This window comes from Tympanuchus pallidicinctus, unplaced genomic scaffold, assembly GCF_026119805.1.
Source record: "Tympanuchus pallidicinctus isolate F22 unplaced genomic scaffold, pur_lepc_1.0 scaffold19, whole genome shotgun sequence".
NCBI lineage: Eukaryota > Metazoa > Chordata > Aves > Galliformes > Phasianidae > Tympanuchus > Tympanuchus pallidicinctus.
Window position 1 is genome coordinate 2,582,051 of NW_026294710.1, and position 127,961 is coordinate 2,710,011.

The following is a 127,961-nucleotide window of genomic DNA, read 5'->3' on the forward strand; positions in this document are numbered from 1 at the left end:
GACCTCCTTCAGAGGCTGCAGGGAAACTGGCACAGCCTGCGTGGGAATTCGTTTCATCCTGACGATGACGCCTAAAACAGCACAGCTAAGTCGCACTCTGCAAGAGCCTGTTTCTCACTCCTCACTAGACAGGGAGCTCGGGGTGATAGGATCATCCATAGATATTTGCACTGCAGACATCTGATATGAAGGCAGATGAATCCTTTGATTTCTCAGTAGCTGGCTTCTGTTCCAACAGCTGCCTCTTTGTGTTTTTTTTCCTGTCTTCAGAAGAATTGTGTGACTTATACGATAAGCTTCCTCAGGAAAAGAACAAACAAAATTGATCAAAAATGAACCATACCCTCTAGATAAAGCAAATTGACTGAGACAAAATAAGTGAAGACGAAACCTGTCAATATTTAGAGGCCATGTAAATGGATAATTTTGGCATAGTTGTGCTAATTTGCAGCCTGTCTCCTGCTGCAGAGTCCAGAAGCGGCCCCTTAGTCCTGTTATTAGCACTCATTGATTTCTGCTGCGCTACAGACATGCAAATGGCTTTGCAATCAAAGAAATCAATTTTTGGAGGGATGCACTCCACAAAACTTATTGACACCCCCAAAAGTAGAGTCCACTCAGGCAGCAGCAGAAGCGGGCTTTGCCACCTGTGGGGCCTGGAGCCTAATGAACACTCAGTTTGGTATTAGTGGTCATTTGAAAATGTTCATGCTTTGAAATCCCAGTGAACAACTTACCTTTAAAGAGGCAAGTACAGAAGATTATCCTGCTTACACAAGCTCTGCCATGTATTTCTGATTCCTTTATTGTTTGTTTAGATTTTTCCAAAAGGATATTAATTAGGAGAACTGAGGCTCCGTGGTTCTCCATTGGCTCTGGAGGCTTTTCTCTCAGTTGCTGGGCTGCTGGTGGAAATGGTTTGACATGAGGGGGCTTAAAGCTGTGAGAGAGAACAAAATACGTAGCGTTATCCAAGCACTTCAGAAAACAGCTTAGCAGTTATCACTCAGAGGAAGCAGTCTATGCTCCTTGATCCATGACAACTGGAAGAAAACTTTAAAGACATTTGTGAGCACAGAACAGAGAATCAAAGTAGATTCCATCAGTAATTAAGGATAGACTTGAGAGATGAAAGAAAAGCCACCTTGCCCATGACTGACCACAAGCAAGAAAATTGTGTTTACAGTTGACTAGTAGCATGGAGGTAGGATGGAATAGATCATTTCGTGCAGTACTTGAAGCCTGACGGGATGTGGGACCAAAACTTGCAGCCCACAGAAAGGAGCCCGAGATAAAGGAGTCCTGTGCATGGTGCCATCGGCAGCCAGTGGTGCTCAAAGGCCTGCATTGCCTGTTGGGGACAGTGGTTATCCCAGGCTGCAGACAAAGTCTTGATAGCACTCTGGGAACACTGAGCTGCAAAGATTTATTACCTATCTTATAAGGCCTATTTTCTTTCATCAGTTTTAATTTACAGAGGAGTTACATTGTGCTCTTTCACCACATCACCCTGTTCTTTGGGGAAAAGACTCAGAGAGGCACCACATTTATCTTCCTTCCAGCATTTACTGTTTTCTGCTTACCATTGCACCTCCCTTCTTTGTCTTAGCTATAGCCTAACTTGGTCCCTTCACATGGCAATCCCAAGATATTGTTAACGAGAACAAATTACATATTGGCACGAAAGCTTTGAGATCCAGGGAGAGGACTATGGTACAACAATCTAGAACACATATATCAATTTGTACAACGATATTAAAATGGATCTCTAGTGACAAGTATCTGATCCTAGATAAATTTAAGGTAGCAGGAAAATAAGGACTTCCAGCAAAGTAATTCATAAGTAAAATTAATGGGACTGTGGAATATATTGTGCATGCTGAAGATAAAGCGTCCCCCTCCAGAGGCATGAAATACTTTCATTTCTCTTCTGGCCATTAAATTTGTCAGGTAATTCCCCTTACTGTTTCATTCTTCCTTCAGATTTGTATACTTCAGAAAAGGTTCTTCTCTGTTCAAACAGAAATTAGGACAGGGAGGTGCACGGGGAAGTCCTGTGGCTTGGATCACGCCCAAGAGAAGACTGGCTGGTGGTTGGTATCTCTCTCCCAGACTTATATGATCAATTTCAAGTCTATGCTCTTCCCTGAATCCACTCTGCTGCCCTGTTGGCATTTTGTGTGCAGTATGTGTGCCACAGATGTGTCCCAAGTGACACCATTTCCTTACAGTGTGAGTAAGGTGACGCTCTTATTGTGGCTTTCAGCAAAAGCAAAGGCCTTAGGAAGAGTTTGATGTCTACAGCTACATATGGAACAGGTATTGAAGGCCCATCTGCATGATCAGATGCTGATAGAAATGCATTCCTGCTTACCCTGCGTGCTGCCAAACTTGGGCAGTGCTGGCACAGGGGCCACACAACATTTTGGGCGGGGAGGCAGATGAGAGCCCAGAACTTCAACATATTTTTGACCCAAATACTCAGAGAGTATATATTTCTCAGTAACCCCAGAGAGCTCATCTGCTCTTTGACAAGCTCATGCCAGAGAAGTGGGAGTGCCCCAGTGAACACAGACTGAACCTGTGGCCCTTCTCTCCCTGCAATTTGAGATAAATGACATGGAGCAGACCCGGATTTTAATTAGCACTGCTGACAGATTAGACAAACCACTTCTGGAACTGGCTGAAATAAAGGCCACCATCCTGGTGGCTTCCTGAGGCTGTTTCCAGCCCAATTTTTTCATAGCTGTAAGTGCAAGGCAACCTGAGTTGCTTCCATATCTGGGTCACTAAGACCCACACTGCTTACACAGGGACTGGATTGAGCCTGCTTTGCTAGCTCCCAGACTCCTTTCTGTACTCTGGGGGAAATCTGTTTGCTTGGCAGTGTCTTTGGCAGGAAAGGTACTGTTGAGTAGAGAACATGGGAGCCTGTACCAGCTCTGTCAGACAGATATTTCTCATGTCCACCAAACGACTGACCTCTATGAGGCTAGACAGCAGAACAGCTTCACTCACTGATGCTGGAACCTGTACTGGTATTTGGAAAGCTCTGTCACTGTCTCCTGGCAGATGATATTGCAGTTAGAAAGAAGACAAAACAAATGTACCCTGCTCCATCCTAGGCGTTGGTGGAGAGCTGGGAAAAGGCTCGTGTTGCTGCACAGCAGCACCAGTAGCCCTGAACTTAGCAAAATGGAGCAAAGCATCCTTCCTATGCATAATTGTGAAAAAAAGATTATTTCCAAGTCCTTCCTAGCAGTCACAGAGATTAAAAAGCTGCATGGTGGAACCTGTGCAACACCACAAGGCTTGGCAAATGAGCCAAGAACCAGCTGTCACTGCAAATGTATGGTGATGACCAAAACCAGCACAGCAAAGTGAGATTTCTCACTTGAAACCTTTCCATTCCCAGCTGAATCCTGGCTCTCCAGGCAGATCTATGAGCTCTCACCACTCCCGTAATTCACTGGAAATGGAACATGGTTTATTACCAGCTGTCTTTTGTTCATTATATTTACAACAGTGGAAAAGGCTTATCCTTCTCTGACAGTAAGTCTACACTATAGAATAGAAGAAAAGGCTTGTTTTAGCTTGTAATCCAAGTAAACTTGACAAGGAGCAAACAGAAGGGCAAAAGAACAGAGAGACATTTTAATAATGCTAAAAAAGAAATAAGAAAAAAAAAAAAGAAACAAGAAAAAAAAGAAAGAAACAAAAATCCAAAGAAGACAGCTGAAATGTTTGAAGTGTTACTGATCGAGCAGTCTCACTTTTTTTTCCAAAGTCACTTTCTAAATAAATAATGCAACAAACACCTCTGCAACTATCTCAAAAACATTTGGAAGCATGCTTGCAGGTATTCAGGATTTAGAAGAAAAGAAGAGAAATGTGTATGAAATTCAGTCTCCTAACCATAAAAGAAACCAATCTCACTCCAGTGATCCTGGATTGCCCATGAAATCCAACAAAGAAAGGCCCCATGGCACCTGCTGCACCTCATCTCCAACATCTGGGTGAACAAGGAATTAGATTTTTAAGCATCTTTGCCTCTCAGATTTGATGAATTGACAAATCTTTCACCCCAGTTAAAACTGAAAAACATACATGTTAGCATGTGAGTTATGTCATATATACTGGAAAATGCAATCCTTAATTTCTAACTGTAGGATTCAGTAGATGAAATACTGAAGTACAGTTTTAGTGTAGTTACAATGCTGGAGAAGACAGGCAGCAAAACTGAATCTTTAGATCAGGTAAGGTGATCCCACTGCAGATCTCAGATTACATGCAGACACACACATGGGATCACTGGAATCACTCAGCTTTCACAGCTGTAGGCTGTAGGGCATTGATCACCCCTGCACTGATGAGTTGATGGTGGGGCTTGTGGTGTTTTCCAATCTTAACGATTCTGATTCTGTCATTTTACTCTGAACAAGTGTGGCTGGAGCCTGCTCTGCAGGCTGTTTTTATCTCAAAGCCACCACCAGCTCAGCCTCCATTTCTATTGTGGTGGTGACATTCTGCAGGTCCAGATCCTTACTGATGAGCTGGCTAGGTAAGGTAGTTTACTGTACGAGTGTACCCCAGTGGGGCCCTTGTCTTTGGCTGACATGCATAGAGCAGTCTCTATGCACTGCCTCTCTGTTTCTTCAATCACTGCCAAGCAAGCAGATTTTCTGAAGAGTATGGAAGAGAGTATGGAAGCAGATCCTTTCCCAGTCTGGAAGAGGGCAGTGCTGCTGTGGAAAGCATGGATGGCAAGGTCACTCCTATCGTGCATGCCTCCACAGGCTCCATTGCCTCAAGGTCATGCAATCACATAGGGATTTAAGCTGGAAGGGTCCCCTGGACAGAATCTGATCCAAACACTTGCTTCAGTTATGTCAGGATTCCCAGGGTCATATCCTGTCATATCTCCAATAGACTACTTGATATTTTAAAGGAGATCCTCTCTTCTGTAGGCAAAACACTTGGAGTTGGAGCAGACCTGGAGGATGGAACAGATGGTGGTGCTGGTACTTAGGGTAGCACTGGTCTGGAGCAGAGCTCTGAGCGTCTGTACTTCTCTGCAGACCCAACTGACTGCCACGTGAAACTTGCAGGTGGCTTCCTCTGACTGAAATACCCTGTACCAGGAGAGTCTAGGCACAGACCAAGTGGGGTTGACAGCAGTGCTTCAAGACACCAAGAGCTGCCAATGGGCAGGTTGAAAGTGTTGGCACAGCGTCTTCATGTCTTTGATGCTGACACAACCTCTGGTTAACAGAATATCTCTGAAGTTTTTAAACACAGGAGAGAGGAGACAATTGCAAAGCCAAGTTTAAGAGCCAATGCTTCTCAGTCTCCATCAGCAAAAATATCAGAGATGATTAAATAGATTATGCTAATTAAGAGATGCAATATACAGAGGAGAACAAGACAGCATTTTCTCAGCAGTTGCCCAGGTGACAAAGTTTTCCCAGATGATCTGTCCTGGCTAACATCCATGCAGACATGCTATAGAATAAATAAAGCAAAATAATTGGCTTGGGTTTGTATCTGCTCAGTTACCTCACACTCTCCTAGACTTTACCTATTTAAGCTCAGTCATTAGAAGAACAAAAAATATACTTAGTAATTGAGAGGAAAACTAATGCTGTGTTCCCAGCCCTTGGAAACACAGGGCACTGCCTTGCATTCAGCTCATGTTGAACCTTGTCTCCACCAGCTGTGCATCTGTAGATGATAGGATGAGAGGTAACGGCCTTAAGATGTGCCAGGGGAAGTTCAGGTTGGATATGAGGTAACATTTCCACTCAGAAAGAGAGGTGAGGCAGTGGCACAGGCTGCCCAGGGAGGTGGTGCAGTCACTGTCCCTGGAGGTGTTCAAGAAAGATGGAGATGTAGCACTGAGGGATGTGGTTCAATGCGCGTGGTGGGAGTGGGTTGATGGATGGACTAGATGATCTTAGAGGTCTTTTCCAACCTTAATGAATTTATGATTCTCTGCTGGAAACTCTTCTTGCACCCCTCTGGCCAGGGCACCAAGGTGGCTGCTCTCAGATTCATCACTGTCCTGCATGATACATAGCTGTGCTGTCGCAGGCTGGGACCCAGTCCTGCAGTGCCCTCAGTTCTGCAATTACTGACATCTGCACCAGGATGGTGACTGCAGGTGCTAGGAACATCTGTCACCACTTGTGCTTTTTGAGCAGCAGGACCTGAAGCAGAGCAGGACTGGGATCCAGAGCTAGGAAATCAAGCAATACCATTAGAAGCAAGACAAAGGCCTTGTTGGTGCATCCAAGTCTATTTAGTACTTCTGTGTGACTGGAAATGCTGCAAGTAGATTGATACTATGGAGATCTGTTTGTAGGGTTTAGCATGTCTCATCAACTAGAAACCCCGTGGCACTCCCCGAGAACACATGCCACACTATGGGGTTAATCAGCTGTGAGGAGCCTCATCTGGAGATCCTGTGGCCCTAAGAGTGCCCTGCAGTGCTGTGACCTGTCTCAGCTCCACCATCATATGTGGCCCAGCCCCACGCATTCACAGCAGCTGCTGCTTGTGGAAAAGACAAGCCTTCCCCTTTGGTCTCTCTTCTTCCCTGTGCGCTCTTCTGGGATAGTGACAGATTTTTGGCTGCTTAGAGAAGTCTTTCATTTATATATTAACATTTTCTTTGGCCTGTTTGTTCAGTGTCCAAACATTTCATCAGTGGTTGTGCTTGAGGGTACTCTGCATTTTTATTATCTAGTTAAGACATGAAATAAGGCACTTTTTTCCTTCTTTCTCTTTGTTCTTTTTTATTTATTCTTAATTAAGAAGGCGCCCAAACTTGTGCAAGAGCAGCACAGTCTTGTACCTCCCAGGCAGGAGCTGGCAGTGCTGCCAGGGGAAATGTCTCACACAGTCTTCCTTTCAGATCTGGTTATAAAAGATAAGTGGCACTGACATGACCAATGTGATAAATGTCAGCTGCTGACTTGCTGAACCTGAAATTGCACTTATTAGAACAGCTTATCACTGTTTTCTTTTATAGACAAATACGTAAGCTATATGCCATTAATGCACTGAGACTTCTTTGAGACTAGTATTGATTTCAGCAAAGCACTAACACGATGAAAGAGAGAAATGTGAAATATCAAAGATACGGTTAAAGTGGAAATAAATATCCCCTTGAAGTGCTCCTTGTACCTCCCAAGCCATCTGCTTCCCAGCTGGGGTGAGTTCTGCATTGCAGCAGGAACACAGCCCTGGCTGGACATCAGGCACCACCAGAAAGATCTAATTTTACAGTGGTTTTCCCACTACTGCTTTTTGGTCAGCAACAGCTCATCAGTTTTCTCACTTTAATATTCTCTTCACAGCTTTCTGTGGCACTGTTATCCCTTTCGGGAACTGGTGCTGTACTCTTATTTCTTTCCCTGTCACTAAACAGAATTAGACACTAATTCCTCTGCAGCTGCTCGAAGGGAACCCCCTCGTCTGCACTCTTTGTGCTGTACCCATTCCTGCACCCCAAGGCATCCATCCCACGTCCCTACCTCCGCACTCACCACCATTTCTCTCCCACCATGAAGCCTGATCTCCTGTAGCCGGTCTCACCTGACATGTCACTGCTGGCCATGGGTCACCCTGAGCTGGGGGGAAGTGACAGGAGTATCTGGGTCCCTTCGAGGTGTGGCTGTGCTTGTAAGCCCCTTCTCTCTCCTCTAAGGGCAAGACAGGTGCTCATGTGCACAGATATACTGGTGCATCTCCATCTCTTCTGTTTCTTCCACTAAAACTCATGAAACCCTGTGATACAACCTTTTCTTGCACTTCACCCAACACTTGATTTGAGTCCTTGTCCTTGCAGATCTCCAAAGGCCACCTGGTCATGGCCCTGTGCACCCAGCTCTGGGTGTCTTTGATTGGGCAGGGTTTAGGCCAGAGGGATAGAGAGGTCTTTGTCAGCCTCAGTCACTGTGATCCCATGAGAAATTATTTTCATGAGCTTCACTGAACATTATCACAGCACTGAAGCACCAAATCTATTGAATTTAACCCTAGACACTTCCTTGGCGAAGCTCCTTGGAGATCAGAGTCCCTTGTGAAATTGCTTCTGCATCCTTCAAGGACATCCAGACATCACTGAAGGCTCCAGGCAGAGCTTCCTGTCACGGGGAGCACATGATGCTTCCGAAAAGCCTGGTTGCTCCTTGCTGGGGTGCAGACTTTTGAAGCCCCATCAATTGAGACCCCCTTCCCTATCTCTTCTCCCAAGATCCCAAGTTCACTGGCATCACTATTCCTGCATGCAAGAGTCTTGCAGATCTTTAAGCAGTCCACAAATGTCCTCTGCTTACTGCAGTGCTCTGAAGAACTTAGTTCCAGGCCTGGTCCCCAGCATAAGAAGGATGCTTTTGGAGTGCTTTAGGAGCAGGTCTAGAGGAGGGCCACAAAGATGATGAGGGGACTGCAGAAACTCCCCCATGAAGACTGGCTGAAGGAGTTTTAAATTGCAGCAGAGAAGGCTCTGGGGAGTCTTAATTGCAGCCTTACAGTACTTGAAGTGAGCCTGTAAGCGGGAAGGGGACTGGCATTTTATATGGTCTAAGAGTGATGGGACAAGGGAGAGCGCTTTTAAACTAAAATAGGGTACATTTAGATCTTATATAAGGAAGAAATTCTTCACTCAGAGGGTGGTGAGGCCCTGGCACAGCTGCTCATAGAGCTGTGGGTACCCCATCACTGGAGGCACTCAGGGCTGGGATGGATGGGGACCTGGGCAGCCTGAGCTGATGGGGGCAGCCTGCTGGCTGGTGGTTGGGGTTGGGGCTGGTGGGCTTTAAGGTTCCTAATTCTATCAGTTCAGCATTACCCATCCAGGTATAGAAAGTCCCATCAGAAAAGTTTGCTAAATCCAGGCCAGGTTGCTTTCCTTTCCAACAAAAGTATCCCAGTGCCATGGTAATGAGCAAGAGCTGCAGGAGCATCTGTGTTGCCATTGCTGGGGCTGTTAGAGGTGCACCGAGCTTCCCATGTCCCTGAGCTGCCAGCAGCCATCCCCTGCCTGCAGTAAGCTCTGCTGGCTGCCCTCTGAGAAGACCCAGCCTAGCTGGGTATGCGTCACCAGGGCAAAGTACATTGGCAGCACCTCTCTGCTCAGATGGCCTGCCATGAATTTTTTGACATAGAGGATGAGCTGACATTCGTGATGAGTCACCCATGCATGATTGACTCCTTAGACACCTCCAGAGGCATGCCCAAGGGGGCTGACACGGATCTGGGCAGAGGCAGCGTTGGCTGAGCATCAAGATCTCGGGGGACTTGCCATGTGCTGGAGATGTCCAGATCTGGATCTCACAAGGGGAAAAGCCAGGAGAAAAGGTTTATTCAGACACACATGTAATATCTGTATGCACACATCTTTGTTACAACATCTGCCTACTTCCTTATTTTAAAAAATGAATGAGAAAGGAATGATTCTGAAGCAGTGAGAAAATTAACAGTAAGGAGAAAACTATATGCTGGACTACCAAACCAGAGCTCTGTAGAAATTCACATCCAAGGACAGCCTGTTACCCAGCAGGGACTTCCATGTGTGATCTCATCTACAGCACACTTTCCCACTTTCCCACAGTTGTCACTACTACAATCCTTCCATAGTTTCCCTGGGAGGGTAATTGTCAACCCTGAAGATTTCTTAGTTCAAGCAAGTCTTACCTTTGGAGTGTTACCCATTTCATTTTTCTGACCTTTATGAAGTTTGTCTCCCATTCTTTGTCATGGCACAGTGATGTGTTATTATTGCATCTTCTCCTGTTCTCTCTTCCAGAAGCTGGTGTCTTCCTTGCGTGAAAAGCGACTTTCCACAGACCATCAAGGCTCTGAATCTGCTCTCATTCCTTTGACGAAGTTACAGAACAGATGAGGCTGGCAGGGCCCTCTCTGTCCCTCTGCCCAACCCCCAGCAGGGACACTCAGGGCAGGGTACCCAAGGCTATGGCCTAGAGATCTCCAAAGAGGAGACCCACAGCCCCTGGGCAACCTGAAATTCAGGTTTTGCATGGGTTTAACTGAAGTTTTGTCAGCAGCTTTGCAGGTATAACTCAGAAATAGAGCTGTGTGTGACTCACTCGGTGTTGCAGCTCATCCCATCCCACCATTTGCTCTGCTAGAGGCTTCTGTCTCCCAGAAGACAGTACGGCAGCCAGGGGTGCTGGAGGCTGCTCTCCATAGGGGTTTTGGCACCAGCAGCTTGAAGACCACCTCTTGCCTCTCATGCCTCCTCATCTCCTGGGCTGTTTGCACAGACCACCAGAGCATGCCCTCTTTGCAGAGCCCATGTGCCTTTCAGGATGTCTGTCCTGTCCCTGTTAAGCAGAAATACTGGAGGGAACAAGTGTTTTCCCAAAAATAGCACTTCCCTTTGTGGCTATGGACAGACAGACTCCTGTTGAAAATGACTTCAGGTACAACTGGTTGCTGTGGGTAAGGAAGGCCACTACTTCTCAGAACAGACTGTCCGTAAGATGGACTGAATTTGTATATACTAGTGCAATTACTATAAAAAAATACACATATGGAACAAGAGAGAAGGAGGTAATGAAGCAGCCCACAGTGCCAGCTGCAGGCAGTGAGGGCGCCTTTGGTCCCTTCTTTTCTCCAGGGTGGGCCTGGAGCCTGTACTGGAGCCACAGACCTGAGGTTCTGCTACTGCATAAAGCATTGCACCATGTTTGACTTGGACAAAGAGTTTGCCCCTTCCAGCATGGAATGATGCCATGTGGATGTCCCAGGCCTTATTAAATGTCCCTCACCAACTGTCAGAAGAGGAGGCACAAATAACACAGCTGGCATCTGGTGGTCGCAGCAAACACCATGAGAAGAAAAATCCACGTGAGGATCATCATGAAGAACAGCATGTGGGCATCAATGAACCAAGGGGCAGCTGTCACAGCAATGTCCCCACCTGTGCATGACCTCTGTGTGGTGTCAGCTACTCCAGTTCTCGCTGCAGGAGGTGGTGCCAGTTGATGGGAACCACAGGAGGAAGAGGAAAGGGCACAGAGAAGAGGGCCACCAAGGTGTGATGGAGCTCTGAGCTTCCACTGAAACTTTGGTTTGAGGTTAACACAGCACACTAGCCTAAAAGGAGCAGATAGTATTCAAAGTGTGCAGTGCTGTTTCCCTTCTCCACTCCTGTAGGGTCAGAGAAATTGTTGCAGCATTGCCTCTACCTGCGCTCTAATGATGTCCATGAAAATTTGAGAAAGTTGTGGAGATTCCTCCATTTGTCACAGGATGCTTTCAGTAATGAGGCAGCTGGAGGATGAGGTCATTGAGCTTTCTTTACAGCACTCACAGTTTGGATATTCCATAGTACAATCAGAGAGGGAAGAGAACAGCAATTGGAGTGGCTCACCAGCTTCTCAGACCCAGCACGAGAGCTGTGTTAGCCAGGCAGGCCCTGCCCTGTCCAGACACATCCGAAATTCAGCTCTGCAATCATACCTTGTGATTAAACCTTGTCATTTGTCCCTGGCCTGTCTTGTGGGGCACAGCAGTCCAGCGTGTGCTGAAAGCTGCAAGGGAGCGGGCAGCCAACAGCCGTTGAACATCAGAGCATGTCTCACTGCCTGTACCAGGCACAGCTTGGAAACGCCCATCTTGCTTTCAGTGCTGCATTCAGGCTTGGAAATGTTACCCACACACTGAGAGTGCAGGGCTGGGTGTACTGCTTTCCTATTTTGCAGGTTGGCTTACCTGCAACTCTCATCATAGAAGCAGCATCATTGGTGAAGCAGAGCCCAAGGACAACTCTGTCTTTTTGTCTTTTCCTCCAGAATCTATATTCATTTTGTATTCAGCTGCTGTCACACTCCCCATAACACACACGCTTTTAAAGCTTCCTCAGAAATGTCTCTGTGTAAGCTGCACTCCTGTGCTTTTTTCCTCCGTCTCCCCTTTCTCCAGTGCTTATTTCTATTTTTGTAACAACTGGAGAAATTCAGTAAGCTGTGAAACACAGCAGGAGACTTGTTTAGGTCTACAAGCAAGCACAGGCAGAGGAAGAAGCTTTCTCTCTTTCACTGAGATGTCCCGGGATGGGGAGGTTGCTGTTGGGCACTGCCCCTCTGAGAGAAAATGACGAATCCTTTAGTTCACTGTTTTCTTCAGCAGATTTTCCAGCTGCTGTTTCCACCCTTCTCACCCTGCCAGACTGAGGGCCATGCACCATTCACCTGCTTGTCTCCATTCCCAGCAAGCCATCTCTTGTGCTTCTGCTGGAAAGCATTTAGCTCATGGCCATTGCCCCTAGCAATGCCAGGGCAAACAGTGTCTTGGCATCATAGGGTGCCAATTCTGGTGTCTTGGATGCAATAGGAGCCATGCTTTTCCTCTTGTTCCATCTCCTCCATTAAAAAAACCCAAACAAATAAACACCTCATCCTCCACTAATCTCCCATTCCCAATAAAAATAAAAACCACGAGTGTCATATTTAGTGATTGCATGTGTTTGCAGGTGTTTACTCATTGCTTCCCAAAACCTTTCTTGATTCACTGATGTCCCCTCTACTTCAGAACAGCACGTTTTCATGAGGAATAGTCATAAATAGTTGGCTTTTACTTTACTGCTGTGATTCTCACATGAATATCCTCAGATCTGAGCACTGTACTTCTCTTCCCAAAACAGAGCCATACCAGTGCAGGATGCTGGCACATGTATGCGAGGCAAATGCTACTCTCCACACACCAAGCTGTGAAATGAGGGAAAGTGGCATTTATGGCATCAAATGGGCATTTGGCTCCAGTAAGGATAAGCACCAACACAGAGCCAGCTGGGGGCAGGAGGTTGTGAAGGAAATAGAGGGAGAAGGATGAAGGGTGGTGAGGCCCTGCCCATAGAGCTGTGAGTGCCCCATCCCTAAAGGCTCAGGGCCAGGTTGGATGGAGCCCTGAGCAGCCTGAGCTGGTGAGGGGCAGCCAGCCCACAGCAGGGATTGGGAATGGGTGGGCTTTATGGCTTCTTCTAACCCAAACCACTGTGTGATTTTGTGAATTTATAAGGCAGCATTTGCCTCCTGAGTAAAGCAACACTTGAAATATCCTTCTGTTCCTATTTCAGTTTAACAGGTTTAAAATACAGCACCACTTCAGCTTGTTTTGCCTTTGTTAAAAAGAGCTTTTGGAAGCCTGGTACTTCCTTGAAATGACAGATAATGGACATGTCTATTGATAACAGTACAGCGCATGCACCAACAAGCATTTAAATTCCTCTGTACTGTTAAATATCTAACAGTGCCAGAAGGAACTTTGCTAATTCTGTGGGTGTGTGGAAAACGTGTCTCTCTGTTCTTGTTAATTCTTCCAGGGCAGAGGGAAATGTTGCCGTGCAGCTGACAGCCTCTCTCAGGTAATGAAATGCTGCAATTCAGTGGTTTCCCTCACTCACAAAGGCATCACCTTCTTCCCATTTGTATTCCACCAAGAGGCTTACCAAGATGAGGAAAATAACTTCAGAAGCAATTGCAGTATGTCTGCAATTCACTTCTGGGGTTTATTTTTTTTAAGGCTTTATCTGCTGCAACACCTATTCTTGTGCTGAAGGGAATTCAGTGAGGGGTAAATAGCTAATTTCATTAGCAGGTGTGATTTCTCCATAGTGTGAATTCTACTGAGTAAAAATGCTAAAAAAATTAAATTCTATTCTAAGCTTCATGAAGGGCTCCCAAACTGACATTTGCAAAGGAGGCTTGTATGGATCTAACTTACAGAAAGGTGACACATTTTGAGCAGGTCTAGAGAGCAGAAAACGAGGATGAATCAGTATTAAAGCCAGTGGGGTTTCTTTTGTCAAATACTTGTCATGGTTGCAACAAAAGAATGTCTGCAACTCTAGCCAGAGGAGCAAACCATTGGCTCCAAAAGAGGTCAGTGGGAGAGTGTTATTAACCAGTCACTTCCATCATAGAACGATTTTCCCTCCACTTGAAGAAGGCATTTATCTCTGAAGCTTTACATGACAAACATGCAAAGCACAGATTTAAGGGCATCTGATAATGTTAGTCCAATTATAGCTCTGTTCCAACACCTCTTAAAGGCTGCTGCAATTCTTTTATCAGAGAGCTAATCCTCTATCACAAGTGAGTGAATTAGAGATATGAGGAAAACGCCGTTTGTTGGTACCGAAGGAGCGGTGTTTCATATTACCAGCATTAGGAATCCTGTGGATCTAACACACCTCCTAAGTCCTCTCCTGTAAATGAACTGTAAGAAACATTTCTGTTATTTTTCCCCATCAGCCCACATGCTTAAACTATGAGTTCTGGCTCTCAAGCTGTTACGCATCAGTCACTGCAACACACGCAATGTTCTCTTGCTAATGACAGGTAACCATAGCTGGCTGAGCACATCAGGAAGGTTGACTGTAGCTATTTATCAGGAGAATTGAGGTTCTCTGACAGTAAGATCTGAAGTAGGCAGAGATCTTGGTGCCTGGTTTGCGACATGGTGAGCTGTTCCAGGGCTGCCAGCATCGCACTGGAGGCCACACCAGACAGCTTCTACTCACTCCATTCCTTTGAGCTCTTTCCTGAGGCTCTCTGCTCCTCTCTGAAAATCAGGAGGCCCTAGGAGCAGGAAAGGGCTGCAAGGGCTGGGGATCTCTGGAGGTCCTCTCTCCCACCTCCAGAGATGCTCCACAGGAGAAGCAGGCACAGCTGAGGCCCTTCCCCACCACAAAGCACTCTGATGGCTGTGCTCCCCGTGCACCTCGAGGCCTCTAGGGGCAAGGATGGCTGTAGAGATAGGTGATAGAAACAGCTCATCTGACAAAAATGCCTATTTCTCCACTAGGCAGAAGAGGTGAATTGTTTCCCTCCATATTTTCCTGCCACCAGGAGTCAGCTGTGGCTGGAATACTTTGGGATTTGACCCCCAGGTGCTGCAGGCAGTTACAAGATGTTGGCTCTCATGTTAGCTCATGAAGTTTCCCACTGAACATACCAGAGTTACTGCTGTTTCAGCATCTCTTTGCAGTACTCAGATCTGCACACAGCCTTCCACTTCACTATTCTTTGATAAGAGCTCACCTGGGACCTCCCTTGGCATTCACCATCATCATGAGAAGAATTTTGCCCTCCTCCTCGTGTTGGTCCCAAACAGGGAGCTGGCAATTTCATCTGTCCATCAAATGGAGATATCCTTGCCAGCCCATGTAAATCCATCCCTCTGAAGATGGATGATGGATACGCCTACAAGCACACACATTTCAGACGAAATCTCACTAGAGCCCTCCATGGCTCTCCTGGTGCCTTCCTACCACCTACTCAAGCCACCCCAGCATTGCCACTCCAAGGTCCCATCTTCCCTTTTCCACAACCACACCACATTGTCTGCCCAAATACTTTGTGGTAGATGACATTTTCTTCTGTTGCTCTTTTCCAGATGAAAAGACTGATTTAGCAAAGGAAATCATCATTAGCCCCAAAGTGCATCTCATATCTCTCACTCCAGCTCTCTGTCTTCTCTCCACATGTAATATTCTTTATTTTCTCTTAATCAGGTTGCCTGCAATTGCAGGACTAACGAGCGGGACGTCAAGAGGATATTTAACTATTTAATGCATTATCATCTTGCTCAGAGGGAGGCCAGCCTTAGTGGCTGCCTAATCTGTTAGGAACAATTTCTAAGACACAGGTTATGCAATTTTCCTGAGATCTATTAGAATGTGCTCTCCAGTTAGTTTGGAAATTTTGTCCATCATCCCACATAAGCCTTTCTAGCTGCCAAAAATGATAGCTTCACCTGTCATCTCTGACCTTTGCACAAGCGCACACATTTATCGTGGTCCCTCTGGTCTTTTGCATTCAAAACAAACCCAAGTGCTTTAAGTTCTTTCCTCCGTGGCTGAACACTGCCTACTCTTGTTCTCTCCTGGACTTTTTCAGTACAGTGAAGTTCAGACAAAGCACCAGGCTAAGGCTCAGCACTGCTTGGCGCAGAGCAAACTATCACTGCTAACACCATCCAGGGAGATCTTTGCTTTTCATGTAACACTATCACAATTTGATTCATATTAAGTTCAGAGTGCATCTGTAATATGCAGATTATTAATTCTAGAACTGCTGTTTATCCAGCATTTCATTTTCATTCTACTTATCCTTATTTATTCCCCTCTTGAATGCAGTACTTCCTACTTTTTTTTCACAGCAGTTTATCTCACTGGTTCCTGACCTTCCCTCTCACTTACCTAAAACATTCTTGAATCCTAATCAAGCCTCCCAGCCTGTAACTCTGGTGAGCTGACACATCCATGGTTTTATAAAAGTAGTTTCTAATTCTTTGTTAATAATAATGACAACATTTACCAGCAATAGACATGAGAGACTCCTGCAGAACTCCCTTTCTTTCCTTCAGGTTTGACAATCTATTGGTATTTTCCCTTCCTCTTGCTCACAGAAAACAATCAGTTAAGGCTGTGCACTCACTTCTGTATTTTTGGCTACTTTTTGCTATTGGAAGAATTTAATGATATGGCGAGGGGATTATTTACTCCATTCCACTTTGCAGAGTAGTTCTCCAGCCTACAGTATTTCTGTGCTCACAGAAAGATTGGCTTTTCAGGACCTTCCCTCTCCCTGGTGGTTGCTTCTTGATGGCTCACTCAGCTAAAGGCAACTTTCATTGCTAATCACACATGCAGTCAATTGCTTTGACTTCATGTTCAGCCCCCCCAAAATTGAACCACATAAGAGCCTTTGGCAAGGGCATGCACATGTCCACCCCATTATTATGACAACTGTGCTCTTCTTCAGGCTGGGATTTTGTTCCCTGGGGAATGGACCAGTACCAAAGTGATAAAATCACTCAGCACAGTGGCCAGCACTGGCTTCAGAGGGCTGTTGTGACATCTGTGTGGCACGAGGCAGTGGCACCTTGTGGCACATGGAGGCAGGTAACTCACACCATTTGTATCTCACAGCATTCTGTGGCATGGGAGTATGGATACGAATGCTCAGTTGGCTCAATGCCTTTGATTTATTTGCAAAATAAATTCATCAAATAAGAACCCCAACAATGATTGAATTCTGTCCAGAGTTTAGTGGTAAGTGCATGTTCAGAAATACAGTACTCTATGCCCTCAGAAATCCATCCTGAAAATAGCAATCATCTGCAATCAGATGACAGAAGACACACGCTAATAGCAATGAGCATCAACACACTGGCTTGAAATTAAACCTGAAATCATGCCATATCAAGTTAGAGGCAAAGAAACAATAATCTGTTATGCAGAGATGAAGAGAATTTATACTACTTCCGTAAACGGTTGTGAAAGAAAGAGCACTCTTGATGTGAAAAACAGTGAGCAGTACAAAGCAACAGCCTAATGCTCTATGTGGTCATGGTCAGCCTTCCTGAAAGTATTTCTGCCATGCTGATACCCATCTGCTCTCCACATCAGTAGGGCAAGTTTCAATCTCACGCTGATCCTTGCAGTGGAAGTTCACTGTGATCTTAAAAGAGTTTGAGCCAACCTCTGGCAGGGAGGCCACCCCTGTGCAATGATACAGGATGTGCCTTTGGCCACTTTCTATCAGCTGTCCCACTGCTGTGCCCTCCTGGCTCCATGCACACTCTCAGCCCCTTGCTGCACGAGAAGCTGGAATGTTTCTCTTAGAGTAAGCACTGCTCTGCAAGAACTAATACATCCGTCTGTTACCAACATCATTTCCATCCTCAGTCCAAAGCATGGCACCATACCAGCCACTAGGAAGAAAACTGTCACAGCTGAAACCAGGACAAACCTCTGTTGTATTGTTGCTGTTGTTCTCCCCAGAATTGCTTCATGGCCATGAAGTACAATTGGAAAGGTTTTTGTTACTTAATTACTCTTACCTGTCTTCACTCATTTAATTTGCTCTACTTACAGCAATTTTTTTATAATCCATACAATTTAGTTTAAGTTTTAAATTCATGTTATGACTGTTTATGAGAGTGGACAGCGATAGGACAAGAAGAAGGATTTTAGAAAGAGACAGAGAGGTTTAGGTTGGATATTAGGAGGAAGTTCTTCACTCAGAGGTGGTGACACACTGGAACAGGTTGCCCAAGGAGGCTGTGGATGCCCCATCCCTGGAGGCATTCAAGGCCAGGCTGGATGTGGCTCTGGGCAGCCTGGTCTGCTGGTTGGCGACCTGCACACAGCAGGGGGTTGAAACTAGATGGTCACTGTGATCCTTTTCAGTACAGGCCATTCAATTTCTCTGATTCTATGTTTGAAAGACTTTGAATTATCTGCAGTTAATACAACCTGCTAAATTAATAAAAACTTTGCATATATTACACCATCAATGGCTGTCACTAAACAGTACCAAAGGCAAGACAAGTCCCTCAGGTCCCCATGGATTATCAACGGGTACATTTTCCTTTTTGATGATGAAAGACTGCTAGCATTTCTCTGAACAAAGTCTAACCAATTTGGGATTATGTAACACTTCAAATGAAGCTGTCAACTCCTGTTTTGCCTTCAAAATGTCATCTTAGAGTGTTAATAAAGAGAACGATGGCTGTTTGTTCCTTTATCCTAAAGCTCATTACATCGCTCTTCCAAAAAATAGGCATTTGCATTGGTAGCTGCAAAGCTAGGTTTAAGCAATAACGACCATTATTTGGAATTGACCGTTTAATTATTCCTCTTATGTGACGACTGAAGGAAAAAGACATTGAGCATTTCAGCTTTCTCAAGACTAATTATTCACTCTGGTTTTTTTTACACTTGTCTGTGCATATCTTTTACATTTACCCATGTCAGCATGTTCTCCTTTTTTATTCTTTTTGACATTACTGTTTAAAACGTCCGACACAGCCACAATAACCTCTTACTATGCTCCCTGGTTTCCTGCTGCACTGGCATAATTTGTCATTTTGTGTCCTTTTATTACTTCTCAAGGACGACAATCATGTATCATTCTGATTGTTTCAACCACTTTTTTTTTTAAAGTATTCTGGAGTGAATTTAATCTGACCCTATTTAGCTTTGAATCTCCAGCTTTTTAAAGTGCATCTTCTCAGAGAATACCTGTTCTTTTGAATGCTTCTCCTCTTTTAAGTATTTCTCAGGGGACTATACTTAACAAACCTCTTTGTGTACAGAAGTAAGTTGATTTGAAGTCCACATGGATTCTGTTGAACAGGCTGTCACCCTTCCCTACAATCACAGAATCCTGTTTATGTACCTAAAATCAAACTAATTTCTCCTTCCAGATTAGCAAACAATTCCAGACTAATCTGAATCAAGACTAAAAGCTTGATTTGAACTCTCAAATTCTGTTCTCCATGAAGCAGCGTCCTTCCTAATTGGTAGAACATTGCTACAGTTTGCACTTTGCCACATAATTTCCTGCATTGGTTACAAGGAAAACATCTGTTCAAAGATGGATACCAAAGGAAGAACATTCTCCTCATAGAGCTCCCCTTTCAGGGCAACTCATTTTGTCACCTAACATCATATTTTACCTTGATCAAATACAAAAACTCTCTGCTACTCCACAGTCACTGTATAACTGAGCTTTGGTAGCATGTCTGTAATTTCACGTGACAGCATTTCACTATTTTTATAGTTCTCACACACACCATTTGGTTTACCCCTTGAGTTCTAGAATCATAGAATCCTAGAATGGCCTGTGTTGAAAAGAACCACAATGACCATCTAGTTTCAACCCCCTGCTGTGTGCAGGTCGCCAACCAGCAGACCAGGCTGCCCAGAGCCACATCCAGCCTGGCCTTGAATGCCTCCAGGGATGGGGCATCCACAGCCTCCTTGGGCAGCCTGTTCCAGTGCATCTAAAATTCCTCACTCATTCAAATGTTTCTCTTCAGTCTCACAAAGCTTCCTATTTGATGTAGTACATACTCACCATTAGCCTTAGCCTCCTGAATGCTCTGTGTTGTTTTGTTTCAGTCTCTGTGACAGAGGTATTATGCATCTCTTTTCTAGGCCTTCAGCAGCCACATTTTTACATACAAGAATAAGAGGAGAATTAATTATGGAATGTGTGGAATACAAAGTGGTAAAACAGAACAGCCCAGACTGGGCAGCATTACCTTAAATTGCCAAGAGCCTTCATGCTCTGCTGTCTGTCCAATAGATGTTCCTCTGTTATGGCTGTGGGAGGGCGAGATGCAGCTGATATTCCAGAGAAATGAAAACTATGACCACTAACTCTCAACCTTACTATGGGCATGACTGAAGTTACAGTATCATACACATTACAGAATGAAGATGTCAAACATACAGGGCAATATCACCAGTTTGGAAAGTCTTTTCCCACCAGAACTCAGAGTCCACTGACTTAACTTATGTCTACTCTCCAATGCCAAACAGAAAGAAAAACAGCAGTGTAGGATACAACAGGTTGGTACATGGGCTAGATAGAAAAAATAATTCTGATCAATCCTTAAGTCATTAATTAAACTGATTAAGTCATACCTATCTTTACAAGTTTCTTCACTTGTTAAGTTAGTTACAAGACCAATATTTGCATCAATAAAAGGTGCTGATTAAATGACAGCTAATGAACTTACTCTTCCTTTTTCTGCCCAACTCGACCTGAAATAAATAAATGCTGGGTAAAACACCTGATAGATATCTAAGCACTAGATAAAAGGTGAAGAAACAAGAAGTTGGAAGAACTGCAAGAAAAAGCGAGAACTGCAAGGAAAGCAAGAAAAAGAAGTCGGTCGTCTCGACTTTAGAAAGCAAAACAGCTTAATCAATAGGCTGCTGTCAATAAATCAAATGGCATCATAAAAACCTGTCTAGCAGTATGAAGGAACAGAAGTATGGTATCAATTCAGCTCTTTAAAAAATGCCAACAGCGTAAGAATGAAAAATAAATGCAGAAGATGGAAGGAGACCACCACCACCATGCAGTAGATTTAAACTTATTCTTTATGATGCACTTTCATCAAAATTTGTCAGGTATCAAATGTCATTCATGCAACATCAATCCACTAAGAAATACATATTTTGGTGAGAAAATTAAAGTCCATATTTATGTAAAAACCATTTTGAAATAAAAATAAAACATTTTCTTTTTACAAAAAAAACACTTTTTAATACTTTTTTATATTTATTTTTTACTAACAGATAATTATCTGGAAAAAAAAAAAAAAAGGAATTTCCTGCATGAGACTGAAGGAATTTAAATGTATTTAAAAATGGAAGATTCTGCAATTACAGAGTTATATGCCATTAATATTGAAGATACACTTTCTGGAAAAAAACTTTTCATGCTTAAAAAACGCACCGTAGTTTCATACTGTACATTACCACATACAGTAGTAAGAAACAGAAGTAATAAACGGGTTATATGCAAAGAAAATAAGTTACGTTACAGGACAGTTACAACTGTGACACACAAAAAATTAAAAATGTTCCTTTTTAACAGTATTTGAAGGCAACTCACAATCATTTCAGGAGTTCTGTGAAATTTAAGGCCATTAGTTCTAAATAAAATATATCTGACACAAACCCACAAAACTGTGTATTTTGTAAAAACTGTACATGCAAAATCATTTCATAATTATATATGAACAGGCATGTAATAAAATTTTGGGGTAGTTTGGTACACAAAATTGTGCACAAAGCAACATGGTTGTGCAATTTTTAAACCAGTTAATTAACATTATCATTCATGCATCCTGAATGGAAATGTGATTAAATGACAATATAAACCCAAATATTAAGAGCCAGCATCCCTTTGAATGGGCAATCTAGACAAAATGTTGTAATTTTAAATTAAGTTTAAAATGATCCATTATAAAACATCTGCTGTAATCACTCCAAAAGACTTTTCTGATGCAAAATTTCCACTGCTTTAAGGAATGCATGGAAAGATTTAATGAGCTCAGTGAGTCAACTGTAACACTCAAAGTTCTGATTTGAGGTAATTTTCTTTAATTACTTATAGCAAGTAACTCTTCTAATTTGCTTCAGTAACTAGTTTAAAAAACTGTAAACTCAGATAAACTTAGAAACTGGAGAATCTCTGAAAAAATACACATTCCTCCCCCTTGAAATTTGGACCTAGTCAGAAGTCATATGTAATTATGACATTCACATTTTAGGAGCTTCTTCTCAGACTGTAAAATGGATAGATTACTGAGAACCAACTGAAGCAATTCAGGTATTGGAAAACACACCTATCTGTCCTTTTCTTAGCTTTCATCTGTATTTGTCTGGACAAACATTCAAAGAGATATTGCTTCTCCTGTGATCTTGTGACAAACTATTGCAAGCTCAAAGATGTGTGAATCAATATTCCAAACTTTTGTTCTTAAGAATATTTATAAAAGTACTGAAATTTAAAAATAGTAACATGTAAACATTGATACGGAGGAATAGCATTCCTATACATTTATGTACACACAGTATTCAGAGAGGACATATCTTCTGAGTTGAAATCCTGACTTGTGCTTTCCTCTCCAATAAATAGATCAAAAAAGTAGGGCTTCTGTCAAAAGAAAAAGACTCAGAACATCAACATTTTGATCCTAGCATTTAAAAGCTTTCCAGTTGCTCATGCAACCATACGAAGAATTTTGGTATGTGAAGAGAATTTTTCTAGCTCCAAAAAGCTACTGCTGCATCCAGAGACTCTTGAATTGTGATGAATGCTGAGCGCTTTGGAGCGCTCATATTTGAGTCTGTAACACATGAATAGGAGGTGTATAGGGTGGTGGTGCAGGTGATGGCTTTATTCCCCTGACTCTCATGTAGGACAGAAACTGGTCTGGAATCTCAGCCAGAACATCCTTAGCAAGTCTTGCCATGCTTAACACATGGTTTCCACTTCTGTCAATGTAATCCCGGAATGGCACAAACTATAAAAGAAAAGATACGTTCACACAGGTCATGATGCAGATGCAAAATACATCTTAAAATACAAAAATGAGAAAACTTGATCTAGGCAGTAAAGGTATATTAATATACTACCTTGCACACTTCATATTATAAATATACCTATAGACATCTATGTTATATATATACATATTATACCTAAAAAAATCCATTTTCTGATAGAAACATATTCTCAAACCATGGCTGGCTCAGATTATCAGCTACATGCTTTACTGACACATCTGGAATATCTCTCAACTTCTTCCACATAAAGCTATTTTTGGCTTACAAGTCTTATCCATGGCTTCACCTACCAGAATTTGTAGGAAGAATGTTTGCTATCTGAAGTGAACAAAACAGAAAGGATGACTTTGTAATGTTGATCATTTTTATTAGACTCAGTAGGATTGTGAACCACCACTGTGAACATTTATTCTTTTAACCTAACACCAATAAACATACCAAGATTTTAAGCAAAAAAAAAAAAAATTGATTTCAAATAAGAACTTGTTATGTCGTACCCAAATCTGCAACACCAAGAAAGCAGCTACCAGCTCTGCCTCAGAGGTCAGACTAATAAGATGCTCATGCTGCTGGTAAGGAAAAAAGAAACAATCTGGGCTCCTTGATTTTTATTCACAACAGACAGCACACAGAGATGCAGTGGGTTAAGCTATGTAATACGTTGTGCCAAAAGGAAGGTTTATTAGGAATTCTATTTCTTGCTCGGATTTTGGAGCCTATCTCAGGACTGCAGCTGGGTGACTTTTCAGAACCAGGATTCAGTGTCCAAAGTTACATCTGGTACTGATATACTAGACTATGCTTGAATACAAACCCTAATGGTGTCTTTGTCCTCTAAGGAAACAGAGAAGACTTGAATGTAAACCTTTTGCAAATAATACTTCACAATTAAACTAGAACTCATTGAGAAGCCAAACCCAGGGATCTCTAACATTCTGGTTGAACTCTAAAATATGCAGACTCTTTTGCCCATCATCCCAGCATGAAACATTTTGTCTTCTTGGATGCACACCAACCAAGGTTTTACATTAATTTTTGTTTTACTAAAAAACACTAAAGCTTTCAAGATAAGGGAACCACTGAATTACAGTGGGAGTTCAGCTTACACTGCACTTCTGAGAGCCTGACAGTTTTCCAGAAACAGAAGAAATTTATTTAATATAGTAAATAAATCAAGAAACTCTTGGGGGGTGGGGAGGGAAAGACAAAGACAACATTTTATCAATAAGGAACTTAATTAAATTATTTTTTCATCATTTGAAAAGCAATTCTCACCCTGGACTTATGAAACTGGATGTTTATTGCTATCATTCAGCTACGGTGTTGGCTTTTTTTTTTTTTTTTTCTGTAATGAATTTCTGTGTTTTCAGTGGAGGCAATATTTAAAAAATGCTTAAAAGAACCAGCATATGAAAAACGTAGCTTGCTCATCAAAATTAAAATAGCTGAAAAACAAAAATTGTTCTGAGCAAACAGCATTGCTATAGATTGTGTAGGGATTCAACTCAGTTGACTCTGCCTAACTCCATAGATGATGGAGATCTCAAAATGACAGAAAAAACGGCTTTGATCCTATCTATTTGCACTATGCAAATACTACGTTACATTCAAACCCAAGCAGCAAGACCATGCAGCTATACAGGTGGGAGAACAATGGGCAAAAAGGAACCTGATTTTAGGGTACGAAGCAAAGCATCTGCAGATCCATAATTAATTAACTTTAATAGCCACTTCTATGTTTATTCAGTGACTTTTCAATATTAGAAGCAAGTGGATACTGTGACATTTTCTAGTACTGACTCGTTTTTTTCTCTCTCTCACACACACAAGAAAACCCATCACCAGTTTTCAGAAGTCAGTACAGTACTGCTCAGTTTAAACTGCTTGCTCCTTCTTAAACTTCATCAGCTTATTGGCAAGAATAAATCTAACTGTCCCCAGAAGCATGAAGTTAGAAGAGTAACAAACAAATGGAAAAACCTCTGTAGCCTGTAGGCTTACACACTGAGCTGTGAAGGGATAAGCTTAGTGTCTATCTCACATTTTTTCATTTCCTAATGCAATGGCAGTCTTGTAAAAAGCATATGCAGTCTGGGTTAAGAATCAGAAAGTATCCCATTTCAATCCCATTTACTTACAGACATGAAAACTCAGAACATAATTTCAGCAGCAAAGGGAGGCTATTTAAGTAATGCAGTTACACAGTATGGGTGGCCTAAAATAGTTCTCCCCTCTCCTTATGGGATACAGATATCAGAAGAGTTAGAGGAACTACGGACAGAAACATATGTACAGATACACATATGCACATCAAGGCCTAGAGCAACCACACAGAACAAGTAGGAGTGGTAGAGGAATATAATGAAAGACAGAAGAAAGATCGAAGGGAAATGGAAAGAATACAAAATGCTTTTCCTTTAGCATGATAGTTTAATTTACGATTTTAATATATAAAATTCTCAACAGAAACTATACATGCATTACCATGAGATAAGTTTTTTTTTTTTTTTGTCAAAACTTCTTAAATAGAAAGAGGATAACAAAAAAGCAAAAATTCAGTAAACTGAGGAAGAGCTGGTAGGCATATAATTCAGAGTCCCTACAACACCTGTGTTTATTATCAAGGAGGGAAAAACAAGATAAAATCTTTCCTTGAACTGCAATCAGTAGTAAATGTAACAGATATACCAACTGCTAAAATTAAGTCAGCTTTACAAACTAACTTTAAGTAACCTGAAACAAAAAAAGGTTATCTTTTTACATTTGAATACTTATTTTATAAAAGCAAGTCATTTTCATCCTACCATATACCAAATAAAGGTCAAAGTAAACTTAAAGCGTTTGACATTATCCCTCTTTATTATGTAGCTAGCACATAATGTATTTGTTATTATTTAGACAGAAGGAGCACAAAATAGTACTGCCTTCAGCTAATCTGGTATGACTCGGGGCAAAGTTCTGAATGAGAGATGTTCATATCAAGGAAATGTTTTATTACATTTCTGAGATGCAATGAATTCTAAAAAACTGAAGGAAGTTTAGTTGTATTTTTTTAATCTCAGAAGAAAGTAGAATGTTTCCGATGCATAACACTTTCAGTAACCTTTTTTATAGCATTTTTATAGCATTTGAAGAAGTTCTGAAGAACATCTGAAGAACATTTGAAGAGCCCTTTATTCATGCTCTTTCAATGTAAATGGCAGCTTTTGGAGCTGCTGCTGTTTGGATGAATTATGTACAACTTCCTAGCATTTATTAAAAGTGCATAGTGCTATGAATGTTAGAAATATCTGAATTAGCTTAAAAATCCTGACACGGCTCACGTTTGCAGAAAAACTACTTTGGGGTCCAGAAGCACTTGCAGCTTGTTTATAGCTGACTTAGTCCAGGTATCTTGAGCAAATATCATTCCTTCTACAGTCGTCAGGTTAATCTGATTTTTGAGAAGTTTGCTGCTTTTCATCTGTCAGCATCAATACTTCCTTTAGCACGCATGACTAGTGTGCTGGGCCATCAAATCCTTTTCTCTGTGTTTGGTTTTCCTTCAGTATCCCATAAAAATAAAAAAATTGCATCTAGTTTATGATGCAATTTTTTTTTTTAATTTAAAAAAAAAAAGAAAAAGATGAAATTAAGTCTGTCCAAGTGGTACTTAATGAGGTAGGAAGAAAGGATGCTAGAGCACAGATTAAATATTCTGGAAAACCTGTGGACTTGTAGAGATTTACTGCCCTAAGGAAGAAGGATGATTACCGTGGATAAGAGCACACAAAACTACTATACTACCCTGCATGTGACTGCTTAGGCATCAGTGACAACCAAAGGGCTGACTGAATGATTGTAGAGAGCAGAACAGAACAGGAACAGAACCAGAGCAGAGAAGTGGAGCAGCACATGGAATGCAGGTGAGAATAGGGTATTAGGGTTTGGCTCAGTCACCTAAACAGAGACATCTGCTGTCATCTGGAGTACCTTAAGGCATGAGATATCTGCAGGGTTGTATGTGGCAGGCAGGTCACAGGAAATGGGAGTCACTCATAACACTTCTGGGCTGGCAGTTAGAGGAATGGAAAGATATCCTAGGCATTTTAAATACATTTGCTACCGCCTAGGTACTGCTGATTTCCAAAAATGTTGCAATTCTTTCTGACAGACTCACGTAAGATTGCAGTACCTGGAACACAAAGGAAACTAACACTTCTCCTGTTGCTGTATAATCCTAAGACTTTATTTCTGTGCTGCTGGTTAGGGGTCATTATAAAATACAAATATATATACAAATTTATATACAAATATAAAATACAAAATACATTCAGTATCTTTGTCTTATATAAAGGCCTATAAGGCACCACAAAGAGTTTCTGAAGTTTTTATAAACATCCCAAGATAAAGTTCATCAATGCTATGGTAAAATGAAAGGAAGGAAGATAGACAAAACATGAATTCGTGGCAAACAGGATCAGTAAAATATAATTATTAGATAAATTTTTCTATCCCACCTGCACAATGTCTCTTTCTGCAAACTTTCCTCTTGAAGAAATCCTGACTACATCGCCATCCAGTTCTTCCATAGCTTAAAAGAAGAAATAAATTAATTTATCTATGAGTTAATCTACTCCCCTCAAAAAAACATTACTGAGAAAAATTTTAGTCTACACTTTAGAGCAACAGAATCAACAAGTGCTATCTTTAGGTAAATCGTAAGATCATTGCCATCATGCATAGTAGCTATTTTGCATTTTTTCACGTTGATGATACCTACATTTTGTCTTTATTATCATCTTCAGGACATAACACACTACAACAAGGCCCACCATATTCTTGTGATTCCCAAACCAGCAAGTATTTCATTTCTGTATGGCTACGTTCATACTTGCGTAGATGGATAAAAATTCATCTTCAGAAATTATTATTACAGAAGATATCAAAGAATGTAGCACAGATATGGTAATATCACTCATATTGGGAATATAATGACTGTAATGACATAGAATTAGGTGCTTTTAAAAGAACATTGTTAACATTTTTGGCTAACTCTTGCATCTTTTTCAACAGGGTCCAGGAAATCTCTGAAGTTGTCCGTATATCCAAAGCTATTCCAGATTTCTATTAAGTGGCATGTCTGCTCTCTGGTCAGTGTGACAATGGGGGGACCTATGATCACAAATAATTGCTCAGCCATTGAATTAAGAATCCCACAACTCTTCTTTCAGTACACTGTATGAAAATCAAAGCACTGCTGCACTGGAGCATCTTACGTGTTTACAAACTGGGTTGAGCTCACTGAAGACAAAATTTCAAATGCCAGCTCTTCCAATGCAAGAACGTGAAAGTGTAAATAAAATCACCAGGAACCAAGTTCAAACAAAATGAAAGAATACATTTCTTGCAAAGTTAGTCAGAAAGCCCATCATATATTGGAACTCCACACTTTTATCTTTTAACCTACTGGCATCCCCCAGAGGCTTTGAGACCTAGACTAGGCAGTAGTATCCAGCGAGGAGTAGCTTAGTCTCTCTACAACAGAACTTAGGTTTGACTGGCCCTTGAATTTTAAAACAGTACATGCTCCTACACACACTTTTTCAGTGCTGGCAACAAAGATGATCAAACCATCTTCTCTAGAAAGAACTTCTGCATATAGGACAAATATTTCTCTGCCCTCTTCAGCACTATGGGACTACAAATTTGGCATACACCTACTAGATGCATTTCACCTGGAACCTAAGTCCAAAGAATCACAGAATTGCCACGGTTGGAAAAGAACTGTAAGATCATCCAGTCCAACTGTCTACCTATCACCAATATCTGCCACTAAACCATGTCCCTCAGTACAACATCTAAAAATTTCTTGATCACCTCCAGGGGATGGTGACTTCACTACCCCCTGGACAGTCTGTTCCAGTGCCTGACCACTCTCTCAGAGAATTATTTCCTAATGTCCAACTCGAATGTCCCCTGATGCAACTTGAGGCCATTCCCTCCACTAGAGAAGAAGCCCTGTCTCACATCACCACAACCTCCCTTCACTACATTGTAGAGTCCTTAGGAGTCTCCCCTGGGCCTCCTCTTCTCCAGACTGAACAACCCCAGCTCCCTCAGCTGCTCCTCATCACACCTGTGTTCAGACCCCTCTACAGGTTTGCTGGCCGTCTCTGAACACACTTCAGGGCCTCAATGTCTTTCCTGTAGTGAGGGGCCCAAAACTGAACACAGCACTTGAGGTTCAGCTTCACCAGGGATGAGTACAAAGGGATGATCATTTCCCTGCTCCTACTGGCAAGACTTTCTACTGACAAGCCAGAAGCCATTGGCTTTCTTGGCCACCTGGGCACACTGCTGGCTCATGTTCAGCCAAACATCAACCCATACCCCAGGTTCACTTCCTCTACAGTCTTCCAGCCACTCTGCCCCAAGCCTGTAGCATTGCTTGGGGCTGTTGTGGCCAAAGTGCAGTACCTAGTACTTAGATTTGTTGAACTTAATCCCCTTGGCCTCAGCCCAGCAATCCAGCCTGTCCAGAACCCTCTGTAGGGCCTTCCTACTAGGAGGCTGATAGACAGTTCCTCCCAGAAAATGGAAACTATATCCTGAAGTAACACAGAATCCTGCTTTAAGAAAAGCTATAGGAATGACATCCCAAGAACTCCATAAATTCAACCTCCAGAAGTAAAAGGGAGATGGAACCTTCACGTCTAGACTGAATCAAGAGGAGTCTGGGCAAACCCAAGGATGAGACAAACAGGGAGAAAGGGAAAAAGGCAAAGGAAGGATGAGAGACAAGTAAGTAATATAGGACTAGAGGATTATCAAGAAAACATAGAGCTTGCAAATTTCCCATCTGTGCATTTATGAAGACAAATGGTCTCTTCCCTTTGACTGCAGCATACAATCATCTGAAGAATAAATGTCACCTTGGACAATCTCTTCAAGGAATACAATACTTAAACACTAACATACCATTTGCCATACTCCTAGAATATTTGTGTAAGAACTAAAATGTACCATCATTAAAGACTATTCACATTATATATCTGTACACATAGAGACATACTGCCTAACCAGAAGTACTCAAATGGAAAAAAAAGGATCTATACCTTTGAAGATCAGATCTACATGGAGCATCTGCATTTCATTGTGTGGTGATACACAAGATGCCAATCAATAAATTAGTTCAAATAACTGAAGTGGCTAATTCACTGGAATAGAGAGTGCTATTCCAGAACATCTAATGAAAGAATACGTAAATAACCTTGCTGATTTATTTCCTGCTGTAATATTCTCCCACTGCTGCTAGACAGTAAGGCTCACTTGTTATAAAGTGAAACCCGGCTTAACTCAGATCACTGCCTCAAATTTATTTTCCTTTGTATTTTATTACTGCAGTAAGAACAGGTGATCAATATTTCCAGTCAACTGATACATCACACAGCAATTAAATATTGATGTTTCAGAAATTCAAAATTACTTCAGTATACTTATTTTATTCTTCCCCTCCTCCATTTTCTAGAGCACTGTAAATGCTCAGCCCCCATATGATTCCATGACTTGAAGAGAGAGCCTGAGGGGCTCAACATGGTAGCTTGTAATCATACTGAGTTATCAATCAATCCAGCTGGAAATGTCAACAGTACTTACTGCTTGTTCTATATTACGTGAAGAACAGTATGTGTTTCAAAAGCCACATATTACAGATACGTAAACAAACATAAAACATTCTGGAAAAAAAATACTAAAACACTTACCATCAAACTCTGCTGGCCCTACTCCCACTATAATTATTGACATTGGAAGCTTTGAAGCCTTTGAAAGAACAAGAAAAAGAGCTTTAATACATTACATAACCTCAGCCAATATTATGTAAGATGCAAAAACAATATGAATAAAAAAACATACAGAAGTGAAGCTTTAAAGAAAAATTCCTTATTCTAATATCCTAAAATGATGAGGAGAATAAATCTTCAATTTGAGCAATATGTATCTTCTGTTGCTTCCATGAATGAAAATTTTTATTCAAGTTAGTCATCCATGCACAAAGCAAACAAGATATTAAATTATGCTATAGTTAAGAATTCTAATTTTACTTAACCTTTTTCATTCAATGAAAAAATGAAAAGATGGCTTTCCCTGAATGAACTCTCTGTAAAACCTCAAAAATTATGAAGACAGCATCATAAATACTGGACTCCCCTGCCTTGACAGCACTAGATGTCCACAACAGATATCTTCTGAAACTGGCTCTTGAAAGAGGGTAACAACAACAAAAAAAAACATCTAACAAATGTCAGGGCTGAGAAATGTTTCTTATTGTGATCACAGAATCCTTTGAGTTGAAAGGAATCTCTGAGGGCCATCCAGTCCAACTCCCCTGCAGTGAACAGGGATACCACAGCTAGGTCAGGTTGCCAAGGGCCTTATCCAGCCTTGAAGTCTGCAGGCACAGGGCATCAACCACAACACCAGGTAACCTGTTTCAGTGTCTCACCACCCTAACTGTAAAAGATTTTTTGATATTTTGATATTCTGATGAATATCTGGTGATATTCTAACCTGAACTGTGAAATATCCACAGTCATTTTAAACAGGAGTCTACTCTGGCCGAAAATCATAGATGAAGATTTCTTCCTAAATTAAAATCAGCTCAACTGAAGCTTCAAGTAAAGTGGCTTCAGAGCACACTTATAGTTTTCTTCTGGAATATAGAAGGCATTATTTTGCCTCATCTAAAATACATTCGCTTTTTAAATGCACCATTCCCACTTCCCATTCTTGATCAGTCATAAAAATCTATGTAAAACCAAGCTGAAGACACACACTTAATTATTGTATACATGCTATGTAAAACAATGAAAATATGACATCCTATAAATCATTATTGTGCTACAGCATTCCATATTGTACAGTGTATATTGTGTATTGACTGCAATTTCATTATGAACTGATACTACATAGTCAGTCTTCTATCTAAAATTTGGTAGCAAACACTATTTATTAGTTTTTATTTTAAATTATTAATTTAAATACTAATGCACTATGAAAAATGCTGATAAAAGCCATCTGGACATGGTCATAGAATCATAGAATGGCCTGGGTTGAAAAGGACCACAATGCTCATCCAGTTTCAACCCCCTGCTGTGTGCAGGTCGCCAACCACCAGACCAGGCTGCCCAGAGCCACATCCAGCCTGGCCTTGAATGCCTCCAGGGATGGGGCATCCACAACTTCCTTGGGCAGCCTGTTCTACTGTGTCACCACCCTTTGGTCCTAGGCAAGCAGCTCTGGGTGTCTCTGCTTGAGAAGAGATTGGATCAGATGGACCCAGAGGTCCTTGCAAGTTCAACCATTCTGTGATAAAGGACGATAAATAGAGCATAATTATAATTGAGTTGCAGTATACTGCATAAACCACTGACAGAGTAAATTATTTTTTTGGATATGAAGGCACTATTTAAAGGCACAGAACATGTTCTGGTTTTCAGATGTTTTTGAGAATCTTGGAGTTTAAATTTAACATTCTTCAAAAATATTCCTAATCAGGTAGACAGAGTATTACATGATACTATGTATATGAAGCCATTAGTGGCAAGGTCAGTGAAAAGACAGAGTTCAACTTCAGCATATAAACTTGATGTTGGCATTTTCTGAATGACAGTATAACCTTTGAACAGTTTGATAAAGCAGAACAGGTCTGACACACATGCTGTAACAAGAAGGATGCATAAAGCACAGTATTAAAAAATGAAACACACTCCTTCTCAGTTTTATACACATCAGCTTGTATTTAACATCTGTCCCTTTTTTCTTTATTCCAAATATTATCATGACTGGAAAATGCTACCAGGAAGCATTTAATTAGTCCTGTTACAGCATACTGTGCTCACACTTCAGGAGCTATAAAGAAAAATGAAAATGCATCTTCATCAAAAGTATTCAAAATTCCTGAACTTTTGCTCATTCTAGGCAAAAACCACATCTTCTGTACCTCCAGACATTTGCAGAACATCAGCTATTACTCTTAAAAATTAATTCTCAAAACAAGGGTTCTCTGTATTTCTTAGTGATCAAATAGTTAATCTTACAAAGCAACAACCAGATGAACTTGCTGGTCTCATACTCACCCTCCATACGGACTTGGAATTGAAGTTAAATCAAAAGTTTCTCTTTCTTCCCAATGGAGCTTTTCTGACACCTAAAAAAAGGCTCTATTCCAAACTTCTAAGCTAGACAAGAGGATGAACTTGTAAGATAAAAAGTTTGTTTATCCCCTTTAAAACTGAGAGTGGCTTTATCCCATTTTAATATTGGAAAGGAAGTAAACCTTTCCAATATTCAAACACAGCTCAAGCTGTTGTAAAAATTTATCATTCACAGAGCTCACTGACATGCAGACTCTGTCCATATGCTGCTGCCTAGAACTTGAGGGCATCCTGCTTTCCAGTGAGAGACAGAACATTTCAGTAATATTCTCCTGTGCACCCTACAAACTGGAATGGTGCTGTAGCTGTCTACAGGAAGTAGTGAAAGTGGGCCTTCAAAAGTATGCCACCTATTTCTATAACTTTTGTTTTGACATGACAGATTCACTGTGGTGCATTCACAACTATTGGAACAGGCCTTCTCAAACTCTGGATGAGTTTTTTGTGTACTTCCATCTGACATTTCCCAGGGACAGAAGAACAGTTTGTAGTGTGGAGTATTACTTAAAAGCACGGCAGTTTGAAAGAGAAAAAACATTTAAAACAATGTTTTAAATAATAATTTAAAGGAACTTGAGGAAAAATCTTGATTTTTAAAATTCGGGGCAACTATCTAAAAGGAAATTAGCTGACAGTTATGCTTGGCATTTGGGACCAGACAATTTGGAGCAGTTTTTAGAAGGTGAGGAAAAAAACAAAAATCAAAGCTGTCTGCAATTACTAGATGGATAAAGTTCATCACAGTTCATCATGTAGTACTGCATAGTAGGAGTGCATGAAGGAGGAAGAGTCAAGAAGCAGATGACAGAAGTTATATGAACATTCAGTGTTACAAGAGACTTTCCATCAAACAGTAATTAAGCTGAGATACAGCTTTTAATTTCTTCTCATCTTCATACATAATCATTTTTTTTTTTTGCTGTTTGGAAAGAATGGTTAATTTATGAAACTAATTTAATATCTAAGATAATGATAGATTCAGTTTACTTCTTAAAATATTAGTGCCTAGAAAGATATTTCATATTTCAGCATTTTCAGCAAAACTTACATTCACTATGGATTCTTTTGTTTGAGCCATATCTGAAATAACTCCATCTGTAATAATGAGAAGAACAAAATACTGGGAGCCATCTTTAACTGAAGCAGCATATCTAAGGGGGGAAAAAAAGAACACTGCGATAGTAAAACAAACCTTTATATAAGAGCAGTTTGCATGAGAAGGAGCTGTATTTTTTAAATTTGATGGAGGACAATTCCAAATAATTAACTGTGATAGCACGACCCACTGTACACTGTGATACACTTGTATATTCTCGAGACTCAAGCTTCTCCCTGTACTATATCTGAATATAAGACAAAACACAACCAACACCATTCCAGTCTTGCCACAGTCAAAGGCCACAAGAAGCAACTGTTCTTTGAAAATAAGCAGCTCTTGAAGATTTCAAAAATTCTGAAAGATAGTGAGTCTGCAACAGTTTCATTGAATTCTACGGCCTGTATATCAGAAACCAAGAGTTTGCTTGCTCTTGCTATCCTATACAGTTGGTGAAGAACTTTTTTTGCATGGAGCGTGCTGTTCCACTTACTTTTTTATTTGACTGAGACAAGACTAGTCACTGCCTTCAAAAAGGCTCTTAGTGCTGTGAAGTTAAGCAAAACTTCGTAATAGAAGTGGTCATGAGTAGCGTTGAGGGCAGGGAAAAAATAAATTCTATGGTATGTAAGCTCAAGTACAGAATATTCATTACCTCACTGGTCACTGGTCAGGGTATCTGTCTAATGATGTTCGTGATGTTACTCAGAATATTCTAACAGTAAATTTGCAAGTGAATGCTGTCTATAAATAAGATGCTATAACAGCAACATTTGAAAGAGTTTGGAAGAGTGTGAGTGAAATGGAATCTACAACTCACAGAAAGCCATACAGATGGGTAGAAAAGCCCCAGAGTCCATCAACTTGTTGAACACTTGTTTGTACACAAGCAGTAGGGACTGGAATTAAATGCAAAATACTAGCACACAGTATTCAGATCTACCTACAAGTATAAGTCAATCATGTTAGAATGAGTGAAAAAACCCACATTGTAAATACATTTTTCTATGTTTTAGCATCATGTAACTGCTGATCATTAATAGTGCAATACTTGTACTGAAAATAAAAAGTTTCTGCAAAGTACTCGTTATGCTTACCTGGCTACATGATTAATTACAGGGGCAAAGTTTGTTGGTCCGTAAAGCTGGACTGATTTTAGACTTCTATAATATGCCTCCATTACACCATCAATGCCATGGCAGTATGGATTTTGAGGGTTTCCATTCTAAAGAAAATAAGAAGGGATTAATCTCTAAAAATAGTTATGAAGCAGAAATGATGCATTTTAGTGAATACTATCTAGTGCACATTTTTAAATGGGAATGACCTCAAAATTTAAGAATCTATTCAAAGTTTGCTACCAATATCCACAGTAAGTGCCATGGTTGGTTCTGACTGTTAGCTGCCTAGGGAAGAAGTTTTTGCAGCCTCATACTGTATGCAGTCTGGATCACTGAAACAGGTTCCCAGACACAAATACCATCTTAAATGGAATTAAGCAGTCCTTACATTGAACAGTAAAAGGCGTTTCTTGGTGTGCATTTAAGGTACAAATTACAGGGCAAATGATAAACTAGAGTCACATTTAGGAGCACCAGTTCTGGCTCAATAATTTCCAGTCAGATTTTAGTTTTGTAATTTAATTGGCATGTGTACAAGATCTCAGATTTATTCCTGGAATCTCATCCTATACTCCACTAAGGTAACTCTAGTTACCTCTAGACACCTCTAAACTAGCAGCCTGTAAAAGACAGGTAACAGAGAACAACAACAATAATTAAAAAAAAATTGGGTCGTGATTCAATTACATATCAAGGTAAGATTAGCTTCCAACTGAAGTATTTCTGTTTCTCATGCTGCTATTGATGAGGTTTCTTTATTACTATTTTTGGCCTACAGGGACTTCTTGACTCTGGATGTCTGTCAGCAACTTCACCATGATGAGAAATTTTGAAACGAGTCTTTTAGACCTAAGAATTCAAACATTTTCTGTAATTACTTTTCCTATTAACTACAAAAGACAACTCTTCCTCCCCCAAATTAGATTGTGGTAAGAAATTTAAATAAATTTTTATATATTTGCTTACCAGCGCAAATTCATGCGATACTCTTCCATCTGGAGGCAGTCTAGCTCCAAAACCTAGAGCTGGGAACATTTTATCACTATCATAGTCCTGAATAATTTCACCTACTGCTTTCAGTGCCATGCCATATGCATTCAGCTGATAGGGATTCATATAGTGCAGTGAAGTAGGTTGTGAAGGGTTACCTGTTGAAGCAAGAGTCAGGTTTACTTTACAACTGAATCACTCCCAGATTTTCTCTCTTAAAAATGACAGAAATCTAGGAAAGAAGAAATTGAAAAGGAAACAAACCTATTTCCTACCTATGTAATTGTGGTTAAAGCAGGTAACAATGCAACATTCTTAGTACATCTTTAATAGGTTAATAGTAGGACCTATAAGCTTTCTCACCAACGAAATGATAGCAAGAGATTGTGACTTCAACTGAGAATTTGTGTCACTTTTGTAGTGTAATTCATACCCCTATCATGAAATTTACTAATGTATTATGAGATTCTGAAAACAATTCTGCAGGAAAATCAAAACTTTTCTGTTTCACCATTCTTCAGCCTCACTCTACTTGAAACTCCTTTGATTTGTACTTCTCAATGGAGTCTTCCAATTTAGCCAATTGGCTCACAGCAATAATGAATGGACACAAAAAAATTACAAAGTATGTAAACAACTGCAAGTTGCTCCTATTTATGCAATCCAGTATGTATTTTTTTAATAGAAAATTTCTATCTGCTCTGTTTGTCCAGCATTTCTGGACAGGAATTGGTTTCTAGTCTGTTGTTGCTCAGCTGACTTCAGGTGGTGCCAGGTAAACAAATAATTCGTAATACGAAGTAGTTAAGCAGAATCCTGACATAGTACACACACATAAACACTTCTAAAAAGTGTTTTTAAAGTGTCTTAAAACTAAGCACAGCACGAGAATATAGAAGCTTATTTTTATTCTTACCATTTGAGGCTGTGAAGTCAATAGCTACTGTGAAGTTGATTTGTGTTCTGCAAAATGAACAAATACAGCTCTTAGTATTAGCTTTACTGCTATGTGGAAAATAAACGATATATAGTAATGTTTTTGGACAAAATGCAGGAAATCTTACTTTCTAATTCAGGTAATGCACATTGAAAATACCATTTCAATGGTACTGAAAACATTTACTTTATTCCATCCCTCCTTTTTCACTGCTTATGAAAAATCTCAATTCTACATTTAGATTATTATGATCTCCATGTATTATTATTTTCAACAGTAATACTGATTTTTCCTTTGACAAGGAAAGAAATTGACAAGACAATAAGGGTTCTACTGATCTGCTCTTAATACTAAAACCATGTATTCAGTCAGAATGCATTAGAAATCATGCTATACATAAAATCTTTGGAGCAGACAGCAAAGTTTTTGGCAGAAGATATCATTCATGGGAACATAATATTTTAAGAATTTTAATTTAATACTTTTAGGAGTACTTTCCTTTACTATCAAGGAAAGTTGTGGAAGATAAAAGTAAAATCTGGGAATGGGAATATAAAAATTAGCAATTTGAGCAGTAGCTAAGTAAAGCCATTACTGTGCATGAATCAATTGTCAGCATACCATTATTGTCAGAAAAAGTAGTCACTAATGGACTTTTGGAGTGACAATCCAATTAATGCAATCCTGTAACTTCCTTCAGCACAAAATACTGTCATTCTCAGATAATATCTGAACTGGTAAGACTCTAATCAGGCAGAAGAGTTTGGATGAATCCAAAAATTGACTTTTTACTCAGACCAAGTCTTTTCCACAGTCCTTCAAATTTCTGCCTCTCAATGTGCACTACTGTGAATTTATTGACCAAACTGCCAAAGATTACAGCTCTTTAAAAGTTATTGTACAAATTTAACTCATGCACACTTAGATCAAATATCAAGACCTGACACCTGACCTTACAGTAGAAGATTTACTGCTCAAATAACCTTATCACCCAGAGAAAATACTATTATGACATGAAAACATAGGTTCACACATAAAATCACATGGAATCATTTTATTACACTGACCAAAGCCTACACAAACTAAGCTAGGCATGAGTGGACACCATCTCTAAAAGGCACCAAAACCCCACCAGCAACCACAGTATTAAGAAGAGCCTTGTGGTTCCCTGGAATGCTGTCAGCCCTAAATACGTCTAAAAATGCATCAAAATGGACTTGAATGAAGAACAGTGAAAGCTGCTGCAGACTGAAGAGTTCTGAGACCTATGATTTATGAGATATGCATCCGGCTGGTAATTCTGCATTCTGCTTTGTGCACTTTCATCCAAAACACACTATTGTTAATGGTATGACAAGTCATTGGTTGGTTGGTGCCTGAATGTTAGTCCTTGTGGTTTATTAGCCAAACCGTCCTTCTATATCATCAGTTAGTTACAAGAATAAACACTGTAAGAAGTGCATGTCAACTACTTTTTATCACTATCTCTGCAGTATGCAGTACGGCTGTCTTCCTCAGTCATTAACAGGATAGGAAAATCAACCAACAACAAAAGACTAATACAGTACTTTCTCTAGTTTTATGTTTAGAGTCCTTATTAGCACTGCTAAACAAAGCTGATTTTGAACAGTCATCTCCCTATACTTAGATTTTAAGAGCTTTACTGTGGTGCAGTGTTTGAAGACTAAAACAAAACTCTTAAAACCATTACAAAACCATTACAGAAATCCTTCAGCTGGATGAAGAACACATAACCGGGAAAACTTCAAACAATTCTTCCCCTGCCTAAGCAGCAACATGTGTTTGTAAACTCATTTTCTGCATCAGTTTTCCTGACTCAACTTGTAACAGTTATGCACATCCTGAATGTACGACAGAAATGAGAAAGCAAAGTAAAAAAATCTTTAAAAGGAAAATGGGTAACAAAAGAAAAACTATCTGAAACACATCTAATTACAAAACAAAATCACATTTAAAGTAACTAAAAGTAGTGACTGACAACAGCAGTTTCAGAAGTATACCAAAACCTGATATGCCTGTGTTAAATGCATATTGCTCTAGGTAAGAGAAATTCAGCTGTTGAACTGGAAAAAATCCGTCACCCATTTATTACCATCCACAATAATCTGGACTACAGTTTTTCTCTAAGAAGAAGAGTATGTTTATTACTGCATGTGCCAACTCGACAACCGTAAAAATCACAGCATAAAATAAGATCAAAGCAGATGTCTACCTTTCTACAACAGAAGTTAAATCACTTACTTGATCTTACAACAGTTACACAGATGCATACACAGATTAGAATTCAGTTTCCAACAAGTTTCTACTGTTATTTTATAACCTCACTACACCATGGAAAATTTGAGGAATCTAAAATGGCATTAAATGCCATTTTCAGGCAACTAGATCCCACTCTTAATGCAAGTGTCACATTGCATTATGGACTCATAACCACACAGTATTATTCATGCCTTACAGTGGATTGGGGAAGCTGGAATAAACTCACTTAGAACAAACATGCACTGTGATTGCCCTGTGTTTTCAATGATCGTTTTATACATTCATATATAACATACTTGAAATGTCCCTCTAAGTATGATCTTGTGGAAAAGAGACATGGGAAACTAAGTCACACAAGGCACTAATGTCCTACAGCAAAAGGAATGACAAACTACAGAAAGGTATGAAATGAATATCAACCCTTGTAGTCAAAATTATCAAAACACAATTAAATCTTTTTTTCAGTAGAAAACTGGGTATCTGAAGTTCAAACAATTTAACTTCATGTAAGTACCACAGCAGAAAATATTTCTAAAAGCAGCTGCACTAATGTGAACACGTATTTTGCGTGAAAGATTAATTTGAAAAGGTATTAATTTCCTTACTGCTCCTCAGGACTGAAAAAAAACCAAACCTGCCCATAATTAAAAAAAAACCTAATTTGGGAAGGCTAATTTAGAAGCTGTGTGTTGTGGAAACATCAGACACAACTAATCTGGAAGTCAAGTTAGATGACTAGACAATTAATGTGAATGATATTTTAAGAAATGCTTTCACAGTAATACATGTTATTCTGGAAACAAATTAAAAGTAATGAATATATCTGACAACTCAGACAACTGCCCTGTTTTTATTTCTACCATGTTTAATTTCTTTTCAACAGAATAACGTTTAGGTTCTATCCACTGTTAGGTTACTGCTGTTATTAACATAGTTATGACATGTTCATCAACAGTAACATAAAATCTTAGACTCATGTAAGGGACAATAGCTGAAAAAAAATAATTAATTCAGTGTGGATGCCTAAAATTTTAAAAAGCATCTGAAATCACAGTCTTCAAGACAAACTTAGATGCATGATTAATAATCTATATTCTGAAACATGCCAAGAAAGTGGAAGCTTTATTTAAGATCCTTTACTGCTCGTTTATACAAAAGCTCTCAAAGCTTAAAGCAGTATCTGAACTATGAAAAAAAACGGCAGTAAAATCACATATCTGCATAATGATTAATAAGGAGGGATATGCTGAACTACCTTCGTGCTTAACTTGTGAAAATAAATGAACTGGTAGACAATCTTTAGACTTTCATACACAGAACAGTTCGTTATGATGCTGAGGAAAACTAAGCAAATATTATGTGAAAACGGAAGTGAAATCTGGGATGTTTTCAGGATTAACTGAATGTTCTCAAGATGGGACATACAGCGTTACAGCCAGAAAGTCATTTTCTGAACAGTGCTCAAAATTACACACACAAAAAATAAACAGTATGATTTGTGTCCTACCTCTATGTAGAGCATCAGAAAATAAATGAACCAGTCACTAAGCTAGAACCATACTTCAATGCAAGACCAAATGTGGAAGAAAAACAGAGGTTCTCAACACACAAAGCAAGCATAAGGTAAATATCCAGAGCAACACATGAATGGTTTACTGTTATTCCTGTATGTATCTCTAATATTTCAAAATGCCACAGTAATGCACGTAAGATGCAATACGGAATCCAAATACCTCACATACAGGAACTTTTCCAAACTTAGCTGCATAACATAGGTTAGATTTTAGTTTAGAGAAGCTCAGAATCTGCACAGTACTAAGCTACAGAAAATTCCAATATGCAAGAAAATAATTCTGTATTTACAAACCACAGAAAACTTACGGCAATCTAACTATGCTGAAATTTATGTTAAAGCCACACTCTGTTTAGGCACAATGATGTACAGCGTTATTCAATTACAGAATGCACCATTTTGTATAAGGACAAAACCACTATACTGACTGCTGTTTGGTCTATAAAGTATCAAAATAAAAAAATACTAATAATTTAAAAAACCCAAGGCTGGAAAAGTAGTCTATGTAAGTACTCAAAAATTATCAAGTTCCTGAATTCAACTCCAAACTACCAACTTGGGTATAAGGGAAAAGGCTTTTACAGTGAGGGTAAAAGTTTTCTACAGCATGTTTGTCAGCATAGTTCTGGGCACAGGGCTAAAGGCAGGGCCCACCTGATAGCTGCCTCTAGTCCTGGGCAGGCTGGGCAGCATGGGCTTTGGGTTTTGTAAGATGCAGAGCTGGATGAAGGCAGGGGAGGAGGTGGCCTGTTCTGGATGTGGCTGCTAGTGAAGCTTGCTGCACCAAGTTGTGCTTTGAGTTGTTTTCCAAGGCACTGGAACAGGCTGCCCAGAGAGGTGGTAGATGCCCCATCCCTGGAGACATTCAAGACCAGGCTAGACCACGCTCTGAGCAACCTGATCTAGCCGTAGGTGCCCTGTTCATTGCAGAGGAGTTGGACTAGATGACCTCTGAAGATCTCTTCCAACTCAAATGATTCTATGATTCTATGAAATACTTAAAGAACACAGAACAGAAAGACAAGCAGAATTTTCTACTGGGAGTGGCAAGAAGGCCCAGATAAATGGGAGAGACAAAGTACTTAAGGCTAAAGGTCAAGAATTTTTTGCTGTTCTTTTAAAATATTTCTAGTTCCCCAGATTTTTCAAAAGTAAGGTTTTTCTGATCAGGAAATTCATTTGCTGAGGTTGTTTTTCTGCTTTGCCAGATGCACATTCCCCATGGAGCCGGATGAGAAGCTCATGATACCCACAGCTTCAAGTGAGGTTGTAAGGTCACAAAGCTGTGCATAAAAGCTGCCAGAACACTGCTGTCTGGTGAGGCAGGCTGGGTCACTGAGTGTCCTGACTCAGGGGAGGGCTCAGATAGAACATCCAAGCACAGCAACATGCCTTGTGGACTCAGAACTGCTAGAGGAAGACATGACTTCTCAGGGTGAACTCAAAAGCATCTTACCAGCAACAGTAACCTTCACCACAGAGCAGACAGTTTGTGACTTCAGGAGAGCAAGGTAAAACTATCTTCTTTCAATCAGAATTGATACACACACAGGAACAAGCTAAACCTGGATGTAGCTGTTGACCAGGCTTGACAGTGTGAGGTTTTTTTGAAACAGTACACTGGAAGGAAGAATGAATTTCCTCTGCATCGTCAGAGTGAAGAACTAGTTGGTCTGATAGCAGGGGGCAGTTGGTGGAGGTTTGAGAATCACTTACTGTGCAGCAGTCTATAACTGAATCTAGTGGAGTAACTAACACTAACAAGGGGCTGTATTGTCTATGCTATTTATTGTCAAAAGCCTCCAGCAACAGTATTTTTTTAATCTCCTCTTTGCAAATGCAGCATCAAAACAAACAGCATTTTCTTCGTAAAAGTTTCACAAGATCCTCCTCCGATACAGCTTTATTACTCCTAATTATTCTCCAAGGATACAAAACACATGGTTAAGTCTCTACAGTGCATAGCTATGACAGCCCTTGCTTCATAGCTGTATTTCAACTAAGTTTCCTCAGTACATCAAATATGTATGCCATTACATATGATCTACTGGTTGGATGAAAATAGCTGTCATAATAGCAGTTCTAAATTTCCTTTTGTGACCCTCAGTGATTCAGTATAGCTCAGTTAAAAATGAAAGTCCTTACAATCCAAAAAATATGTACGTGTTCATATCTGAAAGCATTTATGAAGGCAAGTTTTAACATAATGGTACAGAAACATTTCCCCTTATTTTTCCACTAATCTGGAACAGAAAAGATGACTTAACGCTTGTAGGTTGAAAGAGGACACCGTTCCTGAAATTTTCATGATTTACAAACATCTAAAGTGCCACAAACTATTCTAAGACATCTAGAAAGTCTGAAAAGTATGGAAAGTTTTGCACAGAGATGCTCTTTCTGTCCACTAAGTCTTGCAGCTTTATGGCTCCTGGTCTCATTTCCAGGTAAGACAGAGCCAACTACTCTACATTAAAATTTGATAGTGTTAGGACAAGGGGAATGTTTTAAAACTAGAAGAGGGGAGACTCAGGATAGGCATTAAGGGGTCACTCAGGGTGTGGTGAGGACTGGTGCAGCTGCACAGAGAAACTGTGGATGCTCCAGCCCTGGAGGTGTTCAGGTCTCGGTTGGACGGGGCCTTGCACAGCCTGAGCTGGTGGGAGATAATCCTGTCTAAGGCACAGGCAATCTAACAAGATGATCTTTAAGGTCCCATCCAACTCATGCCATTTTGTGACTCTTTGATTCTATATGCACAAAATAAAATAAAATACTCTGTTAAGTGTTCCACAGTCATTCCTACAAAGCACGATTATTCCAAATGAATTCCTCTTCAAGGCAATAACCCACACATTCCTGGCTTATTCATATACTGAGAGGTGATTTTTATAGGAAAACATGCTAGCAAGTGGAAGGAGAAAACCACTTTTGAAATATACACTAATTTTTAGCATAAACTACCCTACCTTAAACATAGGAGTGTCGTAAACAGTGTCGTAACAGGTGATTAAGCATCAAGATACAAGGAAAAGCTAGCAACTAAGATGATGCTACTTGATGCACAACAGATACAAAGAGACATCCATCTCTTTCCTACCATACTACTATAAAATTCACTGTTATTAAATAAAAATAAATTAGAATGTATGAACAAATTTCTATGTCATTTTTTATGGCTTTTTGAAAAAGTCACCAATTATATTTATAATGAAAAATTCTAATTAAAAATGTGCAGATTCAAAATACAAATCAAATCAATACAGCAATCCGAATTAATTACAATTAACACTGTCAAGCTTTCCCTTAAATCAGTATTCATTCTAGACACTTCAAATCAATTACAATAAAGTTCTGAACATGAAATATTTCATAAGCATCCATTCATAGAAGAGCCAATATTGTGCCTTCTGCGGAATCACTGTTTGCTTCCCCTTATCTAACTAAAAGGAAGGAAAACAAAAATATTATGGAGGACATACTTTCCCATACTTGTTGGGAAAACAGACTGATAAATGAGGACAACTTCACGTCACTCTTCCTCCAAAATTTGTTAACTGGACTGAAACTGATGTGCAGTAGAATTAAATGAGATGAAGTAAGAGAAAGACAGGATCAAAGAAAATGGTTGTGAAACTCAGTCTCCTGGTTATGTTTTCAAAGAAGAAAATTATAGGTGTTAGAAGAAAAGGTAACATTTTATTAAAAAAAGCCTTCAGATTTTTCACTGGCATGTGCTTAGAAACATATGCATGAATCACTAAACAAGATTTAGATAAAATAATTAAATGATTATGATTAATGCTCAGACTTTTAAGCAGAGTAGTCTACTGAATTATATTCTATTCTTTTATGAAAAAAGAGGGATAATCTTCAAAACTAGTAATTATTAATATTGCAAGACTTCTTTGCTTTGCACTTAGGGAGAAAACACAAAATATCAATATGAATTACAGTAGTATTATTTGTATTCAGAAATCATCTACGGAATACAGATATGTAACTAGTATTGTAAACAACTCCGTGGGAAATATGATAACTTAATTTGAAAAGATTACACATGTATGCACTCTTTTCTTGTCTTTCCAAATTTAGATATAAAACTGAACAGATTCTAACAACAAATGAATTGAACCCATTTTGAGGAGAAACAGGAGGATCTGAAGAGTGGAAACAAAGAGATTATAAGTTTTCCATCGTGTTTCCACATAACTGAACCGATGGCAATGACTGCAACTCTAGAAGACCTAGATCATTTCTTTGTCAAAAAGCATCCAGGAACAAACTGCAGGCACTCTGAGGATAGTAAAAAGCCTCAGTGACCCTAACCAGCCTCATCTCAGCCCTCTGACCACACCCTCATGGGCACAGGAGCCCCATTTAAGTCTGAAGTCTGAGTTGATGTCAGAGGAACACAGAACTCCAGCTCAGCTATGCCCACAGACTGACTTCATAGCTTCACCTTGAATTCTCAGCATAGGCCCACCTGACAATCACTGGAACTGATCCTGACCCTTATCTATGGTTTGACTTTCTATCCAGATCTTGATTTTCCTCATCACCACAGATTTCTCTGAAGTTTTGGATTCTTAGCTGAACCTGTTCATCATCTCTGGGCCTGCCATGCTTGCCTTGTTCATGGAATCATAAAGTGGTTTGGATTGGAAGGGACCAGTAGAAAGAAAAGAAAAAGAAGAAAAAATTCTCCAAAGATATGAGTAACAATTTTAAAGAGAACACATCTACATCCATGCTTAAAATCTTAAGCACTCACATTTGCAAGAACTATCCATGAAAATGCTCTCATTGCATTTAAACTTAATGAGCCAAAAGACACTGTGTTTTGACATACATAAGAGACTATGACCCTTAGTAAAAATACTCAATTTTATTCACTGGAGAACAAACAGCAATAAATTTGGATATCCCGACTTTGAAATTTAACTTTATGGGAGAATTTAAACATCAAAGAATTTGTTACTCCTTGAGAGAGAAAAAAAATATTACTCTCTGCTGCAGCACATGACTTAGGTCAACAATATTGACCATTTCTTAGCAGTGATCCATTCCCTCTACCAGTTATGAGTTTGATATAGTGTATAATTTCCAGCTGTATTTCTAAAAACCTTAAAAATAATGGACTGACAGTTCCTCTGTAACTAGAATATAACTGGTGGCATCATCTTAACAGAACAAACTTCACTGATAAATGAGTTAGGAATAAATCTTAAGCACATTATCATCTGTAGGAGTACCATGACTGGAAACAAAGATGAAGCAGTGTATTGCTAATGGCAAAACACAACACAGACATTCTTTGTATTTCAGCTGAAGCCTGGTTGAAGACTGCCAGAAAAAAAAAGCTGGTAATTTGTTCCTCGAAAGATAAATAGTAATCTAAAATAGCTATAGAAAAATAGGCAGTATGCCTCAGAAAGTGTCTAAAAATGTGTAGTAAATTATTTCTGTTTTTTTCTAGAGAATATCACTTTCTGGTACAGAGGTTAAGAATCGAGAATTGCTGAAATTTGATCCCATTTCCAGGTATATTCTAGGGTAAGCCATTTCCTTCTATCTCTTCTTCCCTTTCGGAATGACAATAAATGAGAAATTGAAAGTGTTATAAACTTCACATAATTAGTATTGAAAAAATGCCTTTGACGGGGAAAGGCTCTAAATAAATGCCAATCATAAATAAACCAAAGATCACTGTAGTCAAAAGAAATAAAACAGCATCTTACTAATTTAATAGTACATATATAATTCCCTTTCAGTTAATCCCATTTTCACTGGTTGATCAGACTCAACATCATTATTTTTGTACCATTACCTATTCCAACAGTACACATGAAGTTCCATAACTTAAATGACATGAATAACTTAAGAAAATACAGTTTCTGCATGAGGAAACGATACAGTTGTTACAGTAATAACCTGGAGTCATCATATGCAATGTACAAATACAAATTATTAGTGAATTACAATGAGATTGTGAAAAGTGGAAAACTTTGTTGACTATCACATACCCGCCTTTAATATAGTCAAGGAATGAAACTTCTGTTTCAATTAGGAAGGAAAGCAGCGTAACCTGAAAGCAAATAAAAAGAGACAGATGTGAAATGTCATTTCCCAAATAAACAAATAGAGACACATCCACAATGTTTTTGGAGGTTAAAAAAAAATGTAACCGTTTCAGAAACCAGTTTTTGAGAGGGAAGAAACAAGTTTGGAAGTCTGCTACAATTTTTTGTTGGTGGTTGTTTTGTTTTAGTCTGTTTCAGTGTGGGTGGTTTCTTTTTTTTTTTTAAAGTGAAAGATAATGGATGAAAGATCACTTTCCAGGGCAGGCAAACTACGCTTATTCTTTTTGAAGTACTTACCGAGTACTTCAGTTCTGCTTAAAGAACTCAATTACTATTATTTATGCCATTTCCCATGTTAGCAATTGTACTGGGTACTGATACACACACATACATATGAATATAGAAAAATCTTTAAAGTGGAACATATAGAAAAATGAGGAGATGAGAAATTTTTTCACTATCGGTTTTGATCATTCAGGAATTTTGGGAGTCCTAAACATAAGCAGCAGCTTAAAATGTGGCATTTTGAGTGCTCAAGTTGCAGAAATTTTAAATCAAGTGGAAAAGACCTGGCATTGAAGATTTTCATAAAGGTTCATGGCAAAGAATTCACTCCATATTATTTTTGCTTTACTTACAAATTATGCCGTCCATATTTCTGAGCTTAAAATGACCTCCTAAGTTGTAATGAATGGAAATGGCTACTCTATCAGTGTATTTCTTTAAAACAGCATGAGATAGCAATCAATGACCTACATCCACTTTGCTAATTTTTTTTTCCAGAAGGCAACTTTCCATTAATGAGAATGATGATCATAGAAGGTTTGGAAATGGAGAAATTTGTCGGGACACCAAATATCTTGGGTGGATGACAGAAAGAAGTAAAAACAAAACTATAGGTAAACATACAGGAAAGCGACTATTCACGGAAGGTTAAAGGAAGGCTGCACATAGGAGGGCAAACGGGACAAAATGGAGTCAACATAAAATTATAAATATATCAATATATCAATTATAAAAACACTAGTAAAGAAGAAAAAAGGAAAGAAAATTACTAATACCGAACCACTTGTTGTAAATTTCCTATTAATTTGAGACAAAAAATAAAAAACCCACAGTTGATTCTGCCTGCCCAACACGAGTAAAAAACGTTCTTTCAAGTACAGACAGCCTGAAAGAACTGTATTCTAAGACTTTAATTAGCAAAATAAATAAATAAATAAATTTAAGGAATTAATCAGATCTGGCAGGGTAAATTTTCACAGACAAACTACTTTTTCATTTTAAAACAGAGGTACAAAATAAGTGATAGTTTTCCTACTGATGAACAGACAAGAATGAGAGACTGACAAATCGTTTCTTCAAAGCTATATATTTCAGAGTGAAAGTAGTACTCATGGCTTCACTGGGACTTTCCATGAGCAAAGAAAAAAAACTCCATGCTGAATTTTCAAAAGAATGTATCTAAAATCTGTTTTGATTTTCCAGTATACAGTTCTTCAACATTTATCTTCATTTTCTCGTAAATGCTCTAAGTATCATGGGTGTCAGAACACAGAAGATGTGAAAATGCTGAAGGGAATTATCTGTGTTGCTAACAAATGGTTCATAACAGAATATGAATAAAAGGACATTAAATTCTCATCCCAAAATAGCCTTAACAGAATTTTCAAGATGGACTTACAAAGTGCTGTTGGCAATAAAAATTTATGACTCTTCCTGCTTTAGCATGAAGGGTGTGACTTAGTGGCATTTATTGATGCTACGTGAGCAGTTAGATTTAAACATAAAATTGACTTTCGAAAATGCAAATACGTTTCAGACAAAATCTAATAGTGTCCAATCAAATAATTTCAAGAAACTGCCTCCAGCTTTGGTGTAACTCATTTTCAAAATCATTGGCAACTTAACAGCACACTTAAAAACAACTTTAAAAAAAAAAACATAAACACATCTGAAAATAAATGCTGTAGTACAGTAAATAGTTTATTGTTGTAGCTTTCACAGATGGCTCTATTCCAACTCTGTTATATGTCAAGTCAACTACTTTGTATTTCAAGAGAAAAGTATTCAGTAATATTACAAATTATATCTACTTACTGTTCCAGAGTTAATATACTTTTTCTTTTTTCCTTTTTTCTTTGGATTTATTACCTAGAAACACAGACGTAAGTATTAAAGCACAGTCATTTTTTATTAAACACAAAGATAATTGTGAAGACATTTTCAGTGCACAAAACAGAATGTGCAGAATCTAAATTTATTCAGTGTGCTTTCTACATATGCACCTCAAGGCTGGGATATACACGGGTTTCAAAACCAGTGATTTATTTTTACAGTGCAAGTACAGGGTAAGGCAGTGTTGTTACTGATATTCAACAAATAAGGGACTGAAACAACAGAGGTGAGTGTTCATTACAACTGAGTGCACAGTGGCTTTGAATTTACACAAAATTTTGCATTTTTCTGTACTTCTGATTCTAGCGTTCCTGTGTTCTGGGTCATCACTTCTTTGTCTTACAATGCACCTCTTCCATTAATCTGCTTCCATCTTCACAGTGTTATCTGTGAAAAATGGGAGTTGTCCTACCCCTAGTTTTAATATTTGGCGCAATGGCAGGTAAAGCAATTGCAATGAAAGAAAGGCTGAGGTCATACAGTCTCAACACTAGCTTGTTATTTCATGAAATCTGGCACAGACCACCACCTGACTGGCAGATACAGTGCACTCTCAGTGCATAAGAATCTTCACAGAACTGGACTACAAAGTATTAAATCATTCTCTTAAATATCTTGAACCAACATTCATACAATCTCCCACTGCAGGCATTTTCAAAAAAGATTGTTTCCCTTCTCAATACCTGAAGGAAAGTTTCAGACAGTTTCACTAAATGCACAGAAAAATGTACTCCTGTTCATTATTGCACACAGAATTGGAAGCAAAATATTATTTTGTTAATTATGTTTATCAGCTATCTCCTATACATCCAGGAAAAATTAAATTCTTCTTACTGCCAAATTCTACTGTAAACTATGCACAGATGTTCCATGAATGACAAGGAATTAAAGCATTCCCAAATGAAATCTCAGCTACTTAATTGCTAAAAAATATTGTAACAGTAATTCCTGAAAATGGGAAAAGTAGCAAAGCCTCTTCCAAAAATTCACCCCCAACCTTACATTCCTTGCACAACATAGAACAGCTGTGAAATGCAAATCAGAAAGATATAAATATCATTGGAGAACTTCCCAAGCACACTAAATAAGAATGACTCTCTCTCTTCAGTTTGCCACACTGCTACCTGGTGAGTATTCTTCAAACCTTTTACTGTGTAACACACAGGTGCCCTCTGTCACCCTAAAAAAATCCTAAATAACCCATCCCCCTCCCTAGTAATATCCCCCATCACCATCCTAGTGGCTGGACAGGTGAACTGCAAATTAAAATCTATATGCAGATGCAATGCAATAATGCTTGTTGAACCAGAATTTTAGCTGGAAGGTGACTCTTACTGACAACTGCCCAGAGCAGGAAGATGGAAGTAGCAAACTGCCTGCCTGATCCATAGTCCTTCATTCACAACTCTCCAATGGTCTGGCCTCAGTTAACAACTATAGAAAAGAAAGATGCTGCTAAGTGCCCAAAAGAAGATTCATGAGAATCTTCTGCTTCACCTAACTTGACAATCAGCATCTTAGGAATTGCTAGGAAATGCACTAGTGCTTGGACTGAAATGCCATGGGAGACAAGGCATCTTCTCTGGATCAAAGATGAATGAAATCACAGCTTCTCTATCTCACAATTCCAGGTACTATTATAGAAACAGTGATTGTGAGGTTTTGCTCAAATTTCAGGTAACTGTATCACAGTACTTCCTAGCCTCCAAAAGCTTTGTACCCTCACAATAACCAAGGAAGCTACTTGAGCTCTTATTTGTCAAAAGAGCTTGTTATATCAATGTTTCTAATTCAAAAGCACTCAAAAATTTCTCTGCCCCAAGGCAGTCTAGCAGTAACACAATTAAACAAGAATTTGTTCAGTCTCCTTTGTTCTGATATTGCACAGACTGATCATGTTGAAGCAAAATGGGAAAGCATATAGAATTGTCATATGGGGAGGGAAACACTGGCTGTTCAGAAAATGTATGCTATTGCTGGGAGTAAGATATTGATAGTGTATTTAAGAAACTGCAAAATCACATTAAGAAGTTATGACAGAACATTCCTGGTAGGGTAGGAATCATGTCAGTGATACAACAAGAGAGGACAGTTTCACTGCACACAGCACTCTGTGACAGAGTACTGCGTGCAGTGAAACTGTAGAAAGCTCCTGCAAATTACAGTAACTCCATAGGGTTGATTCTGGATCTAAATAAGAACACTGCTTTAAGTTATCTTCGTCCTGTTTTGCACAGCAGCACCAGCTCTCTTCTTCAAAACAGAAGCACATAATTGGAGCACCCTCCTTCCCCACTCTGCATTAGTGCTTGCACGAATCAGTCAGCATTTTAAGGAATATGGTACATTACAAAATACTAAAGTGTAATGGCAGTAGACCAAGACCAAAGGATGGCTTAAAGAATAACAAAGATCTGTATACCACACAGAAAACAACAACAAAACAATAAAAAAGACAGCCTATAGTTGCAAAGGTTTGCCTTCTCATTATTAGTAAAGCTATCATTCCATGAAGAAGAAATAACACATTTTAATTTTGAGACAAACTAAGGATGCAAACTGCATGATGCTGGAAATCATCCTGCAAATGGAGAAGCTAACCTATATCTTTCAAAAAGAGTACATACAACCCGGAAAGTCTCAAGCATTTATGCTGAGGGACAGAAGAGGTCTTGAAATTAAAAAGTCTATCAGCATGACCATGATTAAACTAGGTTTGTTTTACTTCTAAAGCACTCTTGTGGGAAATAGAAATGAGAAAGTTCTCATCATGGGATTAAGTCAGCATTCAAGAAAATCAGACAGGCTGCTCATGAGTTTCACCTGCCTGGACACAAGGGAGCCTAAATGCGGGAAAAACCTCTGCTGTCAGAATGGACAAAGAGGGAACAAGAGAACAGTCTGTGAGACAGCCAGTCATGGAACCATCCTAAAAGCAACAACAGCCCGTTTGACCCCACAAGTCATCATGTGGCATCACACAGAAGTGTCTGCATTAGCAGTATTTTAATTTGAAGGCAAAGTAGCTGCTAAATTGAAAGAGGAGATGCTCAATACTAGCAAGACTACACTAAAGGAGACTTGGTTGAAAAATGTATTCCTGTTTTCTGAATGGCACCAATGACCCCTGATACTGATATTGGGTTTTGGTAACATATGGAGGCCAAGGATAAAGCCACAGAAGAAATATAAAAAAAAAAAAAAAATCATAGACAAAGTCAATGTCTGAGTCAGGAAAGAGCTCCAAAAACAAGAAGACAGATATTTTCCAAAACAACAGAAATGTAAGTGGAAAAAAAATGTTAACTGCCCTTTTTTTTTTTCTTCAATTCCTATTCTTCATCTCTGTGGACTAGGATTTGCTGACTCATTTCATGCTACCACAGCTCTTGTAGAAAACGGGAATGCTCACCAACATTTCCCATGAGAGGACTGTTTTTAACAAGAATAATCATGCTGGCAACCAGACCCAGGAATGGGATGCGTTACTGTGGTGCGATGATAGCAACGTATTGTATGAGGATGAATTAATGTTTAATCAAATGATCAAGGCTCCACAAATTGAGACAAAATAAAGGCAATTTCCAGAAGGATGCATGGTTGCCTTTCCTATATTTCCCTCAGGAATTCTGGCAGATGGGGCATCTTCCTGAGTTACGTTCATTACTCAGCTGATATAAACATCTTCTAAGTTCGTGAGTAGAGACTGCAGACTCTCCAGTATGAAAGAAAGGAAAACAACTAAACTAAAAACTCATAAAGAGAATGGTCCATTTTTGTGCTTAGCAGTATTTATAAGCTATGACAGAAATAAAACATCTCATATTTAATAATTAGTTAATCTTCATAAAAAATATGCTACAAAATTATCAGAAAGATGCACCTTGTAACTGCAAAAAATGCACATTAAAAAGTCAACCTTTAACACTGTTCTTTGGGTCCTTCATGACTCCATGTCATGCAAGCACACTCAGCATTTTCTGATGTTTCTCTGTCCCCAGTATATACCCACCATGGAGCAATAAACACAGCACAGACTGTGCCCTTCCTAAAGAGTTTTCTTGTGTAGTACAAATGTTTATATTCATAAATGAAAGACAGTAAAAATGTGAATAAAACTGACCAAAGAAGGCAACAAAACAGTAAACATAAAATTAAAAAGAATGTTCATTACAAATGTCTGAAAGTCAATCTACAATAGGCCTACAGAGGAAGTCCTTCAGATTCAGCACTTCAGCTTACAGCAAGCACTGGGCACAGTCCATCCACTTTGCCTATGAGCATATGTGAAATGAAGGATGCTGAAAAGCTTTCACAGAAATGGCAAGACAGAAATGGTAAGGAGAATAAAACTATTCTGTTTTCCAAGTCTTAGTTATCTCAGACATCTCAGAAAGAAGTTTTACTTCAGAGATTTACTAGCTTTGAAATACACAAACCTGTACAATTTTGGCAATGGGGCCTTGAGAGGACAGTGACTGTAGATGTGGTCTGCATTTATCTACAATATAAGGGAAAGTCATACAGCAGTTAGAAGTACTTGAATTAACAACTGCTTGACAACCCCAACAGCTGGCAGATAAATGAATCCCAAACTGCAAATTTAAAGTATATTTTTAAGCAAAGATGGTAACTGACCATAGCAAACAAACAAACAAAGAAGGTAAATTCACTGTCATTTGTAATCCTAGCATAAAGGCTCTAAAAATTCTCGAGTATGCACTGGAGGCCCAACATGTGTCTCTGCATCTAAAGTAGGCATTGCTGTTTATTTAGATGAGAGAAACTAGCATCCAACTTACAAGATATGTTACAGTTGATAAAAGAAGAAATAAATGAAATTTATTTAAAATAAATGACAAACTGCACACACAGAAATGGTTTATAACTCAGTAGTTGCTCCAAACTATGTCTAACAACCCAGCCATCTGAGCCTGAAGTTCTCTTGTTGCCCAGTGCATATGCACATGCATACATACCTACTAACTCTTAAATCCACTTATGGAGCAACACTTTAAGATTTTCTGCTCTTCTTCAAAAAAAGAGAAATGTGAAGTAATCCCAAAGCTTTAAATTTGACAAGCACTGTGCAGATTTAACCAGTTTACCATGAACACTCAAAGTTTTCTCACTTATTTTCTAAAGGTGAACAGAACACCTACCTCATACACGTTGAACTGAGACTGCCCTCTCGACAACTCTCTGTAACTTGTTGTGAATTCTCCAATGAAGTCATGACTACAACAAAAAAAAAACAAAGAGAATATTTACTACTTTAAGCATATAGCCACACATTTATAAAGAAGAGAAGCATAACCAGTCTGAACAAACACCCAAGAAAGCCGCGATGCCAAAACATAAAATTTGCTTCAAAAACTGTATTTTCACTTTGATGTGTCTTTAGTGATAAAAATGAAGACTTGATTTATGAGGTTAAATCCTTCTGATAGCTTCTACCTGGCTACACAGTGAAGGTTAAGTTGTAAATTAAGCTTACGTGTGAGGCAGATCACTGGAGAATCTAAGAAAACCGAAAGAGCTATAAAATAATATCACCACTTTCTCACTCAATCACCATTGGCATCTTGCTCTAACACTAAAACAGTGGTTACAAGCTTTTCTTTTCTGAATACTATTTCTGTTCTAAGAATAAATTCCACATTTCCATGCTCTGTCACTCACATTTTTAAAGCTACTTTGTCAGCTCGTAGCCAGGAGAGATCACACTGCAAAGTAACCACCGTGGGCAGGGTGGCCAGAGGGAAAGCGCTGGATGATGCTCCACTGTGAATGGCTTCTGGGGTCAGGGAGCAGAACCACAGAAACCACATGGCTGCCAGACTGGAGTGAATGGAATATCTGGAATGGGCAGCAAGCACACAGCTGACTGCCTAACAGCCTGCTACACGACTTCCAGCTGTCATGAGACCTTTTGTGCCCAGCTCTGCCCCTCCTGCCTGAACTTTTCTCACTGCTGATCCAACTCCCATTCCCTCCTGATCCTCTCTCTCTGTTTTCACAGCTGTTGCCAAGAAAAGCACCGTACCTCCTCTACACTCTGCTTTCACAACCAGTGAGCTATGATAATGACAATAATGATTTTTTTAATCTTTCCTTCAGTGGTTAATGAGAATAGAATGTCAAAGCTGTATGATTTTGTTGCTTGTAAAACTTGTTTTTAAGACATACAGTGCATTTCTAATTAAGCTATAAATATTAAAAGCAAATTTAAATATTCCTCTGTAGCGCAAGAAATGAAAAAATAGAAACAATCCATAGCAACATGAAATTTCTTACTTTATTAATAACAGAACGACAAAACAAACACAAAATTAAAATCTCTCCATCTGAAACCAGTGGGAATTCAAAAATATCTGTTAACCATGCAATTAAAAGGTTCAGTCATCATGGCAATGCCAATGAAACGACTAAAGCATCCCGCAGAAGGCTTGAGAAATATATATATATGAAGCTATTACTGACTACCCTGATTCAGAGTCATGAAACAATCCCCTTCCACTCTGGAGACTGGAAAATTGCATCTGAGACAGACAAAGACTTTTCTTAAGAAACACATTTTAAAGATATTGTCTCCTTTTTCTAAACACTCCCTGGATTGCGACAACTATTGTACCAGGGGAATAGAAGAAGGCAGCATAGAAGCAATAGAACTTGAGAGCTATAGAGACTGTAGCATATAAAATATATTTAATTTTGAGTCACCACAGCTCTGGAAAAAATGCACCTCACTAAAAGATGAACCTTTCCCTTTTATAGCAATTTTTAATAACAATCTTTAAATTTCAAGTCATCTGGTATTTTTTTAAAAGCAGAAAATCAAGCAGCTGCTCAATGATTACATATGAATATGCTGTAGCAGAGGATAAGCAATTTCAGATAGGGTTTTTCTCTGGGAAAAATACTTTGAAATCTGTACTGCTTATGAGTTACTATTTCCTTAATTCTCTGAGACACCGGAAGGCTTCCTTTTCCTTGTGTCAGTATACAAAAACCAGTAAGAACTGAGCTTGAAAGATTTAATTCTTCTAACAAATCTTATTGAAAATGTGTGGTCCCTGAGCTCTCTGCTCTTAAAAGACCATCAGCTTAGACATGAGCAATCCCTACTGAGATGGATGCACTCCCTCCAATAGACTGGCTCTGAAAGATGAGTTCCTGCTGGACATTTGCCTTTGCTGGAAGTACAACTCATTTAGAAAAATATAACATTGATCCCTCCCAACATTCATGATTGCACATCACCTGACAGATTTCCTTATTAGTGTCTGAATTGAGAACCAGAAGGAGTTGTCTTTGGTAGACCTTTGGCTTCCTAACACCAAACATTCCTTGACTCAGACACTTTTGTCCATGAACTGCATGTCAGAACTCTGAATCTGAGACTCTCAGTACGTCAAACAATCACTTGAATCCCAACTCACTAAAACTGCTACTTCTGATACGGTGCTTTGAAGTGCTGAAAATCACATTCAGAATTGTCATTAGCTTTGGGTTGTTGTTTTTTTTTTTTTAATAATCTAAAAGGAAAAAACAATGGAGAAAATGTCATTCATCCCTGGAAATATGTCAGTGAGAAGTCTAACAATTTAAAAATCAACTAAGCAGCTGGAGAAAGAGTTCAGAGATGGAAGACAAGAAGTAAGAGGAAAGCAGCTGGGATCTGAGATTTACAGTGTTCAGGTTCTCAGAGAAATTTTTGCCTCTTGCAGTGGTTAGATTTTTCAGGGATTGTGTTGGAGCCCCTAGGTTAGCATGGTATAACTTATTGTTTTAAATTTCAAGAAAAAAGAACAGCATTTTATTCTGTATAACAGACTGTAAAAGCCAAGGTTGTGGAATGGCTTTTGCACCACATCTGCAAGACAACAATTTCTTTGAAGTTACTGGAAAAGCCTTCAGAAAGAACTAAAAACACCTGAGTATTGCTGATGTCCTTCATTTGTGGTCACACAGTATACTCAAGATTTTATGCCATGGATATGTATCAGTGCCGCGTATCCTGATACAGAATCTTCCAAATGTTTTCAGAAATAAACAACATCAGAACTCAGCACTGCAAATATTTCTGTTGGGGGTGTATAAAATACAAAAAAAGAATCCAGTGCACTTAATTGTCCATATAAAACTTTTTTGCATTGCTTGATTAAAACCATGGAAAAACAAATTATTTAAGCTAGAAACGCTAGGTCATCTAAAATACACAAAAAGAAGCAAATCTTTTAAACAATAGGTTAAAGTTAAGATGATAAAGTCAAGAAACTCTAGTCAAGAAATACTAAGTCAAGAATAGTCAAGAATTGAACAGTCAAGAAACGTAAGTGATGTTGGAAAATAAATGAGAGCTAAGAACATACAATTACTTCTAACGTAATTCATGAACTTTGCAGCAACAAGCTCAACTCCGGAGTCATTTCCCAAAGCATGGATGATACAGGATGTGGGGAAAAAAAATGGAAAAAAATCCTCTAACTCAAGGCTGCTGAACAAAAGAACACTAAATCACAAATCAAGCATATGCCCGGCACTGTTGTTTTATCGACTGCAGAACAACCTGCAACATTCAATGTTGCTCGCTCTGCTATCTAGCAGGCTCCCTGATGATCTTCCAAAGGTTGTTCTTCCTAGGACTTCACATCTCTGGAGCACAAACAGGCAGTCTGGTGAGGTAATCAGCTACTGTATCAACTGATAATTAACAAAGAGTCCACGAGAAATGAAAATTAATGTAATCTGTTTAACAGTGGCATTATACAAAACCTTGACAGACTAATTAAGCATCCTGAATAGGATTCACTTCAGATCCATTTGGCTAACTCGAAGTTAAATTAATAATGAATGTTCTTGCTATGATCACTAGTAAGTCATAAGCATCACCAAATGACAATTTCTTCCTATTGAGACAGATTCAATCAGAATGCAGAATACCATTTTGCTTGGTTTGGTACTGAAATAGCTTAAATGATTAGCTCAATCTAGCAGCTTGATTTTTAAATTGTCTGAAGTTACATGAGATGAGTGCTGTCTCATCTTTAAGGAATTTAACGTGTAAAAAGTCATTGCTTTGTATGCTTCTAAATTCAAAAAAGGTGGAAAGCAAGAGGCAAAAAATCATACGGTTGGAGTAAGAAGGAATACATGGAAATAATATTCTTCACTTTTTTGTTTTTTTAAGATACTCATTTAACAGGTATTCAGAATGAGATGTAAGCAAAAGCAGACAATCTGTCACAGTGGCTGGGACAGAAGAGATTAATGATTGCCTGAATTCCACAGCGTGTTGATGTTTTCACTCAAAATTGTGCCCATAAAATTAGTATTTGTCAGATTTCTTCTTTTAATCACATCTCAAATTCAGATTTTAAAGGAAACAAGTCAGCACATTGGGTTTAATGAAGATTAATAAAATAGGATCTTTCTTTTTTATTAACTTGGAAATATTGTCTCATTTTTTGTTTTCAGATTATTTTCACAAAATATTGCATCTTGCCTACAAATTGTAAGTATGTCACATTTTTGAAGATTTGGCAGATTTAAAGTAGAGGATGTTAATATAATATTAAATCTTTATAGTGATGTAGCAACTTTTTTTTTCTAATAATTTTAATCCTCATATTTTTAATTGCTTATCTGAGTAAGTTATCCCTGAGTAAGTTTGCAGATGACACCAAATTGGGAGGTGGTGTCAATCTTCCTGAGGGCAGGAAGGCCCTGAAGGATCTGATGAAACGGCCAGAAGTTATACCAGAGAAGGTTTAGGTTGAACATGAGGAGAAACTTTTTCTCTCAAAGAGTGGTCAGGCACTGGAATGGCTGCCCAGGGAGGAGGTGGAGTCACTGTCCCTGGCAGTGTTCAAAAGGCGCCTGGATGAGGAGCTGCAAGATGTGGCTTAGTGCTTGTGGTACTGGGAATGGGAGGGTGGTTGGACTGGATGATCTTGCAGGTAGTTTCCAACCTTGCGATTCTATGATCTATAAGCAATTAATATGTTTTTTTTTTTTACCTCCTTCCAGGAAGTATCTAATGAAGAAGGATGAATTTGTTCTACAGGGTGATAATTGCAGAGCACAAATATGTGGTAAAAATGCTTATAAATCAACAGATTTCATGATGGAATCAAAAAGACAAAGTTATAAGTTGAGAAACTGGTTTTGGCTCTTATCAGCAGAGAAATGAATGACAGCACAGGGTAAATTGCCCTATTACTAACAGAAGATCTATTTGGCCACAGAAGAACTATAAACAAACTGCTTTAGCAATATTAGAGGCATTATTATATAATAAACAATATACTCCTAAGTATCCAAATTAACTGCATATTCATATATTTAAAAATATAAATTAACAAGAAATAATTAAGACAGGTTAACAGATAGAGAAATAGAAAACAACATATTTTTGTATTACATGCAAGTGCTAGTATCGTGACTCACAAATATACTTTCTCTCCACAGTATGAAGACACAAGCTCAAGCATATTTTAAAGCAATTGAGTCTGACCAAAAAGAGGATACACTAAGTACAGTCAATAAGGTTGAACAATTACATATTGCCCATTTTGAAATTAGCTACAAAAAATCCACATACATTTATTCCACCATCCTCCTTTTGATGATGGAGTTATTTAAAACCCTTTCGCCTTAAGCAAAAAAAAAAGAGGTTACCAAATGGATTACCCCTCCTTTCATATGTATACAGTAACTATTAGCACTAATAAGATTCACAAAACATTCCATCTTGTTCCAGGTATGAATCTCATGTTTGAAATATGTGGATGCATCAGCACTTATCTCAATTGCAAAACACAACAGAACTGTAAGACAGCAACTTTTTTTTTTTTTCTACTACCTATAGTCCAGTTCTGGCTACTGTATATTTACATATTCTTAAAATAAATAGAAAGCAATAGAAATTATGCCTTACCTTCCATCTCTATCCCAGTCATACACCTCTACTTTAATTGTCCTAAAAAATTTGAGAAAAACACAATTAAAATTCATATTCTAATGTATAAAATTGAATTATATATTTAAGTGCATTTGGATACCTCAACTGCGCCAAAGCTAGAAGACCAGATTTTCCAGTTGTTTCTTATTGTGAAGAAAAAAGTCACTCAGGTTACTCAATATAAATTAATAAATGAATAGTAAAATATAGTAAAAGCTAAGGGAACAAATACTTCAGGGGGGGTTGTTGTTGTTGTTGTTTGTTTGTTTGTTTTTCTAATTGATTCTTTAAACATTAAAGTACTACCAGCCTTTTTAAGAAGGTTAACAAAATGAGACTCATTGTGAGTTATTGGTATTGGTATTATATGGGAAAGGAATATCTACTGTGAAGTAGTAACACCTTACAGAAAAAAAAAAATAATGTACCCATATTTGAGAAGAGAAACGTCTTCCTTTGAGAAGAAGAGAACTTGAGCATGTCATTATGTAGCACAAATTCTTTGATAGCGTTGAGCAGATTAAAAATAGTACAAAACCAAGCAAATCAAACTTTTAAAATTCTACGTCATACATTTTGGTTGTTAAACGAAAGTAACAACACCAGAATAAAAGAAAACTTCAATCTGGTAGATGGCATGAACCTCTGCCTAACAGTCTGCAATAGTGAAAAATGAAAAGTGTGTGATTCACCCAAGATTTGGGGAAGGCCCTCTATGTGGCTACCAACAAAAGAAATCTGTTGCGCTTTTAACCCATAAGCTGCCTCTTACTCCACAACAGAGGAAGATGCTGCTTGGATATCTGACCGAAAAGGAAAGTGCAGCATCATTTCTTTGAGTTCCCATAAAGAAAACAGACTAGATTTTTAGTTCTTTCATCAACTCATGTTAGATAACCACCATATTATGCAACCTAACCATGAATCTGGCTTCCTAGAATTAAATGGGATAATTAGATTAAATGGGATATCCCATTAGGGTATGGGTGGATATGCAGACAGAGTTCACTCAGAAGCATTAACTGTAGAGAAATTACTCTACCTAAAACTAGAATTAATGTTTACTGTGGCATATATTCTTACCAATTACATTACTCTCACCTTTCAACACCTTTCACAGAACCACGGGTACCATAATCTGATCTGTAAAACTATCATTGTCTGAAAGAAACCAAGCTGATCACAGGAAACTAATCCGCACCTTTGGAAAGAAAACTTTTCATGCTTAAAAAAGCAAACAGTAACAAACTTTGGATGCTTATTCTGGATCATCAGCCAATACTAATTTGAATTTGACAGCTAAAGTATTTTTCCTGATGTCAAATATGATTATTATAGGTAGGACTGTTAAGCTCCATTGTGTCTTTTATTTGTAAGGCATTCACATTATGTAGAAAGAATCAAAAACATGATCAAAATGGGAAAGTAGTTACAGAACAATCTGAGGCATATCATTATATTTTTAAATTCTCTTTCAGAGTTGTTACAATATTGCATTTGATACATCTCTATAACATTATTATCAAAGAGTTTTATTTAATATGATAAACAGTGCAGTGTACAGAGCATCACCATGAGCATTATTTTGCTTTTCATTATGCATATAATCCATATACAAGTTAAAAATTACACCTGATTAGAACACACTTATTATGAAATCAATGCAATTTTTTCTATCTAATTGAAACAGAAACATGAATGATAATAACTGTAGCAAATATTCCACTAGGAGAGTGGAGGAAGAAGTGCAGGAGAACCCTTTTTTCTTAAATTTCAAGCAAGATGATACCAAGTACTGGAAATGGATGACAGACAGAATAAAGTAGCTATGATCCAGTAGGAAATGTGAAGAATGGACGTTCCCTAAAAGAATGATTAAGAAAAATACCCACTTCCCTGGCAAAAGATCTGAATTAGCTTTTGACCCGTCAGTTTCTAAGCGGCTTATAACAACAGAACCTTATTTCTGTGAAAGCATTCTATTCAGCTTAGTGAATATATGCACTTCTTACTGTCCTACTCTTCAATATACACTACTTGAATTAAGTCAAGTGAAGCACAGACCAGTACAAGCATTGGTTTCTGTTTATATCCTGGTATTAGCCAGTAAATCTTGACTTGATTTGCTTCCCAAAAGGCCAGCCTTCATGGTAGCCTTACAACAGATTACAGTAACTTTACTCCATACATTTCATTGAATAATTACTGTTGCAGTTTCCATGGAAATAAATAAGAGGCATTACATTCAGAGCAACCTACATACAATGTGCAGGTTATATATTACTCTTACTGTTCTTCTAATCCTCATATTTCGTATTTCCTTCATTATTTTAATCTCAATATTACACTACACACTTCTAAAAAAGTACAACTAACGCTAACCCTGCATTTCCTTTGAGTCTTACTGAAGTAATTTAAATACTATAGATTTCATGTAGTAAGGATAGATAGATAACCAGACATTTATCTGGCTACATAATTATAACAGCATTATCTTGATTCATATCCAAAATACAAATAGTGATGACGGAATAACAAGTCATCATCAGCAACTTAAACACCTCACTGATACTGTTAGAAGTTAACAATTCAATTTTTAAGGACTCTACAAAAATCCACAATTCCTCAACTTAACTACCTAGCTTGTTAGTAAAACATTGGTAAAAACATGGTTTATGACCATGTTTTTCAGATATACACCCTTTTGTATGGGATCACTGAAAATTTCAAATCTGAACAACGTTAGGATTAAACTCTGGGTATCTCATGTACTAGTAACAGTGTACATTCAAGTTGTTTGGTTTTTCTTTTTTCTTTCTAATTATTTCTTAACCACCACAGAGAATGAAATCACTGCTAACATTTCCTACAGATTTATCATATTGGCTTTATTTCTGTAAATTTATTGTGGTGTTTTGAATATATATCCTTTCAAAATGTTGACAAAATAACACAAGTAACAGAATTGTTATGAAAAACTATTTTTATTAGGAACAATCTATATCAGGAGAAAAATCTGTGTATGCCAGGAAAGCTTAACATGCAGCTTACCGGTCATAGTCTCCGTTACACAGTGCTCTGACAGAAATCTTGAATGCCTGCCATACTGGATTTAATGTATTTTTTATGACTTCTGTTTTGTGGCAGATTGTAAAACTGCAATAAAAAAAAAAGATATAATTTGTATTTATTTACTTTTTATTTTGAGTCACCAAACACGCAATACAAAGATATATAATCTGTACGCACTGGTACAATGCCCATAGAAAGCTTAAGCTAAGAAAACAAGTCCAGGAGAAGAGAGGCAAGGAGAACTAATGAGAACAGATCTATGGATGAAGGCATTATATAATTCTACACCTAAATTTTTTTTTACCTCACAAGAATTACAATCATTCAGTGAGCTAGTTCAGAGAAGTGCAGGATATGATTCCTGTTTAACAGGTAAGAGACACAGTCAAAGGAGTCTTGACTTTCTCATGCTTGTTCACCACTTTAGGTTTGTTTTTTTTGTTTTGTTTTGTTATTTTTTAAACCAGGGTAGTCTCAAACAAAACATATAAGCCTTCATGAGATTCCATGATCCCCTTCTCTCAAATGAAATATATATGAAATTTATTCGAAATATAATATGCTTTACTCTTTATGCTTTCTCTAAATGATGCAAAATGAAAATACTTTTTTTGAATCCTCATGTTGGTTAGTGAACTGTGCAAAAGAAAATAGGAGACAAGGTCTCTATTGAAATCAATACTGAAATCCCACATACACATAGATGCAACTAAAGTTGTCCTTTGAAAGAATGTTTCTGAAGTTCCAAAGGTGTATGTTCTTATCTGAGAAATTAAAGACATATAAAAAAATGTTTTTTATCTGAGCAATTTTTTTAATTATCTTTTCTAGATCGCTGTTAAAAAAAATAGATCTGACTTTGCAACATAAAGAATTTTCATCTAAAACAATATATAAGCATTAGCGTAATTTTGAGTTGTGATTTTCTTCAAGTTTTCTATTTAAAAGCATGTCTGCTGTTTAACAGTTTTTACTATGACTAATTTTTATTGTGATCTGCATTTACCATATGTTCAACTCCTAAAAACTCTCGGTTGACGTATTTAATGTTTGTTACAATAGTTTTATTTCTGTGTTGCCGAAATTAAAATTCAATAAATTTAAAAGAAATGCAGCTTAATCTGACAAATATTCAGAAAGGAAAACTATTTCACTATCTGCAAATAAATAAAATGCTACGTTTAGGAGCAGAAATGTTTAGCAGGTATCTACCTGCCATCTTCATTGCTTCGATGAAATACCAGGAAAGGATCAGATTTCCCAAAGAAGTCCTTCTTGTCTAGTTTGTTCGCACAAAATTGCATTAAAACTGAATCCTGAAATTGATAATACAGAAAAATTAAAAAGAGCACGCAGTTTGTTTAAGGAAGATTCAGAATATATTTGACTACTAACCATACAAACAGAAAACAAAATGAATGTGAGGTGTCTCACTTCTAGATGCTTTCTACTTATTCATATTCTTGCAAACATCCTTATAGTGCAGCGTGAACTGCTAAAGCAAAGAATTCATCCATAGAAGTGTGCAAATGAAGTTCTTCGCTAAATACCTCACAATGTTTCAAGTACTTTCTGACATCTAATGCTGCATTTTCTGGGAAGTAGATGCAAAGCTAAAGAACGCATTAGAATTAATTTTAAAAGCTGCAGTGGGACACAACTAAATCTCATTCCTTCAGCGACTTAAACCTGCAACTTCCTGCTCTTGCTGCCCATAAAGCAAATAGCTTGGCAACTTGCTATTGAGATGCCAGAAGTTTCCAGAAAACGAGACTGGAAGGTACCAAATGAAACCATTCTCACGCTGTTTTGTCCAGGCAAATGGACAGATTGCACACTACCATATCTTCAGGTAGAGTCAAGTGCCAGAAGGATTATATGCAAAAATAAACCTGCAGACTCATTAGCTGACTGAGGCAGGGCCCTACTGGATGACTTTATTCCATTATTATGTCTATATGTGTAACAAAAGCGAGAAGACTAGAGAAAACATGGTCCACCACTGACTGGGGTAGGGGAGCAGCTGACAGAGGAAATGGAAAATTTGTTTCCTCATACTCTTCTGCCTTCGCTTTTACTGCTGAGATTTGACTTTGAGAATCCTGGGCACCTGAGACCAGTGGAAAAGTCTAGAACAAGGATGACTCTCCTGGGGAGAAGAGGACCAAGTGAGGGAACATTTAAATAGATCAGACACACACAAGTCCTGACAGGATGCATTTGTAAGTGCGGATGGAGTTGGCAGTGTCACTGTGAGGCTATTTTCAATTATCTTTATTAAGTTCCAAACTGCTGAGCTTCAAGGAATTGGGATTAACATACAAAGTCCAGCTGGCAATGAGTATGTAGCTAAGCAGTCAATAATGGAGCCAGTAACAATTAACATCTTCATTAATGAAACAGAGCAGACCCTCAGGAAGTTTGCAAACATTGCAAAGCTAGATGTAGTGGCTTCTCCATCAGCTGCTTGAGCCACTACTCAGAGGGACCTGTGTGAGCTGGAAAAACAGAACAATGTGAACACCATGAAGTTCAACTATGGGAAATGAACTTCGAGGGCAATAAGCTCCTGCACAAATACAAGCTGCAGGAAAAACAGCTTGAAAATAGTTTTGCAGAAAAGAACCAGGAGGGCTTGATGGACATGGATCATGGACTGTGAGCCACCAATGCATACACTGCAACTAAAAAGGCCAACAGCCTCTTGTGCTGCACTGAGTAGAGCGCTGAAAGGAAGCTGAGAGAAATGACTCAATACCAGTGATGGCATACCTGGAGTACTGTATTCAGTTCTGAGCTTCCCAGTACAGGAATGTAAAGGACAAATAGCATTAATTGCAGAAAAAGGGACGCTAAGATGACTGACTGAGTGACTGAGCTGCCGCTCATATTAGGAGTAGCTAAAAGATGAATTTCTCTTAGTCTGGAGAGAAGGCTCAGGAGAATCTTATTAATTTGTACAAATACCTAAGGAGGAAGTAAACAGACTTCTCCTCACTGGTATTCAGGGGACAGAAAAGCAGCAATAGGTACAAAATGAAATACAGGAAGCTTCATTTAAATACAAGTGAAAAAAAAAAAAAGACTTTACCCCGAGGGTGGTGAAACATTGGAAGAGACTGCAGAGTCTCTGAATACACTCAAAACCCAACTTCACAGAGCCCTGAGCAACCTGCTCTAAGAAAGACAGGAGGGCTGGACTAGACAGTCTCCCAAGGTTCCTTTCAACCTTAGCAATTCAATGATTCAAAAATCTTTGCCATTTTAAAAATAAACTATCCAAAAAAAATCTCAGATCAGTTAAGAATTAATCTAAATAATGAAGAACCTTAGATATGAAAATATCCGAAAGAAACGATGTGACAATTCACGAGGAGAGCAAGAGACTGTGTCTGAGAAAATGATAGAGAATGAAGAGACTACAAGAGAAAGAGAAACTGATTTCCAAACTCACTGTAAGGTCCTTTCAGTGACTTCACACAAAAGTCATAATATATGCAAGTTCTAAGTGAGGTGAACATGAAGGCCTTCAAATACACCTGCTGTTTATGTTCATTAAAAGGGAAAGAAAATAATCCTATATCAATTATGATGATGTATCTGTGACTTTTGAATGGTATAACTGAGATGCCAGTGCCAGTACTGAAGGATAAACCAGAATATCAGGAAAAAATACTCTGCAGCCTCCTTAAAGGTTGCTTACAAATGCTCAGTGATGGCAAACTAGTCTTAAGAATTGTGAAGCAGAAAAGTAATTTCAGTACGAAATCAATTAAATGATTCATCCATTTTGTCATCTGATAAGGTGTTAAGGTTTTGATCAGGTACTACCAAAATTTTGAGCAAAAGTAAACAAAAGACAGGCATTTTCCATGACTGTACATCACTTGTGCTAGTAACACAAGAATGTCCTATTAGTATACAAAGACAGCTACCACTTCCTAGCAGCTTTCATATCATCAGGTTTGACAACACTTAGTGTTTACTAATGCCATAAACGTTCTACAGCAATGGAAGGAGAGGTGTGAACACAGGCTGAAAGACAATGTCATTGTGTAGCGCAATGTCAAAGTTAGTACCCACTCCCAAGTAGGTCAAACATTTCTACACAGAAAAAAAATGCCACAGCAAGAAGCCAATTTCTTGAATTGTAGTTAGATTTTTTTTCCATTTAAATCTGACAGATAAGAAAGGAAAACTAGGATACTCCTTAGCAAAGGACAATAAACAAAGCCTAATTAAAAGTGGCAGGATTAGGAATAATTTAGCCTAACAAATTCCATCTCAAGGACAAATTTTTCTGTTCTACTTGCTATCAAATCCAAAAGAAAATTAGGTGTCCACTGCTTCTTTCAAAATCTCGGCCAAAAAATGACATACTTTTTATAAATCCATTATTCCAATACTCATTATTAGCAGAGAAAACGTAGTTTGTACAAGAGCACTCCCACAGATGCTGTTAATGGCAGTTAAACGTAATTGAGCTGGAACACCCTATTAGCATAACTGTGCAGGACTGGTAGTTTGTCTGGCAAGAAAGATTTTAGCCTTTGTGCTGTTCACATATACCAAATCTGCAGAGAAATAATACAAACTTAACTAAGCTAGAAATAAGGCAGAAAATTAAGGACTGTTTTCTTATAGAAGGTATTTCTTCTAATGAACTTCAGAAAATAAGACCTAAACAGACTAGCTACTGAATATATTAGTAATAAGAGCGACATTATGACTGCAGAAATAGAACAATAATTAACAGCTTATGGCCCAGTATGAAAGTTGTATCTAATATAATACAGCCCAGCTCCCCTGGATCTCACCAAATACCTGACATTATTTCTTTCCTCATTTAAGATTTGGTACCTTGTCAATGTAAGCTCTTCTAAGATATATACTACAGCCTCATTTAATATACACTATGCTTGGACTAACTCCCTCACCTTCAGATTCCAACCCTTGTTATCATACAATCCTTCCTTATTCTTCCTTCCAGTCTCTGTTTCTGTACGATTTATGGCTTGTTGCTAGCTCATTCAGTGCTGGAAAGCAAAATAGCCTGGCTCCAAGTACTTCCTGATCAGTATGACTTCTCCTCTGTCCAATCTACTCCATGATCCCACAAGAGGAGGAAAAGTGGTGATATATTTGGGAAGGTTAGGATCACACCAGGTCTCTCCCCTTAACCAGCCAAATTCCCCACTGTCTGCTACACACCGAGAAATTTTTTTGCTTTCTACTAAAAATGTAGGCATTTGCCATTAGTATTTGTATTTCCCCAGGCAGCCTTCACTTTAAATGAAACTGCCTGAACTCTTCTTTTATGGAAATTCTTTTAGTATCTATGTAGCATTTTTCAATAAACATTAACTTCACATTTCTTTAAATAATAGGACTCACTATTAGTATGTTGGCTTTTTTTTAATTCTAAGTTCAGTTTTAGTGTGATGATCATGCAATACTGATATTCCATGGCAATGGCAATGTAATTCCATAGCTAAAACAAATGGATTTTTGTTAAAAACGGGACACTAAGAGATTAAAATATGATTACTTAAAGAATTAAAGACTAGATTAAGACTCACAAATAAAAAACTTTACATTTCAAGTTGTTTTTTGCTTCCTTTTTTACTACATAAAGCTAAGTGTAACTGATAGGGAAAAAATAACCTAACTTCTTATTGATGTCATAAAATGGAAATTAATACATTTTACTTACAACAATCTGGTGCAATCACAACCATTTTCACTTAATTGTTCAGAAAGCAATGAACACACACTTACTCGACAACAGCCCAGTTCCTCTGCTGTTACGATGACAGTTCCACATTTTTTCCCAGGAATGCCTCTACAAGAAAATGAAACCACATCACCTCAGTAGTGTGAATGGTACATTTAAGAAACTTAAACTGACAAAGATAAACACAAGTTTTCAAGTCACAAAACTGATAGCATGCCATGAAATTTCACTCCTCAGCGAAAAGGACTCACTTGGCTGAGTAAAAAAGTTGGTTAGATTAAGTGAATGGCATATTCCTTCTAATTTGCTTTATAGTTTGGTCTTACAGGAAATAACATAAAAAGTTTAAATGGAATGAAACGACAGTATCAGAAGTTCTGTTTTCTTTTCATTAATATTTCATTTAGAGATGGCTGCACAACTTATAAATTTACAAAAATGATCCTTTCACAGATTTGCCTTAAAGAAAATGCCTAAAATAAATTTAAAGCTACACACAAGCCTCATTTTTACAAAGATACTAAAACTGAAATGTTTATGAAGATACATAATAATTTCACCATAGTTTTAGATAGTTATACAATAAATCACAATTCATACATGCAGCAATTAAGTACGTGCTGTTGCAACATCAGAAAGTAAAAAACAAATCTTTAGCATAAAAAACAATACAGGAACAGAAAAGTCAAATAATCTGATAATATTTGTTTTGCAGGAAAAAGAAGTACATATATTCAAGTACAACTTTGCTGCCATATCCTAGCATCCATTAATGTGTCCATAAGCACATGCCTTGGTAATCACTACTGGATTTTTTTTTCCAAATTGAATGTTGTTGTTTATGCTAATTTTATTTCTAGTTTGTTACTCCTATCCTTCTTTCTTGAAATTAAATAATCATTTGAATAAAAGGAGACAACGAGGTAAAATCAGATTTTTAAATTGACTACATTCTTCAAGTTTTTTCAAAGACAACTAAAATGCACTCACACTCTTCTCTTGTGATAAAGTATCAACATATACATCCACTATTCTTATTTTTGCTTACTAGTTTCCTTAGCCCTTTTGAAATCATTTACAATGCTCTAAAGCCTTAAATAGTTCAGCAAGACTGTGGTACACAGCACTGCATTGCAGAAACAAATTCAATGACGAAAAGAGAACAATGCCATTTTAATTTCTAGGCAACACTACACCTTATCTGCAAGCTGTAGAAATGGGAGACGGAAGAGAGCAAGAGACAGACCTGAAAGAGACAGACAGGCACAGGAAGTGGAGGAGAGAGGAGGGGAAAGAGAGAGAATTGGGAGGAAATAAAAAAAGAGAAGTGGTGGGAGAAAGTTCTTACAAGCAGATCAAAGATTAGAAATTATGAATACAGAAGCAAAGATTGATGCAAAGCATATGTAAAGATTTTGAAAGCTCACTGAAAGTTCCTTTGTAGAATGTGATGCTTATGTCTACAAGGAATGTATCAGGGAATGCTGCTCCTATGCCATTGCAGCCATTAACCAGTAATCACAGAAATGTGTGATTCCTCACCTGGAACTAGCAGAGTCAGTGCAACAAGATAAGTCTGATTTAACATAAAATATAATAGAGAGGGAAGCTATTCAAGTTCTTGATTATATATTTTAACTGACAATTCAAATACATACAAATCATCACAGAATCATAGAGTGGTTTGGGTTGGAAGGGACCTTTGAGATCATCCAATTCCAACATTCTGCTACAGGCAGGGACACCTCCCTCTAGACCAGGAGCATCTGCAAACTCATTGGGCAACCTATTCCAGTATCTCATCAGCCTCACAGTAAAAAAAATTATTTCTAATATCTAGTCTAAATCTACCCCCTTCCAATTTAAACCCTGAGACACCTCCATTCAATGTTGCTTGATTTATAAAGTACAATTCAATTTAAGACCAAGCAGGAGAATTTTTTAAAAACAATAGGAAAAAGAATCTAGTCACTGCAAATATTGTACAGTATGATTTATAGTTCAATCCACTTCTTGTAATGATTTGGTTTGAAATCTGCCACCCTCCAATGGCTCAATGCCTTAAAACTAAGGGATATTGACTTGTAGTCTCAGACTTTCTAAAGATGAAAAAACTTGTGCTTTTTACTTAGGAAGAGTACCTCAAAAACTTCTGAAATTTAGTAGTAAGAGAAGAAATGACTTAGCAGCAGAAATGACTTAGTTATAACAGTGATACTGAACTTACATGGAAAAATGTTTCAAAGAACAAATGGCCATGAGTCACGCTTTGATGGATAAAGAAGAAAATAGAAATCTCAGAAGTATAAGTAAAAATCCAGAAGGTCCCAATACCACAATTCTGTAGGCTATGTTACTCAAATAGAAAGAACTGTTATCAGAATTAGCATTACCTGAAGCAAAACTCTTGCTACACAGACATGTAGTACGGGATAGACTCAAATCAGCATTAGGGATTTATTTGACAGGTGGTCCACACAGCGACTTACAAACAAAAGCAATGTGCAAATCTTCTGGTGTGGAAAGACCAATACATTTATCCCACTTCGAAAAAGTCATTGTGTCTCAATGTAGATCATGAGAAATAAAATTTTGACCATTTCCTGAAGAGCTGGAGAACTAAAGCAAACTGCTGATAAGCAACCTCTATTTCTGAGACACTGTAACTGCAGCACCAGAATAAGCATGAAAAGACACTCTGACTTAACGAACTGAAAGGAAGGATCTTGCTAGAGTCAGTGGAAAAGTCGGAGAAAGATGACAATTAATACTGAAATCTGAATATCTGAGAATAAACAGAGCCTTAAATTTGGCAAGCTGAAACTGCAGTGAGGCAGAAGATTAAATTTTTTAATGATCTGAAAAGTGCTCACCATCTTATTCCTGAATTGATAGAACCTAAACTCTCTGGCAGTCACTGCCACAGGTAAAAGTATAGGACACATATATAGGAAGTGCCTATTCCAGGGCTCAAATATATTTTTTCTATCAATTATGTTGACAGCAAGATGACAAGAGAAAGAACTTCCCCAAACAGGCCAGCTGGATCCAGTACAGCCTCATTAACAAGCAGTGGCACTCAGATGTGAATAACTAGTGTACAGTGCTTATTAAGCTTTGCAGTGGCTCTGCCTCATTGTTAAAGGGAATCCTGAAAGGAGTGCACATAGTAGGTCCTGGAAGGAACACTTCTCAAAATTATAAATGTAGTTAGTACATATCTTCTCTCTAGGAAGATAGAACATGCAAATATCAATTTGTGAAAAATTTCAAGGAAAGTGATGGTCACTTGAGAGAAAAATAAAGCTGCACCAATTCTGAAGTAGATAGATTTGCACCTCATTCTTTCATTTTCATACAAATTGAGCACACAAGGTCAGTCCAAGTAATTCTTACATAGGGCTTGATTTGAGAAAGCATTTAATGAATTGAGTAACTCAGAAGTTAAAGAGAGCAAAAATTATTGTTAAAATGACAAATTACCCATTTCACATGCCCTGTGTGACTAGATTTATTTCCCAGGAGAAACGAGCCAGAGGAAATGTTCACATTTGTACTTGTCCAGTTTGTAAAACAAAGTGCAGCAATAAAGAACTGTTTGTGAGCTCAAAGGCTCATAGGCAGTCACAGGCACAATAGATTAGAACACTGCCATACTGGAAACAAGAGTCCTCTGCTACTGACAGGCATTAATGGGCTTGGAGAAACAGAAACAGAACCAGAACGGGAGGTTGAGGAGATATCCTCATACCTTCCAATACCAAATACTATTAAATTCACTCCATGGCATAATTTACTGGAGCTCATAAAACCAACAAAACTGCAAGTCATGCCTGTGATGAAGCCAAAGAAGAAAAGTGCACATGTTTATCTTCGTTTTTGCTCTCACCACGAAGGACAGTACCATGACATGCATTTCAACCTGCTGGATAGATCACTGTAATAGTGACTCTCTCAACTTGAGATCTGTATTTTCATCTTGATGAGGTGGAGAACAAAGGTATTTTTTCCTGAAAAGGTACAGAAGGGAACTTTCCCCGGTGGTGAGTGGTCTGACTTAGCCTCCATGGTAGTCATGGGCTCTCAAATCTCATAAGGTTTTTGTAGATGTTCAAAGTGCAATCTTCAAATCCTTCTAACTTTCATTTTGGAAAAATGTCAGAGTTTACTTGAATGTCAGTGAATTCAGCCTCAAGCTGCTTAACTACAGAAAGTGGTACTTCAGTAGGGTAGCTGACTGAAACTATAACAACACTGTAGATTCTCTTCTTTGTATGCCTATTAGCAGAGAATGGAAGAGGCAGAATTTTAATTAGCTTCAGCAATTCTGTGAAGAAAAGAAGTTCTTTGATCTCAAGTGAAAGACTGAAAAGAATGATCAAAATATGTAAATGTGGGCTTGACTTTGTAAAGAGAACTGTAAATTCAAAGCAAAATGTATCCTTAGGAAGGAAAGACATGCAGTATTGTCAAAAGAATCACAGAATCATTTAGGTTAGAAAAGACCCGTAAGATCATCAGGTCCAAGAACACTGAGACATAAAACACAGCTGTACAAGCGAACAATCATGCAACGAAATGTAATGAACAAAATAAGACAACAAATGTCTCTTAGACACCAAGATAACCAGATTCCAGAAAGTCCAGAGCAAAAAATCAGTTTGCCACAGTTGTCTATGGCAGTGTCATAAACTCCAACAAAATGAAACGTGAACAATGAGAAGAGATGAAAAAAATCAACATTAACAAATGTCTATGCACACCATTCATACAAAAAGGAAGGTATATTTTGAAACTTTTCAAAAGGATAACTGGCTTGGGTCCGTTCACTGCCCAACATGCAACAGAGTAAACCTAAACAATACTTGTTTAGCTAAGTGAGAAAGTATTACATTGGTTCACATAAATAATGGTTTATGTGAAACAATTGGTTCCATGAGATAATGATAAGACAGGGAAGGATATCAGTGAAGATTCTGATAGCCAATTTCAAACTTGAAGTTTCATCTGTTAGTCACTTCAGACTTGATAAACCACTAAACAAATTGTTTTTCATCTACATGTTTAAAATGAAATTCAGGAGCTAACTCAGAAAAATGTTATAGTGTGCTGAAGAATATACCACATTTAAGACAGAATGAACTGCAAAGACCTTCAATAAATCAGAAAGATTTCTTTTAGTTAATATGGGTGTCTTCAAAGTCAGTCCCTGCCTCTGTCAAGTCATCACAGGCCTCTTTCCTCCCTCCCAAGTCACATCTACTGTAAATAGTTAATGGCATTCAGAATGCAGTACTGTGTAATTCATAACAAGTTAAACTAAATTATCATAGCTATTAGCATAAGTTTGAGAATATTTGTTCTAGTATTAGGAAACAAATTCAGCAAACTCCTTGTCTCAAACACAGGATAATGTTCAAGTGAACAGACAAGCAGACTGCACAACCACCCTGATACCCCATTTCTGATGGAGCAGAAGCTCCCCTTGGAAGGGTCTGGGAGTAGTCTAATATACCCCCTCTCATCTCTACTTCACATACTCATCATCAAAGCTATTTCTTGGACAGGTGTTCAAAAGTTTCACATCCAGGATGGATGAATCACAAGCCGTTGTTGTCTAATAACCAAAATGGCTGCTGAAGTTAAACACTTTATATAAGTTGCTTTTTCTGGATAGTTTTTCAAGTCACTTAGGGAAATAGTCAAGTGAACATACACTGTGTTGCTGTGTGCGTAGGTGTGTTTTTAAGTTTAAACAGTGCATTTGTAGGAGTTACCCGAAATCATACTGCAGACATTGAAACCTTCCACACCCTGAAGAGGTGATTTGAGGAGCTAAAGATTCTCATTACCTTGAAGTACTTTCCAGTGTGCACAATCCTATTGCTACAGATAAAGGAAATAATAACAAAATGCACAGTGACGTTAATAGAACTGTTTATGTATATGTAAATTAAACCCTGATTTAAAAATAAATTGTGTATAAATATTGCCATTGTCCTTGGGTGGGAGGGCATGGGGGACAGGAGAGGTTTCAGGGTAGAGGTTTACGAGGAACAAGTCATCAAGTCATAAAAATCAAGTCTGTAAATACAGTTATTGGCTGATTAAACTATGCATATTTGGAGCCCTTTAAATTCAGCAGAAATACATTTGTGAACTCAATTTCCAAGCACTAAAGAAAATGTGAATTGTTTTGTTAAAGGATGTTACAGCACTAATGATAACAATGCTCATGGATTTTAGCAAGAGAATTAACAAGCCTACACTTATTAAAAATCAATTTGAATCACCTGCAGTTGGATGTAAATTAGGGAAGCTAAACCAAAGTCTTATTTTGAGAAAATACTATGTGAAAATGTTTTGCAAATACTTTTCAAGGTTTTAATTGTCACTCAGTTTCTAAGAGTCAACTGTACAGTGAGAGTTGCTGAACAGCTGATATCTGCCTTTGTAAAAAAAAAATCCCAAATGATTGGAAGTAAGACCTTTACAGAAAAAAATGAATCAAGGCTAATGGACTGGAAGAGCATACCTCTCTAGGAGTGCCTACCTACAATGCAGTGCTAGCCAGTCTCTCACATTTGTGATTCAAAAAGGTCTCCTTCCAGTATGCACAATTTTCAGAAAAACTGAGGGACTCAAAATTTTATTTAAAATGTTTCCAAAATGTAATTATACAAAGCTTGCTTTTTGTTAACAAAATATTTTAGTTTTTATAAAGTTTTTTTAATATTATATGGACACTTAGATTAACTTAAAAAAAAAACATGATGTAAATTCTTTTGTTACTTATCATTTTAAATGGCTGTTCTCAACTGTTTCATCCAGAAATGGTTCTAGAGACAACCAGAAATTATTTTTTGGCACAACAATATGAAACCCCAGGTTTATTTCCAAGCTTACACCTGTGCTGGAGTTATAAAAACCTGAGAATTTAATTGGATGCAGGTATGGAGAAGGTTTGGGGCATGACACACTTCAATACTTCAAAATTATTTAAAGAGAGAATCGTGGCTATCATACGCAGTTCTCGAAGCTGGCCACTGTTTTTATGAAGCTGAAATATTTAGGACCACCTGCACACCAGATCAACCACTTGATACAAATTTTAGATACAAATTATATTTGATACAAATAGACATTATATTTGATATAAATTATAGAAATGTTAATTTTTCTTAATATTTTATTAGTGACATTAAGTTCTTCACATTAGCAAAATCTAGGGAAAAAGGCTGCAACTGATGTGAGCTGTACTTGATGACGATTCTAACTCTTGTTATTTGAATACAAAGTCAGAATAAGTTGCCATTTGTGGTGCTTTTACCGAAGTTTGATGCAGACAAATATTCTTCTATTACTGACAGATGTCCGCATAGTCGCTACATGGAAGACACAATATCTACAATGTACAAATGCAGTCTTCCCTAAGGAATCACACAGAAACAACTCAATCCACACAATGTTTTTCATTATTGTTATTTATATATAAGGTTTCCTAAGCCTGCTTTACAAGGAAGCATGCATTGAGAAAATTATTCATACTGAATCCAGTAGAATGTGATAAGAACATTACAGCACAGTAAACAAATCCATGATCATTCACAGCAGTGCAGCTACTGTTTAAAAAAAAAAAAACAAAAAACAAAAAACAAAAACAAAAAACAAAAAACAAAAAACAGAACAAAATGAACAAATATACTAAATTAAAAAAATATTAATCACATAAAATGTCCAATGATATCATTAAATATGTGCTTTTAGTGTGTGACATACCTGAAGTTGTAGATTATATTAGGAAAAAAAACCCTGTTATTTTCAATTACTATAGCAATTTTTTAAGGAATAAATAATGCAGTTATTTCTCAAATGTTTTGCACCTTAAATATCTGTATATCCACATGAATAGTGATTGCAAACTACTCAAAATAAAATACTCTCAGCTACAGAAGAAATCCATAGATCATATAAAGTTTTTGATAAATTTAGTTGGGCAAATAGCAAATACTTGTCTTGTTTGGAAATTGTATACTGTGATTAATAAAACTAAAAGTAGGAAAGTCTGGCTTTGAAACACAGCATTTTCTTCCTTGATGCTTGATCAAAAGGCAGTACAGATTTATGATGTGCTAATCTGCAGGCTAGGTCATCTTTTAGTTGGGTTATGAGGATATTATGATATGGTATCTCAGTGCTTTGGTAGTTTTATGTCTTATATTGCTCTGATAACAGTGTTCCATGCTATCAAAAGGATTCTGATGAGATTCATTAAGCACAAATGATTCTGTAAATGTTGAGTGATAGCCACCATTAAATCCATGCTTAAATCAATGAAATAAGGTGCTATACTTGTATTATAGGAGTAATTACGATTCTATGATTCTATGAAAAGGTAAGTTTTATTACCTGGATTATAAATGGGTACACCTAAAGAATGGTTCTTTGAAGATTTATGCAACATGACAGTTTCATATCCATGGATAGGACAGGAGCTTAGTAAAAGGATAACATTTTCTTCTGAAGGAAATGTAGCTTGTGTGCTTGTTTGAACCTCATTCTCTATCAATTTTAACTATTCTTTGTTTTTGTTTTTTGTCTTGCTGAAGTAAAAGTGTAACTTTCTTTGTTACTGGTTACTACCCAGTTGTCCAAACTTGCAATCTATTAAATCAAAAGATTATTTAGTTAACAATGACAAAGCAATTTAGTAGATTTAGGTGATATAATCCAAATATTTGTATCAAGTACAGAAGAAGCAAATATTTTAGAAGAAATAAAAAGGCAAATTTCAATGCAACCACTCAGATACCAAGCCTCTTTGACTGGAGACAACACGCTTTTGAGAATTTGAGATGAAAGTTATTTCTTGACTGAGGAAGTAAGTACTCATGTATTCATATCTTAAGTCCACAGATGCTTTGAGATATGGATTCATTTGGACTAATGCCTTTATTTAAACTGGATAAATAAAATGGCTGGATTTGTTAAGGACTCAACACTCGGGGAACTTCAGAGATGAAATTCTTCACAGCTGTTATTTCAACTGGCACTGAACTCTAGTTCTAGCTATTTATATAAAATAAAGATGACTGTGAAAACTTACAGGTATCTTAGAGACATTTTATAAACATATTGGTAACATTCCTCAGAAAATAAACATTAGCAACATTATCACTGTATATGTTACTAGTAGTTGACATCATTTTTAAAAAAATTAAGACAGAAGCAGAACGTAAAATTAAAGGAACATTAGGGTTACCAGTCATTTCACATTTTTAAACAAAGGTGATTTATAGAATTATACAATCACAGAATCATTAGAGTTGGAAGGGACTTCTGAAGGCCACCTAATCTAGCTACCCTGCAATGAACAAGAACATCCAGAGGTAGATCAGTTGTCCAGGGCCTTATCCAGCCTCACCTTGAAAGTCTCCTGGGATGGGGCATCTACCACATCCCGAGGCTACCTGTTCCAGTGCCTCACCAACCTCACTGTAAAAGATTTTTTCCTTATATTTAACCTAAATCTTAACCTCTTTAAGCTTGAGCTTTTTACCATAAAGAATTGTAACTTCAACATTTTAAAAATTATAATATAAAAAATGAGGATACCTAGAGAATAAGTGTTCATGTTAAAACAATGGGAAATGTGTTTCCTTAAGAAGCAGAAATCAATTATTTAATCTTATCAATGATAGGAACTAAACCAAAACTTTTTCTATGTCAACCATCATTCCTAAGCATAGATTGACAATAATAAACTCTTTACAACGCCAAAAAAGGAAAATATTTTCAAGATCATTATACTCAAACTATCTCTCATGCACAATATAACTTATTTGACAAAAAATTCTGCGTTAGTCAGTGAGAACTCACAGTTAAAAAAAACAAAACTCTAACTCTCACTTCATGAAGCAGTATGTATTCAAACAACACTGAAGAATGACATACTTACGCAATTGGTTTTTCCAGTCTGCTCCCCTGTGATCCAACTATTTCGCCAAGCGTACAGAACATTTGTCCCAAAAAATCCTGAAAAGCAGTAACAAGAGAACTCAGAAACTGTGATTTCTACAGGGAAAAACAAAAGGTTTTCCATCAATTTAGGCGTTTCTTTAGAGTAAAACACGTTCTACTGAATATAGTTTCTAAATAGTAATTGTGCAATTATACTGTTCTTACATTGCCTTTGTCATCAACAAAAATGAAACAGAGATGGAAAAAATTAAACTTTCCTCTTCAAAGAAGGTTTTAAGAATCTTAAGAACCTTCAAAGACATTATAAAGCTTTCCTCACTAAACTGGAGCATTTTAATAGATTGCTCTTCTATGAAGGACTGTACAAAGAGTCCACCAATTTCTTGAAAGTTAATTATGTTGGAAGGAGCTCAAGCCTGCACAGGATCTTTGTGAGAATTCTGGATTGACAATCCAGGATTTCTTTAATGCAGACATTATTTTTTATTTTTACAATTTTACTGTATCAAGTAAATTTCATATTCCATCTCCTTGTCACATAAGTAGCAGCTTAAAAGGAATGGATTTTCAAAGTGTTGAAATGGATATTGAAAAAAAAATTATGCTGCTGTTCAACTCCTGAAAAGGTATACATGTGTGTTTAAATGTGCCCTTTATAGTAATATATCCCATTAAAGTTATACTCATGAGCATTATTCTTGTTATTAACAACAGTACAAGCTCTGTAATTCTCTCTAAGCATCTGGTATTAATTACATTCAAAAGTAAATAAAGAAAACTAAAGCATTTCAGCAGAAGATATTGTAATAACCAGGAAAAAAACTTACATGCTTTGACAGATTAGGGCTCTTGGAGTCAACATCATAGCTTTAAAAACAAAAAAGAAAGTTATATTCAACTTGCTAGATGACAGATCTGAGGACAATGTGAAAAAATGAAAATCAAACAATTCCTTCAGCTATTTCAGTGTGAAATTTGCACAAAAAGATACATGAATGGAAGTCTCACCAGTAAGAAAAGCAAACCAAATCATCACAGATTACAAGACTACTGTTCACTAGCTATCTAAAATAAAATGGTTTTCAGAGTACAGGTTAATAAGAGAAATTATTCTAATACTCCTGTTCGAACAACGGAAGCTAGAAAAAAAATCAGAACAAAATTTCAAAGTTAATCTTTTTAACAGAAATCAAACTACATTGTGAATTACTTTCTTAGTCAAATGAATTGGAAAGCTACCTAACTAAATAAAAATAACTGACAATAAATCAAATTGCTTTTAGCAAGCGTTTGACTTGTTCTTTTCAGCTTTTTATTATAATCTTCTTCCTCCAGCTAGAAAATGTCACTGTCTTCTTTTCATTATCATGTCAGATTTTTTTTTTAAATTACACAGTGAATTCAAGAAAAATTTTAAAATATTTAATACAGTAAGTGCTTTTGGGAATACCACTCTTTATACTAGCAGTCTTCCCTCATTGTCAGATAATCCCCAGTAATATTTTTACCATTTGACTCAGTAATAGAATTGAAAGAGTACTCTCAGTCCTCTCTGCATGTTTCGATTCCCACACTGTGGTACACCAGCCATTTGGGCTGCCATAACTGCCTGTTGGGATGCACTGTGGAGCAGATCAGAAATTAGGAGGATGGGAAGCTGGATGTGGTGCAGTACAGCCATTTTTACAAACGTATTTGTAAAAAGAAGAAAAACAATAGAAAGAACGACTACAGGAATCACTAACTGTTGGTTTCTGAAAAATAGTAACTGCACATTGTCTGGTGAAAGTGAGCAGAAACAAACCAAACCAAAAAAAAAACCAACAAACAATCCCAAAACCAACTGATAGCTTGACCTCAGGGCTAGCTATGCTACTGGAACCAAAAAAAAAACTTCACTGGCAAAACTAGTAACAAACCATCAAATAGCAATGCAAAGAAGTCTGAGGCATCGGTCCTATATGATGTACACAGGGGCTCATGCTCATTTATCAGTACCCTCATAAGAACAGGAATCAGAGATATGCCTCCCTTTTTTTTTTTTGCTGTCAGAAACTGAAATCTATCAGGCCTTTCTCTCTTTGAAAATAACGTTCTGGTCAACTGTAGTACACAATTTTACTGAGGAATTTAAAAAATAAGCCTTCCAAAGATGCTTCTTTCTTGACCTATATTGAAGTTCTAATCCATCAACAGCTATGAGACACATTTTTAACTACAGTAATTCATTTCCAGTCAGTTATAGGACTTTGAAGTGTAATCACAGGCTGGCTATACAATAAGGCAAGAATTAAAAAACATTACTTGGCTTTGAGATCAGACTTGTGCCTGTCAACAGTAGAAAGCAGGCAGGCCTTTCTTTTAAGTGCAGAATATGATGTTTGCAGCTTTTTGTAAATAAAAAATCAGAAGTCCACTTCTGAGTACACGAACAATCAAATAGGAGATTAACTTTGCCCTGTAAGCTCCAACTACTTCTCAGACTGCACCTATCTAGAAGTTCTTCACAGACTTCTCTTTCTTTGCTTCGATTGAGTCAAACATTCTTATCCTTAGTTAATTTCTTTTGCTCTTCTATTGCACTTTCTCCTCCCGTAACGCACATGCAGCCTACAAGGAACAACGGATAGCCAAATCAGGACTCCTATACCACCCTAACTTATTTCTCTCTTATTTCCAAAATGCTTCATCTGATCCTGGAAAGGAAACTTCTATTTCACAGTGACTAACACATACTAAAAGAAAACTTAAGCAGCAGGCAACAGTTAACTCAGCAGATTTAATTATACTGCATCCCAATTCTAGAAGAAAAAAAAAAAAGGGAAAAAAAACCTCAACACCAGGTTTTCACAGTGAAGATGGAAACAACTGCATCTAGCCACCTAGAAGCATCCTGCAATCTATCTTGGCATTCATTTAACTCCTTCAACAGTTGAAGTCTAGATGGAAACAGCTGCTACCTGTGCATTGGATACAGTAGTACTTGTAGAAACAAGTCTAAAAAGACTAAAAAGCTAAAGACTGAAAGCTAAAAACAATTAGACATGATTATTTTATTTGCTTGTTTCTATGACATAGGAGATACTGCTATTCGAGAGCATTTCAATATGCTCTGCTAGCAACTTAAAACAAAATCAGTACAAAAGAAAAAACACATGTAAGTTTATTAATACTACTAACATACACGTCTAGCACCATATATATTTTCCATTACTACAGGAAAAATCCACACTAATGCTCTATTTACTTTATGCCTTGATGAATACACAGATTGATTTGCATTCCAGAACTCCAAAAAATAAAAATCAAGAGATTGTAAAATTTGCTTTGAAGCAACTGCTTAGATACAAAGACAGCAGATGAAGGCTAAAGAGTATAATATTTAAAAATGGCTTTACAACAGACTTCCTGGGAGATTTTAGGAAAATAAAGAAGTGCTTATTCCTCTGCTTTGCTGTCTACAAGACAGAAATGTTCTAAAAGCAAACTACTTAATCAATATTATGAAAGCAATGACTGTATGACTACATTTTGATTAGCTAGAACTTACCAATTTCTGAAAACTCAGTCGTTGTTACATATTTATTTCTGAAGAAGAAATGCTAAATTGTGTTTATTAATTTGTTCAATGTCAAGAGGCACTATTTATTTTCAAGTTAATTTTGTGCTTTACAAAACTCAGTATGTCTACAGAGATTGTACTATTAGAATTGAAGACTGTTAACTTACAAATCAAATCGCAGATTCTCTCTTTCTTCAAAAAAGTAGTCCATTATAAATTTTCTTACAAAATCTGGATTTAAAGTATTGTCAATTACTTCTGTTCTTCCAAACTGGAAAAGAAAAGTATCAGTTTAAGGCAAGTAATTTAAGATGCTGTAATTAAGAAGGTTTCCACAACTGCACAACTGCACTATGATATGAAAAAGCATATAATTTTTTTTCTTAAAAAGATGTCAACAAAGAAAACGATTCTGTTCACGTGAAAGGACCAGTTATCCATAGATGAAGACAGGCTGGCAGAAGAACTCATAGATCACCATGAAGGGTGGTGCATGCCCTGTGTCATATGGTAAAAAAATTATAAATGCTATTACAAAACTATATGAGCTCCTAAAGTGAATTAGAATCCACAAAAATTTGAGGAAGAAATTCAATAGCACAAAAGCCCACTTTTCCTTCATGAAAGACAATAGCAAACAAAAGCTTACACAGACTGCTTATTTTGGGTAAATTTAAATATCAGAGAACATAGTTCTTCTGCTAGAAGCATACCATTTTTGCACTATCCTACTTCTATTTCACCTTTGTTCAGCTCTCTTTTTACATCTAATCTCTGAGCCTTTTCCAAAATGCCTTTTTTCCTCTTGGTGTTTACACCGAGCTCTTGATGAGTTGAAAATATTTTAGATAAAGAAGGTAACTTTTGATTGACTTCAGTTCATAAGCATCACAAATACAAATAACTGATTATAAAACTACAGCTCTGTGTTGTAATTGTTCTTGTATTTCTGTATTTTTGAAACAGATAGTAAAGCAAAAAAGAGTAAATTAATGACATGATGATTTCATTTTGTCCTCCATATTGAATATATCAAGACATTCTAATAGAGCCTACTGAAAAGGTCACTGACACTTTCCTGAAAGATCATCATTTGCAACTTCTCAAAACTGCAGTCTGTGACTCCAGTCTTCCAGCGAGTCGAAGACTGCCAATTGCTTAACTGACAGGACTGAATTAAACCCAAAAACGCAGACAAGGAAATAACAAAGACATTTGTTTTCTTCTAACTGAGTTTTTTGAGAATTTGTTTTGAAGTTTCCATATCACAGGTGTGGATGAGCCACCACACAGAGCCCAATTTTCCTGCTGGAGCTCTGAATATTTAAATTAACATCTACACAGTATGAAAGGACAAGAGCATACTCCACTGTTGCTTCCTCTCAAAACTCAGGAATTTCCGTTCTTTACTCGATTCTCATTAAAACAAAATAGTAAAGAACTCCAGACACATTATTTCTGTGATTTAAATAAATTCAATTACTTTCAGCAACTATTTTTTTCTCCTAAAATACCGGAATATCTTCCAACACCACTCATTCACACTGGCCATCTAGAGAAGTGAGCCTGTATCCAAGAGCATGACTGCTTTGTGAAAAGCAATCACCCACCTCAGGTATAATGAAATATTCAACAGAAACTGACACATCTTCAAGACATAAGTCTCAAAAACAGGAACAACCCTCAGAAGTGGCATGGTGGTGATTTGCATCTTTAAATAGCACGTTCAAATTCTATTAGGTAAGTTCACTTTGTTATCCTGTGAGATGTTCAATCATGACAGGGGTATTCAGAGAGATTTATATTCCAGCATCTCCCATGAAAGACAAAGATGCAAGACTATCTTTACAACAAGGAAGACCCTCTCAAAATTAAAAGATGAAGAAAATTTAACACATAGTGTCAATTAGCATATTGCTCTGCCAAACCTTTACCTCAGTTCTTAAAAGACAGGTAAAATGATTTCCTGATCTCACTGCAAACTTGAGATCCCCTGTAAAAAGGCTTCTAAGCATGTCCTTGAACACCAACAGTTTAGAAAGCAGGATCAAGAGCAAACACTGTATTTCTTCAACTCTCCTAAGCCAAAGCAATTGTTATGAAAGGGGTAAGGCACTGTTTGGAAGCTTGTCAAAGAAATCTCCAGAGCGCTAAAGATACGGGATATTCAACTGCAACACACCGAATCTCTTAAGAAAGGATTGGCACAGGATCCTGGAAGCAGATCAGAACAAGAACAAATATTTTCATACACTTTGCTTCAAAGGAAAAAAGTCAGTCTCTTGAGAAGACTGGAGGTATTCTTAGAAATATTTGAATAAAGTTGACAGGTAGAGTGCTGTAAAAAACACTTTTGAATCAGCACTGGTCACTGTTACGGCTAAGTATCAATGAATGAGAAATGAAAGCAGCACTAGAAAGTTGGCACTTCTATAGGAACAAGTATGAGTGGGGTACACGTCTGGGCTTAAGTCCTCTCTGCTTCAAATTTGCATGTGAGCTGAAGTTTCTCATCAGTTTTGAGGTGAAATAAATCTCAATATTTATACAGAAAATTGTCCCCTGTCAACTACACATATTAGAGCACTGAACAGTACTGGAGGTCAGGAAAAACTAGAAGCTAGAATGGCTGACTAAATGAAATATGCAGCAATATCTGTGCAATTGGCACTGTCTGAAGGTATGCACTGAGAAGCTAGTCTGACACAAGTTTCAAAGCAGGAATGAGAAATGAAACCAATGGGGCACGAGGACCATCATTTTTTCTGTTCTGAGCAGGAGTATATCTCATCTGAGGAGTGTTTTTTCCACCTCAAGTTTCCTACTTCTTGCATTTGCACTTTCAAGCAAGCTAGCCAAATACTCTCTAAAACCGGAATTGGCTGCATGCAGAAGAAACTTATACATAAAATGAAACCTGATGAACACTGGTTTACTCAAGACAGAAAGGACTCTGGGCATTCAAGAAAATGTGTACCAGGTCCTAGGATGACTGTTGTAACTCGCAAAGCTACCTGAGGCACACCAGGTAAATTAATAAAACTTAATTGTGGTTCTCTCACACTACATCCAACAGATTCAGATGCACATACACAAAAACATCAATGAAAATATTTCCCAGTATGTGTGGATTTAAGTAGTAAATTCTCCTAGAAGACTCCTTAATCACCATGCAGGAAAAGAAAGGTTGTATATTCATAAACTGATCAACCACTGATCAACCATAAACATCAACCACTTCTGTAGGAAGCCTATTTCAGTGTTTGCCACAGTAAAATTTTCTCAGCATTTCTCCTCCTCACAAGTTCTAGAAAATAACAAGGTTACCTCTTAGCCTTTTTTTCTCCAGACTTTTTTTCAGTGTGGAGCTCAGAACTGTACAGAATATCAAAGGTGAGGGCACACCAATGGCTAAATACAGTGTCATCAGGCAGCATCACCTGTTTTGACTGGCTGTCTACGCTATGTTTAACGCACCCCAAAAGACACTGAGTTGCTTGAGTGTGCGCAGAGAAGAGCAACAAAGCTGGTGAACAACTAAAAAACAAGAGATATGAGCAGCAATTGACAGAACTAGGGTTGCTTAGTCTCTACAACCATTGCAGTGGGGAGGATGTCAGCCTCTTTTTTTAGGTGGCAAATAATAGGAGGATACAGTCATTAGTTGCTCCAGGGGAGGTCTAGTTTGGACATTAGGAAGGAGAAGGCAGTGAAGCAACAGAACAGCCTGCCCTGGAAGTAGTGAAGTCCCCATCCTTGGTGGCATTTAAGATATACATGGATGCAGAACTAAGAGACATGGCTTAAATGACAGTACTCAGTCGGCTACGTCAAAAGTTGAACTTAATGATCTTGAAGGTCTTTTCCAACCTAAATGATTCTAACCTAAATGAAGAATGTGACTGTGGCTCTGAAAGAAGAGTACTATAAGGAGACACAGATGTGCCAAAGATTGGATGGATAAATGGAGAAGGTCCTGAAAACAAAACTGGCAATCACAGTAAGGTCAAAAAAGCCCTCTCTCTCATTACATTGATCCAGACTTCCTAAAATAATGACATTAAGACAGAGCTCACTCTTGAGCAAATTGTTCTTGTTGGAGTAGGAAGCAAACAATTCTTTATTTGATGAGCCCAATAAAAAATTGCTCTCTGTCCATTCTGAACATTCAATTCTCAAACACAGGGCTGTTCTTCACTGAAGAGTTCAATTCTCAAGCATATTCCACATTGCTCCAAGGTTCAAGATGCTACTTTGAAGACCTGAGTTTCACTCATCAAGAAATTGCATACACTGTTCTCATAATGCTTGTTAAACACATAAGAGAGATGAACCCCTGTACCTCAGGCTTTAATGCAAAGCTCTGCTAGGTAGTCTCCCACTCACTGGATGCTAAGAAAACTTATCAGCAGACTAGAACACAACAAATAAGGAAAAGCTGATGGAGCTTGGTTTGTTCAGTTTGGAGAGGAGAAGGTTTAGAGAACATCTGTTGTCACTGCCATCCTCTAGTATACCTAAGCAATACAAAGAATACAAAGCCAGACAGTTCAAAGAATGTAACAAAAAGACAGGACACTTCTATCAGAAATGAAACCAAAGAAAATTATGATGGGACACAGTGAAACAAGTCTCCAAAACGAGTGATTAAGCTCTGGAATAGGTCACCCAGAGACTTGTGCAGTCTCTGCCACTTAAGTTTTTCAAACATGATTTGGGAAAGGCCCTGAGCAACCTGACATAATCATGAAGATGGCTTTCCTCCTTGAATCAGGAGGCTGAATTGAACATAGCTGATGAGTTGGAGGCTGAATAACACAAAGATTCTTTTCACCTAAATTATTTAATGACCATGTCATATTTCATATATCAGGTTGTTAAGTTTTATAGTTCCATTAGAAATAGCTCTATGTATGAATCTGAAAGAAAAGTTACTTAAAAAGGAAAAATAGTTATTACTTATAAAACGGTAATGTCAGTTAATTTTTAAAAACAAGAGAATATAATAAATATATACATAGTTTTGGTCCCTTCAAATTTGATTTTTTTTTTTTTCCTTCTAGAAAACAATATTCCATTTAAACCAATATCCACGTTACATCTGGGAAATGTTTTGGACTTGATTTGAGAGCCAAGACAGAAGCCTATCAGGAAAAGAGGAAAGAAAATAAATATGCAGCATGCTGCTGATTAGATTACTGAGAAGAGAGGAGGCCTGACAACGTGTGTTACGCTGCTACCTTTAGAGTGAAATTCTTTACAATACTCAGAAGACTGAATTCAGTACCACAGCTAGCTTGTCTTTAACTTTAAATTACTTTTCTTATATGAGGCTTCAGTTTTTCAACTGTTTGCTTGTTTTTCCACAGGCTACTTAAACAGTTCTGTTACATTAAACTAATATAATTAATTACTTGTAGGATGAATATTAAAATTTATCTTGTAGATAACATTAAAATACTGGCCTCTAAAAACCATCAGGCTATATTTTTAATAAGATAAAGAAAGCATCAACTTTTTAAATCTCTTTTCCAAATTAACAATGGCTTTTTAAAGTAGAATAGGTTATTTCTATAATCCAGTGTCTTACAACTAATAGCATAGCAGTTAATTAATTAATTCCCTTCATGGCCTAATTTGCCCATTAACAGTTGTGCAGAGCTAAAATCTTAACATGGCCAACAAGCAAATACCTTTAGAAATGTCATTCAGGAGAGAAAGAAAATCCATTTAACTAATTCAATGGAGGAAAAAAAATTGGAAAAAAAATCAAAAAAAGCAATCATTTTTTGTATTTCCTAAGATGAAGATACTTTGCTACCTCCTAATGCAAGTTCTCCTGGTAGAAAGGAATTTTATTTATTTATTTTATCATCTTAATTTTTTTACCATCTCAATTTAGTGATCCATTCCAAAAGGCTTTGAGGTTGATGGAAATATTCTGTATTTCTCAATCAGAAGATATAAAGGAACTACAATGACCTAAAAAAAATTATTATTATTAATAATAATAATAGTAATAATAATAATCCCAATAAATACTGATTATAAAGCATCTAGTCCATTCTTCCCATTAAGACAGCCTCTAAACTCTACTAATGGAAAACTCGAAAGTGTATCTTATGGAGGTGAAAACAGTAATGAAATTGTAGATGCTACAGTGAAATACATAATTACTAAACATTTCACTTAAGTGCTCACTTTGAGCACAAGCAAAAAGATCACATAAAATCTTGCGGTCATAGGGGGAATATATGCATCTTAAAGATCAATTTATTAATGTAATATTTAATTATCATTTACTAATAAATAATTGTTTATGTTATTACAATACATACTGAGTTGTAACTATACAGGAAAGAAAACCTAATTTTCTGGATGAAAACCTCTTGCGAGGTCCCAACAAGTTCCTGTGACTGACTGATGCATACAGCACTTGTTGAAATGATCTAGAACAAGGGCTGAAATAATTAAGGGCCAAAACAAATAGATTTTTACAGAACTGCCCCTTACCATCAGTGGGTATTACCTGTAAAATTCCCACTGCTAAAATATTTCACCAATTTCTATTATTTACTTAACATTTAACTTTAAACTGCTCTGTTTTTCACAATTAACATCCTCTTTGAAGTGAAGAAATACACATTCTTTCTAAATATTATTTAAGCCTTCTACAGACAGCAGTAAGTTATACTTTGTCATATTTTGAATGTATCCTCACAAAGTAAGGCGAAGCGAGTGTTTTGAAATCCAAATATTAGATTCTGATGATACATTTTTTGCTAATTCTATTACTGGAAATACCTGATGATCACACTGCAAATAACAGAAAAACTGTTTTGAAAAATAACAGCCTTTTAAGTTGAGAACTAAACATTTTAATTGTTTGCTGAGGATTTGGTGTACAAGAGTAACATCAAGTAAAACACTGGAATCTGTACCATAAGCAAACAGGAGTCAATGCCCAGAAAATATCTACTCAGAAATTAAATTGAGAACTTCATTTAACTACTCTACTGAATCACTTCAGATATCCTTGCTGAGGGGATGGGCAAAAAAGCACATTGGTAGAATAGAGCACTAGGGAAATTATGGAGATTATGAAATGATTTAGCAAGTTTATGATCCGCAGGCATCTTCTGCAGTCTTTGAAAGAAAATCATTAGGCAAAAGAAGCAAGATAACTTCAATAAAGGAATAAAGAATAGAGAAAAAGTAAAGAATGCTGACATGACTGAATACCATTCTTTAATGTCCACAAATATCATCAGGGTGTTATTATTTGTCTTGTAGTTTTCTCCATACATTTCCAGGTGGTTTCCACCTCCATGAGCCAATGCAACTCTAAACAAGTGTTTTAATGCAACAATATGACACATAAACAGACACTGAAATCACAGCATTACTGCATCCACCACAGCAGACAGAAAAAGCACGGAAATAAAGATATGCGACAATCCATCCAATGTACATTATCAACTAACTTTCTACCTACTGCTATATATATATTTTACCACTGGTATAAATATCATACATCATAACAAATGCATATCAAAATGCAATCCTGACTCAGTCCTTCTATTGTGACAACTTCTGAATTTTGACTGTCATAACAGCTACTAGGAACAGGATTCTATTCACTGAACTTTGCATCCAAAGTAGTAGAAGTGTTGGCTTTTGATTATCACTTGGAGGCATTTTGAAAGAATGATTCATCTAATCTACTGTGGACATCTAAATTAGACATGATTAACTGCCCTAAGGAAGTTATCTTCTTTCACTAACTATAAATAGTTTAAACAGTCAAAGGACTTGTAAATATCTATACCTAGATGATAGACAAGATAATTATGTTTTAAGAGTGGAAAAAAAAGGTAAGATTTTCTATCAACTGTCTTGTTGAAAGTCTGTTTTAAACGGTGTAATTCCTAAACGGGCACATGATACCATAACCACATGCACTCTCTCGTCACTGAGAAGATGCAATACAAGCATGCTATCCTATTTTGCTTTGATTAGGAAAATAAAATTGCATAAAACAATACAGAGCTGTGAGGTGGTAGCATACTTCAAGCATTACAAACTTGGATCTATCAAAAAGGAAAGCAGATGGAATTTTTTTGAAGTAAGGTGATAATGCCATAATTTGACTGTCAGGACAATTACAGTAAGTAAAATGATTAATACCTATTAAACATTAAAAAAATTAACAGTTAACAACAGAAAAGAATGAAAACTCCACAGAATCATATATCAACCTTAGACAACAACAAAAAAAGAATTTCTCACAGCTAAATCCTAGACCAAGGAACTACCTGGATAACTTAATGACTTCACTACTTCACTGCACTGAGCTGCTTATCGGCACTCGAATGCCTAAAGGCTCCTCCGTTTCCAGAGTTAGCTATCCAGACATACAGAACTCTGCACATCCATTACTTCTGACAATTTAGTTAAGATTAGAGAGTTCCCACTTAGGCCCTCAGTCTGACATTTCTTTACAGAAATCATGAGAGGAATGTGATCCTGTAGGCATACTGAAAGTATGTCGGGTACACAGTACAGGACTAGAGAGAGCAGTTAACTACAAACGACGAGCTTTTGTTTAAGACAAGAGAAAAATTCAGTTCTGTAAGGCTGACAGAATAGAAATCCACATCCACCCAGTTTCATCAAAAATTATCTTTCTCCAAACAACTACCACGAATGCCAAAAATAAGGGAAGAGGTTTGATTTCTGTTACCCTGGCCACTTCAGACAGTAGAAAACACAAAAAATATCAGTTCTGAAAACAAGAATATCACAGCTGCTCCTTTTTACAGTGAGCAATAGCAAGACAGTTCATTCCTCTCATGGCTCGTTAAGTAACCATCAATCCTCCCAGTAAGGCAGCTAAAAAGCACATTCCATGAGGAGAAGGGAAAGATGACCACCCTTCTTCCAACACTTTCACTTCTTTCAAAGAATAACATTAAAGGAAAAAGAATTTGATAACTACATACAAGGAGACAGTTATAGGATGTATATATCACTCTTTCTCCCTTTTTGCCTGATGAACACGTTTTCAGCAGGACCTTCTTCTCTCAAACACTGTACCAACACTATGTTACCACACCTGTAGGTTACTTTTGCTGATCCCAGGCATCATGACGGCTATATCATTCCATAGATCTTGTACTGCTTGAGTTTCCTCCTCTCTCGTATTCACAAACCTTGTTTCAATTGATAGTTTGACTTCACATATCTCACAAAAAGTATAAAACAGGAGAATTACATATTTTATTTTACTTCCCCTTTTGATGAAAAAAATGGGATACAGATACGGAAACTGAGAATAATGTGACTAGGTACTCATCACTGGGATGTAGGGCTCCTACCGTTTAGCATGGCAGTCAAGAGGCTATGACATTCCTTCTTCAGCACAAATGGCAAGTATTTAATGTACTAAAAAAGTTTATACACACATGTGTGTACATATATATCTTACCTCTCTCCATTCTTTGTTTCCAATGGCTTGTGTGTACAAAACACAGACTGTGAAAGGAAAAAAGAAAAGATCACTTTGAGAACTGAATGTTGTTTTTTGTTTTTTTTTAATTAAATAAGCTGATTTTGTAGTCTATTTTGCTGTCAAAACCACTATCTTGGAAAATCAAATATTAGTGTTTCCCCTCAGTTTTGAGTATGTCTCCCTAGATTAGTGACAATACTGGTTGTTGCCACAATTAATTGTGAAACAGAGTGGTTCTAAAATGGGAGGTGACACTTAAGACTGGCCTCCAGCAAATCACCTAAAATCCTTAGGAATAAAATTAGATAGAAGCATGTTTTCATTAAATGTGCATGGTCTGTCTATCCCAGCTAATCCAATGCATAATTATGCTAATTTATTTCTTCTTTCAGGAAATGAGAGAATTAAAATAAAAACAAATGAGGTCCCTACTGCAATGAGACAGGAAATAAAAGTGGAAATAAATAAATAAATAAATAAATAATTTAAAAAATAGTTTGTGAAGTATTCTTCTTTAATTCTGCTGTAAGCTCTTTTCACATATTTAAGGATATTGCATACATATCTCTTTATATTAAAACATAATAAAAACTGAATCAATTACATCTACCTCTGTAAGCTATGTTTGAAACACCAAGAAGCATCATCTCACCAGTTTCACTCTGCTTACAGATTTGTTCTTCTAACACAGAACCCACTTCACATCAATCTGTAGCTTTCATCACAGAGGTACAGTTAATCAGGTCTTCCATACACTAAGTACAAGTACAAGCATAAATCATTTGCACCGAATGAATACCGCAAACTTCATTTTCAACAGTTTTGAATGAGTTGTATCCAACAAGTGTAAAGCAGTGATATCCCGAAACTCTCACCGTTTCCTAAATAAGGAAAATACAGATACACAAACATTTCTCTCTGCCAAATTCTGCTGTGCCAATCGTTACTTTTCAACAGAAGACAGAAATAATACTATTCTGAGTTTCTGTCTTGAACAATAAAAGTAGAAGGCTGGTTTTCTTCTCAACAAAGTCAGAATCATCAACTGATCTAAGCAGAAATGAAGTCAAGCTTCAAACTATGTTTTCTTCTTACTCAGAAGGTAAAACACAAAAAACACACTAGGAAGAGCGGAAAAAACGTAAGATCAACATTTCAGCTTGACACAGAACTTAAAAGTTAACACAATTCAACTTCATTTTTTCCCAATAAGATATCTTGTAGAAGAAAAAGCTTTTATAAATAAAAATCAAAATCAATTTCTGTTTTTCTCCATTCACTTTAAATGAAACCTCGGACAATCACACTACTGGCTTTGGTTCCTGATTATAGTAGGATGAATCCAAAGCAGTGAGTCTATTTTTACAGCTCTCTTTGGAGGAAATTGCTGAACTATATTATATAAAGAATGAAGTTTGAACAGGAAAACAGAGTGAAATGGAAGCTACAAAATCAGCTACGGAGATGTCTGAAAGTTACTAAGTTTCTGACCAACCTTTGTATCTATTAAGATCTGTGCCAAGATAATCCTGGCAGATGTGGGAAATGTTGTCAAAGGAAATTTCAACATATAAAAACAAACTAAGAAATATTCTCTGGAAATACTCCTAGTGCTAACATGAAATCATACATTCTCTCAAATTTCCCTTCCACTTTCCCCACTGGCAATTCTTTTTTAAACGAACACCACAAATTCAGCAATGATGAATATTTTCTATCTTCAGTAGTGGTTTCCAAGAAGGCAAATATGTTACTAATTTCAAAAGCAGAGATAATAACAGATTTCATCCATTTTACAGAGATATAAATCTAAATTTTCCATTAAATACTTCTCGTACCTATAACCTCACTTGAGAATACAACTGAAACTCATTTGCAGAAAAAGCCAGTCTTTATAGATAACGTACACTTCTGCTATTCAAATATTTTTGTTGTCTAGATTTTTCCTAAACATAATAATTTTTCACCATTGATTTCCTGCTCTATTTTTTGTACTACATGCTGCCCTGTGTATTAGCATTAATACACTACATCACGTAACAATTTTGCACCATAGCTGTCCAAAAAAGAATATAAAAGAGGAGAAATTTAATATTAAGGAGACGAAAGCAACAAAACAACTGTAAAATATCCGTTACTATCAAAGTTTCAGAAAAGAGGCATTCTGGCACTACCTTATCTCTTCAGTTTATGAAGCCAAATGAAAGAGTTATGAACAAAAAATCTAAAAAAAGATTAGAGCTGAATAATTTTAGTCTTCTGCTGTGGTTGATGAGATGGAAGTTGTGCAATATAAAAAAAAACAACAGTAAAGCTCCACCTTAAGCATAATTCAGTCTCTTATTCATTTTCCATCTTCTGGAAGGCTGCTCATACCTCTGCTAGTATGAGTTTTTTTGTGGTCAGTTCACTATAATTTGGAGTAAGCAGTGCTATCCTTCTCACCTTTTTACTGCCAGTCATTAGTGGGTTTCTGTTCCCCTCCATTCCCAGTAGCTTCCCCGTGCTTCCAAAAGTACATTCCAGGACTGGAACCACATCTCTAGCCTAAGAACCACTTATATACTTATTTATAAACTTAAATGAGGAGAAAAAAGCTAAGAATCAATAGTATGACTTGCAATTTTCTGCTATTTAGCTGGTTGCAGCTACGGCATATATGAGGGCTGCTCCGAAAGTAATGTCTCTTATTTTATTACACTGGCCTACGACATCAGAGGTGGATGTTGGTGGTATGGCAGTGGAGGCTGAGCCTTCCTAGCAATATTCCATTACATTCTGTTGCTCTCAACAAAGGTGCAGTCTGACAAAATGGTGTCGGACATGGAAGTGCATATGAAGCAAAGGTGTGTCACTGAATTCCTCCATGTGGAAAAAATGGCACCTGCTGACATTCAATGGCATTTGCTGAACGTTCATGAAGACCAAACAATGGATGTCAGCACAGTGAAGCAGTGGGTGGTGTGTTTCAGCAGTGACAACAGTGACCAGAAAGGCAAGCTGTGTTCCAGATAGTCATGCACAGCATAAAATGAAGAGTGCCTTGATCAGCTCATTCAGAGAAATTACAGAATTTGTCAGATTACAACCAGGGCGCTCTGTCCAGAGTTGAATATCAGCTTCAGTGAATTGGAAACAACAGTGGTAACGTTGGAATACTGCAAAGTTTGTGCCAGGTGGGTCCCACAAATGTTCATGCAGGAACACCACATGCAAATTTGTCAGAACCTATTGAACCAGCACAAGGCTGAAGGTGACAGTTTCATGGATCACATCATTACCAGTGTCAAGATGTAGCAACTCTACTATGGGCCACTGTGGCAGCCTATGGAGTGGCAGTATGTGAATTCCCCTTGGACAAAAAGTTTAACAGTGATACAGAAACATGCATCACATAAACGACATTTTAAAAAAAAGGTCAGTCTTGGCTGTAAAGAAAAGGATCACGAAAGTCACAGACTTTCTCACAAATACTTTGCAAATTTAGAATAATTTAAAACTTTCTTCTTCCTTTCCTCTAAAACTGATTGACCCCCAGACTGTCGCATAATTGTCCAAATTACTGGTGGTATGATTTATTACCCTAATGGCTTTAGGAGAGGTTTCATAAAGATCCCGGTATTATACTAATTACAGTAATCCTTCTAAACAACCTTTTCAAAGTCATTTCCAACTGGAGAAATGAGCTTTCCCATATGAGAGCTTCCAAGGGAAGATACCAATAGTCAGGAATGTTAATATTTAGTAATCTTAAACTCTGGGGCATTTAAGACAGTGTCAAACTCTGGATTAATTAAATCTTTCAATGAAGAAGACAGCAGATGTTTCAATGGTTACAGATTCAATTCTCAAAACAGAGCAGTCTCCCACCTCTTATTTTTCCATGTAGTTTGAGCATCCCTTACCCTACACTGATCCTCTCCCACTAAATGCTTATGCCTTTAACCTGGAAACTACTCTAAGTGTTCACCTCAGTTTTTTCCAAGCATAAAAGCTTCCATTCCCTCACAAGAAAGTGTCAGCCACAGTACAGTAGGCCCTTTCTCCACGGTAATCTTCTCATGAATTTGTACCCAGTTCAAGCAGGCTCTTTGCTGACCAGCTTCTACACCTTTTAGTCAGAGCTTCCTGAAGGTCCTTTTACTCCAAGTGTCGTGAGATTCTTCTCATTGTTACTTTCTTTTATGGATACATCCTCCCCAGGAGGACCTGGATTCTACCTTTCCAATCTTTCCTAAGACACTCTAATTTCTATTACAATACTCAGCATTTACAGGGTTACACAAGAGGACGTTCCATCCTAACCGGTGCTGCTGCCACAGCTGCACAGTAGTTTGGGGTGGCTCAGTTTGGTCAGGAAGTGCATGGGAAAATAATTTTGCCCAAATGCCTAAAAGAAAATCTCATTAACAAATCTGTAGCTCCTTGGCAGAAGGTTTTCTCCCTGGCTCATCGTGGAATCACTGCTTTAGCTCAGACTCTATGGGAAGTATTAAAAAAAAGAAGAAAAAAAAAGTGGATATTCTCAAAAATATTGCTAGGGTTTGAAATGCATATTAGAATTGGCCTCATAGTCAGTGAGACCTTAACATACAGAGCAACTTTGTGTAGTTCTACCTTTTATGAGATCTGGTGGCTGTAAATCCAGTTGGCCTAAAAGTAGATCTTGTGAAAGCAGTAAAGTGTTGGATTTGAAACCTTTTTTAGCTAACAGGATAAAGTTACTGTATTCAAGACCAGTGCAAGAATGGCCTTTGTCCAAACAGACAATGAGGAAAGATATGCTGCTACACTTCCAAGTACAGAAAAGAACAGCATTTTTTACATTACACCCTTCTAACTTCCACAGTTATATTACAGCCATGTGTCTGCATTCAAACGAAGGGCACCGGCAGCAATCTAATTAGCTAATAAACAGCCTTCAGAATACAAATTCTACACTGCCTGCAGAGTATCCACCATCAAAGCCACTTTGCCAAGTCATTTCCTGAGTGCAAATACAGTATAAGCATTTCTAGAGGTAAGTTTTCCCCTTCTCTCTTTACCAAGGACTGCAATACTGTATTCCATGTTTGTATATAGCTAGCCTGAGACAGATAGGCCTAACTGACACAATAACTGGGCATTCATAATATGAGCCCAAACTTCTAAAGTACGCCATCAGTTTGAATTCTTTAACTAAGCAGTTTACAAGAAACTGTGTTTTGAAGTGATAGGCAAGGTTACTACGCATCAAAAAATACATGCAAGTAACTTAATTCTATAAAAATATCACTGCCTTACATCTCAAAAATATTATAAAGTTAGAAAGTAAGATTTCTCCAGGTTTTCCTGTCCCTTCCCTGCTGTGGGCCAACCAACAGCCACAGTCCCTTAGGGGTATCCCTGCCCCAGCATGGCTTGCCCACAGACCACAGCTTCTTTGGAAGTCTTTTGCATGGAGTGTTGCCTTTCCAGGTCGCATTCCGGAAGCATATCTTCAGAAGCGTGGTTCTGGGAGTACTCTCAGCAGCTGTGTTTCTAGCCCCTAGCTGCTGCCACTTTCCTTCTGAAATGTGCTTGGCAGGGCTTTGTGTGCTCCTCTGGCTGACAGAAGCTCTAGCTAGCACTGGTTATTCACGTAGCTTTCAGAGTTGCCTGGAAGAAGCTGTGATAGTCACAGAGTGGATCACGGCCTCCTTCCACACAAGTTGCACTGCTACTCAAATCCTGAAATTTATAGCTAATACAGTTTCCCTACAGTATCCCACCAGGACTTGGTTACATGCCCAAACACATGATGGAAGCATGTCTGTCTCAGGGCCTATTTCCAGTGTCAATGAGTACAGTATATGGTATTCTAAGGAAAAAAAAAAAAAAAAAAAGCTTAGGCTTACCTGAAAGAAAATGAATCTACAAATAAAAAATTACAGAGGGTTATAGAGGGGTCCAAATTGACCGAAGACAATATAATCTAAGCATTAGTCAATAAACAATACAGGAGTACTTTGATTCACCACTATCAGGGAAAAAAAAGAAAAAGAAAGAAACACAAAAATATTCTGTGGTCTCAGGTCCTTGATAAGCTATTAAAAAATCTTCAGTATGGGAAGGCATCGTTTTTAAATCAGAAGCCCCACTACAGCTGAATTCATGGGAATGAGGTTGTTGGGATACAGTCATGCATTAACAAAACTGAAGAGGTAGTGTGACTACCTCACATATCTGGTAACTTGAATTCATTAAAGAATGGATTATTTTTAATCAGTAAAGATCAGTTCCCTGAGACAAATCAATGCAATTTTATTTTTCCAGATTTTGATTCTCAGATTAGCAGACACTATGCACTAACAACAAGCACTTCCAGTTTATCTAGAAGTATGCTGACTAGATTTGAAAGCAATCTAGAACAGATGCATAAAAGAAAAAAAAATGACTTTTCTGCATTCACTGATTTTAAGAAAATGTAGCTTGACTGCTTGACTAAGGGAAAGCATAGTTCAGGAATGCAGAAGTGATTATAGTCTTTTAAATTCCAGTTCCTGTAAGAGGAGCTACAAGCCCAGCCAGCACCGCATGAAATAACTGTCACAAAGACAATGTAAACCCAGCAGACATCAAAGTAATCCACCAATCTCATTTTTAATCCATTGTTTACACATTTGAAATATATGATGAGGAAAAACCAGTAAAATGTTACATACTTACTTGGATCAGATTTAGAAAATGTATCTCTGTCCAAAAGATTTCTGTTAAAAAAGGAGAGAAAAAAGCAATCTTATTAAAAAAATCAGATAGCAATGAAGATATTATTAATGATATTGATCGAGAAGCTGCTTAGTTTTCTACCTTTTACTTTAAGTCAGTCAGTACTACCAATTGAGTCTTCTCACCCTTCTTTTTCTTATGTATTTTGGATTTGACCAAATCTTAGCTTACATACTCTGGTGTCTTGAAGTAAAAAGCAATACATAACAAGCATATTAACATATATAAGATACATGAGAAACAAAAATAACTATAGATCAAAAACTTCTACCACAGATTAACATGCTAGCTGAACTAAAAAAAAAAAACATATACTTTATTTATTTAAAAGAATGGTTATGACATCTCAGAGCCATTACGAAATATCTAAAGAAACTGGTGTGGATGAGTAAGGTAAAACAAAACTAACAGACAAACAGGAAATAGGAAACATGAAACAGAAGCAGGAAAATTCTAAGTGCCCACAAAATACATAGGGAAAAAGTTGGAAGAAAAATTTCTTTGTTACAAGGCTAATATCACAGCCATGCTTCAGCTAGTCTCCTCATACACAGATGAAGAGACTCATTATTACCAATAGCTCTAAAGACGAAGGACTGAACACAAAACCATCGTCAGAATAGTTACTAATATTTCATAATTCTAAATTCAAATAAATAAACAAACAAATATTAAATTATTCTGACAAGCCAAAAAAAAATAGTCTGAAAACAGAATAATCATTAAACAAGAAATAGCTATAAAACTTAGGCAGCTAGTTTAGCTTGGTATTACTTAAGAACAAAAGAAAATGAATAAAGAAAAGGTAAGTACACAGCAGCAACACTGAAATGGTTCTAGGTATCACAACAAGCCATGACTTAAATGCAAGTCAAAAATCTTGTGCCTTTGTGAGGAAAAAAGGAATAAACAAATGAAAATTGCACTTTGGAAACTTCTCAATCTAGTCATCTTGCCTTCTTAATAGTCAACACTCAATTCAAGCAATAAAGCAATAAAGGTTTAGGCAGAAATAATGAGAAGTCTGGAATACGCCTATGAAGAAAACACTGCTATATATTGATGCTGATCCCCATGTAGGCAGAACAAGGAGAAACAGGATTGGCTGTAAACTGAATTCTGTGCCCTTCAGGTGTATAAGTTGAACTTTTTTCAACTGCTTTACCATTTTTCTTGGTTAAAAGTATCCAGACATGATATGAAATCTCTGCTACTGAGTATATTTAGGAACAAGTTAGGAAGCCACAAGTCTTACCAGTTCTTTGAACTTACCCTGGAGCAAGAGACAGATTAAACAACCACTTCACATCACTTATAACTTACTATTTTTAATAATTACTGAGCCTCTCTAAAGGTCATTATTTATTACTTTCATTCAGATCTAAATCACATTATTTTCATGCCACTGCACATCATTGAAATGCATACAAATATGTTGCTAAATACAGGTTGTCTAAGCAGTGCATTTACACTTCAACAAGGAGAAGATACTGTGTCACCAGTTCAGGTACTGCCAAACCCACGGCTCAGAACAGGCAATGTGAGCAGGACAGCTTTAAAAGAAGCTGTCACTTATTTAAACCAGATCATTAAAATTATTATTTGTGAATGAATCTAAAGTCTGCATATACTACTTCTTCAACTGAAATTGTTTCTACTTCCAAAACACAATTCCTATAAACCTTAAAAATTTCAGAATTAAAAGTGACATGGAAAAAAACAGCACTTCTGCCTCCCATGCTCACACTTTTTTGAGCCACCAAGCATTTGCTGCCAGGGACCTAATGAACTAAGAACACTTCCGTACAGTCAGCATCCCTGAAAGGACTGTAAGGATTGAGATATCAAAGTCTGACATCAGAATTCAGGTCAGTAAGCATGACTAGTACACAGTTTTCAACTGATACAGCTTGCAATATCTTCAATGTGATCCTTTGTACATTTCACCATAAATAGAAAATGTCTTCAGCAAAGTTTGCAGGCACCTGATTTTCCAAACTGTTAATAACCAACTAAAACACCAAAACAAGAACTAAGCACACTCATTGTTCAAGCAATGTAGGCTTCAAAGGGAACTTCAAAAGCCAACACCAACAGGAAACAAAGGTCTGACTTGTTCAGCTAACAGCTCAGGCTGCACAATTTCTTTAGTGTATTTTCATTTTAGTGAGAAAACAATCAAAATGCTCCTTTAAATGTATGACAACTGCAAGTTGCAGAAACACAGGACAATTTGCAATCAAAAGAAATGCTAAGAGCAAAAGGAGAAAGAAGGTTGGATATACTTCTAGAACTTCATGTAGTCTTTAATAGTCTGAGCAGAAAATGTTTTGCTTACGAAAGCATTCTGTTGGATAGTACTCTATTTTCTCAGGAAAACTCACAAATTCAAAAGCAAGAGATGCCAAAAACTTCTTACTTCCTCCTAATCAAAATATCCAGGAAAAAAGGTCTTCTATTTCAACTGACCACAATGAGTAAATCTGTATCACTATGATAAACAGTGCAGAAAAACAATGCAAAAAGAAAACAAGAAATTACTACAGATCATGAGGATTTTTTTCCCCTCTGGAGAAACAGATACATCAAACACCTACAGTGAAGAACTCTGTGAATATCTGTGCAGAAAGTGCTATCCTACAGCCACAGATCCTGAAGGAATTCATTTTGCGCCTTCCAAAACACTCGCAGGAGCACAGATGACTAAGGGAAGAAAAAACAATAGGAGCCATGGCAATAACACCTACTTAGTCTGCTATGGAAAGTACAGAGGAGATTAGAAATACTGGAATAAAGATTTCTTTATCTGTATAATGAGAGCAATTTCCCAAGGGGGGGAGGGGGGGAAGTAATCAGTAAAGAAGAAAAGTTAAAATGCCTTGTGTGGAATCACTTTGTTCATACAACTTCATGAACTCCATAAACATGTCAGTATGTCTATGACAGTTTCTGCCCAGCGCTTTCCTTCAAAAAATTCTGTACTACGTTCAGTGTAAAACTGGAAGATCTCAATTATATATCAGGCTCTTTAAGATCCACTGATCTAGTCAGCAGTGTTTGCTGAACAGAAATCATTGCTATGTGGCTTTGTATGATCTGAACGTAATATAAATATACATACTACATATATGTTGAGAAAGGGAGATCTACCTTAAAAACTAGTGTTTACTCACCTCATTCATATATAATTTGCTTCTATTTTGACTTTTTTAATGATCAATATACTACCTTCCTGTTGTGCAAGCTTTTAAATTTAACCCTTCGTTATACTTAACTGCTACACAGAAGTAAATTCAGTTCCTCCAAAAGAAATTACAGAAATCTGGCACTGAAGGAATTACAGAACTGAATACTTTAATGTGTGTTCCTCTGGTTTCAAAAAACTGTATTACTGGACAAATACATGTTTACACACTGTTTTAAACTGAAACCCCTGGTGATCAAGTCAAGATTTACTTCAGATGAATTTCTTAGAATCCCTCCAACTGCTAAAGCTTTGTTTCTCTTCATCTTTAGATTAGATTTAAGAAAGCAAAGTGCCCAGGGTATCAGCTAGGGTGGAGTTAATTGTCTTCAGAGAGCCTTGTATGGTACTGCATTTTGGATTTTCCGTGAAATAGTGGTGATAACATACCCACGGTTTGTTGTTGGGCAGCGCTTGCACAGGATGAAACTATTTTCAGCTTCTTGTGCTGCCTGCCAGTGAGGGGCTGGTGTTACTCAAGGAGCTCATGTAGTTCTACGCTCTGCATGTGTCACCAGAGCAGCAGTGACACCATAGAGATGTTTTGGCTATCACTGAGCATGCTGGCACCGCATCAGGGCTGGCTCCAACACAAAGCCATAGGCTGTAGGTGGAAGAAAGGAGGAAACACAGCCACCAGAGCTTACCCAAATCCACCAAAGGGATTTTCTGTACGCTATGATGTCATGCTCACCAATAACAGCTGGAAGGAGGTGGGAAAGGAGAATGAAGGACTCTGGTTACGAAAACATTCGTCTTCCTAAGAAATCAGCACACATCCTGAGGCCCTGCTTCACAAGAAGTGACGAAACTTTGCTGACTGGAAGTACAGGATAACTTTCTTCCTTTTGCTTGCGTGCAACCTTTGCTTTCTTTTCCCATTAAAATGCTCCTGTCTCAAACCCACGAGGTGCCTTTTTGTTTTGCTTCTTTTTCCTCCCCCTCATTCCCCACCCCTCCCCACCCATGTAACTATGATGCACGACCAGCCCTGCTTTCCCGGAAATAGCTGAGTATCTGCCTCCAGATAGGAAGTGGTGAATGAATTCTTTATTTTGCTTTGCTTGGTGTGCAGCTTTTGCTTTATCTATTAAATTGCCTTTATCTCAGCCCACCAGTTTTCTCACTTCCACCTCTTCAATTCCCCCCACGTCCCACTGAGAGGTAGAAGAAGCCAGTGGCTGTGTGGTGCTGCGCTGCCTCCCAGGAAACAGCATTCGGTGGTTCGCAAACACAACATTGAGTTATCCATGCAAAACTGATTATTAATTTTTAGAAAGCATGTATTCTAAATATAATATACTCTTCTATGAGCATACATCAGTTTTCTTTTTCACTTGAATTACTCCATGGGGAAGCTTGTATGATGTTGCATTTTGGGATTTTAATGAAAACTGTGGTGATAACACACCCGTGGTTTGTTGCGGAGCAGTGCTTGCACACAGCCAAGGACTTTTCAGCTTCTCATGCTGCCCTGCCAAGGAGGCTGGGCATTAGTCTTCCCAAGCAACCATCACACACACTGAGCCTTGCCTCCCCAGAAGCAGAGAACACCTGCCTGCCAAACGGAAGGAGCAAATGAATTCCTTGTTCTGCTTTGCCTGCATGCGCAGCTTTCGCTTTACCTAATGAACAGCCTTCAGCTCAACCCACATTTTTTTCACTTCTGCCTTCCCAACCCCCTCCCCCACCCCGGGTCAGAGGCAGCTGTGCAGTGCTGAGCTGCCAGCCAGGGTTAAACCACAATAACAATTATTAAACAAATTCATTTTTATTTCCTTCTTTTAATATCAGGCCCGTGTGTCTTTTTTTCTCAAAGAATATCCTGACAAACAAATTTCCTCTTTTTTTTTTTTGTTGTTGTTTTGTTCAGAACTGCATCAATTTCAATGCTAATTTTAATCTGCTTTACATCACAGTAGTCAATGTCTCTCAACCTTAATTGCTACCACTGGACTTCCAATGGTCAGCCCTAGGAAAGGCAATACATGATCCAAAGAATCTACTTGAGTGAAGAGCCCACTTGACTTCCTGCAGAGTAATTTATTCAATATTTTTTTCACTTGTAATGCTAGCTTAAGTAATCATCCTTCCCTAGCTATTTATACTCTCCTATATTGTCAGAACACAATAAAAAAGAAGCTATTAGCCTCCAGATTCAAAATGCCCTGGACCTAAAAGTAGATTAGACAATTTCTCAGAATTTTATCTCCTTGACAGAATGACTGGTTCTTTTAGGAAAGGCTTGGAGGAGAGAAAATGGTGGCTCTCCTGACTAAGAGGCAGTTAGCATGATCTGTTCTGATTACCTCCACTCTTTGGGGCACCTGAAGGTCTGGAAAGAACACAAACATATCTCTGATAAGCATGCTTAAGAAAACATACACAATACTTCTTTGAAGAAGTCACTGACTCTTCTCGTTCACAAGAAGATGAAGAAATAATTGTCAGCCTCCAGAGTAACATTAATCATGAAGTTACAAATATACTGATTCAGAAGTCTTTCTCTTTGAAGAAAGAGGGAAGCAAGGAGCACAGCTGGAGCAGCACAGCTTCCCTACATTTTTATGACTACACACAAAAAACATTATCTGACTAAATGCATAAAAACAGTGTTAGGACAATACCTCTATTAAAACTGCTGACTGCTCTCAGGGGTTAAGCCAACAATAAAGATGGAATTACCAAATTTCTGTACTTATGTATACAGTAACAATGGTTTTGCAGTAGTTGTCTGGGGAAACTGACAGGAATGAAGAAATAATACTCGTGCAGATGAAGCAGACCTGCGTGAAAGTTGAGTTGTTCCATTTTAAATAAATAAAAGTCCATTTATGAACAGTCCCAGTTTTGGCTGGCATGAGCAAACAGCTCACATCACAACCTAACTCTCTTTCAGTACCACACCAATTATTACTTGAAAACAACAGAATGAACCTGCTACATTTATATTTCTAAGGCTGGGCATGCAAACAGTCTCTGGCTCTGAACTTTCAGAGACATAACACAGAGGATGACATTGAGGACCCCAGGCAGTCCAAAGCTCTGGCAGCTCAGTCTAAGGTCAGCTCATTGGTCCTTCTCCAGCTACTTTTATTCAGTTGATACAAATCCTTGGAGATGCTGTTCTAGTTTAGATGTATTTTAATATAACTATAATAATGTATAAAGTACAAAAATTGTTTTCACATAGTTTTTTTCTGAAACAATCATTTAAAGTGTACACATCAAAGAAGTCATTTAGAAAGTGAATCTACCTAGGCCTTTGACACTGTCTCCCAAAATATTCTCCTGTGGAAGCTAGCAGCCTGTGGCTTGGACAAATACACTCTTAGCTGGGTAAGGAACTGGCTGGAGGGCCAGTCCCAGAGAGTGGTAATGAATGGAGTTAAATCCAGCTGACAACTTGTCACGAGTGGTGTTCCCCAGGGGTCAGTGCTACGGCCTGTCCTCTTCAATATCTTTACCGATGACCTGGATGAGGGCATTGAGTGCACTCTCTGTAAGTTTGAGGATGACACCAAGTTGGCTGGAAGTGTGGATCTGCCTGGGGGTAGCGAGGCCCTACAGAGGGATCTGGACAGGCTGGATAGCTGGGCTGAAGCCAATGGGATGAGTTTCAACAAGGCCAAATGCCAGGTCCTGCACTTTGGCCACAACAACCCCAGGCGATGCTACAGGCTTGGGGCAGAGTGGCTGGAAGACTGTGTAGAGGAAATGGACCTGGGGGTATTGATTGATGCTCAGCTGAACATGAGCCAGCAGTGCGCCCGGGTGGCCAAGGCCAATGGCATCCTGGCTTGTATCAGAAACAGTGTTGCCAGCAGGAACAGGGAAGTGATTGTGCCCCTGTACTCAGTTCTGGCAAGGCCGCACCTCAAGTACTGAGTCCAGGTTTGGGTCCCTCACTGCAAGAAAGACACTGAGACCCTGGAATGGGTTCAAAGAAGGACAACACAGCTGGTGCGGGATCTGGAGCTCAAGTCTTATGAGGAGCCGCTGAGGGAGCTGGGATTGTTCACCCTGCAGAAGAGGAGGCTTGGGAGACCTCACTGCTCTCTACAACCACCTGAAGGGAGGTTGTAGTGAGCTGGGGGTTGGCATTTTCTCTCATGTAACTGGTGATAGAACTAGAGGGAATGGCTTCAAGCTGTACCAGGGGAGATTCAGGCTGGACGTTGGGAAATAGCACCTCTGTTAAAGACTGGTCAGGCACTGGAATGGGCTGCCCAGGGAGGTGGTGGAGTCACCAACCCTGGAGGTGTTCAAGGAACATTTGGATTTTGTGTTGAGGGACATGGTTTAGTGAGAACTGTTGGTGACTGGTGGATGGTTGGAGTGGGTGATCCTGTGGGTCTTTTACAACCTTGGAGATTCTATGATTCTATAAATTTGTACAATGAATACAATATTCCTTCTCAGCCACTGTGGGACAGGGGAGGATGCATTACTTACACAGGCAGTGAAAGAAAGAAAAGGAGGAAAATTAATAGAGAAAGCTTTAGTACAGTTAAAGCTGTTATACACTTCCTACTACTCAATCCCTTCTCCGCTTTCCCTTACATTACCTTTCTGAGGTCTAAAATAGTTGGTTTCAACTGTGCAAGGGTTATACAGTGAGTCACCAGTGAGCATCCCGCATCCTGTCTGGGGAGGAGAAGTTGGCAGTAGCAGTGGAGGATCAGATCATCTCAGGAAGATTATGATGTTGACGGTTTCCTTTTCCAAATTCTGAGGGTCCCCACAAGGGGCTACTTTTCCAACCCACTGTTACACCATGATCTCTCTTTGCTGGTCTCTTACTGCATTTTGCATTCAAACTTGCCATATTTGTTACACCTGTTTGGCTCTTGCCCTTTGGTTCCACTATAATTTCAGAAAATAGCTTTGCCCGTATCCAAAGTCTGCTCTTCTTTACAAACCACTGGGAAGGTCTCCACAGGTATCCCATACCTCCGCTTTCCATCCTCCATCTCTGCTACTCTGCCTTGCATCCTGTGTTCCTACGGTGCTCCTCTGCACTACATTATTCTGTGACAGTCACAGATACCTTATTCTGCACTAAACAACCACTTGCTACTGCTATCTATAGAAGAATAATAGCTATGTCGTGTCATTGCACAAGCCAAAGAGAAACTATCTAAGAGGTAGCCACCTGATCTTCAGAAAACCTGCTTTGGTAGCCAAGGAAATCCAAACAAAACATCAAGTAGGCAAAGACAAGTTCAGACAAAACCTGACAAGTCCTGAGACTTCACTCGATACAAAATTTGGTAACTGGTCCCAACAGTGGCAAGACTGCATCTACAGGGCCACACGTCGGCCTTAAATTTTACAGTTAATGTGTGCTTTGCCTAAAGTTCAAATAATACATGTACACACAGGAAAAACAAACTATACACTCTACCAGGAATGCACTTCTAGGATTGTTTTGATGGAGGCCATCACCCATTTATATGTTTTTCTTGAAGCCAGATGGCTGTCTAGGTGGTTTCATTTCAAAGAAAAAACTTGCAAGATCAACCTTTGTTGCCAGCCATCCATAAACATGGATAAACAGATTTTGTAACCAGTCTGGACACATACACACAAAACTACAGGAAAATGAAAAGCAGACTTAGAATCAGGATGAATTTTATATCCTCTGCTCTGTACTATATGGAGTTACAAGCTCAAATAATTTATTGTATCTTTTATCACTGCATCTTTCTGCCACACAGATTTCTAACAAAAAACAAGGAAGTAAATATACTGGCTGGAGAGAAGAGAGCTTAGTAGAGATCAGTCCTTATGACAATCAAAGATAAAATCAAACATGCTTTGGATACCGCAACCAGTAGAAACGAACTGCTTAAGATTTCAGACAGTCAAGCAAATGGAAAGGCAAAAATCCCGAGGCAGTACGTTTTGTTCCTCCATGCCAGAAACCTGAAATTAGATTATTCTCATAAATGAGAATAGGATTTGTTTAATTCCATTCATCCCATTCATTAATATTAAATTGCTGTACAAATTGTGAAACTGTATAGAACTGATCCAAACCAGGCACAGACAACCAATCGTACTTCTGAACCAATCATAAGGAGTACACTCTGCCTTCCTGCACATTATGCCTGGCATGGGAATACAGAAAGTGCAGAACCCGTCCAGCACAAACACAGAATGATGAGGACAGTTCACCTGATTCTGCATAAAGCTTAGCAGACCTGTGTCAATGTTTTGTGAGAATTTTACCATCCCTCAGATAACTGTAGCATCATTGACACAGGTCCTGGTTTCAGCTGGGACAGAGTTTATTTGCTTCATAGTGCCTGCTGTGATGCTACATTGTTGCTTTAGACTTGGCCTTATGACTGCACGTCATAAAGTGATCAAACTACTTCACTTTCCTATAGATACGCAGAAATTACTCTTAGGAAGATAATTCTGTTTGACACCTCCTCAGTAGGTAAATAAACACTAACACAAGGCATGATGAAATTTTTTACTTCCTTGTAAGATAGGGTTTCATAAAGGCTGTGGTTTAATTAGGAGACTCCAGATCAGTGCACCCAGTAACGAGTAGGAGCAGAGATTACCATTATATTAATCATGACAAAAACTGAAAAGCTTGAGATCCCACTGTGCATGTAACTTCACTGGGAGCAGGGAAGATGAGAACAGACCGTGACACTTCTCCAGTGTTTTATTTGATCGCAGTCAATGAAGAATATGACAGACAGGGTCACATTCCGGCAGACACGAGGGCACGCCCAAACACCAGATGAGCAATCTCAAACATTCCTGCTACTTACTTCCCCTTAACGCAGCTTGAAGCTTACCTCAAGCCCAAAGGAGAGCACAAGTTTCTACCTGCAGCCGCTAAGTGTAGATTCAAGTCTAGGCACACGCCTATAATCAGTGCGCTGTGCAAACACATCTTTGGAGAAAGAGAAGCTTTTTGGCTGGAAAACAATAGCAGAGTAAAATATAAAAGAACAACCCATATTCTCTTTCACACATCGACTGAAGAGTCAAAGTCTTGATCCCATCTTCCACCATATGACAATCATCCAAAGCAATGCCAGTTTGCAATTTAAAAAACAAAAAGCAGAGCAGGTCTTCATCAGACCACGAACACATGATGGAAGGAGCTACTGGGTACAAAGGGAGATGACTGCAAGCCCAACTAACTAGACAACCCTGGACTTCTGCCAATACTGGAGGATCCTCCCAGGTGTCACTTTTAAGTTGTCCTGCTACATTAAATCTGGCTCTTGAGCCATAGAATACAGTTCCCTGATAAAATAATTTTAGAGGCTTACAAACCTGTATCTTAGAAGAGCTGGAAAAAGACTGAACTTTTTCTTTGATAGACGCTGAATAGTAATAATTAGAAAAATTAATTTCTTGCTTTTCTAGCGCTTGTAAAACTACAGCCAGTAGTTGGCTGGCATTCGATAAACAATGAGTATTATCCGAAAGGTTTTCGGTCATAAAGAAACCACAAGAAGAGTATCAGCTAACATCCAAGACATCTGTTGGATGCATTTTTCACAGACAAAGTATTACCCATCGTATGAAATGCACGTCTCCCAAAGGCTGCCTCCAGCCCCTACACCAAACTGGCCTTACTGCAATCCCACCTGCATAGTACTGACACCCAGCTAGTCTGATCACATGGACAGCATGGGCATGCCAGGCACGATGAGTTAGGAAATGCCAACAGATGAACCATAATAAAATGCAAGTAGAATCTGTATCCTCGCTGAAAAAAGTAATACAGTAAACAAAAACAAAACACAAAAAACACCACAGAGGTAAAAGTATTGACTAGAATTTGAAATTTCTTTGTGGCGCAGCCAGACATGGAACCTAACACCTTGCACTGCTTCACCTGCCCACCAAACTGCAGCATCTCTACGAACTGGAAGAGGTTCCCACATTTACTATAATCAAGACAAGTATTTAAACAAAAAATACATATACAAAAGACTAATGATCAGCTGGTAACTACTGATGTAAACCAGCAACCAAATTGGTTCTACAACTCTGTAGATACCAAGGAAAAATTAACGACATGACTCAAATCGTCTTTAAAGCATTTCTCTGCATATGTCTGAAAATAAACAGTTGCTAATCTGAAAGAATTCCAGCATTTGCTGAACTTTGCACGCTTGACTCTCACTGTATTTCACAATTTTGTTTAACATTACTTTTCCAGAGCTTTAGCCCAGGAATATTTTTACAGATGAATCACAACCATGTGTTAATGGTTAATCTCTGCCCCAATCATTTCACGCTCAGATCTGAAGCATGATTTTGCAATCAAAAGCTGTCACTGCAGCACATCAAGAAGGAATCACCCTGGAAATTCCTATCCTACACGTGACATCAAGAGTTATCAGGATTAGAAAACGTTTTTAAAAGTTTTTCTTACCCTTGTTTAAGCAAAACAGATGTGGCATTTGAAAGTATGTCAAAGATACATACAAAGAAATTAACATGTAAACAATGTCCTAAGGTTAGTTATAATTAATGTCAGCTATGATCATCTATGTCATACACCTGCAGTTATTAAGCACTGGATGCATTTTCAAATAACTATGAAACTTAGGCTTGAAGAAGACGCTGCAGGCTGCTACAACTAGCCCTTGGAATAAGAAAAAAAAAAACCCATGCCTTTATATATGAACTGGGTCAAAAGCAACATTAAGAATTCTGACATCTGTAATTTTGATAGGTTATCTGAAGAACCTAAAGTAATGCTAGGGGTCCTGTTTGCTTTAACACCTAACAGCATCCCTTCTGTGCAAACATGGGTTCTGTGCTTGCTGCAGGTAAACTTTGTGGAGATGGGCTGAACTCAGTATCTTCACACCTCAGCCACCGACAGCTCCAGTATTCCAAATTCAACCTTACTATATTTGTGACATTCTCTCTTTTTTTTTTTTTTTTTTAATGATAAAATGCTAAAACATGCTTATTCAGGGAATATATTTAGTATGTTTACCAAAAACAAACGAACAAACAAACAAAAATGCCTTAGTAAATACACAAAGGGAAGAGAGGGAGTGGTCTGACTGAAGTTCCGAGCCCTGAACGTCTGCCTTCACAGCAGCAGTGCTAACAGAGGTAATTCCAGGCAACCACAGCAGAAAATGAAGCAGAGCGGCACAAACTTTGTCTCATTTCCCATCAGGAAATAATGACAGTTCCAAGTTATTTGCCAGAAGCTGCCAGTTCCGCTGGCGAGAGGAACCACCGCTCCTCAACTGCTGGGGCATATTTAGAGAGATGGCAAAACGAGAGTGAAAACAAACATAAAAAGATCACAAAAAATATTAATTCCAGACCGCTAATGGAAACGTCTCTGTGTTTCACAGAGAGAGAAAGCGCTATTTCTGAAATCCCGGTAAACAAACCGAGGCCAAATAAACGTGGAGGAGAACTGCACACACTGCGTCCCGTGTTACGGGTCGGCATTTTTAGCAGCAGCGGTCGGGCAAAACGTGGCGAGGCTCCGCGCCAGGTTTCCTAAGAGTTTTGCAAGAGAGCCTTACAAATATACTAAAGGATTACTCCGGATGGGAGTTTTTTTCCTTCCCCTCTGCGGCACTTGGGACAGCTCCAGAAGTTAAACGCCAGCTGAGAACGCAGCGCTCCCCGGCTCGGTTCCACTGCCGGGCGCTGCCTACAGCCGCCGCTCCGTGCCCGGCCGAGCAGCGCGGCTCCGGGGCTGCCCGAGGCGCGGACCCACAGCGCGCCTCCGCGGGAGGGAAACCGCCGCAAGCTCCGCGCCGCCGCCTCACCTGCAGGACACGGAGAGCTCCACCTTGGTGGCCGGGATGCTAGAGCTGAGCACGTTAAAATCCCCCACGGACGCCATGTTCGGGAACCCACCGCTCCTGCCCACTTTCTGCTGCCCCGGCGGCTTCTCCAGCCCGAACATGAGGCAGCGCGGAGGGCGGCCGGCGCCGAAGAAGGGAGGGACGGAAAGGAGGAGGCGGCGCCGGGCGGCCCTTCTGCGGCGCGACGGCCGCTGACCGCGCGCGGAGTCCCGGGCGCTCCGCTCCGCACCGCCTCGCACCGCCGACTGAGGAGCGGGGCGCTGACGTCACCGCGAGCGGGAGCCGCCTGAAGGGAGCGGAGTCCGGCTGCTTGCCGCCCACCCGCCGTTCTCTGCCGTGCGCCGACGGGCCCGTCCCGTCCCGTCCGGTCCCGCGGCCGCTGGCCGCCCACCCTCCCGGTCCGCCAGGGAGAGGATCTCCGCGCCGCAAGCGCCACAACGGCTCCGCACAGGAGACCGCTCCGTGCCCAGCCGGCTCCTCCGCTCGCCTTAGCCCGCTGCCGGCCCGAATTCGTGGCTCAGGCGGACAAACCAACTTAAAAGGAAAGGCGAAGCTCTCTCCTACGAGGAGCTCCCGCTCCTTCACAGCGCTCCGCGCCGCCAGGGGGCGCCTTTTCATCCGGCGCTGCCCCTCAGCGCCCCGCGCCGCCCTCAGGCAAGTGGGAAAGTGCCGGGTTTCTGCCGAAAAAACAGGAGGCTCTGGAGTGAAAAGATGTGCTTCTGCCTTGGTCTTTATTTACACTAAAATGTGAATGTCGTGTTCTCGTGCCTCTGTCTTTCGTTAAAAAACATTAATTCCGCCATACTGAACCTGTTTAAAATAATTCACAGTAATTGTAAAAGTTCGATTACCTTCTGTCTCGCATCATTTTATGTTTCATTTGCTTTCAATTCCATGGTACATAAGTGGCTCCAAACACTCATATCTCATGGCACTTCTGTGGGAAGAAAGGAGTACAATCCCCACCTTGGATGGGAGAGTAAGGCACAGACAAGGGAACCTCTGTGTTGCAGTCACCTGTATTTACACAACAGAACTGCATGAGTTGTGATTAGATGATACATCATATTTACACAACACGACTACATAACTACTTCTGCAGCTACACAATGTGTAGGGAAAGTCAAAGATCACAGAATATCAGCCCAAACCCTTTACAAATGTTATCTACCTTGGCTGTTCATGGCTTTATGGATAGAAACAAGGGAGTTTTCTTTGTTCACTTGTTGGTTCTCTGAAGCCACAAACATTGCTTTCCCCTGTACTTGGCTCCAGTGAGGCCACACCTCATCTGCTGTGTTCAGTTATTAGCCTCTCACTAAAAGAAAGACATTGAGGCCAGAGAAGGGCAGTGGAGCTGTGAGTACATCGAAAAACAATTAAAGGAAAACCTGACATTAGCCACCTTCTCGTCTCCCAGCCAACAGACAGAAGAGCATGCACAGAAAGAAGTAAGGTGGTCCTGTTCACAGGACATATCTGGTGGCAGAAACCCAAGGAAGGTACCACAGACATCTCTATTCAAAAAATTCCAACTTCACACCCTGCTCAATCTTCTGCTTTTTTGCTTTCAGGAATGTGTGAGCTGAATTCTTCTTCCTTCTCTTGTCCATTTGTTGAACGCAAAGCATTGCTCCTTGGGTATCACCATGGTATTTCCTCTTAAATCAGCCTGCTTGAGGTATTCAGTGCAGAAGAGAAGCCACATGCTTTCTCAAGTATGCTAGATGTGTCTGCAGTCAGCCGTGCCAGCAAGCCGAAAGCCAAAACTGCCAATAAACAAAGCAAATTTAGTTCACTCTTATCTTGTTCAGTACAGTGGTGAGAAGGGATAGGTGAAGGATTACTGATACTCTGAGAGACTAATGCCAAGTAGGGACAGGGTGCTAGGGGACTAAGAATTCCTAAAAGACCTTTAAACTCCTTTTCAGCTTTATAATACTGTTTGTCACTCTTTCATAATCGACTATAAAAATCTCAACTTCAGCAGAGGAGCTCACAGGGCAAGGGATGAATAACTTTAAAAACATGAATAGATATAATATAGATATAATACATTGCTATATACTGTATAACTGTTGGCACGGATAACTGAAACGTATATCATGTAAGTGTAACGTGACCTTATATTCTTCCCTACCAAGCCACTGTAGATCACTGCTGAAGACAGGATATGAGGTTAGAATGAAGGCTTTCTTTGGTGATGTTATATTTTTATGTTACCTGATTTTAATCTCCTAATTTGCTTACAAAAAATGGAAATGGTTGATTCCATAAATATGGCATTCAATGAAAATAATGGGGGAGGTAAGGCAATTCATGTCATCAGTATTGCTAGGGACATATTCTTGTTCTTTCATCACATTTACCGAGGCAGAGATATTTTTCTTTCTGCAAGGAAGAACATAGTTATCAAGAAAGTGATTTCTATGGGAAAGTTTGGAATTAAAAGCTAAGCAAAAGAGAGTTGAAAGATATGCACCGGTACTCTAAATATACATTATTTTAATTCCAGAGAGGCACCATGTTTTTGCTCATTCTTAAATGCCATTCTTAAATGCCAGTGAGGTCTGGTGACTATGTCTACAGGTTAGGACTGTATACTCTACCTGGAATTTGCATACAAAATAGCTACCAGATTACAGTGCAAAAAAAACATCAGGACTGTTGTATATACTATGCTGACATTTTAGTAAGGTTATTGATTCTGAATATTTTGGATTGGAAAGCTGGACATTTTCCTCTTTTGTAATCATTAATTTACTATTGTCAGCCATTGCTTATTATCAGACAGCTACATATCTTGTTTCACTACATGCAACCTAATTTTAGGAATGAGGGACTTACTTGAGGTAATTACAGGATGAACAAGCTACACATTCCAAAATAACTCTAATGTGTAACACTGAATTATTGCTTTAGAGCATTACTGTTTCCAGGTTTCAGCACTGTAACTGAACCCAAATGCCACAAGATGCAAATGCTGATTACTCTCCTCTACTTCCTCCTCATCATTCTGCCTTGGCAATTCTTAATTTGACATCTCAATAAAAGTTTTATCATTTAATATTCAGAGCCCTAAAAACAAAAACACACACAAAATCTATATAAGCTATTTTGTCGACTCAGAATGGCATTTTTTCTTCTGCAGATGTGAAAGAATATGAGGAAGAGCTTAGAAAAGAGCTTCAGCATTACTGGAGCAAAACAACTGCCATTCTGACATACCACTTGCACGACAAGCAAACACTAAGTCCAAGTTTGTGATGAATATATGTATTCCCTGGTTCTTCTTCAAGTATTTGTTGAGTAATTCTTTTGATGAACATCCTATAAACACCATTTTTTTTATCCTTGCTGCCATCAAAGTCTTTCTTTCAAGAAGTGAAATAAGGGAGTGAACTTACTTAGGTGTAGCTTGGTCCTTTCTGATAGCTGAACATAGCACTGAAACAATGCCAATGTCCTAATGTAAAATTCAGTTTGAGGACTTTTACATCTTTCTTTCCAGGCTTTGATTCCTATGCTTAGCTTTCTTTTGTTTCTTTGCTGACATTGGATATTTTAGTCCATTGAGCAAGACGTTTAGCATGGAACTATCAGAAAGCACCATGGCTGAATCCAGATTACAGGCTTTAAAAACCACCCATAATGCAATGTGCTGATCATTCTTCTAGCATGAATTATCTTCTATAATTGCACAATTTTGTAGTCTGCTTTTAAAATACACAAATACTGATGAAGCTCTGTTTATGTAACACTAAGATCTAAAGGAGGTGTCTGACTTAAGGGGTTGGCGTAAGGAAGAAATCTCCACTTCTTCAAGAATTTCACTTTAAATACTAGTTCTTTAAGGGCACATGTCTGCTTTTTCACGGATGTCAAAGAGAACACATTCATTAGTAAAAAAAAGTATCTAGGCCTATGTATCAAAACCTTTGAAATACATCCCTGCTGTCTGCAGGTGAAATAAGCACTTCATCATAGATTCGTTGGACTATTTCAAGCTTGTTTCTAGCTTGATGAAGGGCAGAAGAGACAGGTCATCAGCAGCAGCAAAACTGTTAATCATAGAATCACAGAACCATAGAATCATTTAGTTTGGACAGGACCTTAAGATCATCAAGTCCAATCATAGATGTAATACTTCAGGTCCACCAGTAAAACAGGTCCCTAAGCACCTCATCCACATCTCTTAAATACCTGCAGGGATGGGAAGTCCACCATCTCCTTGGGCAGTTCATTCCAGTGCTTGACCATCCTCTGTGTGAATAAATTCATCCTGATGTCCAATCTAAATCTCCTTCCTTCCACATCCTGAGGAAAGCACTCTTCCATAGAATTAGCACAGTCATGCTAGGTTATATGCTAGCAGTAATATGAAATCCTGTCACAGTTTTCAGTCTATTGAAAAGCTCTTCAAAAGGCAAAGGCCTCCAAAGCAGTCTCAAAGTTGTCTAGGAGTAGTTGTGTAATCCATTTCATGTCTTTCACTAGGTACTGTGTAGTCATCTCACTCTATGTGAATTTCAGATCTAGAAAGCACATTTTCTGGACCTCATCTCAGAATGAACTGTGCACCTCAAGTTCTAATAATGTGCTTTGGAGGTTTTTTTTTTACTAGTTTTTAGTAGCCAATGAGGTCAGGTTATTGTTTAGATTTCAACATGAAGGATAAGTAATTATACTGATTAAGTCTTTTTGAATCAAAAAATATATTGATATACCCTTAAATTAGCCATGGGCTGAACTAATTTTGTTTATGGACAAGTTGCCAGAAACATGTAAGGATGTGTTTTTCTGGAAACACAACTCATCACTATCTTATGGCAGCAGAAAATTTAAGGTACTCCTAAAGCAAGTGTTATTTAGTGTGACAGCAAGAGTAGTGACAAAAGGATTGTCTGCACGCAGTTTGTCTTGTAAGGTCTAAACAACAGTCAAAGGCTTCCCTTCAGATCAGGCAGTGCCAAAATGAAACCTCAGTATATTTATCACAAGATCAGCTGAGCACTAGAAGTATCTTGACTCCAAAAGAGTAAATCTTCTTCTTCCTCTATGGTCACTTCCTTTATTCTCAGAATAAAGAATAAAACTACCCTGGAAAGACTTTTTTTTTCCATCCTTCCCTGCCATGACAGCTCACTTCCAGACTTTCCATATTTCAAAGAAATATCAGCAGGATTTGCAGAACATATGTGAGCACTACAGATCTTTTAGTAATAATATACTATATAATTTCTTTCTCTGCCTAATCTGTACTCACATTTTTCCCCAAGATTGCTCCCACGGTATTCATAAAATCACTGCCACCATTAGGAAACACAACTTTGGAGGCAAAGCCTTTGTATATAACACTTGCTCTGAGAATTAACTTATTCAGAAGAAATTAGCACACTTAGCCTCTACAGCTAACCAGTATGTTCTCCAGTTATTTTATTCACTGAAACTAAATACAAATGCCGTCATTTTTAGAAAAAATAAACAATAATGATTTCAAAAAATCACTGCAGTAATTCCAAGCCCAGAAACAGCAATATCCAAACTGCTACATTAGAACATCAGTCTGGTTGTGCCTTTTATTAATTGTGCGCAGAACTTCACGTATTTCCTAATACCTAGATGAGACTTCAGCTCACACTGAAGAAAACAATATCTCTGCCAAAACTGGAGCAAACTGTGTCTCTCAGTATAGACTCCACCATAGATTTCATCAGGGAGCACTGGCTGCTGGTCTATTACCTTCTTGCAAATATTCAGACAAATGTATGCACAGTGAGGGTGATAAACTAATCCTGTTAAGTTGTATCCACTGCTTATCAATACACACAAACATATAATCTGGGTTATATATCAGTTCACACATCATTTCTGCTTCCAACAAAGATCTGTCAGGATAGCAGTGTATATTCGACATAGAGAGCAAGAAGAAAAACCAAACTTGTATGACAATTGCTTTTTAACACTTTCTTTCATGAATTTCTTCTTGTAAACCAACACAGTGAAATTTTTAATATGCCTGCCATCCTACTCATGCAATGTTTATTGCTTCATCATTTTGGGAAAAGAAAAAAAAAAAAAAAAGCAGAGGTGCCTTTTGTGTGTATTTTTTCAAGGGTAAATGGAATTTAAACATGTTGCCAAGCCCCTCCTATTTTTCATATAGTTGGGCTTATGATAAAGGTCTGTCACAAATTCACCTTGAAAGCTTTATTGCAATTTTATATTTATTACCTCATTCCCTTCTCGATTCTCATCTTCCCAAGACAAAACTTTTTTTTTTGTCTGTGGGGGCCAAAAAAACAACATATGCAATTTTTGCATAAATAGAACATTACCTACTACTTTCTTAGAGGAAAACTTCACAGCTTCTTCAGGTTCTTTGTCACATTTGATAGTCCACTGTTAGACATGGAACCAGAAAGCTCACACCTCTCCCACGCTATGGGATGCTATCATCTGGAGCCTGGGGAGGGAAGAAACTGCATTAGGAAAGATTTTGCAGTATTAACAAATGGTCAAAAAGACAGTGTGACTTACAGTAATTTCTTTCAGCAACTCACTGAAATATCTGGAGAAGAAATAAGTGAGAACTTCAAAGACTTATTTCTCTTTCTTTCATGGAAACCAAAAAGCATCTGAGATGGGCAAAATGGCATTTTTTACAATGTTACCTATTCTCCATTGCCATTTACTCCATCTTCCATGAATTATGTTATTTTCCATGACATTAAAATACCTAAAACAAACAGTTGACAGTATGTAGACTGACTTTTGAAAACACTGTCCATCAGAGTTTCCTCATTTCATGGCAATGTTCAAGCAATTAGGGTTTTAATGAAGCTGAAAATTTGTAGCTCAAATAGTGTAATGAGTTTGACTATCTTCCAGAACAACTATGGCATTAATGTTGGAATGCATTTAACCATACACTTAAAATTCATGACTGCGATGTTAGGCAGTAGCAATCTTCCTGCCTAAAGTAAAGTATAAGCCCACATTTAAAATCTTCTGAGTTTGAGTGATTTCTTCTATTATTTCATTGCCTGTATGAAGAGTACTAATTTGATATTTGCTTCCTCGTGTTGCTTTCTGTTATTTCAAAGTACTTATTCACAAATTATTCAAATAAGCCCTGATACATTGCTTGTTTTCCACTTCAAAATATCACTTAAATTTGCACAATGTTTTTCAAAAGGGAGGGAAATTAGATTCTATTACTTAACAGAATATCAAACATTAAACAGTGCCATAGTCTGAATTGTGCTGGTGTCTTCTAATTCTGTATCTGCAATAAATGAGAACCTTTTATTTCTCTTCTTTTCATAGAGACTGCCTTCCGGTAAAAATATGCTTCTTCCTGAAGTGACATCATACACATTATTTATCTAAATGCAGAATAAACACTGATCTTTAAATAACTTGTTTGTATGGGGGCAGTGACCAGATAACAGCAGAACACATTCCAGATTCATAGTAGCAAGGATTTGTAGAATCATAGAATGGCTTGGATTGGAAAGGACCTCAATGATCATGAATCTCCAACCCCCCTGCCACATACAGGGCTGCCAACCTCCCCATTTCATACTAGACCAGGTTGCCCAGAGCCCCATCCAACCTGGCCTTGAACACTTTCAGGGACAGAGCATCCACAACCTCTCTGGGCAGCCTGTTCCAGCACCTCACTACTCTCCTGGTAAGGAACTTCCCCCTAATATCCAACCTGAATCTTCCTTCCCTCGACTTAAAACCATTTCCCCTTGTCCTGCCATTATCTACGCTTTCAGAGTTGACTTCCTCCCTGTTTGTAGGTTCCTTTTGCCTAAAGAGGTAAAAAAACTCAAAAGCTGCAGTGAGGTCTCCTCACAGCCTTCTCTTCTCCAGGCTGAAAAAATCCAGCTCCCTCAGTCTGCCTGCTGTGGGCCCCAGACTTGGACACAGTACTCCAGATGGGGCCTCACAAGGGCAGAGTAGAGAGGGACACCGTTTAGGTAACCTTAGTTACAGTTGTGTGAAGTTATTCTGCAAAAAGGTATTGTCCAGCTGCCAGGATAACCAGCATTTATCAAAGCTGAGGCAGTAACATCATGAACACTTTCCTTCTTTGTGAAAAAATGCAAAGCAAAAATAACTGGCCAAATTTAAAATGTTCACATGGATTGCATTATTAACTTTGCTCAGAGCTAAGCTCAAAACTCCATAAAATAAAACTATATATAATTTATTTGAATGGTGGTCGCTTGTTTCATATTTACGTATTAGATTTATGTATCAGAAATTAACTACAAACATTGAAAATGAAGTTTGTGAATTCTAAAGTTCTAAAAATGTAAATGAATGTTACTTTGTATGACTAAGAGGAAAATTAGAAAAAGATTCATTCTTAAAAGTATTGGAAGTATAAATCATTGCAGTAAATTAAACACTGTAAGTTGAGTTCATCCTTATAGGAACTCAGCAGAACAGCAGTGAACAATGAATTAATTAACCTTCATAAATTTAACAGATGCTTTAGTACAAATTAATATTTTACTTTGAATATTAACTTCAGGTGTTTAGTGCTTTACATTTTTCCTGTAGATTTTCATTATGATAATAGTTAGCATAGATGCGTAATTAAATAGCACATTTAGAACACTAATTACAAACTGTACTTTTACTCTCATTTATATATTTCCTAAGAAATGTAAACAACTCTTCAAAAGGTCAAGACATTTCAAAAGTTTATATCTCTAAAGCATTTTTATTTTTAAATCCCTTTTGAATAATATTATTTGTGCTTCAGTATTAACCTTTATAAAGAACAAGCTTGAGTTCCTAACACGAGTAAATTCTTTGCACATAATTTCTGAAGACGTATTGGTCATTGAGTCACAGCGTCACAGAACGGATTGGGTTGGAAGGGGCCTTAAAGCCCACTCAGTCCTAATCCCTGCCGTGGGCTCATGGCCATCCCCCCGCTCAGGCTGCCCAGGGCCTCATCCAACCCAGCCTCTACAGCTCCACAGTGGGGCACCCACAGCTTCCCTGGGCAGCTATACCAGTGCCTCACCCTCTGAGAAAATGTCCCCCTGACGTCTAAACTGAACTCCTCCTCTCCTAGCTTAAAACCATTCCCCTTTGTCCTATCACTATCAGACTATGAAAAAAGTTGATCTCCCACCTGTTTATAAGCTTTCTGTTAAAGTACTTGAAGGATACAGTGATGTCAGTAACCTCAAATTTACCTTCTACAAGTCTACAAGACTTTGCCTTGGGTTAGCGTTGCCCACTAAGCCTCTCTCACCACAGGAACTCAGTATGGCAAGGAAAAGCTAGGAGTCATGCTTCAGAACTTACCACTTCTTTTAAAATTAAGAAAAAAAAAAACGTTTTACCTAAGTATTCTGTATGATTCTACATGATTCTAACATGTTGCTGTGCTAACCTTCCTACTAGAGAATCTAAATGATGCCAGTTCATTATTCTTCATTATTATCTAAACCTTCGTCTGACCTCCAGAGCTCACTAACTTTTTTTACTTACTGCTGTAGAAGTGTGTCCAAATTTAAATCTGACAAAAATCTGGAACATAGCTTTACATCGTGAGGCCATCTCAGCATGGCAGCTAACATAGCAGGGAAATCACTATTTCCTATTATCTGAAGAATGGCAACCTGCTGGTTTTATCACAAAATTATGGGGCCTTTTAGGTTGGAAGTAACCTCTATTTCATCCAGTCTGGCCTCCTGCTCTCAGCACGCAGCCACTGCTTGCCTTTCTGAAAGCAGCTGGATGTCACAACACAGCCGTGTGACATGTGAGATGTGGATTTGAGTATGTCTTATAAGCTGATTCTAAATAGCCATCTTTTCTTAGTGTCTGTGTGCTCCATTTAAGAAGTGTGGACTTCTAGTGCAGGCTTTAAAACTCTTTTTAGGGACAGAATCCTACCACGTAGGCACTTCAGGAGGTAAGTTTTAGGTGTCAAAGACTTTTCTGGATTTGGTACATAAAAATGTGTCCTGACTAAAGTCGTGTGAAACAACTAGATCACAGAAGAGAGCTGAAGAAAGCAGCATACAGTTATTATTAGTAATTCTCTGAATTCCCTCTGTGCTTTGCTCTGTCTTAGCACTGAAATCATTCCTGCCTCAAAGGGATTAAATTAGGCTAAGGTTCAACATGTGAATTTTAGAGATAAATGCAGAGGATGGGCAACAAAGAGCACACAGAAAACAAATAACACCAGATAATTACTTCAGTTGATAAAATCAGTGAACAGGGACAGTGCAAAGTTATTTATCTAGGTTTTACTAAGGAGATTGATATAATTGCTCATCAAATGATATGTTGATTAAAAAGTAGTGCTACACAAAATGAATGCAGCATGTGCTAAGAAGATTTTAACTCAGAAAATAATGCTAGAGAGCTTTATAATGGCATGGTTTGGGATCAGTTCTGTTCAATGTGTTTCTCATTTACTGGGAAACTTCACAGACACAACATAATGGAGACCATTAGTAAGGAAAACAAGTAATTCTATCAAGTGATTGTTCTATCAAGTGATTAGGATTTTATTGTAAAACAGGTTCTCTAGAGTAACGATGTAATGTAACTGAATGCAAACACGTTCCTCTAGGACTCAAAGATACAGATTACACATGTAATATGCAGAGCTGTTTTGCAGAGCAGAATTTCAGGTGTGGAAGTAGAGACTGCAGCTGAAAACAATGCATAGTGTGATAGAGTAGGGGAAGGTGAGTGCAGTCCCAAGCACTTAAGATGGGAAAATATTCCCCTCGGTAAACAGTATTTTGCACACATTAGTTTTAATAATAGAAAGTTTTAAAGGACTGAGAGGAAAATAATTTGCAGCAAGCAATACACTTGCTGCACACCAGCCACAGCCCTCCTCCCTTAGTCATGCCCACATCTCACTGTATAATCATAGAATCATAAAATCACAAAACCACAGAATCATAGAACGGTTAGAGTGGAAGGGACCTTTAGTTCCAATCTAGTTCCAACCCTCCCCCCCCCCCCCCCCTTTAACCCAGTGCTGGAGCTGATATCCTCAGAGACAGTGTAGCTGGTGTCCTGTTAGCTTGCATTGTCACCTGCCAGAAAGGACTTTGCAGCGTCATCTCTCTGTTTTGGGAGAAGCCATAAAGCACCTCGTGCCCTGCACTTTGTGCAGCTGGTCGCTTCTCTGCCAGCTGTGCTCTGCCAGCTGTGCTGTGTGCGGGTTGCTCCTCCCTGCCACCAGCTGGCACAGCAGCTCCATCAGCACTGGGCTGCTCTGGTGTCTCTCTGGATTATTTCACAGAGAATTCCCTGAAGTGTCTCAGCTCTTAGGAAAGGCTCAGCGGCGCGTGGGGATGCAATAAAGTCATTGCCACTGAGAGGAGATTCCTCAATTACTGCCTTAGTGAAAGCTTCAATCCCTCTCCTTGGGTTTCTGTCAAATCTCTCTCTCAAGCAATTTACTGAAATGTGGAAGTTGCCCAGGCTTTTCATTTCCCAGTGCCTTAGTTGATTTTAACAGAAATTCTCTAAATATCACAAAATACTTAGGAATTTTATATCTGTTAATTCGTAATGTGTTGTCTGTCATATTTGTCAGCTCCTGTTGTCCCAGAGGGATTCAGAGTGGGCACAAAATCCTGCTGCTCCCAAGGATGGCCATTCTGCTTTGAACAGGTTCAGGCTTATCCAAGCAGTAAGACAGGTAGTGTCCTTATGTATGTATATAACAACAAACAGCATGAGTTTACCCTTAAATGTTGCTTCAGATTGCAGGATTTTTCTCATGTGAATTATTAGCTCTGCAAGAAACACTTCCAGATAGATGGTTTTCCTGCAGCTTCAAGGAAATGCCTAAAGCTTTAGAGTTTTCCCATGTGTTGCATTCACTGCAGGACTAAAGCAACAGGAAAGGAGCAACCATGTTGGGCTGTATCAGTAAGACTGATCACTTGCTTATTTTTGGCTAGATGTCAGAGTGAGATTAAGGAGCCACTTACGCCACAGAAAATTATGGATGACCTTTAATCTTCACTCAGCAGATCCCTCCCTGTCTTAGGAAGCCTCTAGCTGAACCAAACCAGGCAGACAGGCATTGCTGTCATACATCCAGGATGTGAGGACCTCCCAAATGTAGCATTTAAATGATTTGCCTTGCTCTTCTCTTCTTCAGATCACTTTTACTTAACAATTTATTTTCAAAGGAAACTTCAGGAGACAGATATTACTCTACTAGTGTAATGGATTACATGTTGTTACTTGTTTGGTTCCCAAAACCTGGCAGGACTGGAAGCAGAGCCACGGCTGGATGGGGAAGAGAGAGAAAGCCATCACACTGCAGCTCTGCAACCACCATCTCACAAAGCTAATGGGGAAACTGCAGCCCCCTGTCCTGCCTCCTGGACAGCCTCGCCCACACTTTGTCTGCTTCTTGCATTCATTTCCCTCTCTGTCCGTGGAGGATACTGTTATGAGTAGCATAAGCTGTTCTGTCCTTATCATTGCTGTTTCACTGTTATGATATTCATTGTTTTTCCACATCTTTCATATGAAAGACATTATGTAGGAGACAGTGGGCCACTTAACTGCTTTGCAAATCTGGTTTGCCCAGGAACTTCCAGAGAGGAGATCCTGGGAGCAGAGCTCCACCTCAGGATGTAGCCCTCCACCTGCACTCATCAGGGATCCATCTGAGGAAGAACAGTTTGGATTGGCAGTCCAACCGCAGCCTGGTGCCCGGTGATCCTCACAGCTGCCATTGGGAAGCAGCAATACCCAAGGGGTGGAAATATCCCATCTGGGTTGATCTACAGAGCAGCTGTGTGCCTGGGGCTACCGTGACCAGTGAGACCCAGCAAATGCTAGCAGTGGCATCTTTTGAGCAGGAAGAATCTCACTCTCTGTACCTTTATTTCCTGTGTTCAGCAAGACCACAGAAAATATAGCACTTATCAATAAGCCTATAGCAGTTTCTAGTCCCAAGTGGTGCAAAACAAATAGCATTAAGAAAAGAAACTGTAATAGGTTTGACTTGTTAAACACATACAAGCATTTGTTGTGTAGGAACTAAACATAAAATTCATTGTAATTATGTCAGTGATAATAACAACTACATGGAAGATCAATTTCTTACTATCTCTAAATTAGCATTTTCTAGAGATGGAAAAAGAAGAAAGCATGGAGAAAGCATTTATGCTTGAAGGGGTGGATTTTGAGATCTACTTCTAATAAGATAATTATTGCTTTTTAAAGTTCAGCAGGAGATATACTTACAGTGCTTAATGATGGCTCTATTAAGAACACAGAGCCAGATAAACAACAGTGTCTTGCCTTATGGGATGTATAACTAAAGGGTGCGATCTAAAGCAGCAAAGGAAGGAACAGCAGAGTAGGCAAAAGTGAGAGATAAAGTGCTCTACTTGGAGGCTGAACACAGTAAAACAAAGGGTTGCTAAAGAGCATTTCAAGTATGTTAATTAAACTATGTCACCAGTACCAGTACCAGTAATACATAAGGTACTGTATATTTTACAGACCTGTGAGCATCATTAAAGCAAAAAATAAATAATGTTTAAAAGGATATCCTTCACAAAGCATTGTCTCAGTACTTGCTGATTTGACCTCTGCTCCTCAAAACAAAGTGCTGTAATGGTATTATAGATGTAACATTAGGAATCATAAAAGTTGATTTGCTATCCCAGAGAAATTAGAATTAGCAGGCTAAATTAACAAAGAAGAAGAAGAAGCACTATTTGAAGCAGGAATATGTAATACTCTATTGGAAGCTCTGAGTTCACCTCACCTCTCCCATGAGGCTGAAAGTTGTTCAGATTTCAGAAATGAGTTTTCAGAGGGGAAAAAGGCAATGCATTTTGCTAGTCCTTCCTAATGGGTGAGGAGAAGCTCAGACAAAATCAAGAAGACAAACTTCCCTGTAAATATTTTCTTCTGATTTCTTCCCAACTCTTCTCACCATTTTTATTAATTTGTAGGGAAAACTGCAGACTGAATTTTTCAAGCTTTATGAGCTGCTGAGAGCAATTTAGCCTGGAAGCTGATGTTTACCTTTGAAATCAGTACAACACAACAGCAGCAAATTGAAGAGTTAAGGCTTGGGGCTGAAAAGTCAATATCTACCCCATACACTTCATAGCAGATTTATTTCCATATAGCTCAAATGCTCTGCGATGGCTGCCATGCACTGTGTGCTATCCTAGAGCACCTGCTCTGTTGAGTTTCATGTGAAAGAAATTCCTTTCATATGCTGCCAGACTCAAGTGTAGTAAACGGGGACCAGCAGCAGTTCAATTCAAAAGCTCATCCCAACCAAAATGCTGATACAGGAGAACCTATGTCACAAACATCACTTGCAAAGAAGTCACTGAAATTCTCTGGGTGACTCAAAATATTTAATTCAAACCTTCAGACAATTTCAAGTTCAGAAAGCAGGCAAAAAATTTGTATAATGTGCTTCATAATTCCCTTTTAAATTCTGTGTAAAACTTCCTGTTATTCTATTTTTATGACCAGCTTAACACGAACATTTAATGTGCAAGTGTATTTTACGAGTATATAAATAGCTGCTTTTTCAAAACAAGGCTCAAATGTGTAGCTGCAGGTGATTCACTGTGAAGGAAATTCAGGAGCATTTATAATACATAAAAAATATGGTTGTCTGGTAAGTGTACACAAAAGAAGGTTCATCCATCTATGATGGATCTCTTGAAGACATTTCTGTCCTCTTCAAATTGCTGTTTCAGCAATTGGTTTGAAGTTCCCTTTAGATGCTGAAAAACAAAAGGAGCTCATTCAGATTGGCCAACAGACCCCAGCATCTCCCTGTAAGCCCCGGTTTTACTTTCATGGCTTTTCATCTCCACGGTAATTGTACACATTGTGAGTTGGAGTTTCTCAAACGCCTTCTCCCTTTCTACCCTCTAACCCTTTATCATCACATGAAACAGATTGAGAAATAATAAAGTGCCATGTAGTTCGTGCATGATATTATTCTCTTTTATGTATTACAAAAAAAAAATAAATTGTTTCTTCTCTACCATAAAGTGCAGTACCTCCAGCTGCTTGATCTAAAAACATTTCAGTCACAAGGAAGTGCTCTTTTGTTTTTACCAACTTGGCAGTGGCTCCTAACAGTTATCCTTTCAGACTTTTCCTATTGAAAAAAATAGGGGGTTATTGCATGTATCTTAAAAATTATTGTGGAAAGCTTTATATGTGTGCACATAAGTATTATATAGAGACAGCAATTATCATGCTTTTTATCCCAGTTTTCTCAGAATTATTCTCCAGTATGCATAATCAAGTGGTGAAAGAAATGATCCATACCAATTCGAAGAGTAGAGAACTGTCTCAGATAAATGTAGAGCAGGAAACCATGGCAAGACTGAGCAGATCCCAGTGATCACATAGGGATGAAGATAGGCATCTGGAGAAGGCAGCTAGCTATTGGCAGCATATTTCTCATGACAGTTTTGTTGTTGGTTATTTGTAGATCACAGGTATCCCATGAAAGAAACATCTCATTGTTGGACATTGTTGCCTAATCACTCCTGAAGATGAAAAGCTCAGCCAGGAACCAAGGAGACACCAAGGAGTAAAAGAATTGGGGGTGAAATACTGAACAGCCTTCCTGGTGCATCTGGGTGTGAGTTTGATAGCACCTTACAACACTCTGCTCTGCAGAGCTCCGTGGGCCTTGATCTGTCACCAAGCACAGTGATCTAAGGGAGAAGGTTGAATTTCACAGCATTTTTCCATTTCAGAAGGAGCTCCTTCATGCAACAACCAACCCCTGGGTTTGCAGCAGTTTGTACAAGGTCAGTGGCATGTATAGTTTGAGCACTTTCCCATCATCACCCTTACATACGTGTGCTCCCAGCAAAAAAAAACCCTGGGGGTCTCCTTTCCTCAGAGATGTGCTCACCTCGCCTTCCT

The 127,961-nt window shown here is 38.3% G+C and overlaps 1 protein-coding gene across 3 annotated transcripts; it reads right to left on the bottom strand.

Moving 5' to 3' along the window:
* Positions 1-20,914: 20,914 nt before the first annotated feature.
* On the bottom strand, positions 20,915-112,253 carry CPNE8 (copine 8). Of its 3 annotated transcripts, XR_008206288.1 has the most exons (21): positions 111,966-112,253; positions 98,871-98,911; positions 92,160-92,206; positions 82,840-82,943; positions 79,938-79,977; positions 79,088-79,164; positions 69,174-69,237; positions 64,608-64,711; positions 63,375-63,479; positions 60,300-60,341; positions 54,520-54,595; positions 49,280-49,333; positions 47,123-47,184; positions 37,226-37,272; positions 36,286-36,467; positions 35,296-35,423; positions 34,151-34,253; positions 30,652-30,709; positions 27,406-27,479; positions 26,879-27,080; positions 22,791-22,866 (listed from the first exon to the last, which is right to left on the bottom strand). XR_008206288.1 is itself a non-coding variant. In XM_052681144.1 (20 exons), the coding sequence occupies exons 1-20, from the start codon at positions 112,103-112,105 to the stop codon at positions 22,678-22,680; spliced, it is 1,737 nt and encodes a 578-aa protein (XP_052537104.1). In that variant the 5' UTR covers positions 112,106-112,227; the 3' UTR covers positions 20,915-22,677. The 3 variants fall into 3 exon arrangements, 2 of the variants coding, with proteins under 2 accessions (XP_052537104.1, XP_052537105.1); XM_052681144.1 differs by lacking the exon at positions 26,879-27,080 and having other exon boundaries at positions 20,915-22,866; positions 111,966-112,227; XM_052681145.1 differs by lacking the exons at positions 26,879-27,080; positions 92,160-92,206; positions 98,871-98,911; positions 111,966-112,253 and adding an exon at positions 80,619-80,732 and having other exon boundaries at positions 20,915-22,866; positions 82,840-82,922.
* Between the last annotated feature and the right edge of the window lie 15,708 nt (positions 112,254-127,961).

What these genes read in the sequence shown, in the direction of transcription:
- CPNE8 (XM_052681144.1), bottom strand. Translation starts at nt 112,105, where the DNA reads ATGTTCGGGCTGGAGAAGCCGCCGGGGCAGCAGAAAGTGGGCAGGAGC. An exon ending in GAGAATCTGCGATTTGATTT is followed by an intron (nt 79,978 to 82,839) that starts GTAAGTTAACAG and finishes TTGTTTTTAAAG; the next exon opens with CTATGATGTTGACTCCAAGA. An exon ending in GACTGGGATAGAGATGGAAG is followed by an intron (nt 54,596 to 60,299) that starts GTAAGGCATAAT and finishes TTTTTGTTGTAG; the next exon opens with TCATGACTTCATTGGAGAAT.